Source organism: Rutilus rutilus, assembly GCF_951802725.1.
Source record: "Rutilus rutilus genome assembly, chromosome: 18".
Lineage (NCBI taxonomy): Eukaryota > Metazoa > Chordata > Actinopteri > Cypriniformes > Leuciscidae > Rutilus > Rutilus rutilus.
Genome location: NC_140231.1, coordinates 9,961,857 through 10,106,035, shown reverse-complemented (window position 1 = coordinate 10,106,035; position 144,179 = coordinate 9,961,857). Strand labels below are relative to the sequence as shown.

The following is a 144,179-nucleotide window of genomic DNA, read 5'->3' as shown; positions in this document are numbered from 1 at the left end:
TTAGCACACATTTAATGTCACTAATATAAAAATGGCTGTTTGCCAAGTGCGTCTTTGACAAACAAGAAGCAACTTTCTGCTTTCAGTCCAGCCACTGAATTCTGGTCATCTACTGCCACCTGGAGACAATATTCTGGTAATGCAATAAAAGGCGTTTGAATCTACACTACCTTGAAGGTTTGGGGTCAGTAAGATTGACCAATCAATTGCTTCATTGATTGATTGATTGATTGATTGATTGATTGATTGATTGATTGATTGATTGATTGATTGATTGATTGATTGATTGATTGATTTGGAAATTAATACTTTTATTCAGCAAGGATGCATTAAGAAATTATTTTTAAAAAATGACAGGAAAGACATTTTAATGTTACAAAATATTTATATTTCAAATAAATGCTGTTCTTTTGAACTTGAAAAAAAGTTTCATGGTTTCCCTCCCAAAAATTAAACAGCACAACTGTTTTCAACGTTGCTAATAATAGGAAATGTACCAACTCAGCATTATAGAATGATCACGTGACACTATAAAATAATTAAATGTATATGAAAAAGATAAATAATTAAAACCTCAAAGCTGTCTAATAAATCTGTCAGATCTGTGCTTGTTTGTGAAAAACTTAGACCACGTAGACCTTTTTCACAAGTTCAGGTTAACTACTACACTGCAATTTTTGCAATTTTAAGTTATTACAACTTATGTTTTTATAATTGCTTTAACTCATCAAAATAAGACACTTTCAACCTTTGAAAGTCAGTTTAATGTTTGATGACTTAAACATCCAAGTTGATTGTACTTACAAATTTAAGGCAGCAACTTTTTTTACAGTGTACAGTACAACATGGTGAAATTCTAGAGTCATTTACCAATTATGGAAAGTATATTTTTTGTATTCCTGTTTGCTCAAACTGCAAAAGAATAACACTATTGCATTCCAAAAAATTTCCAATAGAGGAAAGAACTGTACTAGAAACCCTTTTGCTGCAGCATTAACTAGCATTTGTCATTTTATCCCAGGGTAATATGGCGCAAAAGTATATATATATATATATATATATATATATATATATATATATATGCTATATAACTTTGCTAAATTTACATATAATTATTGTGGAAATACATCACCACAGTCTGTGAAAAGGATCCATTAAGTGTTGTGGCTAGTTGCCAGGGTGTTACTATTCTGGTTTCAACCTGTTTTTTCATCTTTTTTTCTTTTTCTTTTCTTTTCTTTTTCTTTTCTTTTCTTTTTTTTTTTTTTTTTTTTGCATGTGAAAATTGCATCTCTGATCGTCTGGAAAGCGATTGACACGTCAATCCTCAACAATCTGCACAATAGGTTTGTTTGTTCAAATGTATGACTAATAATAATGGTTTCCTTGACTTAGCAAGCACTAATAATACATTGTACAGTTGTTATTTTTCATCATTGTCATGCTCGATTGATGTTATAATTATTATGCCATTACTTTGTTTAATATTATTATATTATGATAAATCATTCTCATTTATTGGACCATCGTCATCTTGTATTTAATTCCTCAGTCTAAGCTGTAAACACAAAATCCAGACAGTGATATCAGATGACAGGCTTCCTCATCTGTCCAGACCCCCTGCTCTTTTTACCTGAACCCCATGGGGGTGAAGGGTGTCCAGAGAGGGAGGAGGCAGGTCACTGGATCTTTAGATAATCAGTGTGGGCTAATGACCCCTCCAGAGAGAATGTGTCTAATCCATTGAGCCTTGGGGAGCACTTCTCCCTACCCCCTCATTTCACAGACAAGCACTGAATACTGAATCCAAAGCATGTTTGTCCCAGAGTGTGTGTGTGTGTGTGTGTGTGTGTGTGTGTGTGTGTGGGGGGGGGGGGGGGGGGGGGGGGGGGGGGGGGTACACATTTAAAAACTATCCCCGAGTCTACACTGCAACAGAGCAACACGACAATGTTGAACCAATATCATTAAAACCATGTACAAACAATGAACTATGAATAGACTTTTTAAACAAAAATTTACTGACAGACTTACTGTACAGAACATTCTGGGTTACTGTAGTCATTATTTCTCTTTATAACAGACATACATTTTAAAATGGTTATTTAGAGTGTACCTTTAAGAATTATTACAAACTTCACTGTCACGGTCACTGTGATATTTAATCAGAACAGAACTTAAGACTTAAAATTGAAACTATTTAAATCGTCTAGTTCAAGTCAGATTTATTGAATAGAAAATGTTTGTCTATCTGTCACAGCGTGTGAAACTTACGTAAAGCTTCACAACAAGTCTAAGATTATATTCATAAGGTTTATAGTGCATTTTCATCACATTTTAGCACATTATTGGCCGGTTTCTCAGACAAGGCTTACGTCTATAGTCTTAGACAAGAATGCATGTTTGAGCTGTTTTAACTGATAGCAACATGCACTCACATATCTTAAAATATGTCATTGTCATTGTTTTGTCTCAAGATGCACACCAGTAATGTTTTTGTTTTGTTTTTTTCATCTAAGGTAATTTAATAAAAGCTATTTAAATGTCCTAATTTAACCTGGATTAATATGAGACCTGTCTGTGAAACCAGGCCTATATGTCTATTAAATAATCTGAACTTAATTACTTTTCGATAGACATAAGGTCTACAGACATTTTCCACACATTTTTATGTGTGTATTTTCATTTTATTAGATTTATCTACCTTAAATGTCACATAAAAAATAACAAACTGATGGAAGTTTCACAATCACACATTTGCATGTATAAGGAATATTTCTTGATGTTTGGTCTAACATACATTCAATACACACATCTTAGATAACAAAACACAATCACACATATACTGCACCTCTTTTTTATAACTCCCTTTTTTCTTAAAGGCCATCCTCCTTCACTTGCCCAAATGAATTCCTGAACTTTTCAGGCTTCTTTTTAATAGTGGCGTGCAGATTGGTCTGTTTTTTTTAATTTAATTTTTTTTATAATCATTTATCAAGAGAACACATTGATGGCCTTTATGTGGCCAAAATAACAGCTTAATGTAATTGTACAGGTGCAAGTTCATGGCAAGTTCAACTGAAGTGAGACATAAATCACAGGCCTGAAATCATGCTTTTATTCATTGTGCAGGCAATTCTACAATCATATCTTCATATCTATTATGCTATTTTAAAGTTTCCTAATGTTGTTGTGGAGTCACCTACAACATGTTTACATGCATCAAAGGTAAAAAAAAAAAAAAAGTTTAATTTCCTCATAATATACATTTGCACATCATCACATTTTCAATGATTCTCAAACGACTCGTGAGATGAATCAATCTCTCTAAATCCCTCCTTTCCGCGAGCTACTCTGCTCTGATTGGCCAAACAGCTCAGTCTGTTGTGATTGGCCTACCGTGTACAGCGCGATGAAAACAAAAACGCCCATTGCCATAACAACGTCAGCTGTCCTGAGGCTTCCTACACAGTAAACTAAACACAGTTTACTAAACACAGTTTGAGGGTTTTAGTGAGTGAACACAGTTTAGTAAACTAAACACAGTGCCTGCACAATGAGGTCGATTTGACTATATCAATGCGAGCGGGAGTCCGATGATGAAACATTGGAAGAACTAGTTATTCAACCCGAACCTCCATCGCAAGGACGACTCGAGCAGGACTCAGTGTTTCTCAGTGATACACTACTCAGTTTGAGGTACATTATGAGATGTTGCAACTGTAATTCCTCACCATCAGCATTAACAAGTACATGTCCAAAAACAAACCGATTATTTTACTTGTACTAATTTATTTACTGAGTATTTTTCTAATATATTGCGGTGAACACGTGGAATCAATAACAGTGCATGTATGCAATGTATACATTAGCCGAGCTCTAGAATGAATGATCTGATGTAACATAAACGTTGGTAAAACAAGTATTTCCTCAAAGTAGTGAATGACAGACAATCTGCATTAATAGACACAGTTATAGGTAATAGAGGTCCACAACTGATTAGCAGAAGTATTTCAGTAAGACAGTGATAATGTGAGTTAGCCAGTTAACAGGAGACCTACACAATATAAAACTCCAAAACTAAGTTTTTTGAACACCATCTTTCAAGAGTAAAAGCGAATCTTGCGAATCCTGCATTGAACTTTGAGATTTGAGAAGCAGCTGTCAGTGAAATAAAGGGAACACAGCAAAAGTTTAGGATTATACTGCTGTGATATCGTGGTAAAGATGAATTTTAACCATTAATTCTTCACATGCTCGCCCTTGGGCAGAAAAAAAAAAAAAGGCTTTACCTTCACATTGTAGAGCACAGCGTCTTCTCGACATGATGCTATCCAGGTTTGAGTTTCAAGTTTTCACTGGTGTCTGCGTGCAATAAGTGGGCGGGCAATATACTAATGTTTCGTCTTGACGTCACAACGAAGCGTTTGAAAAACGATTAATTTAATTGACTCAGAGTCGACTCTTACTTTTGAAAGACAATAACTTTATATACGGTACACTTTCAGATTTAAAACTTTGCAGGATGTTTTCATTCACTTAGAGCTATGTTACACACTACATAAAAATCCATAATAGGGGCCATTTAAATGCCTAATAAAATATATTATAATGTACAAGTATATCTTAAGAAACAAACAAACAAATATCCTGTATAAGTGGAAAGCTATTGGAAAGAATAAGCTGCAAAAGTGGTTGATGCCAATTGTCTAAAGTCTGGTAATGTGAGAGTAACCAAATCATGTAATAGATTACACACAGTAACTTGTTCCTCACTTCCGACTGAACGATGGCATAGCTTCCCACTAAAACAAATTGAAAGAGACAGCAGATTTTTCTAAATTAACTGATTAACACACTGAAACACTAGCTAATCAATACTCTCAAGTGTCCCATCAGCAGCACATTGTTTAGAAAATTCCACCCAGCATGGAATCCGAATTAGCACAGGCTTCTTAATGTTTTTGAGATTAGTTTATCTTATCAATCTTTCTGTCTGTCTTTCCATTCATCATTACACTTTGTCTGGAGATAGATTTAGCACCAGGTCAAAGTCCCTTCTTTAGACTTCCCTATTCTTACAGTACCTTCAGTAATTTACTACATTACAGGATATGATTCCTTCCTTATAAAGTAATAATTTATAACAGTTTTATTTAACTGTGAGTTATGTTTCTTTATTACTAAATCACTATCCTTTGCTATTTGAAATGTTCAAATTTTCATTTTTATTTATTTGTGAAATGAAAAGTTTTTTTGGACATCTCTCGCTTATGGACAGAGTGCAGAAACTGCTGAATACATTTTCTGTATAAATTAAAAAACAATATTGAGAAAGGATAGAGTTAAGTGCATTTTGCTTACTTGCTTTGTGGGTTTTAGAATAAAAAAAGAGTAATATAACAATGAAGTGTAAAACTTGCTGAGAGATGTATGCTCTGAGCCTTGGGCTGATATACAAACAAATAAACCAATTAAGCTTTTCAGATCACACAAAAAAATTGGCTGGAAAACCACTTTAGATATTTCAGCAATAAAGTGTTGGCAGAAAGCGAAGCGAGGATATTGAGGAAGTGAATGGTTTCCTGTGATGACTGTGAATGTCTGTCAACATTTTATAATGACATTGATTGAGTCATGCAGGACTTGTAGTTAGTGTTTAATGTGTGTATTCAGCATAGCTGAACAGAGTTGAACATGTCAAGTTAGCTTTTGGCACAGATCTTCATGTTGAGTGTCAGTTGATTTTGAAATTATGAAATATATGTTTTGTTTCAGCTTACAGTGTTTTGATGCAGCTTACAACAAGCCAACAAAAGGTCATGTGAAAATATGTACAGCAGAGGGTAGTATCAACCTTGAAGAACAACATCTTGGACACTGTTGAGTTTCTTTTGAGGTTTTCAATTAAATCTAATATTTATAATGAAACATAATTTGATATGAATAGAATGGCACAGTGCTATTGTAAGACATGATGTGCCAATAATGCCTGGAGCAAAATAGCTTTTTAGCACAATTTGTGTGTTTTTAACATTATTTCCCAGCTCACACTTTTCTTATCCTAATTTTCCAAGTTACAAAAAACACACAAGCAGTGCTGACTGACTCTAATCACGGCTGGGTGTTCTCCGAGTCCGATCGGCTCGGGTATTACACACAATGTTAAACGGACCCGAAGTAATAGATTGAGACCTGACCCTGACCCGGCTGACCATTTAAAATATAAAAAAAGAAATAAGAAATATAAGAAAAAGAAAATGAAAACTCTCCTCCCATCCCTCTATCGGGAGTAAGGCCCATTCCCAGTCCTGGGGCTGGCAAGCAGGTCAGCGGCCTGGGTCACCCATCTCAGGAGCACTTCGAAGGCCGCCTTGGGCGATGGAGGCGTCGAGAAAGCGCACTTTCTCTGCATCCCGCATCACCGCCAGGTTAAGCCACAGGTAACGCTCCTGGACCACAAGTGTGGACATAGCCCGACCAAGAGCCTGTGTCATGACCTACGTGACTTGTAGGGCGTAGTCAGTCACTCAGTGCAGTTCCTGCATAAACTCTGAATAGGAACTACCCTTGTACAGATGTTTCAATGCTTTGGCCTGGTGGTGGCGTTTTGACAAATGCACTGCAGTCGCACGTTCCACCTGTGGAACCACAGATTATCCCCGCCCCGCCATTGAGGATAGTGACGGTGGAGGAGCCAGCAAAGAGTGTTCTGGCAGGAAAACGTGCTTTCCATGACTTTGTGATCTTCCATGCATTTCCGGGAAGATATATTGCGCTCCAAACCAGGAACCAATCGTCCAACCACAAGCTTTCAGGGCAGGGCAGAGGAGTCTACTCAAGCCTGATGCTCTCGACCGCCTGGGCAAGCATGGCTGCCAAATTGGCGTCAGCTTCAGACTGGGCCATCACACCCGAGAGTGGAAGCCCAGGCAAGTATTCCACTTCAGAAGTCATAAGCCCGCACTCTGATGCTGTGATCGACAGCTCATCCACCTCCCAAGCCCTAAATGAGAAAGTAAGTTCACCCTTGGGTAAAGCGCCTAACTTATCCAGGGGACACGAGCATGCTGTGGAATGGTTACTCCCATTGTGACCCCCAGTTTGCCCTCAGTGCTCATCGACGAGGCCTCATACCTGAAGTTAGAAGGAACAGGAGGGGAAGCAGCTGAGGTGACTCTCTGGCTTTTGAAAAAGTACAAGAGTCAAGACCACAAGGCCATGCTCTCAAAGTAAGAGCATGAGCCATCCACAAATGCTATCTCAATGTGAGCACGGCCCATGCATTCAAGACAGCAATCATGGCTGTCAGAGAGAGAGAGAAATCGTCTGCACCCAGAAGGACACAGACGGAAAGACATCTAATGCGCCAAGGGGAACTCCATGCACTTATCTGTGCACGCAGAATGTGCTTGTGAATCCAGCAGCGTAGTTTCCTTTTAAGGTGAATGGAAAATCGCTTCTCATAAGATATGTGGTGCTTCGGCTCCGAAGAACAAAGCTGAATAAGTGATGCACGCCAGCCTCCTTTTTTACCAGTATGTCCGGGGGAGTGACTGGCATGTAAATTCCACTCGCCAATTCTCATTGGCCTTTTCTGAACACGTCAGAGGTGTTTGCGGCTCCTAAGAGCGACCCCTAGTGTCAGTCTTGACTGACAGATAGGGAACAAAGTTTACAACGGTAACAAGATGTTTTTTGAAACGTCACAAAATATTCATCCAAACATAGATGTCTATATACACTGAATTAATAATAAATTATAAATGTGTTCAGCATTCTGCAACAAATATTTTTTGGTTTTTCTACACTATTTTACGTCGTAAAGTGACAAGGATATGTTAAAATTAAGTGCATGGATTCGGCAGGCATGTATTTATGAAACTAAGCGGGGCAGCCAGTCTCTGAGCCCTCCCTGGCTCTACAGCGCCCCCACACATTTCCAGTCTAAATCTGTGGTAAAAAAATGCAACTGTAGCGCCTTTGGGGCAGATTTGCTATGTGTCTGCATCAGGTCAGAATCTAGTTGGCATGTCTGTTCTTCCAATGTGGAGTATAGCGTATCAAATTAATGAAAGTATAAATCCTTCAGTTTAAACATGCTCATGTGAATAGCTTGTATATACAGTAGTTCTGTTGTGTTTGTTTTACGTTTGTTCTTAGAATAGACATGAATTTGTTTTCTTCACTGGAATTCCTAACTTGCAACATTCTAAAACAACATTCGGACGCACTAAATAATACATTAAGGCAATTCTAGATGGCAGAAAGTCTGTCAATCATCATTAGAGCGCCACCCTCAGGCTGAAAAATGCAAGGACATTGGAATTCTGCCAAAAGTGTGTCTGATGTGTTCAACGATTAGAATATAAAGCTTACAAAATGTTTATCATAAACTAGCAGTTATAAGACCCAGAATCTGCCCTTACCTAAATTTATGGCCAACATAATTCAGTTTCACACAATTCTATAATATAAAAAATTAATTCGACAATGCACAGACATCGAATCTGGCCTTTCATGTCTGTACTTCTTCTACCAAAACATCCCATATCAAACAAACGAAAGACATCGTGTTTTAGTTCAGTGGTTTCACTAATGTTATTCACTCTGTTTTTCCACTACGCAAGAAGACGAGCAGTCCCAGTGCTCACGTGTCTAAACACAATGAAAGAATTCTCTCAGGACACTAAATAAACAGTTTAAGTCACAAACCAGCACCTTTAAGCTTCTCCGCCAGCCAGCCTGAAAACTGTTGCCTGTTTTGTAATGCTTTTACATATTTATATCCTCATGTTTACTTTGATTGACAGTGATGCTCATTATCTTCTTCAAGTGTTACATTATTGTCTTAACCTTGTTGACTTCTTGAGATTCTTGGGATTGAGGTTGTTATAAACTACATTATAATTGTACATTAAAACACAACTTTGATAAACAACATATTTAATACCAACTCTTGCCAGTTGCCAGATCAGATCAAATTAAATGCTGTGTAGAATTTTTACAGTCTCTTGACTTGGGAAGATTTATTATAGATCTTTGTATAGATCAATGTTCTTTGTCACTATGTCACTTTGTCAAATTCCGTGCTATTGGGCGTTATCAACTTTCTCTAATCTAAAGGCTGTGCAATTTTGCACAATGAAACTGTTTTTCAAAATGGTTGTTTTGAGAAGGTGTGGCTCTAATTTTTACTTGTTATTATACTTTACATTGTTCCTCTGAATGGAAGCAGCATTTTTGTAGATGCGTACAACCCAAGGGTGTAGCAATCATTTTCACGGGTCAACAACCCGTTTTTCATTTTCAACCAAAATACGTCTGTCCAACCATGGAGATTAATGTCAATCTGGCGTTGGATTCTGACATCAACCTGATTTTCATTTTCAACGTTGGGTTTGGTCTTCTAAATGCGAATTTTGTCATTGTTTTGGAGCACACTAGCTTATAGATAACAGTAAGGCTAACATATTCATACTAAAAGCCAAAAAACTTTAAATAGGGCACTATTTGAGGGAGCCATTTGAATGTCCATTGTGGACGTTATTGAGTGCACTCATTCAATCTCACATTCAATCCCACTACTGGAACTGTGTTCTAGAAATAAATTTGATATTGATATGAGGGTAACTAGGCAGGCATAGATTCAGAGGCATAAGGCAGGCTACTGTAAGTATTACATAAAACAATGTAACAATAATAAAACAATGCATTGACATTTTCTTTTCTTACTTTTGATACTTAAGTACTTTTAAAAACAAGTACTTCTGTACTTTTACTCCAGTAAAAATCAGTCTTTACAACATTTACTTGTAACGGAATAATATTTGACCAGTAGTATATGTACTTTCACTCAAGTAAGGAAGTTGTGTACTTTGTCCATCTCTGTGAATCTTAAATTATGATAAAATAACTAAATTAAATATACTAGTCAACTCTATAACCATAAAACAATAAAACTATATTAATAACAAATTATTATATTATATTATATTTTATTATATTATATTATATTAAAATTACAGTGTTTCCAAATACATCATCATTTCTGATTACTCAAGAGAATGTTCTGAGTATTCACAGTACCGGTTTTTCTTTCCTGTGTAATATTTGAAATAGTTTTAACAACACTTCACACAAACCACATAATTAATTTTTGCAAAAGCATATTCTTTATAATCACATAGTTGCCAGTGCTTTATAAACTATAGGAATGTTAACACATATTTTTCTTTTGTCTACAGCAATTGCTTGGAGGCTCTATTTGACTGATTTACAGCAAAGCTATTTCCGTTTGGTGTCATAGTTACAGTACTGTGAAACAAAGAGAAACTGCTGAAAATGCCAGCAATTATAGAATACAGAAAATTATTTAATGACAATTATGTTATAAAAGAATCATAATGGAATGATGTCAGACTAGTATTTTGTTACTTAAGTGTGTGTGTGAGAGAGAGAGAGAGAGAGAGAGAGAGAGAGAGAGAGAGAGAGAGAGAGAGAGAGAGAGAGAGAGAGAGAGAGAGAGAGAGAGAGAGAGAGGGAGAGAGAGAGAGAGAGAGTATTAGAAATTGATTGTATTTATAAGCTCCATCTTCACTGCGCATCCACCCCGGGGAGAGGCCGATGAAGGGCTATGCTGTGAAAATGGGCATTATCAGTGTTTTTTTTTTACATGTGTGTCTGTGTCTAGTTCATCTACATCTGTCACTGATGGAGCTTATGTCATAAAAGCTTCAGTATAAGTGTGCATGCCTGGACAGTCAGCACAGTGAGGAACTGAAAGTGTGTGTGGGTCAGGATTAGATGAAAACTGATTAATTAACAGAAAAAATTATGTTAATTCAAATGTAACAAATATTATGGAAAGGTTTAGATGTTTTAATTTTTTTTATAGCAATTGTTAAAATAAAATAATATTTTAAAAACATAATACAACAGTTTAAGTAATAGTTTTAGTTCTTTGTTGGCTATTCACATTGTTTACATAATCATTTTAGCTGCATACACACAGAACAATGTTTCCACAGAGTTTAGCACAGCTCATCTTTCTCTAAAGTTGGCTCTATGATTTCCATGTTTGCTCTGTGTCAACAGCATTGTGTTAATATTTGGCAAAAAAAAAAAAAAAAAAGATCCTCTTTACTGACAGCTACAGTCTTATGGTGACCCAACCAAAACCACACCCTGAAATATCCTGCTACGGATATTCTCATTACCTAAATATTCACCCTACATCTTTGTGGTCAAACCCAAGGTGGACACAAGCAGATGAGAACATATGCACTTTGTAAACATCAACAACATAATGCCTTCTACAAAGGCCTTTCCCAATTATTAATATAATTATGATCTTTTTTATAAACTCATTTGCAATGTTCTATGAATGTCCTAATAAGAACCACAAATGTTTTTTTTTTTTTTTTTTCAGGTTGTATTTTTCATAACCAGAAACTAAGTTCCCAGAAAGAAAGTTTAGCTGGGTGATTGTTATCTGGGTTTCACTTCATTATTGTCTTCAAGTGCTGATTCTGTTTTTCAGTCTTTTTCCATCATTTACAGAGATCTCTCAACCTACAAATGTAATGCTTTTATGATGTTTGGCTGATTATAGATTTTAGATCTTTGTAAACCTGTGTTTTTATTTACAAATTATAGGCTGAGTTAAGGTATGAAAAGGCACATAGAGGCTAATTATGTCATTCCGTTCAGTATGATTACAGCATTAGATGTAACCCAACATGTCAAAGCAAGACGGAAGATAATATTTAGAGTTCCCTATCAGTCAGTCACATTCAACATTACATCAGAACTGAACTGACAAATTGGGATCACGGCTGAAACTAAACTAAACGAGCCAATGCATATTGGCGTGCCAGATTTGCATTGCGAACTATGCCTCGCGAAGCGGGTATATAAGGAATTTCCACCCGTGTGTTTCTGGATGCAGTCGTTACCTGGCCCCGTCTGACAGTCACGATCACTGCCTCACGTGTCTGGGCTTAACGCACGCTGAGGTGGCATTTGTGGACGAGTCATATACCCACTGCAGGAAGATGACCATCATAGTGCTGTGGTCAAGACCTTAATTACCTCAAATGAGGTGGAGTCCCCTTTGCTATATCTCAATCTAGTTCGTATTCTGGCTATTGGAATATAAGGCTACTTCGCTGAAGAGCCAGGGTGACCTGAGGATCACAGTGGGGCATTACCCGCAGAGCCAATCCCCGTGGGCCCCCCATTCCTCTAGCGCACCCCAAGCTGTGGAGCTTCCGGGTGAGAATGCTGGTCCACAGCATGGAGCAAGCCGCAGGAAAGGAATGCAGCCCCTGCCAAACCCGTCAAGTGTAAGAGCAAGCGGCCCTGAGACGACCTACTGGCGAAGGACGCGATAGAGCTGGTCCCTCCAGCCGATATGCCCCTCCAGCCCCTACTTCATTGTGCCCAAGAAAGGCAGTGGGTTACGGGTTAGTAATCTTGGACCTGCACGTTTTGAATCGGGCCCTTCACAAGCTCCCGTTCAAAATGCTAATGCAGAAATGCATTTTCGAACGCATCCATCCTTGAGATTAGTTTGCAAAGATCGACCTGAAGTAACGTATACTTTCACGTCTTGATTCTCCCGAGCATATCAGTACAAAGTCCTCCCCTTCGGGCTGTCCCTGTTGTCTCACATCTTTACTAAGGTCGTGGAGGCGGCCCTCGTTCCGATGAGAAAAGGTGTTCGCGTTCCTCAATTATCTCAACTATCTCATACAGGCCCATTCGCGAGAGCAGTTGAGTGAACACAGGGACATGATGATTAGACACCTCAGCCATCTGGGACTTCAGGTCAAATGGGAAAATAACAAACTCTCCCCCGTGTAGAGGATCTCTTTTCTCGGTATGGAGTTGGACTCGGTCAACCTTATGGCATGCCTCATGCAGGAACGTGCTCAGTCTGTGCTGAACTGCCTGAACTCACTCAAGGGCAGGACAGCAGCCCCACTGAAAAAATTTCAGAGGCTCCTGGAGCATATGGCATCCGCAGCCGCAGAAACGCAGCTTGGATTGCTTTACATGAGGCCATTTCAACACTGGCTATACGACGGAGTCCCGAGATGAGTATGGCAACATGGCACACACCGTGTGACAGTCACCCCGGTCTGTCACCAAACCTTCAGCCTATGATCAGATCCTTTGTTTCTATGGGCAGGAGTTAGAACAATCCCCTAGAACAATTGTCAAGGCATGCTGTTGTCTCAACAGATCTCTCTCTCTCTCTCCACCACCGGCTGGGGTGCCACATACACCAGGCATGCAGCCTCAGGCGTTTGGATGGGACCCGACTGCATTGATACATCAACTGCCTCAAGTTGCCAGCAGTACAGCTTGTGCTGGCCCGCTTCAAATCACTGCTGCAAGGCAAGCACATACTGGGCCGTACGGACAGTAATGTGGCCGCTGCATACATCAATCACCAAGGAGGGCTACGCTCCCGTCGAACGTCACATCTCCTCCTCTGGACACAGAAGCATCTGAGGTCGCTTCGTGCCGTTCATATTCCGGGCGTGCTCAATCGTGCAGCCGACGAGCTCTCACGGCAGCTTAAGCTTGCAGGAGAATGGAGACTCCATCCCCAGGCGGTCCAGCTGATCTGGAGATGGTTCGGAGACGCACAGTAGACAAAAGTAGGCAAAAGACCGCAACTTCGTTTTTGGTCGAAAATTAGTTATTTATATTTTTGGCACATTCAAGACCTCCTTTATCATGTGGATAAGTATCTTGAATCAATTCCGTTGTTTTTTCGAGAAAATAATGAGTTGTCTTAACAGTAACTTCCAAAAGCCCATGAGAAACCAAGGCAGAACACCGTAACACCAGTTACCGCTCTTTGGCTTTGTTTTGGAATGCTCAAATTGAGTTACGGTACTCTGCCTTTGTTTAGCCGTGCGTCAATATGAAGTTACTGTGCCGGTGTTCTATCAAATAATGCTACCTACCAGACTGTACGGTTATCTGCCTTTGTTTTACTGTGTAGCCTGTGTACTTTGTACAGCTGCCATCAGTCCCTCTAACGTCTGATGTCCTCAGAGCTTTGTCCTGCACAAATGCGGTCAGAACATTTAGTATGGTCTGAAACCGCTCCATCGACAAACGTGCGATATCGATCTCGAAGGATTATGCAGAGTTGACAAAAAAGTGTTACACATGCCGTAGCAGATGAAGACAACAAAGAACTAAAGCCCCGCCTCACCCAGTTTGGGTACCGGACCTGGTTGAAACACTCATGCATCTAGCTGGCAGAGTGCCAAAACTTCGCCGGCACCTTCAGCACCGCCCTAAACACGGTCGAGCCAACGCTGGACTAATAAATCTATGGAGGTATTTTGTCATGTCAAATGTATTAATAATGCCATCAGAATGCAACCAAAGCACAGGACAGCAATATGTAGATGGCTATAAATAATTGTAAATCAAACAAAATAAATGCCATGATCACTAGATCAGCAACCAAATATGTGGAAGTTACTGCTTTTTGTCTTGGCATGACTTCTCACTTTTTGCTGACAATACAAAGGCAGAGTATACAGTAACTTTAAAATAGTGGTCAAAAGTCAAGTTTGAGCTCAAGATTTTTTTATGTATATAATTTTCATTACTAAAACATCCATTTGCCAGATTTCCAGTGTCCTACCTATAATTAATTTGGCGGGACAACTAAAAATCTTTAAAGTCACTTTTCTCAGTTCCACACTAGCGAGTTAAGGTCTTTTGCCTTTGTAGGGCAGACATGTCCCACTGCCAGTTGTTTAACTCCCTGACCAAGGGGACCCTCATCACGGTTACGTCATATTGTAACCGTTGTAGTATGCCTGTGTGGGTAGAAAGAATTTGTCCACTGTACTCTTGAGCGTCAAGTCCACCGTCAGAGTTGTGTAAGGTAGGCACAAGGCAGGTTTTTTGTGTTCATTTCTATTTCCTGTCGGTGTAAAGGCTCATTTATTGTATATGACAGTGTAAACAGCTCAATAACCCTTTTATTTTAAAGGCTTAGTTTATTTCCCGTAGACCGGCACGTGGCATTACGATTTAAAGCAGTATCAATAATGTCAAAAATGTGATGTGCAGGCAAATGTAATATCAAAGTCTACACAATGAAACAACGGAATCACAGATTGCTGTGGTTTCTTTGATCCAGAAAAGAAATATTTAACCTCATGTCCAAACTTGTAACATCTCCTTCCTTCAGGAAAGTGCATTTTCATACAGCAGGCCTGAATTGTCTTTAACTCTCTTGCCATGATCTATCAACACAGGATGATTTGTTTAAAAAGTCACTAACAAAATGAATGTGTTTCTGTGGTAAGATCATCATGTCCAGCAAGGCAGACAAGTTATATTTTAATCAAAACCTTCCCATATACCACATGATCAATGAGCATGAAAAAAAGTCAATAAGAAAGGAAAATCTACTCAGACATATGCTTAATAGATGTATATGACAATTTAAGGTCACACTTTAGATTAGGGTCCAATTTTCACTACTAACTATTAACTACAACTTTTTCCTCAATAAACTTCTAATTACTGCTTATTAATAGTTTGTACGGTAGTTGTTAAGTAGGATTAAGGGATGTAGAATATGATCATGCAGAATGAGGTATTAATATGTGCTTTATAAACAGCCAATATCCAAGTATCCCTCACAAGTATCCACTGAGTAAATGCTAGAAGTATTGTTCATTCTTAGTTCATATTAACTAAGGTAATTAACTAATTTTAGCAAAGAACCTTGTTGTAAAGTGTTACCGAAATTATGAACACATAAAAAACAAGAGTGAACCAATGAAATATTAATAACTGATTATATAACATAAAAAAATAAAAAATGTCAGAATAATTATGGTAAATTAAGGTAAATAATTGATTTACCTCAATCAAGTTTTTCTTCCCTCACAATCTTGTTCTTTTTGTACTCACATTATTTTAATATTTAAAAAATGTAAAATATTTTCCTCATATTTTCATGCTTTAATCAATATCGTAGGGTCAATAAAAACAAATAATCATGAGTTTGAAAAATAATGAGTTTTCTCCAAAATGTTTGTTAGCACGATAGATAGATAGACAGATAGACAGATAGATAGATAGATAGATAGATAGATAGATAGATAGATAGATAGATAGATAGATAGATAGATAGATAGATAGATAGATAGATAGATAGATACCGGTAGATAGATAGATAGATAGATAGATAGATAGATAGATAGATAGATAGATAGATAGATAGATAGATAGATAGATAGATAGATAATGATTGATTGATTCCAGAATCTTAGTATTAATCATAGCCAAGATTTGGTAGGATTAGCTGACATCTCGGTTCACCATGATCCATTCAGTTCATTCATCTCGAAATCCCACCAAATCCCAAAGGTGAAAATTGACACCCCAAATCAAATGCTAATTCAGACCCTTCTCATTTTCCGTTGTGTTGCTGTTGTGTCGCATTCTGCCGTTAGAACTTTTGTTTTGTGTGGCACCAATGAGAAAGCTGACCCCATGATGCAGGTGCCGAAATAATTTATCACTTCTGGCACCTTGTGGCAGAATCACAATGACCCGAGGCTCTAAGTGAGGAAACAGCATCTCGCCACTCGTGCTGCGAGACAAAAGCACGGGTGAAATTCCACACTAGTTACCGCTTAGTTGACTATGTTACCACGCATGCAGCTCCCAGAGGTCCTGCCGCTTGAGTAAACGCTGTTTGGCTGTCACACGTTGCCTGTCACCTCGGTTTACCTCGCGTTTTGTGCGTTTCGTGTTCATTCGGATGTTCTTTGGCACTGATGTTACCATATCAAGATGACGTAGGTGTAGCCATGTTCAAGCAGAAAAGATGATGACATCAGGTTTTAACATGTTTTAACATGTCTGTTGCAACCTTACAAATATTGTATAATTATAAAATTAGTTTGGGTGTGTTTTTAATAACTGTTCATTTATTTATTTATTATTATTTTATTTATTTTGGTTCATAGGCATTTCCAGCTGAATTTGACCAGAACAAACACCACAGCAGTCTTCTCACGTCAAATAATTTTTCCATTTGCTCAGCAAGTCGTCTGTTGACACTGTCATTGAGCCTGTGTTTCTCACGTTGCCGGGCAACCATGAAAAGGGACATCCTAACATTTAAATCACACGCAAAACTAAAACCGCAAGAATGTACTACTGCTCCCACCCACTGCTATTAGATCTGAATGTAGTCTCCTGACGTAAGTCTGTCCTGGAGAAGAAAACCAGTGGGCGGACCATCATACCTCCAGCTGTGAGAAACTTCTGTGAAAAAAATCAGTGATTGACACAAAGCTCCTTCACTGAGAATGAGTCATTGTATTGCACCACTGCTATGGCTACCCTGTAAAATTAAATTAAATTAAATTAAATAATGTGTTTATTAAATGGTTTGAAATAGAATTTATCTCACCTTTAAAATACAGTCATAACAGGTTTGGTTAATACTTAATACTGCAGTCTTACTAAGTGACAGTCAAAAAAATCTGTTGATTGCAAATCAGAGTAGAACCATAATCAATTTCCATACTCACACTAATGCACTGAAACTATTGGATGAGAACTGAACTGAGCTGGACAATGACATCACAGTTTTTTGTAGAAATGCTTTATAGAATAAATTAACTTATTTAAAGGCCCCCTGAAATCAAAATTAAGTTTTTTAGCTTTTAGTATGAAAATGCTAGCCGTAAAATAATGAATGAGCTGGTGTGTTCCACACTTACAGTGTCTCACTTCCGCTAAAATGGATCACGGATTTTTATGACATCACCGCGGACTTCAACTTCTCATCACATCTTCTGTCCAATCAAATGCTCTCTAGAATCTAAAGCTCCGCCCCCTATGCTATAAATATCACCTGGCCAAAGCAACAGTTGACACGTCACAGAGCAATATGAGTTGGAGATGTGTGTTCGGTTGCTCAAACGCTCGAGTTTTATTCCGTTTTCCAACTGTACGAATTTATTCACACCTCTACTATTGAATCCAATGTATCACCAGCGTTAGGATTCGCTTCCATGGTGCTGTCAAGTATGACTTGCAGGTAAACCAAATGCTATTGGCTATTTGAAAAGAGGGAGGGGCAATTTAAAATGTCCCGCCTTAGCTTCCTGTTTCAGTGGAAATTACGTCAACGCATCATGCAAAGCTGCGCATTCCAAGGCACTGCAGTGGGCCTTTAATAACTGATGATCAACTGATGAATCAACACTGAACTGACTTCAGTTTAACATTGACACTATTTTCTTTTAGAGCTGCTTTACAGCCGAAATGAACTCGGTTTCATCATTGATTAATTTCCTTGTTATCACTGTAAAGCTGCTTTGAAACAATCTGCATTGAATAAAGCATTGTATAAATAAAGGTGATGTGACTTGACTTGATTGTCTTTACAATAAACATTGCTTTCATTAAATTGTTATAAGGGACATTCTTTAAGTGCCATCACTCTACTTAAAGATATATAGTTTCTATACGTGAACTAAAGTCAATATTTGGCCTGTATGGTTGCTGTGTAGCGATATACACAGTAACGAGGAGAAAAGGAGTTTGCGTCATACCTGTTGCAATTATGTGTGTTTTAGCAAGACTAGAACACTACACCAACTGGCACCAGTATGGTTTACTGTTACGATATAATGCTTATCATTGTTCTCATACTGTAATATCATATCGCAAAAATTCTATCACCTGTTCTGATTTGTGGTACCATGAAAAAAAAAGAAGCTTGCTTGATTTCTCAGGTACTGGAGATCTGTCCGAATGATATACTCTTACTGTAATCGTTTACCTTCAGTCATGATTCATCCTTAAACAACAGACCGCTCTTTGTTCAGTGGAAAGTCCACATGTCCTGTCATTTTGCAAGCACTTTCTAGACACTTTAATTGCAAATCTCAACAGGAACCAAAAGTCTTACCATATGGTCATTTGCGTAACATCCGCCTGCACTGCAATTTTCTTAATCAGTATTTGTTTTATTATAAACTGCATGAGATTTAGAATAGTTCATATGTGAAAATAAGTTTCTTTTTTACGCCACTGTTTTTATTTATTTATTTATTTATTTTAAGCATAAACCTCACTAGATTTTGTGAAAAGACGATACTCTTAACAACCCTTGTGAAAAAAATACATTTATTTTATATACTATAAATCCATTAACATATTTACTGACATATTGCTTAAGACTTACTGATATAAATATCGTTAGCCTCACAGCATAATTGCCTATAAGTAATTTTTTTTAAATAGGACATAGGCAATTATGCCATGAGGCTAACGATATTATAATTAAACTTTATTTGGAGTCCTTCTTTATTGCACAATGCACATTTCTTAATATTAAGCCTAAAATGTATTTAATATCATTATTAGTAGGGATAGTATGATCTCTGTATAGTCTTTAGTGTCCCTAAAGTATACTTGCAATAGTTCCACTTTAGCACAATCAGATATACTTAAGTATACATTTAGTTAAACTTAAGCACTATTTCTGGATAAATAAAGTACATTAATTACACAATTAGTTGTTCCAGTTTAGACAGTATATCAGTTTAGTATACTAAATGTACAATTGCAGGGTATTTATATTAAGTACATAAATATGTAAATGTATTTGCATACTGAGCATAAAATAAATGCATTTCAAATACATTTTGCTCAATTTATTTTTCACTGGGGAATTGAGTAACTGTTTAAAACAAACTAAATAACTAATAAAATAACTTCTTAAGTAAATGTCTGTTGGTTTAAGGATGTTTAAAAAAAAAAAAAAAAAATGAACAAGACAAAATTACTGATTGAGAATTTTTTTCCCCATAGCGTTAAAGGGATACTCCACTTTTTTTGGAAATAGGCTAATTTTACAACTCCCCCAGAGTTAAACAGTTGAGTTTTACCGTTTTCGAATCCATTCAGCCGATCTCCGGGTCTGGGGGTCCCACTTTTAGCATAGCTTAGCATAATGAATTGAACCGGACAAGACCACTAGCATCTCTCTCAAAAAAATGAATAAAGAGTTTAGATATTTTTCCTATTTAAAACTTGACTCTTCTGTAGTTACATCGTGTACTAAGACCGACGGAAAATGAAAAGTTGCGATTTTCTAGGCTGATATGACTAGGAACTATACTCTCATTCCTGCGTAATAATCAAGAAACTTTGCTGCAGTACCATGGGTGAAGCAGGCGTAATGATATGACGCAGCGCATGCCGCCTGATAATATGGCTATTGAGCTGGGGACTATTATCAGGTGCTGCGTCATATCATTACGCCTGCTTCACCCATGGTACTGCAACAAAGTTTCTTGATTATTATGCAGGAATGAGAGTATAGTTCCTAGCCATATCAGCCTAGAAAATCGCAACTTTTCATTTTCCGTCGGTCTTAGTACACGATGTAACTACAGAAGAGTCAAGTTTTAAATAGGAAAAATATCGAAACTCTTTGTTCATTTTTTTGAGAGAGATGCTAATGGTCTTGTCCGGTTCAATTCATTATGCTAAGCTATGCTAAAAGTGGTACCCCCAGACCCGGAGATCGGCTGAATGGATTCGAAAACGGTAAAACTCAACTGTTTAACTCTGGGGGAGTTGTAAAATGAGCCTATTTCCAAAAAAAGTGGAGTATCCCTTTAAGTATTAAGTGATGGAAGATATGCTTATTTCAAATTTGCAATGAATAGATTCTCTTTTTTAATTCCGATTTTGATTAATTAATTTGGGTCAACACTCATTTTATTACTGTCATTTTGTCATTATTCTAGCTGGCACTTCCTTATAGGATTCTTAGAACAGATCTTCCATTGTGGATGTGTTGACGCAATTAATCTTTTGACTGACAAGTAAAAAAAATCATGCATTTTTACTGATCGGATATCTATCTGATTTGTTAAAACTGTTCCACTTGGTCACATACTGTAAATGTGTCTCCGCAAAACGAATAGCTATATAAATCCGATCTTCAATTCCTGTGCTATATGCAAATTTAACAGAGTTTACGAAAGCAACAGATGTGAGCTGCATTTTATTTATCATCAGCTAATTTCAAGATAAAAGACCACAATAGGAGAGAGAGCTGCTTCAGAAGATCATTTACGTTGTATTCACACTTGTAGTCCTGGTCTGTTTAACGTTCACACTGGCATTTAAACACCGAAACTAAAAATACCGAACCTAAAGGCATAGGGATATATTCACAACCTGATTGGTCTGCTTTCATTACATATATTTTGAGACGGAACATTCGAAACAATGCTGTGCTGTGCTGTGTGACCAGCTGAGAACTCGTGAAGTGCTTATAAAAAGAGCTTAAAATATAGTCAAAACAGTCACAGTCAACCGTCACACACACAAACAAAGATCTACAGTGAGAGAAGGGTATGCTTGGGCATTCTGTCCTTTTTAGGGTGGCATATCATCTTCTGACATCATGTCCCGTTTTTGGTTCGTTTACATGTCTTTGGTCAGAGACATCTGAAAAGATGGGCCTCGGCCTAAACGAGCTTTCGGTTCGAATGATATGAACGCGACACAGACCAAAGCATGTAAATGCACCAAAACCGGGACATGATGTCACAAGATGTGACCCTAAAAAGCAAAGAATGCTCAAGCATACCTGTTTTTTTCATAGTCGCGATGTTGCCCATCACAGTTTAGTACAGGCATCAGAACCGCATCTCCTCACAGCAGATCTCTGTGTGTGACGGAGGGATTCCTGCCGCTGTTTTGACTCCTTTACACATTTTATAAGCTCTTCACGAGTTCTCAGCTGGTCAAAATACCATCATATGTAGGCTACGAACATACAACAAGTGCATTTATCCCAGCACACAGCATTGTTTTGGATGTTCGGGAAGTTCTGTCTCAAAATAGGCATTATGTCATAAAAGCCAACCAATCAGGTTGTGAACGTATCCCTATGCCTTTAGGTTTGATGTCTTTACGTTCGGTGTTAAAAATGCCAATTTGAACGCTAAGTGGACCAGGACTAAAGTTTTTTTTTTTTTTTTTGCGGGGTCAGAACCAAATGAACCAAGCAAACCGAACTACAAGTGTGAACACACCCTCAGAGGTCTCGGTCCACTTGTTTGGTGTGCACCAGGGTTCGGATGGTAGCGTTCACACTTATTCAAATGAACAGCACTAACAGAGCAATCGCATTAGATTTCGCTTTAATCAGTCCAAACATGCCAAGTGTGAACAAACCCTTAGTCTCATTACTTTTAATGAAGACGATTGTGTGACACCAATCTTTTAGTTTCTTTTGCGGCAGTTTGCTGAAGAGATACCCAGCTACTCATCTGCATTGGGCCATATAGTATGATTTCAAGACTTCTTTGAAATCTTGACATGGAGTGTGCAATACAAAACCAACCAAGCATGAAGAAAATAAACCACACTCATTACAGTTAGAGATATTGTTCTTTTCTGTTGGTGCGATGCAGAACTGGTCTGGATCCAGAGAAATGGAATGTTGTCCAGTTGATGTGGGAGGAAAGACAATGCAGGTGAAAAGGGAAATAAACGAGCTCTGTAAGACACAGAGTGTGGGAATCTCCTGGTACAATTGTTATTAGTTTATGGAGTAACAATAGAGAGTTGATCCCAAAGCCTTCTCTCAGACTGGACTTAAGGTAACCTGACACTGTGGGACCAAAAAATACACACACACACACACACACAGGTAGGTTTTCATGTTTTATGGGGACTTTTCATAGACATCATGATTTTTATATTGTACAAACTGTATATTCTACCCCCTGACCCTAAACTGAAACCGTTATGCATTTTAATATTTTCAAAAAAACATAATTCTACATGATTTATAAGCTGTTTTCATCATGGGGACCTAAAAATGTTGTCCCCATATAACGTAGAGCCTTGTCTTTTCAAGAAAGTGAATAAGAATCATAAGATACCTACCACCATTTTGATGCACAAACAGACACTTGAGATGAGATTGTAACTGATTACTTTCTGATGAAAACATAGTTATCACATCAGTCAATCAATATGACAAACTTCCCTTTCCTGTTGTGCTCCATTTTCACTAACCAACTGTAAAATCTAAATATCTATATCTAATGTCTATGTTATTTATAGGTATTGCAGTAACGACATTGTAAAACATTTAACTGTTCTCCTTTGGTCCTTGCAAAGCAGGTTTTTAGTTTAAGTATCAGAATATTGATCAGTCATGCCATAAAACAGTACCATACGGCTACATACAACAGATGGTTACTAGCTGTGCAGGAACAGGACACTATTTTAAAAACCTCAGCAAACAAGGCAGTCGCTATAACAGGCAGTGGGCTGAGATCATGTTGAAAGCATGGGAAGTATTTTTTAGTATTAGTATTTCTATCTTCCAAAGTGAATTGGAAATATTGAAGATTACAGAACATTAACAATATTAATAATATAAATATAAGTTTATAAAGTAAAAAATATGTACCTCCTTTCAAAAGTTTTGTTGGTAACTTAAAATTTTTTGGGGAAAAAGTATCTTATGCTCCCCAAGAACAAATATTGTGATTTAAAACAACTGTTTTCTAGTTTAATAATACATTTAAAATGCAATTTATTCCTGTGAGTCAAATTTTCAGCATCATTACTCCAGTCTTCAGAGTCACGTGATCCTTCAGAAATCATTCTAATATTCTGATTTGCTGCTCATGAAACATTTATTATTTTCATCATTTTTGAAAACAGTTGTGCTGCCTAATATTTTTGTGGAAACCGTGAAACTTTTTCAGGTTTCTTTGATTAAAAGTTCTTGCTGAATAAAATTATTCATTTCTTTCAATCTTACTGACCCAAACGTGTTAGAGTACATATAATTTGTAATGAAAAATATTACATTTGAATAATGCAAAATTGAAGCATTAGTTTTCTCACACTTTTACACCCCATTTAAAATTAAGTTGCTTAGGCTTCAAAAATGGGTCCTTTGCAAACATAAAAGCACAAAACACACATTACATCATCCAATATCACAAGTCTACGTTGCTTAAGATATTCATTTTTGGAACATGTCGACGGTAACGTTTCCTTTTTCTCACGCAAGGTCATTCTTTGCGTACTGCAGATAAGCGTATCAACAGTGAACGACTTCAAATTGCATATTTTATTGATAGTACGCAGAAATTGTTTAACTCCATGTTCTCTGACCTCATTCCACTGAAACGTCATTCTCTATGTCACCTGAAGGAATCCAGCATTTCCTGAGCCCATATATAGTCACTTCCCACTGAATTCCGGTGCTCGGAATTGTGCAACTGCACTCTAAAAGTTACATGCAACATCCTGCTTGACTTTTTAATGGATACGCACATACGTAATTTAGTTATAAAGCAAACATTACATGTCACCTTTAACTCGTTGGTTTCCTTAGTGATTCAAATAACAGGTATTAATGTACAGTAAGGTCTGTGGGAAGTTGATAGATTTCTGTGCGTTGCTATTCTGTCTTTGTCTTTCAAACAATAGGATCTTTAAAAAAAAATTAACAATAGATCTTGGGTAAACAGTCTGTTTAAAAATCACAGTGGTATCTGAAAGTCTGACAGTAAAACTGTTTTCTAAAGATAATCAAAGTTCAAAAATTATATTAATATATTTCAATGCTTAAAACTAAATTTCTTGCCTTTTATGTCACAACAAATGCTTTCATTCCAAGCGTTACAACAGCTCACATTGTTGGCAGTGTATTTGTGAAGTTTCACAATGACTCGTGAAGTTTTGCCTTCTGCACTATTGTGATTTTGCCCATTTTGTTTATCCAGGTGTCTCTTTTCAGAACTGCAAATTATGTGAAAATTTGTTCTTAATGAAGACTTTTTGATGACATCTGAGAGATTTCTGTCCCTCTATTGACAGTCCAACTTTGACGTTTCAAAAAACTCATAAAGAGATCGTAAAATGTTTTGTCCAAAAATTTCTGGACACATGCTCACTTTATATGGAGAACAGATTAAATGTGGGCTTTTATTCACATATGAACATTCATCGGTGAACATATAGAAGACATATATCAACCGTATAAGAAAAAGTTGCCAGCCACTGCCAGCATTTTTGCATTCATTTTAACAGAATATTTTGTTGCATGAATATCTGAACATACACTGAAAAAAAAAAAAAGCTGAATCTTGTATAACTTGAAAAAAATAAAGTTTAAAATGGCTTAACTAATTTTGATGAGTTGACGTAATGTAAAAACATATGTTGTCATATGACTTATTAATCATGTATTTTTTTTTTTACAGTGTACAATAAATCTAAAGAAAGAACTGATCCTCTGCTTTTAAACAAAACAAAAAAAAAACAGCATTTTAATCTAACTTCGTGCATTCTTTTTTATCAACACTTGAATGTGGGTTATGAATTATATATCACTCTGTGTTGTGTTTGTTTCATTTTTCTGTTAAGACGATAACTGAGCCTTTAAATCTCATTTGTAAAAGCTTTACGAGAAATATAAATAGTCCTCACTTTAGATGAGCTCACAAAAATTGTTAACTGAGAACTACTAAACTACCTGAATGAATCATGAATTACAGTAGGAATACATATTAATAAAGTATTTATTAACACACTGAGTAACTATTAATATGTCTAAATAATAAGATGTATACATGTACTTTTAATAAATAGTTTATTAATCATTTACTTACACTTTCTAAATTATCTAAATTATCACTGACAACTCCTAAAATATTTGTTTGTAAATAATGTAATAATTTAGAAATGATAAATTGATCACTAATAAAGTATGAAAATACAATTATTAAACACATTATAGATATGCTTATAAATGTATAGCTGTATTCTTACTAATGTCTATTAATTTTGGCACAATACTTTATAAATGATGAATTAACTATTTACTTATGCTTAAACTAATGATTCATAGCATGCAGTTATTATAAATTGTTACCAACATTTTGAACAAAAAGCTGAGAAAATTGTGTTTTTTTTTCTTTCTTTCAAAGACTTCAATGTGCATTAGCAAATCTCCTATCGCTTGTTTCTGCTTCTTCTTCACCTGTGTTTTGATCCGTACCCTTTCAGAAGATGCGTAATAGCACCCCCCACCGTACAACAGTGAAAACATGGATTGCCGGAAAATTCGGTCAATGAAAGAGTTAATAATGTTCTCAAAACGTCAGCACAAAAACATAATTTTTGTGAAACATTTTTCCTGATCCGTTTTAATCGGATGTTCGTCTAATGTTTTTAAATGTTGCTACTTGTTTCAGAACATTTAGAGAACATTCAAAAGTAATGTTCCCATTATGTTTGAAGGATGATAAAAAAATAAAGTTCCCATAACGTTAAAAAAAAAATATTCAGAAATAATGTTTTCAAAACTGGGAATGGTTCCAAGAACATATTGTTCACAGATGTGTGGTTAGCTTTCATTTGAGCTGTTTTGGTCAATCCGGTCACTCAGGACCTTTAAAGCCAGAAGCAATAGGAAGTCATATTTTAAATTTGTATTTGTATATGAAGAGTTCAGATGCAAAAGCCTCTAAGTGCCATCTGAAATTTTCTTCTAGAATGATCATTTTTTATCAAGCTTGTATATTTAAGTTCAGTAATTTCACTTAAATGACAATAAATAGGTCATTTTCATTGCCATTTAAGTGAAATTACTTAATTTAAATATACGAGCTTGATAAAAATGATCATTCTAGAAGAAAATTTCAGATGGCACTTAGAGGCTTTTGCATCTGAACTCTTGAGACAGCATGAAAGAGAGAGAGAGAGAGCCATACAGCTTATGTGCTGATAATTTCTCTAAATGCTCTTAGCAGACAGCATAATAACCCAACAGTGAGTTATAGAGTACTGTGATGTTTTTTTTTTGTTTTTTGTTTTTTTTTACATATGAGCATTGTGTTTTAGAAAGTGGCCATAGTTTGTATTCACTGGAAGAACAAAAAAAATCTATTTTTCACCTTTTGTCACACTACTCATTCTGTCATTTCACAATGAGAGTCTAGGCGTGTACACGGTTGGTTGGCGCTGCACGGTTTGCTTAGATCAATGCTGATTCTTACCGTATTGAAAAGTACACATTTTAGCTGCAGTGCTGTAATAGCGGAGAACAATCAGGGCCTATTCAGGGCTGAAGGACACCCTCCCTCAGTCAACATTTGGCTCTCAAATCCATAGCCGGCACTGGCTCTCTGGCCCCCGGAATGCATCAGTTACTTTCAATGCTCAGATATTCATTTACAGAGTTGTTGTGTGGCCACTTTAAGCTGTTCACTGTGAAAGTGTACTGAGAAAAGGTTTCCAGCAGTGAAAAACAAGATGCTAAATGTTAGCATATCTGTCATACTGTCTGACACGGCGATTAAACAATGAAGCGAAATGGCATCGAAACACAGCGTGAGTGGATACGTGTGTATTGCCCCATAGCACACGTGTTCAGGAGTGTGTGCGAGAGCTGCTGCTGTAATTTGACCTCAGGAAGGTGAGCAATTGCAGGCAGAGCGCTAGTAACCACACACTGAAACTCACCGCAATCCATCAACCAATTGCCCATGCAAATCTGATACGAACCAGGCAAAGACAGGTCTGTTGATTACACAAGCGCACATGCCGCCCTCAAGGTGCTCAGGTGAGATTCTTTAATAGTTAGTGTACTTAATTCTGCATAAGTACACATTTAGTCTCCCAGTGATTCTTTCTCCAAATGTTGTCCCGGCACTGGCACTCTTAGAAGAAAAAGGTAGTATGTAAAACTGTAAAGGATTTGTAAGATGCAGGAATGAATGAATGAATATCTATCTATATATTACAATCGTTTTTGAAGTTACATGAATATCTTTTCATTTTGATTCATTTCAATTCTACTTTTATCAAATTTAAAGGGGACCTATTACGCCCCTTTTTACAAGATGTAATATAAGTCTCAGGTCTCCCCAGAATGTGTCTGTGAAGTTTCAGTTCAAAATGAATTTTTGAGTGGAAGGAAAAACATGCTGTTTTCATGCATGTATCTTTAAATGCAAATGAGCTGCTGCTCCCCACCCTGCTTTCCAGAAGAGGGCGGAGCCTTTACATCTGGTGCATCAGATACTCTGCCAAAAACTAAAACATCTGTTTTGGTTTTGATTATCATCGCAGTTACGCTCACGTGACATTGCAGTTCTTCATCATCATGAAAGTTTATTATCTGCATGTGTTTTAAAGCCATATCTGGGGTAGGTCATTCGTACGAATTCATACGAATTAGCCACCTTGTAAAATTTTCTGAGCGCACACATCCGAATCTCGTGCACAGAAAGCTGGATGTCAGATGGCGAGTCCCGTGAGAATTAAACTAAGTTCTCTTTCACGTCTTAATGCGCTTAACTGTCAAATACACACAAGGTTATGTCAAAAATACACAAAGTGCACATAAACACAGTCGGTTATGTCTGTGAACATAAACAGAAAGTTAAGAAATCGCTTGTGTATATTAGATCTGTGTATTAAAGTGAAAACAGCGTAATATACAGTACCTACTGCTATATATGCTGTTTATATGAATCAAACAACAAAAGAAAAACAGAAATAACTCACTGCTCTTGATTAAATAACTATAGCTTTACATTTATTACTCGAATGCTGCTGTTAAATGCTCTGTCATGGCAGACTGTGTACAGTTCACTGAGGGCGGGGTCTATGCCAATAGGGCAGAGTCTTTAGCAGTCGTGGGCGGGGCCTAAGCATTTGTGATGTCACTCTGCCAGAATCTGCAAACTGTTTGTTCTGAGACACTGCTTATGATTTATTGGGATTAAAGAAAGAGGTATGGGTGAATTTTTACCATTATAGGGTGGTTGTTTACACGAACTGCCGACACACATTTATGTTCAAACACCATGTAAAAGTGAATTTTGCATTATAGGTCCCCTTTAAATTAGAACTGCATCCTTTGCACTGCATTTTACCGCAATTCAATTTCCATTCAAATTCAGGAACCAGAGAAATACAAATCACTCACATTAAGTAGCCTACTTCTCCAAATATACACTGTAAAAAATTTGCTGTAGTTATGCAGCTGTTTGCCAGTAACTTACTGTAGATTTAAATTTATGTTATTTACTGGCAACAGTTTGTTCAAAGTTAAATGAACATTAAACATTAACAAGTCTTTGTCTTTACAGAATAAAACTATAAAATAACAATCTAATGCAAAGCATTCTGGGAACCAGAAATCTTCATCAACCTTTTTCTGTTTTTTTCCTTCAGATTTTGGTTCCCAGAATGCTTTGCATGAGGCTGTTATTTTAGTTTTATTCTGTAAAGATAAAGACTTGTTAATGTTTAATGTTCATTTAATTTTGAACAAATTGTTGCCAGTAAATAACATCAATTTAAATCTACAGTAAGTTACTGGCAAGTAGCTGCCAGTAATACTGTAATTTCTACAGATTTTTCTTACAGTGTAAGTTCACATCGTGCAAAGATCTCCAGAATGCTCTGGAATGTTTGAAGTGATGTAAGATTGATGAATGCCGAATACTTATCGTTCTGAACTGGGAGGTATTGACTCCGAACAACCATCATTTTGCTGCAAATGATTATAATTAAAGTCTATCACAGCCTGTACTGTCACCAAGGTCGTTCCTTCCCTCACTTTGTATGCCCATAACATCCATGAACAAAGAACATTCAAATAAAACAAAGAGTCTTTCATTTTTAAGAAGCAGAGGTTTGTTGTAGCACTCGTGTGTTCTCTTAACAAGATTTTAAATCAAATTAAGCATTATTTGCCTTTTGCATTATAAAATGTACATAATGTGCACATTACACAAAGCATTTTTGGCATTCAGTAATCTTTCAATGATATAGCATTTGTAAGGTAGCAACCCCATTTCAACCCATGAACAGGTGTTTTCACCTTGTCTGACCTTTCTCACAGCGGCAGTTCACTCTGAATTGGCCCTAAACAGTAACACCTGCAGTGGCCACATCTGTTTTTGACTGACCCTGTCTGTCCTCAGGCTCTTTGATAAAACAGGAGGAATGCAGATGATCCAGTTTCCGCCCCATCACTTTTTCTTATCCTTCGTCCACGTTGCTGTGTTAAGTCTAAGAAAATTCATGGAGCAATAGAATGGCTGCTCTAAATCTTTACATCAAGATAAATAATTAAAACTGGTTGGTTTGGTGCTTCCTGTGAGGTATCTGGTGGAAACAGATTCATGTTCAGATGTGTTTGAGTCCGAGATATGCTTCAGACAAAACAATAACAGCTTGACAAGTGAAGTGGGATTTACTGAGTTTCACTTGTAATAAATGGGCATGTTACAATATGCACTAAGGCCTTATGTAATGTCTGTGTGGGTTCCACACAACACAAGAGCTATGGAATTATGTTGTTATAATTATTGAGAGAGCCAGACATTGTAGACTGAGACTGTGGCATATAAAAGCACAATAGTTTGGTTCATAAACTAAACAGGGTTCCACCTCAAATATCGTTTATATAGATAGATGTAATGAGGGGAAAAAACTGTTTACAATACGATAGCATTGGTGTCATTTTCTTGATGGTAAAACCTCCATGTTATACACCTCTCAGGTGAGCCACGCCCTCCTGCACTGTGATTGGAGAAGGCGCTATTTCCTTCGCTCTGAATGGCTGAGGCAGCTGTCACTCATGTACTACGTGTCCACAGTGTGATACTTTACAACAGGTAAGGCTACCTGAGGGACACAGGGAGGGTTTTTGGATACACCGCGCGTCTGGATGTACCGACAAGGACGTTTACAATAACCCCGTATATGTGTATTCGTAATTAAGAATAAGTTTTTAATATAATATTCGTCATTTGCATATAGAAATGGCAAGTGTAGGACTGGCCGTAAGCGCCCCGAATACAGAAGAGAGAGCCGTTTTCACGCAGCTTAAACCCGTGCGGATGTGTGGCGCGGATGGCCCGGAGGACTCGTCCGTGTTTGAGGACGTCAAACCCGCGGTTAGAATCCCAACAAACGCTGTTGAAATGGCTCAGGTATGACAGGCGCCCTGTGGTGTCAATACTTTTAATATTTCAATATCTAAACATCCCAATAAAGATAGAGCAGATGCAGTGTAAGAGAAAGCACCTGATCAGTAATAGAAAATAATCTTTATGAAAGGCTTCCTGCAATGCAAGTATTTGTCTATTAAAAAAAAAAAGAAAAAAAAGAAAGAAAACGAAACATTGTTGATAAAATATTGAATGTAGCTATTACAGGCATATTTTTTAGGCTGTGTAACCTATGTTCTCGTTGCAGTGTGCATGTTACATCCTCACATAAGAGGCCACTAAATTACTGTTTATTTGTCTTGCATTGCTTTTACATTTATTCATTTAGCAGGATTTGAATGAAAAGTTGCTTACAAACAATACAAATATTATTATTATTATTAACATAGATGACAATTAATCTCATATTTTTAATCTTATGATATATATATATATATATATATATATATATATATATATATATATATATAAAACAAGAGTATAGCCTATATATATACTACAGATGCACTTTAAATAGTTTATTTTACATAAAAACACATTTCTCTTTAATTTTGCATCTAGGTTTTGCAATAAACATTGACGTCATATTATTATCATAAATGGTGTAGCTTATACTTGACTGTGACTTGGCTTGAATATAATATACTTGGTCATGAATATATTCTTCCAGATAAATGGGAGCTCAACCTGCTTTACAAGGGCACTATGACATTAATACTTAACTTGCAAGTAAATGCACAAGTTTGGCCCTTAACATAACCTTCTTTATAAGAGTGAAATCTAAGTATTGGAAAGTGTATTGAAAAGCAAAATAAATAATACAAATAGAAACATGTACCTTGATGTTTATTGGGGTACAAGAATACACAAATGCTCAGCAACTTATTTGAAGTTGTGTATAAAATCATGGTGACAATTTAACACTGGGACAGTGATAGTGAGAAGTTTAATGTATTAGTTTCCCCACAGAGAAAATTCAGATTAATCCACAAGGTCATAGTTCATTTCAGATTTCTGTTTCTCTATAGTTTGCTCTATAGTTCGCTCTTTGGCTTTGGCCATGGCCATCCGTATCTACTACACATTTCTGTAATGTTGTATTTTCTGTTTTGTTGATCGTATTCGGAGTCCACAATGGATGGGTCTGAATGGCATACCGGATGTGCTCTGTTGGATCGTATGGGATCCTAACTAGAACACCAGTGTTTATGACTGGTTTAGCCAATGGTTGATGACTTTGTTGCACTCCTTCAAAAGCTGAAACGACCACAGGGCTCATGTAGGTTGTCAGCTTCACTGAAGGAAACCGCCTGGGCCTTCGCTTTGGCCTTGTTAGCTTGTTGACGCCTGTATTGTGTTGGTGATGAGAAGCACATGCTGACCTCGTGCGCTTTCAAGAATTCAAGTAATTGTTGGAAAAAAGTACCTGCTATTAAAGGAGTCATAATTACCCATAATCATAGTCTAATTGAAATAAAATTGCTTAAATAATCCTAAAAATAATCCTTTTAAATTAAGATTATCTTAATTACTGACTGATTTTTCACATCTAACCAAAAGATCAATCCATCTCTGAGTGATACGTCCATCTGCAGCTCTCTTGCTGTAATTTACTTTAATTTTCGGTATGGTTTCTTCACAGCATTTAACAAATCCAGAAGACACTAGTCATATCCACTGCTGTGACGAGCAGTCAAGATGGTTCCTTCACTATTCATTGGCCTGAAAAGCCAAAACAACTGTTATCTATTTCCCCCCAAAGCCATAAAACATCATTTTCGTCTCAAAGGTTTTGTTTTCTCTTGCTTCTGCCCTCGAATGATTTGTGCTGTTATGGCTCTAGTAAACAGACAAGAAGCCTATCAGTTCTGGTTTATTGGGATCTGTGGAAATATCCATCTTTTTGAATTCCTTTTGGGCCATAAAAGGCAATTATTTCAAAGGGAAAGACCTTTTGTGTTGTAATTCGGAAAAAGGTCTTTGGGTTAACTGGCTACTTGGACCCTGAAATAGGCTGGGAAACTTTGAGAAGGACACACACCGGGGTGCGTTTCCCAAAAGCAATCTTTGGCCAACTATGATCGCAATTTCCATTGAACTCTATTGGTAATGACGGAACTTGCGACCATAGTTGGCTTTGGGCAACGCACCCCTGTCCGGGTTTCTGAGGCCTCTGAGCCTTTTGTGTGTGTGCGTGTGTGTTTTTGATCTACGCAGTAAAATGTTGTTTTGTACCCCACTGACTTTCATTGTATAGACAAAGCTTTCTTCACAGTGTCTTTGTGTGTGTGTGTGTGTGTGTGTGCGTGTCATAAGTCATACAACTTTGAAACAGCATGTGGGCGAGAGACCTGATAACACAATTTTTCTTCTTGCGTGAATCCCTTTAAGAGCGAATGAGATTTTTCAAGAAAGTGAGCCGTATTTTTAAAGAACATTGATACTGAGCTGCACGAAAACCTCCATCTTATTTATCTCAAAGATTATTTTTATGCCTAACTTGGCTCCCAGTCGTTATCGGTCCCTAAAATACATAACTGAGCAGTTGTAAATGTTCTCCAATCATTAACTCAGTTCTTGGGCCAGGGTTCAGCTGCTGTTCCTTCTCCTCACACATACCCAGTGAACAGAACCGGGTCTCCAAGGCCAATGGAGGCCATGGCCAAGTGCACTTGCCTCTCTGCCAGTGCCACCACAACACAAGGCCCGTTTGTGCCCTGGACTAAGAGCAGGGGCAGTACGCTTGCCAGGTCTGGAGATAAAGCGAAAACTATTTTCCATTAATTACCTGGGTTTTAACTTTCCAAAGCTGTCCTGATGGGGATGAAGGTGGAATTGTTGCGGTTAACACTGAGAGTAGTACAATCGTCTGCAGTAAATGGCTCATCCGCAGATACTTGAAAAGCTGCAGAAGCGTCAGCATTCATTGTACATTCCCAGAGAGTACATGACCTCACACGTTAGGGTATGAGTTACCTGAAAGGATGAAGATATTTGTACATGAAACCACATCAGTGGGTTGCCAAGGAAATGCGTTTTGACTATACATGCCTTATTGTTGACATAGCTGCCACTTCAGACAGCTGGACATTGCAGTGCTTTTGAAATGTTTATTGTCTAATATAATAACTGCAGTGAGGACAACAATAAAGGCAGTTGTGTATTAAATGTGGGGTCCAAATGTCTGTGATCACATTAATAGAATTAAAAAGAAAACTTTAAGTAGTTTAGCATAATCTTGTATTGTTAACAAAACTACTTTTTAAATATATATATATAAATTATTCAGACGCCAGATATAATTTTTAATATCTTTTTTTTACTAGTGGGTGCAGGACACTAAAGTTCATTTCATACAGTGGATTACCAAAAAAATGTATACAAATTTGGGACCAGACACTTTGACCTGACCATGTTTTGCTTAAGTGTTTTTTCTTTAATTGCTAATGTGACCTTTTGACATCACAGACTGATTAAAATTAAGCATTTCTTGGTAATTGGTTGACCTAAATTGGTTATCTAATAGTGTACTTAAATTTAACAGATGACAGCTATTCAACCTAATTCATTTTTGAGACAGTCTAACAGAAGGATGGCCAAAACCAGTGAAATATCAACTGATTTGATAACTCTGTGTTCTTGTCATAATTAATTACCATTTTCTAAATTATAGAGAATAAACTGTGATAATGTGAGAAATGTTGAAGGTGTCTAAATATATATATATATATATATATATATATATGATGTACTCGTTTTTGAAAACCACATGAAACCAACATGACTACAAAGAGTAGTAACGTTTCAAAGAACTTGAAGCTTGAGTGCTGCTGTCCTTAAAAGCAAAAATATGACATAAATAATCATTCTGAAATGTATTCATTTTTTCGTATATAAAATAATATAAATTGTTATGAAGTATGAAAAATAGAAGCATTCCTCACTAGTGGTCTTTATTTTGGTTACACGCTGCAGACACTATGGACTGTATAAACCTGGAACGTTTTGTTCAAGACAGGTATTTACGTTGTTCAGGTTTTTGCATGTGCTAACCATTTCATCATCGCTCATTTGACTTGTCAGTTGACTGGTTTGGTAAATCTGGTTCTTTATAATCGCAAGAATGCCCTCATTTATCAGTCTCGGGGGTTTACAGCAACGTTGCACCTGAATGGCTCTCCAGGGTGCACTCGTTTTTTAGAGTTCTATTTTTGTACATTGTTTGTGCCCATATCTCCTCTTGCTATCACATGTCACTGTTTTGGTTTTGCTTTGTGTTCTATAGTCCTTCATGGCCGCCACACCTATGAGGTTTCTGTTTACTCTGTGCTGCATTAGAGCACTATGCAGAGCTCTTGGCTTTGTGCGCGCGGTTAAAGCAGGGAATGATCTCCCACTGCTTGTGCCAGGCACTGTGATCACAAATCAACTTCATCTAGTGTGAAAGACAATACATAGTATATTCTTGCCAAATCTCTTCACTCAAAACAATCTTTTTGAACAGCTGTGGTGAAGTGAAATGAGTAAAATGGCAGAACAGGTATCTCAGTTTGATGCCAGCTAATCCAATTACCAAGACACACACAAAATATATCTACCTGGACTGCATGCAAACAAACAAATAAAAGTTACATTCAATAAACTTAATTAAATTAAGTAAAATATTTCCAATTAAATTTATCCTTTTCATAAATCTGTTTCAATTTCAGTTCTGGTCTTGTTATACAACTTAAAATAATTCAGTTATACCTACTATATACCATGAAAATGAAGTAAATTTGATTGTCTTTGGTGTTTTTGTTTTGTTTTTTTTAATAGAGAAAGTCATTGGCTATTTTCTGGCATTGAACAATTCATAAATAAATGACTGTATTTTAATTTAAGTGCTAAATTAAATAAACTACATTTAAAAAAAAAAAAAAGAAGAAGAAGAAGATACATTTCCTGTCATTTGTCAGTCTGGATTTCTGTATATCTGGTTATGCCAATGATTTATATTCAAACAGACTTCCATTTTACAAATTGTATTTGATTGCACTCAACAAAATAAAATATTTTGATGTAACAGAGTTTTATTGGCATACTCTTAAAAATAAAGGTTCCAAAAGGGGGTTTTCGGGTTCCCCAAAGAACCTTTCAGTTAGCAGTTCTCAAAATAACCCTTTTTTTTTCTTAGTGTGAAGAACATTTTAATAATCTAAAGAACCTTTTTTCCACTATAAAGAACCTTTTGTGCAATGGAAAGATTCCATGAATGTTAAAAGTTCTTCATGGAACCACCGATGCCAATAAAGTAGCCTAGCTTTATTTATGATAGTGTACTGTATCATAATCATCTTCTGTTCATTTCAGACACGGATGGAGATGGATAAATATTTGCCCCAGAGCGGCCCGGTGCTTACCCAAAACATGATGGATAAGAAGTACCGTCGGGAAAGTGCCTCAGTGGTGGATGAGTATTTTGCAGATGAGAAGCCTGCCCCTTACAGTCTCAACATTAACGTTATCCTGCCCAATACCACACATCTTCGCACTGGCCTTTACCGCCCAAATAAACCTCCGGTGCATCAGATCAAAACCGAGCCTGGCGTGGACGAACCTTGCGGCATTCAGGCGCTCCCCGAATTCACCTCCGTCTTCAGTGTGCCCCAGACGGTCAACAGCCTCTTCATCAAACCCGACATGTCTGTTGCAGACGAGCTCCACATCGGCCCTCAGCAGCCGTCAGTCTACCAGATGCCTGTCAGCAGCAGCGACCTCACCACAATGACTTTCTCCCAGAGTCAATCCATGAACGGGATCGGCTCGTCCGGCAGGACCATGCTCAACCTGAACACTGTGGCCTTGACAGCGCAATCTGGTGAATTTGTAATGCCCGAGCCGTTCTTCACTTCACCCCAGCCACACAGTTTGCCTCCATCGCCTCCCAACTCCCAGCCCGGCAGTCCGGAGAACCAGGCAGATCTCATTACCTCCCCTCCCCCACCGTACCAGGGTAGAATGGGAATGAAGGTTGGACAGATGACCCCTCACTCCATGCTAATGGCCCACGGTCAGGGCATCCTCACGGGGCCCAGATACAACCGACGGAACAACCCTGAGCTGGAGAAGAGAAGAATTCACCATTGTGACTTCCCAGGTTAGTGTGCCTTTCCAGTAAATAGTTTGGATTACATGATGTGCCATGCCTTCCTGAAGATGAGCAGAGATTATCAGGGACTTTTGTGAACTAACATTTGGGCAATTTTCTCTGTACCAGGATGCACTAAAGTTTACACAAAGAGCTCTCACTTGAAAGCACACCAAAGGACTCATACAGGTAAGAAACCAAACACAGACACCCAAAAATGAAAATGATGCAATTATTTATTCACCCACATGTCGTTTCAATGGCATATGATTTTCTTTTAACTCCGTGGAACACAGAGAAAGGAGATGTTGAAGAACGTTTCCATCCAATTACAGTTTATGGAGACTGAGGATTTTCAAGCTTCATAAACGGTGCAAAAGCAATTTAAAAGTATCCCACAAGTCTTCTGAAGTCATACAATTGCTTTGTGTGAGGAACAAACAAAATGTAAGTCGTAATCTTGACATCCGCCCTTGTCAATTTTCCTCAATCGGAGTGAATCCAATCTAAGATTCCAAAAGTTTTGTTTATGAACCTTAAGCATTTCAATCCCATTCACATTAAATGTGCATTACTTTTTGTCAGTCAAAAAGTGTCCAGTCAGTGCGCTCAGAACCTGAGCTACTGCAAGCATAATTGTCATTTTTGCCTTGATGACAAATGTAAAAAGAAAGCTGACATATGTCAGAAGAACAAGCTAATATTTAGTAAATATATTCAGTCTCCTCCGCTGACAAGTTCATGAACATACAGACATAAACATGCAAGCATACGCATCACGGCAATGATGTTTTTGAATCTAATTGAGAAAAAAGTTGGATTTGAAGGTGCAGTAAGCGATTTCTAAGACATGCTGTTGAAAGTGGATCAGCCTGAGTACCACAACAAACTTGTAGCCAGTCAGCAGAAGGGGGCGTGTCCACTCATGATGGGGGAGGAGAGAGAGTGAGCCAATCAGCAGGAGGCGGCTTGTCCACTCATGAGAGAGATTGAGCAAAAGGGAAATTTGAAGAAAGGCGGTTGAAAGAGAGATGGCTGAGACATTACAAAAGAGAAAAGCAGAGGAATATCACTGGAAAAAGAAGAGTTCTGATCAGGCAAGAGCTTTATTTAGGACCCGTGTTAATAATAGAAAAGCTTCCCAGCGCTGGAGAGACCTCAGTGGGAAGGCCTGAAAACGGACGCCGAGGATGTGTTGTTTCTGCTCCATATGTGAGTAGCAGTGGTTTTGAGTGTTTGCGACTTGTGTACTCTGTTAATTTTTTGTTATTTCTTGTCGTTCGTTCATCATCTTCGCTTCATTTTTCGCAAAGCTTTATTTGCTTTGCTTTTGCTATGATAAAGAGACATAAACTCTTGCATTGTGAGTTTTATGCATTTTTGGGGAGGAGCAATGAAGGGAGGGGGAGTGTTTGTTTGGATTGATTTCATATATCAACAGTGTTCAACAATGCTTCTTAGAAATTGCTTACTGCACCTTTAAGCATTTAAATGCTTATATTTTCCCTATTGATCAGATTTTTTCAGGTCTACACCATCTCTTTCAATCGAACCAAGGATCAAGCTCACTCGGATCAATTGAGGTGCTTACATGAAGGCTTTTCAGTCCAGTTGATCCATCAATCTGATAATAAACAGATTATTTGGATCCATGTAAACTTAGCTGGTGATGCAGTTGCATCAGTTAAAAGCTTGCTGGAAGGGAAGATTACCAGTGAATAGTGCCTTACATTTGGTCTGTTTCTCACACAAAGCAGTCATATTGCCTTCAGAAGACTTGGAATATTACTATCACTAGTGATTCATAGTTCTTTTGAATCACCTTTTTGATACTTTTATTAATTGTAACTGCATGTTAAAGAACGGCAGATCCATTATTCAAAACTTCTTATTCTTGTGTTCCACAGAAGAAAGAAAGTCATACAGGTTTGGGATAACATGAGGGCGGTTAACTATTCCTCTAAAGTTAGAAGCAGTTGTTACTACTTGACCAGATGCAATGTACCATCAACACAAAAGCTTCAAATACAGCAACAGCTTGCAGAGAAGATGACAGCCTAAGGACAAGCAATGTAGAAAGACAGAGAACAGGGTGGAGGGAGAGATTAATCGACTCTCTTTTCATGCTTTTATACACATTGTGTCTGCATGCCTGTACAAGCCCTGCATGCTTTCCCGAGGGGGGAATCGGCAAGTGGCGGAGGAAAAACCTGTTCCTCCTGCTTTTTCTGTCTGTGTTCGGGGGGGAAGGAGTGAGTCGCCAGGAGAAAAGAACTTGGCAGTTTCAGTGTGTTCAACTCTGTAAGATGAAACCCACTGCAATCCCAGCACACTTTAGAATTAAACAGAAATCTTCCCTCCCAACACCAATGGGTGCAATTTTTTTAACACGATGTTAAGCTGATAAAAGCACCTTTTCCACCTAGTTACCTCTTTTTTTTCTTTTTTTTTTTCTTTTTTTCGGGGTGGTCACCGTGAGGGATTCCCTGTAGCCTGAGGTATCATTATTGTTGTACTCTGTACTCTGACTCACTGGTGCCCTAGAGGTTTCTTCGTAACTCTGTTTAAGCTTATATGAATGTTCCCATGTGGTACGTTAGCAAATCGAATAGGTGTTGGCGCAGTGCAACAAGTATTAGCATGGATGAAACTAAAGCACTTAGCCATTGTGCTAAGATTGTGCCTTACTACGTATTTTAGTACAGTTAAGGGTCAATCCTTGGCATGATTCAAATGAGTGCCTAAAACTACCTTAATTGTGGTAAAAACATGGCCTTGTGTGGTTTATTGCATTATTTTGGCGAACAAAATCATTGAATATGTCGCATCTCACTGCTTTTCTTCTCAGACCATGAACAACAATTCAGTATTTAAAAGTGTGTTTTGAGATTTTTAATTTCTACATTTTTTTATAGTTTTATTTTTTTTCAATAGGCCTAATTAATTCGAAATGAATAGCCTACACAAAATTGTAAAACAGCCTTGAGTGGCTTTTTGCATTATAATAAAAGACACCAGTGTTTAATATATAGCTAAATGTATTCTAATAATTTGGCCTGTAAAAAAAAAATAAAAAATTAAATGTAAAAATGTAAAATATATACAATAATTACATGATTAATAATCACAATAAATATATATAAAAAAATATTCGTACATGTAAACATTTGCTTAGAAAAGCCCCTAAATGAAGGTAATTTAATAGAAAATGTATAGGGTTCTTTTCTAAATAATTAATTCCACTAAACCAACACATTAATTTCACAGCCCACATAATAAAAATATAAATAAATGATCTGGCAGAAGAAAAGTTTAATTCAAATAGCCTGTAGTCTGTAAACGATTGCCCAGCAGCACATGAGTTGGAGTTTTATAGAATGTAAAGCAATACAGAACAGCTTTTGGAGTCATAACTATGTATCTATTCAATCGAATTTTCACATTTATTTTTAAATGGAGTATTGCATTAACCTTTTATGAACCTTTTAAAAGCACCGGTCACCGGACATTTCATTTTCGAACTACCGTGATACAACAACCAACATAATAAAATATTGCTAGATTCACTTTCATCTGTTGTGGATAAAACCGAACGTTATGCAAGAAGCGACATAATATAATTTTGAAGAAATGTCGTCTGGGTTATTTAACCCTCTGTCCATCAGCATGGTATGTTTCTGTTGTTCACGTCAGGTCATCATTCCTCAGGTGGACATGGTTTGGAGTTGTATTTCAAAAGATGTCGGGGGTTGGGAAAGATCCCGCCGCACTGAAAGCTGTCAAACAACAGTTAAGAGCTCTAGAACATTCTGTGCTGACAGATGAAAGTGAAAACAGGTCTATAACACGGGTAATTTTAATGTCCTCAGGAATGATGTGTTCTTTTCACAAGATCAAATAAACTATGTCAGGATGTTCTAGATGTGCTCTGACTAAGCAATTAAATACAAGCCTGCAAAACTTGTTGTTAGCTTTGTTACCTAAGTAGTAATTTAAGCAGTTAGCTTGGGTTATGCTAAAAAAAAAAAAAAAAAAAAACTTTGCCAGTATGGTGGAGCATATCTAAACATGCTTCAAAGGAATTGTACAGCATATATTCTTGCGGCCTTATCCTGTTTATAATGTGCTAGCCTAACAGCTTTCACAATGCAAAACTTTCACAGGGGCACCGCAGTTTACACGAAACCGGTTTTAACTAAAAACCTTGTGTTTTGGCCATTCATTTACACGACAACAGCGTTTTGGGGCCTGAAAACGCGACTTTTGAAAACGTGTTTCGAAGTACATGGTTTTGGAAATGATACAGTGTAAACAAAAGCACAGATCTGTGAAACCGGGGATTGTTTTAGCGACGTTGTATGCGAAAAGCACAAAGGGAAAACTTTTCTGCTTTCAGTACATAATTCTGAAGTAAATGTACCCTAATTACTTTGAGGGTAATTGGTGCGTTTGTGAAAGCCTGTATTATCTTAGTAATGGAACTTGTTGCCCACCTTCCTCAAACAGAAGCCACTGATAAACACCTTACAATGGTGATTTTATGGCTATCCCTGTGAGTTGTGGAGGTTATAAGTGATAATGGTAGTGTCGTAATACTGTTCTCTTTAAGTGAATCCGAATTAATGCTAAAATTAGCTTTTTTTATGTCGATTTACGTGGTTAACCATATTCAACCTCCACATTTTTATGTCTTTATAACGGCTGTGTGTGCGCAGTAAAATGCTTTAGCGATAACAAATTAGCCGTTGCACAACCTCCAGCTAACCAAATAATATCTCTGTTGTTTGAGCTTGTTGGCCCTTAAACACAGATTCCACAAGCTGAAGTGTTTGATGGGGGCATTACCTTGTTCAAGACCCTGAGCTATTGGAGTCTTTTGTCAGAAGGGCATTTGTTCATCTCCTTTTGAATTCTGGTTTCATGTTTAGAAAAAGAGGAGGGATGAGCGCTAAGCTTAAAGAGCTTTCAGCACCATTCAAACAGCCAGTCAAAGAGATGAATTTGTGCTCTCTTCAGTTATTTCCCATATCTGAGAGCTGTGTAGTTTCACTGTGGTAAAGTTAGTAGCTGAACTGAAACATGATATTTCAGAAAACTTATTGTTTGATGTTATGTGGTTAAACAACTCTTATAGAAAGCTAGTGTTTATTGGACTATAATAAGGTTCCAAAGAGACAAAGAAAGGTCATTTTTTTGAAAATGAATACTTTTATTCAGCAAGGATGCTTTAAAATGATCAAAAGTGACAGTAAAGGCATTTATAATGTTACTAAAGATTTCAATTCAAAGTAAAGTCCTTGAGAACCTTGAAAGGAGGTTTTTATGTTTCCACAAAAATATTAAGCAAAAAATATTGTTAAATAATAAATTCTAATAAAGCATATTAGAATGATTTCTGAAGGATCATGTGAGACTGAAGAAGACTGGAGTAATGATGCAGATTTTTTTCTTTGCCATCATATGAATAAATTACATTTTTAAATATATTCAAATATATATATATATTAAATTGTAATAATATTTCACAATATTAATGTTTTACTGTATTTTTGATCAAATAAATACAGCCGTGGTGAGCATAAGAAACTTTCAAAAACATTTTTTAATAATCTTGCCAACCCCAAATGTTTTTTTTTTTTTATTAAAACCATGGCCAGTTGGATAACAATACAAAAATACACATTTTTGTAAGGTGTGGTTAAAAAAAAGTTTTGGACCTTGCTCACAGTAATTCAGGTAATGCACAACAACATACCTGTGCTAAAAAAAGATTTGTATTTTTTTCTATAATGAAACAATAACCTATTATACATGAAAAGCGACCAGAACCTGCTTACATCTGTCAGTCAAACTCCAGTTGTCATGAAATAGCAGTTAACCAAAAGAAAGTTTTATAACAGCTGCTAATGGAACGCATAGAGGATTTGAATTATAACATAAAAATACATACAGTAATAAACAAACTCTTTCTTTCACTTCCCCCTTTTTCTCTCCATCATGCACAAACATACAGACACACGTTATTAGTCTATTCATAACATAAAGTGATTTAGTGTGATTTTTGTGGTGGTAGTATCAAAAATGTGTCGAATGAGCATTATCTTTTCACACTGAACGTGGCTTTTCAGGATTTAGTGCTGTGGCAAACCTCACAATGTCAGATGTTATCAGTGTGTGTTAAGCGTCATGGAAATGACTTCCGTGTTTACACATGGGAGTTCTATTACTCTCCAAACCTCAAGCACATGCATGTCTAATTCCTCTATAACTGCCATTTAAAAATGTCACAGCACACATTGTAACATGTTCAAGCTGGACTTTGTATGAGCCTTGAAATAACATAAATGATGGTCATTTGTCTTAAGTTTTCTGTTTGCTAATTTTGAAGCAAAATATATATAATATATAATATATACACTCACCTAAAGGATTATTAGGAACACCTGTTCAATTTCTCATTAATGCAATTATCTAATCAACCAATCACATGGCAGTTGCTTCAATGCATTTAGGGGTGTGGTCCTGGTCAAGACAATCTCCTGAACTCCAAACTGAATGTCAGAATGGGAAAGAAAGGTGATTTAAGCAATTTTGAGCGTCGCATGGTTGTTGGTGCCAGACGGGCCGGTCTGAGTATTTCACAATCTGCTCAGTTACTGGGATTTTCACGCACAACCATTTCTAGGGTTTACAAAGAATGGTGTGAAAAGGGAAAAACATCCAGTATGCGGCAGTCCTGTGGGCGAAAATGCCTTGTTGATGCTAGAGGTCAGAGGAGAATGGGCCGACTGATTCAAGCTGATAGAAGAGCAACTTTGACTGAAATAACCACTCGTTACAACCGAGGTATGCAGCAAAGCATTTGTGAAGCCACAACACGCACAACCTTGAGGCGGATGGGCTACAACAGCAGAAGACCCTACCGGGTACCACTCATCTCCACTACAAATAGGAAAAAGAGGCTACAATTTGCACGAGCTCACCAAAATTGGACAGTTGAAGACTGGAAAAATGTTGCCGGGTCTGATGAGTCTCGATTTCTGTTGAGACATTCAGATGGTAGAGTCAGAATTTGGCGTAAACAGAATGAGAACATGGATCCATCATGCCTTGTTACCACTGTGCAGGCTGGTGGTGGTGGTGTAATGGTGTGGGGGATGTTTTCTTGGCACACTTTAGGCCCCTTAGTGCCAATTGGGCATCGTTTAAATGCCACGGCCTACCTGAGCATTGTTTCTGACCATGTCCATCCCTTTATGACCACCATGTACCCATCCTGTGATGGCTACTTCCAGCAGGATAATGCAACATGTCACAAAGCTCGAATCATTTCAAATTGGTTTCTTGAACATGACAATGAGTTCACTGTACTAAAATGGCCCCCACAGTCACCAGATCTCAACCCAATAGAACATCTTTGGGATGTGGTGGAACGGGAGCTTCGTGCCCTGGATGTGCATCCCACAAATCTCCATCAACTGCAAGATGCTATCCTATCAATATGGGCCAACATTTCTAAAGAATGCTTTCAGCACCTTGTTGAATCAATGCCACGTAGAATTAAGGCAGTTCTGAAGGCGAAAGTGGGTCAAACACAGTATTAGTATGGTGTTCCTAATAATCCTTTAGGTGAGTGTATAAAAAGTTTAGTCGTTTTGGTAACATTTTGTATGGTCTTTTAAAGCTAAATCAACAATGATTAAAATGATTCTGTGGTAAAGTAAATACTACAGGAAAAAACTATTGTAATTTCTACATGAAAAAATAAATCCTGTATTAGTACTAAATTCAAGCTTGTAGAAATTAAAGCATATATATCAACGACATAAAATTAAGTTAAAACTACTTAAAGCTGTAGTCAAAATGTATATAAGCAGCGAGTACATCATGAATCCAAACCGTGTTTTTGTCTTATCCTGAATCACTACACCAATAATAAGTGTTTATATTCTGACTATTTTAGACGCCAACCGCCGCGGATTAACCGAGTACCTGCATGACTCGTCATAGACATAAACAAAGAGAAGTAGCTCCGGCTACAATGTTCTTCTGCAAGACGCATGCAGTTCTGCTTATTAACCGCTAGAGCGCCAAAAGTTACAGACTGCAGCTTTAACTTCTTCTGATACTGGTGTTCCCATTTTGCACTGGGGCATAATTAGTAAGGTTGATTTTTCGCTGTTTTCCAGCTGTATTTACACTTTTTTACCAATGCTTTTGTTGTTAGGTTTAGTAACTTGCCATTTTGTGACATATGAAGTTAATTTTCTACTCAAAAAGACATTGAATTATACCGTCATTGTGTACCATGTATTGAGGTCTCTGTGTTCAGGTGCCATGTTACTTCTATTATGTAGATATGGTATCTATACAATATCTTTTGTATTATTTACATAGATGTTTCTAAGCATCCACTTCAAAGTGTGGTTTAATTCAGTGTTAATTTTTACTTAACATAGAAACAACAAAGTAAGCTTCAACTTAGTAGAAATTACTCAACAAACTTTTTCTGGCCAAGTAAAATTTTCTTTGTTAATTTTACTTAACTTAGTTAAGTAGAGTTTACTTAATTCCATATGTGAAATTCCATATGTGAAATTGACTTAAATCTGTGTGCAAAAACTTCAAATTGTACTTTTTTTTTTTTTAGTGAATGTGATTTAACTCTGTTTTCTTTTCTTTCTTTTTTTGTGTAGGTGAGAAGCCATACCGATGCAGTTGGGAAGGATGTGACTGGCGTTTCGCCCGCTCGGATGAACTGACGCGGCATTACCGCAAACACACCGGCGCGAAACCCTTCAAATGCATCGCCTGCAGTCGCTGCTTCTCTCGTTCAGACCACCTGGCACTGCACATGAAGCGCCACCAAAACTAACGGATTTCACATCAACTTTCATAACAGTTTTATTGTTCTAAATATTTCACAGTCATTCACGTCTACGAAGATCAAACTAATGAAAGCTCTCCACACATTTTGTCATGAAGAGGACTGGACATCACAGCAAAGAGCTCCAACAGGATGTATACTAATGTACATATGTTTTGTATGTGTTTATGTCTGTAGATTAATGTGAAAAGATGTTATGAATTTTATACTTGACCTCCATCCACTTTGTCTGATTAAATTTGGAAATGTTCCTTCGGGACCGTATAGTGTCTTCCTAATAACTTGAAATGTAAAGTTTGATCTATTAATTCCAAGGTGATAGTTAATTGTTCATTTAGACAACGCTAGTCTATACTATTTATATGGAATTTCCCACTCACAAAAAGTTGTTTGCTTTTGGGTAAGATGCAGCGATAAAAAAGAAATGTTTGCTGTTCTCACAGTTGTGTATCCATGGATACAAATCTTTATGAGATTGTAAAAAAGTAGCGCTCAGATCAGTCAACTGTTTGACATTTCGGCTCTTTGTATGACTGTGATGAATGTGAAAAATGAGCTCACAAGAGCCCCGTTTGACCATGTGTGCCAAATTTCTATTTCACACATCAGTTGATTGTTTTATAAAGGTAAGAAACTTTAAAGAAAATAAGTGAAGAGAGTGCGATATGTGGAAAGTTTTGAAACTTCACAACAATCCCTTTCTTTTCCCAAGAACAAATTTGTATTTGTTGTGGACATCGTAGCATTTGCTTTTGTAATGGGCTCCAAGACGGGTCTTAAAAGTTCTCCAGTTCTCTTTGTACATGTTATACTCTTATGAAGGGAACTCTGATGGATCAAAAGGTACTGTACATATACTGTTGTTAAAGTTTAACTACATGTAAATACTTTTCTCTTTGAAGCTGATTGTTTTTATTATGAACAAATGGGATTTTGCTACGTTTGTCTTGAATGTGGGTTAAATGAGTGTGTAGGTCTTGCATTCTAAGTGATCAGTTTAACATTTTGTATGTAGTAGTTTGAATACAGAATTTTGAAAATAAAAGAATAATAATAAATAATTTCATAACTAGTGTCTTTTCAAAGTGTTCTGTATGTTAACATGCTTCCTTGACTCTTGATGAGTGGAATGACATTTGAATAGTACTTAGTTAATACTTAGCTATGGAGACAGACATTTCCATGTTATATTTATGAGGGGCAATAATTCTTGGAACTATAAGAAGGTGGACTTTTACTTAGTCTAAGAAATGCTGGGTTAAAAATAATCATTGCTAGGTAATTCTTACCCAGCTTGTTGGGTTTTATACATTTAACTCATAGTGCTGGGTCAAACAACCGGATTTTGCATCTATGCATATCATATTGTGGAAATCTACTTTTAAATCTACAATTATAATTTTTTAAAACTGATTGCAAAATTGGTGTGATGTTCAATTCAGCTCCCGAGATTGAACAACATTCAATTGAACATAAATTCCGCTTGTATTTAGAAACTAGAATGCAGTGTTAGAACGTGACCACAGGACTTACATAATACACATATGACCCGGAAGGGGGCTGCAGATGGAAAAACACTGGGGTGTCCAGCCCGCAGGGTGGAATGTTTCAACCCCAGGGGTGGCAAGGTGGCTTGCTAAGGGAAAGACACATGCTCAGAGAGGCTTACAGTGGAAATACACATGTGGGGGTCGCCCAGAGGGGGAACCATGCACATGGAGGCACCTAGCCAACGCGAAAGCTGCCGTTGGCATAACTCTGGCGTTGATGTCAACAGCGCTGGAGGAAACTCAGGGCTTCTCAGGGAGGCTCACCTGAGGAGAATATCGCACGTATCCAGTCCGCGGAGTGGAATGGCGAGCAAGCGAAGACACCTGAGCAGATCCTAGTACCGGCTGGTTGAAGCGAGTACATGAGAGGACACTGGCTCCACTTGGAGAATGTAAAATCTTGCAAACGTGTTGGGTGTCGCCCAGCCTGCAGCTCTGCAGATGTCTGTTAGCGAGGCGCCATGCGCTAGAGCCCAAGAGGAAGCCACACTCCGAGTGGAGTGAGCCTTCACACCAAGGGGGCACGGTCAACCTTGCTGCTGGTAAGCCAAAGCAATGGCGTCCACTATCCAGTGAGACAACCTTTGCTTGGAGAGAGCCTTTCCCTTCAGCGTCCCACCATAACAGACAAAGAGCTGGTCTGAGGTCCTGAAACACTGCGTTCTGTCTACGTAAGCATGGAGGGCGCGTACTGGACAGAGCGGTACCAAGGCTGGGTCTGCCTCCTCCAAGGGCAGCGCTTGCAGGTTCACCACCTGGTCTCGAAAGGGAGTGTTGGGAACCTTGGACACGTATCCAGGCCGGGGTCTCAGGATCACATGAGAGTAGGCCGGCCCGAATTCCAGGCACGCTTCGTCAACCGAAACTGCCTGCAGGTCCCCTACCCTCTTGATGGAGGCCAATGCAACCAGGAGCACTGTCTTCATTGACAGGAACTTAAGCTCTACTGATTGCAGAGGCTCGAAGGGAGCACTCTGCAGGGCAGTTAAAACCACTGAGAGGTCCCAAAAGGGTACGAGAGGAGGAACCTGATGATCTCAGGAACCTGATGACCAGGTTGTGCTTTCCCACGGACTTACCTTTGACTGCGTTGTGATGTGCGGCGATAGCGGCAACATACATTTTCAGGGTGGAGGGAGACAGCCATCGCTCCAACCCTTCTTGCAGGAAGGAAAACACGACACTGATCGGGCATTTTCTGGGGTCTTCTCGGCGAGAAGAGCACCAGGTGACGAAGAGGTTCCACTTCAACGTGTAGGCATGTCTCATGGACAATGCTCTAGCGGAAGTGATGGTAGCCACCACCACGGGTGGTAGGGTACTCAAACCTGCCTCGTCCTGTCCAGGAGCCACACGTGGAGGTTCCAAAGATCAGGAAGAGGGTGCCATAGGGTGCCCCGTCTCTGAGAAAGGAGGTCCTTCCTCAGAGGAATTGGCCAGGGAGGTGCTGTCATGAGGAGTACTAGTTCGGAGAACCAGGTCCTCCCTGATCTTGCACAGGGTCTGTGCAAGAAGGCTCACTGGGGGAAACACATACTTGCGGAGGCCCCGCGGCCAGCTGTGCGCCAGTGTGTCCGTGCCGAGCGTGCCCTCGGTAAGGGAGTAAAAAGGGCTGCAATGGGAAGAGTCGTGGGAGGCAAAGTCGTGGGAGCCTCTGAAATAACTTCAGTGGAACCGCACTCTTGCCTTCAAACTGTCTCAGGCAAGTCAGTAGTGACTGCACGTGCTCACTCGTAAGCTGCGTGCACATAGTGACTGAGTCGATTTCCATACCGAGAAAAGAGATCTTCTGCACGGGGCAAAGTTTGCTCTTCTCCCAGTTGACCCGAAGGCCCAGACGGGCTAGGTGCTGGAGCACAAGGTCCATGTGTCCGCAAACCTGGTCTCGAGAGTAAGCTAGGATCAGCCAGTCATCGAGATAGTTCAGGATGCGAACCCCGTGTTGCCATAGTTGCCTCGACGAGTTTCGTGAAGACGCGAGGAGACAGGGCTAGCCCGAATGGGAGAATCACGTACTGATATGCCCGCCCCTCGAAAGCAAACTGTAGGAACGGTCTGTGTCGAGGAAGAATGGAGACATGAAGTAGGCGTCCTCTTGGGGCTCGGAGGAAGGGGCGTCAGTTCTTAGAAAAAAGATTCTCCCCTGGCCCTCCACCGGGGGAAGGAGTGGTCCTGCTACCAGCTCCTGAGAAGAACTGAGCCCTAACTCCAAGCTGGCCATCTCAGGAGTGCTGCTTAGCCTGGTGTTTGGCCGGCTAAGGGGCGGAGACGGGCGGTGGCGCTCTCCTGTGACCTCCTCCTGCTCGGGACCGGTGAAGGGCCTCAGTCTGCTTCTGGGGGGTCGAAGACTGTTGGGCACAGTCCTCAACCACACCACCAAAGACCCCAGCCTGGGACATGGGGGAGCTGAGAAAACGAGTTATCAGACCTCCTCACATCAACCTGGTTGAGCCCATTCCTGGACCACACTTGTGGACATCACCTGGCCCAGGGATCACGCAGGTACCGATGTCGTCCGTAGAGCGAGGTCAGTACAGTGCGCGGCGGATCGACCAGCCCGGACATGTGAGGACAGACCATGACCGCCGCGACAACGAGTGCAGTGAAAAGTCAGGGGAACTCTTGCAACCCGGAGGCGGCCTGATGCACATCCGGGAAGAAAGGCACTGGGGGCGAGTGCTGGTAACCAATCGTCCAGCCTACAGCATTCGGGGGAGGGTGGCACCAAAAGTATCCCCTCTCGAGGAAGAGATAGATTGGGGTGTGGCAGAGGAGACTCTACCCATACGGAGATCACTGAGTCTCGATCTAAACATCGCGAAGAAAACATGACTCATCCACGAGGGCTGCTGAGCACCCACATCCAGAAAACACACGGGCGAGCCCTCGTGAAAAAGACATGCCACGTGCAGCTCTTTTAGAGAGAGGAAAAAGCTTAGCAGAGTGCTGAAGCACCCAGGGAGAAGCACACCCACTGTCGGAAGATCACTGCACAGACCACCAGCAGCAGGCAATGTGATCTCGCTGGAACACGCCGTTGCACCAACACACTGGAGAGCCGCTCGTCTCGTAGAGTGAAGATAATTCAAAATGGCTTGTGGGAGTGAAGAAAACTCTTGGCTCCGAAGCGAAAAACTCAAGTTATCTTGAGTTTGAGAAAAGTTTTATCGCGCTTTAATGGACGAATACACTGAAAATTACGTTAAAATGCCAGTTTTGGCAAGTATCCTCGTAACAACAGTCTTAAATAAGTTCAAATAAAAAGTCTTAAAGGTGAACTAAGTAACTTTTTTTACCTTAACTGAACAGCTTCGGAGTCATTGGAATGGTTATATTACTTATTTCGGGTTGAATGGTGGTTGTTTCGCACCCCCCTGGTGCCCGTGAGCGGAAAATACGCACTTGCAACTTTGAGGCGGCGGGCCGCCGGCCGCCGCGTCAGGAAGTCTCGCGTGATATCAGGTCTCGCGATGTAAACAATTGCTTTACGGCCAAAAGAAATCTGCTAAAATACTGTCATTATTGCGCTCCCTCACGCTGTCCGAACCCGAATGAAGAAGACGTTTTAAAGAATGTCCCATCTGCTTTGATGTCGTTGATCTATAGCCTCTGGTGTCTGAGAATCACCAACGAGTTTTTACAACAGTGTTGTCAAATATCTATTCCGAAGCTGTGGGGGGAGCTCTAGAGAGAAACCTGCGAGCAAAAAGCGAGAATACAGCGAAGAAATCCCAAGGCTACTGAGTGCTGCTTTAATGAACGTAAACGGTTGGGAAAAAATCTGATGTGTATTTCCATGCATTTGTTCTTAAAGTGACAGTAGCTTAAAACTTTAGTAGTTGCTCTTTTAGTAGCTCTAAAACTATAATAAGGATTAATATTTATACATTATAGTGTTTTGTTTTAATACTGTTAGACCTACCTGAAATCTGTTTGTTTCTAATTTGTTGCATTGTATTTGTGCTTATTGCTAGTAATTTGTTCATAAGTGACTTTCTTTAACATTATTTAATACATTACTATTTGTTTATTTATTTATTTTTGTGGTGGGGCCAGTGAAAATTTTGGCAGGGCAAGTAACCAGTAAACTCCTAATCATTGAGCCCAGTGTGTTTATACAGTGCAATGCATAAGTTAATACACCCATGCTAAAGTTAACTAAAAAGAGGAATAAAAAATCATATTTTGGAAATTGAACTTAATGCCTTAATTTAAAAAATTAGGAAAAATCCAACCTTTAAGGACACCAATTTTCTTTGTGAATGAATAATGTATCGTAAATAAATAAATGTTCTTCCTTAAAATACATGGAGCATAAGTTAGTACACCCCTATGGAATTAAAATAGCCCCACATCATCACATAGCATTCACCATACCTAGAGATTGGCATGGTTTTATTTCAGTTAGCCTAAAAGCTAGTTTGATTTGCATTGATGCTAATCAAACTAGCTTTTAGGCTAACTGAAATAAAACCATGCCAATCTCTAGGTATGGTGAATGCTATGTGATGATGTGGGGCTATTTTAATTCCAAAGGCCAAGGGAACTTTATCAGGATGCATAGTATCCTGGATCCATGAAGTAACTGGCCTTTAAAAATAAAAATCTGCCTGCCTCTATGGGAATTTAACATAGGGGTGTACTAACTTATGCACCATGTATTTTAAGGAAGAACATTTATTTATTTACGATACATTATTCATTCACAAAGAAAATTGGTGTCCTTAAAGGTTGGATTTTTCCACATTTTTTAAATTAAGGCATTAAGTTCAATTTCCAAAATATGATTTTTTATTCCTCTTTTTAGTCAACTTTAGCATGGGTGTATTAACTTATGCATTGCACTGTATATAGAGTACCTTTTAAGAGTCATGTCAAGTCAAGTCATCTTCATTTATATAGCGCTTTTAACAATGTAGATTGTTCCAAAGCAGCTTTACATTGATAATAGGAAATTAAAGTAAAGTGTTTTGGCTTTATAGCAGCTCTAGAATAAAGTTATTGTCCAGCTAAAGTTAGTTTGATTGATTCACTTCCGTCGCAACGAGGCTAGTTATTAACTTAGGGGCCGCTAACACAACACTGTTTTAACAGAAAACTCTTAAGACCTGTTCCTTTTGTTATAAAATAAAGTTACAAAATCTTTTACGGGGAAAAAAGTGAAATAATTAATGTTATAGGAGTCACTTGGCCCACCTTACATCTCAAAGCTGGAGCCAGGCCTTCCACTAGGTATTAACTTGTATATTGTTAAACGCTGTATTGTTAAAACAATGAGTCAGCTTGTAAAAAATAAAATGCACCAACAGTTGTAGTTAACGAAGGACTAAAATTGGGTGGGGAACAGATCTGAGCTGAAACAGAAAACTAATAATTACAGTCTGACAAGATAATTTACAGAATGAAACCCAGCCTACAACAAAAGAGGATGACTGATGAGGGGAACACCCATTACAGCGCGTTCTGTGGAGATGAAAAGATGAAAATATGTAAACCATTTCAAAACAGTGAGCGCTACTTCCCGGAGTAAAAGTAAAACTGTCTTTATTGTTGAGAATACCTATAGGTATTCTTAAACATAGGCCTATTTAAGCCTCGCTCATTCCTGAGGTGTTAACTGTGCTTATCGCGGCAGCGCGAATCCAGTTAAAACTTGCCCCACTTCTTATACCGCTCGATAGAAATGAAGAGACCAGAGATAGACTTTAACATGTCATGAAAAAAAAAAAAAAAAAAAAAGGATATTTCAGATTATTTAAATGTCATCTGCTTTACTTTTGTTTGCTAAACTTGCTGAAGGATCAATTAATGCGCATCGCTCAAAAACCAAGACCTTTATAGGCTACTAACCCTTTTTAGTTAACTTTACTTAAACCTTTTTTATTATTATTATTATTGTAACAATTTAGTAATATAGCCTAGCCTACTATTCACATGCTATGCCTTTGTAACTCAGAAAATCCAGGTTGAGATTAGGCTACTTGACTAGTTTGTGTAGGACTTCTATTTTGTCAAGCAAAATAGTTGAAGTGGGGCAATTCTTAATAGAATATTCCTCCACTTCTGCACTAATCTTTCTCCCTAGTTGCCTTTGCTCATTTTCCAGTCATCTTGAATGTTGAATTGTCAATACAACCGAAAATTTTGTGAGAACAGCACTTCATAAATTGATGTAGATTTCCTAAAATAGTTTTGTCACCAACGCTTATGGGGATTTGTGTGTGTAACTTCATTTATGAGACTAATTATTTTTTAATTTATGCAAAAACAAGGTTTGTGCCAGTTTCTTACAACCAATCTTGCTTGAGTCATTCTACGTGCAAATAACAACCAATAAATGAATGTGTAAATCAATAAGACAATTTTATTTCCTGTCTTTATTGTGCTATAATATACTGACACAATACAGCACATACATTTATTACACTGTTACTATTACTGACTTAATTCAGTAAGTTATAAAATCTTGAAAATATTGATAAACTTTACTATATTTTTCTGAGGCAATACATTTTCAAGATTTTTTCCAAGTAAAGTTAACAAATTGAAATTTACTATTGTGTAGCCTATCTCAGGGTATGTGTTAATCATTATTGCACCAGTTGAGAAGTGAGTGTCATAAAGATTGTGTTTTGACCATAATTTATCCTCCCAGACTCTAGGGTAATATAGCCTAATCTTAGGAACAAACAAAGGAAGAGCACCACTTCTTATGAACTAAAGTCCTGACCAAGTTAGTGTTGGACTTTGACTTTAATAGTTAGACAATGCCAGGCAATTTTATTGACAAAATTATAAAATATTTCTTCATAATACATGTTTACCTATTTAATACTAGTGGAACGACAAGACTTTAAAAGAGGCCACCGCACAATGCTTTGACATGAGCTGTTACTCATCTGCACCACTAGAGGACGCTAAACCGCTGCAGTCGCTGAACCCGAAACAACAGCAGAACATCTCAGCACCGTCTCATGGTTACACAGCAAATTTCTTGAAGATATTGACAGCTGGATTGTTTTATTAAGGCCATGCTCATATTAGAACAAACTAAATTAGTATATAAACCCTCAGGTATAGTATTTTGAGTGAGATTGATACCAAAAGTGAGGGACTTGATTTTGCCAAACAGTCATTATCCTAAATCAAGGATGTTGATCCAGGAACACGTCATACTTTCGTCTTAATAAATTAGTCACCTTTAAAGGGGCAGTTCACCCCAAAATGAATATTCTGTCATCATTTACTCACCCTCATGTTGTTCCAAATCTGTATGAGTTTCTTTGTTCTGCTAAACACAAAAGAAGATATTTAAAAAATGTTTGGGAACCAGACAGTTGACATTAGCCATAGAGTGCATGGCACAGGCATGACATCACTTTGTAGGCCAAAACGCGGACTTTTTAGCACTTCCGGTTCCATTCAGAAGTCAATATTTTTTTTTAATGGGGTTTTGGTTAAATGGCTGAAATAAGGTCTGTGGTGTCCACAAACTCAAGACACTTTCACGTTTTATTCTACGACATAAAATACATCAATATTACCAACTCGTGATTTTTTTGAAGCTGTTACGTGTCATCATGCCGAAAAGGCCTCATCCTCTTTTACAGCATCGTTAAACTTATAATTGTGCTCTTACAAACTATTCTTACTCAAACGTTCTGGGAAAATGTTTGTAGATAAAAACTGAAAGATCTGTGGGAAGCTTAGTGGTGGCGACGTTGAATTCGTCGGACCGTGGTCGTGGTGTAGTTCGTTTATACACTACCTTTAGCTTTTTGCTTCTGGCGACCACATTTAGGCTTCAGTACTCATAAAAGTTGTGTTTATCTGTGATAATAAGTTAATCTGTGATAATATGGACAAAACGTGCAAATATCATAAACTTTTGTTGACCACAGAGCTTGTTTTTAGGGATAATCCAAACGCCTATGGGAAAATCCTATTGGGTTTTTGTCGAGGGAACCAGTGTGATGCTAACTGCCAGTTGGCCTATAAAGTGACGTCATACCTGAACCACTCTATAGGCTCTATAGTAAAAAAAAAAAAAAAAAACCTATGAGTACCGTCACCTGTCTGATTACCAACATTCTTCAAAATAACTAATGTGTTTAACAGAAGAAAGAAACTCAGGTTTGGAACAACTTGAGGATAAGTAAAGGATGACAGAATTTTCATTATAGGGTGATTTTTAAGAGACATATCATAATGAAATGGGCATGGGGTCCATTTTTGTTGGAAATACTGTAATAAAACAGTAAAAAATATAAATAAATACACAACGTACCGTGTTGCACCAAAACATTTTATTCTATAAAAGGAGTGGGTAATCACAACTGTACAAGGGAAACTGACTTTTAACACCATTTCTCACAGTATCAAAAAGCTTGTGTTTTCCTCGCTGATCTTTACAGACTTGTTCTGTACAAATACAAAAGAAATAACATTAATTACTTGTTTTGTTATAATGATAACTGCATTGCACTGAGTAATATAGTACTGGCCCATAAGTTACTGCATTCAATATAAAATACCTATGATTCTGAAAGTTTAAAAGAGAATTTAATGATAACCACACTTGCACACATACACATACACTCACACGAAACCCAAACTCTTTCATGATTTGAGCACAAGGTCGCACACTATTTTAAACAAATCATATGCAAGTAATGAAAGCAAACATACTTTTAGATAGACAAGCATGTCACAAAATTCAGTCGTGGGCACTTCAACATTGATAAGAGGCTGACTCCTAACATTACGCCATCTTGGAATACAATTATTTCAATTTAGGATGGTATGAAGGTACATGTTTTACCAGCATGTCTTGTAGTAGTTATAAATAGGCCATGCATATGCTACGAATGGCCATGGTTGCACACATTTCATGTGGATTATCAGTGCTTATAGGCCACATCTGTCAGGGCACCAACGCTTTGACATGCTCACCGACTTCACAAAGAAAACTCTACTCTCCATGCAACACTTTAGGGGTGTACAACACATTAGGGACTCATTTCAAGGGATAAAAAAAAAAAAAAAAAAAGAAGATGCAAAGAAACAACAAAAAAGAGAAAGAAAACGAGTATTTCACATTATCTAGTCAGTGTTAAAAATAGAAATCCACCCGTTACATTTATTCAAGAACTTTGTAGATTATATACAGTATGTACATTAACTCTTTAATTATTCATTGTCTGTAAGTCTATGAACAGTTTTTTAAAAAAAGAAAGGGATCGCAATCAAATGCATATACTCTTCTAGAAAGATGTGCTTAGTAACTTTGAGTTGAAGCAAGAGAACAATACAAAATCTTACGACTACATTGCTCTCTGAACCAAATATCGTGCAGCTGCTGCAGACATGCACTTAACTCTCAAAGGCTGGAATCGAACAAGCGTTTCTTCTGAAAAAAGGCATAATGCGCACTTAATCAGCTGCTAGCGATTGAAATTATGACCATGGCAATGAGTGCTAGTTAGAGGGAAGAAGTGTCCAGGATACCCTCCCCTCGCAGATTTACATGGACTCAGCCCAACATTTTCATAATATCTCTGTCCAATAACTTCAACATATTTTGTGGAGTTGAGGGGGTATTTTTGCATATCATGCATATCAGGGCAGGAGCTGTTAAGACATGTTTGTCACTGTGAACTAGGTGCAAATAGGGATTTTCAGGGTGCCTCACAAAAATAGGGGTCCCAGTATCGAACCCTGAGGAACTCCGAAACCCTGTTGCGCAAATCAGATTTGCACGTTTACTTCAATTAAGGCTCTGATGGGCTAGAAGTAACAATGCATCTAGACATCTGTACTATTATATCTCTGATTATGTCTTTTTTGTTTCTTTTTTTTTTTACAAATATGCAAACAAGTGTGCTTATACACAGACATACACACATACATACCAATTTTAGTAAGCCCCCCCCCCCCCCCCCCCCCTTCCCTGCCAGCTATGTTGCTTTTTTTTTAAACATTTTTTTTTCACAGCCTTATGAAATAATATCTGAAGGTTAGATTAACACCCATCAAAAGGTGTTCTTTATGTTAGATGCCATTACTGGCGATAATAATGTCTTTTAAAAAACAAAAAGAAATACTGTTTTTTTTTTTTGCGCCAAACTATTTTTGGGAAGATGCTTAGACAACATACACTAATCAAGAAAAATATTTTACAAAAATTCACAGTCTTGTCAGCCCCCTGCCTCTACTTCTCATTTGGGTTAGGGTAGATATAAAAACTGATTTGTTAAATAAAATAAAAAAAAAACCTGTAAAACAGGGTACATCTTCAGCTGTCTTTACAATGCGCTCAACGTTAACTTCCTTCCACACAGAAACGTACAGGCCCTAAGATGCATGTAGAGCTTGTGTATACAAATTTAGGACAAGAAAGAGTTTGGATAAAACGTAAGAATTCAACAAGGCAGCTGTAGATGTATCTCCAACCCTCCTATCTCATTAAAATGATTACATTTATTACATAACTTTACTTTTTCCAAACCATCTTGCATAAAATCCTTTACTTTCATCTTTTTCTAACTTACAACAACTCTCAATAAGGGGTACCTTCCCCAGTCTTCACTCTCTGCTTATAGCAGTGCTGCGTGCGGTTTGCCTTTCTTGTAGTCCCTTCAAGTATTGGCTAATGATCAGGCATGCATCTAGACATCTGTACTAGATGAAGGTGGAGGTCACCAGTGGACGGGTGGTTTGTGGCTTTTAGAAGCTTAGCTGAAAACTGCAGTCATGTTCTGACCAAGAGGGGTAACCTATATGATTGCGCCACCCTTTCTCCATATCCAACTCATGTTCTTATCCGGAGACTGGGGAGGTGACGTCAACAGCGTTTGGACTCCCCGGATGGGTGCGCATGTCTCCTGAGGAGCAGGCAGGGAGGTGAGGGCTGGGGAGGGTGGCGGGAAAAGAGTATCACATCATGACGTGGCGCCGTCGATGAAGTGCCAGGTGGTCAGAGCGGGAAAAGCTGCGGTCGCAGTCGGTGCAGCGAAAGGGTTTGATGCCGGTGTGCTTGCGAAAGTGTCGCGTCAGCTCGTCCGATCGGGCAAAGCGCCAGGTACAGCCCTCCCATGTGCACTGGTACGGCTTTTCACCTGTAAAGGCATCACCACATCAATTAATATGCCTGATATATATATATATACATAATACAAACTTAAAAATAAACACTTATGTATATATATTATGTAGGAATATATACACACTTCTGTTTAAAAGTTTGGGTCCATGTGTAATGCTTACCAACGCTGCTTTTATTTACTCAAAAAGACAGTAAAAACAGTAATATTGTGAAATATTACATTTTAAATTCTATTTTAATATAATTTATAATGTATTTTTGTGATGGCAAAGCCATCTTCAGTGTCATATGATCCTTCAGAAATTATTCTAATATGCTGATTTGGTAATCAGGAAACATTTCTTAAAGTCCTCCTGTGGTGAAAATCAAGCTTTTAATGTTGTTTATGTCTATGTGGTGTTTATAATATGCTTTAAGACAAACCGTGTGCAAAATCATAAGTCAACACCACTGAGTATGTTCTGCTTAAAACTGCAGTGAACCAAAGACAGTCTCAAAAACTCGGTTTGAAATCGCTGGTGTTTCTGACATCATAAAACTACCTTGTAACCAATCAGGTCAACGTGTGATCATCAACGAGTGGATCTCTGAGCTGCTGTGAGTGAGTGGAGGCGGGGCTAATTTGCATATTCATAGAATCACGTATACTAAATGAGGCAAGGGTGTAGAGTTACATTCAAGTAATTTTAAGGCATGAATAACTTTTGTTTTTCAAGGAAAAAGTTTAAATATGTAATTTTGGAGCTCAGAGATGAGTTTTAAGAGGTACACTTATTGACTACAGGGGGACTTTAATATTATCAATGCTGAAAACATTGTAATAGCTGTTTAATATTTTTGTGGAAACTGATAAAAAAAATGTATTTGAGTTTAAAAAGAACAGCATTTATGTGAAATAGATTTTTTTTTCTTTTTCATAAATGTCTTTACTGTCACTTTTGATCAATTTAATGCATCATTGCTGAATAAAAGCATTAATTAATTTCAAACTTACATATCTTACAGACCCCAAATTACAACCATAACATACATATACATATATATATAGGTAGATAGATAGATAATATATAAATAATTTCTATCATTTTTATAAATAAATTACAATTGTGCCAAAACTAACAGCAGAAAAAAGGCATACCTGTGTGTATTCTCCGGTGGGCTTTCAGATGCGAGCTCTTGGTGTAGACTTTGTTGCAGCCGTCATAATCGCACATGTGCACACGTCTTCTCTTCATGTCCGGCGAGTCGGGGTCAACTTGGATGTCCACATCTGTATTCATACTAGGAACAAAAAATGAAACGTTTTCGCTATTAGGGTGTGGCGATCAATTCAAGTCATACCAAACCTATCCCTGGATTATCTAAAGATTAAGAGCGCATTTGAGCATGTGAAGGCAGGTACAAACATTCAGCATGATCTTCATGAATAAAACAGATTAATCCATCACTTGGATTACAGTGATCAAATTTGATCAGTGATGCAATGAAAACTTTTATTGCAACACACTTAGCCCTACAAAGCCAATAGTATGATATTCGATACTCAAATTTTTAAGGCCTCTAAATTATCAACATGATCAAAAACCTGTTGTTCACAATCTACAACATGCCTTGTCGAATTGTATACTTTTTAAACAAGTTAAAAGGCCTTTTAGTATATTTCTAAATACATCCTCCTTCGGGTTGGGGTACACGTGTTCCTTTTTTTTTGCTGTAAAATCTTTACTAATTTTATAAAGTAAATGTAAGTATAACTTTGATATTGTTAGTAATATTCCAAGATGAACATTTTCTGGACAGATGCCTCAGGTTTACTTGATGCCTTAGATTATAAATACATAATTTATGTTAAAATGTGAGTCGAATCAAGGGAATGGTCAACTGTGTTATTATAGCTGTAATTACAGAAATTAATTACATATTGGTCACAAGAAACTGGAGGGTGAGTGTCACAGAAAGGTAATACCAAGTCTCCAGATGAATCACCCCTTCTTGAGGGAATTTGACATCTCACTAGTTTTAAGTAACATTTCAAGGTGCAGTGTTTTAGACCTGTGGCGCTTTCCCCTTCTACTACTTCTATATAGACTCAGCTCTAATAGAAAACAAAAGCACAAAGCCCCATAAAAAAAATGCTAATAATAAGGAAGTGCACTGTGTATTTTATTTGCCATTACATAGTTTCATGTTTGGCTTGAGAGTTCACATTTATCTGACAACTTGAGAAGGGGTTTGATAAAACCAATAGTGATGTAATCAAATATGTGCCTCTAATTTATATGCATGCATAAAATAAACCTAGCTGTATAAAACACTACCTAAAATGATTCTTGCATCACAGAATTATATATGTAAATAGCACCATTACGACCCCTAGTGCAACAATCCTAACTGGCCAGCAGGGAGAGCTAAAGAGCATGCGTGTGTGTGTGTGTGTGTATCTAAATTCCATACAGCTGGAGAGCTTCCAGTTCAATGCCGATCTCTCTCCCTTTCCCTTCCTGCTCCAATCCCCCTCCCCCTGCCATGTTTTTTTTTTTCAGCCCATGTCTTTCTCCCCTCCTTTCCTTCCTCTCTCTTTCTCAGCCTCTTCCTTTCCCCTCCCTGGCTGCAAACCAGTTCACCCCCCCCCCCCCCAACTCATTTCCATCGGATTTCTCTCTCCCAGCAATCACCTGACCGCATGTCCGAACAATTATACACACACTGGCAAAAGACCCTCTTGTTCTCCATCCTGCCCTGTCCACCCTGCCACTTCTGTTTGTCCTTCTTTGCATTTTACTCCCTCTTTCAAAGGTGTGACGACATTGCAAGTTATGTAACATTGTTTACACCCAGTTTGAAGAGAACCCTGCCCAGCAACACACACACACACACACACACACACACACACACACACACACACACACACACACACACACACCAACAGAAGAGGATGCATCCAGCTTAAAATCAACGCAAAGAAGAGCCATGGGCCTCCAGTGTGTTGAAGGTTACATAATCATCCAGAGGAGTGGTGCAGTGATGCCATTAGACCAGGATGTCAGATACTCTAGCACACACTGTACATATCCCGGGATTGAGATATTCAGATGTATATAGGATATGGGATATCTCTCTCACCTGGGATCCATCCCTTGCGTGCTGAAAGAGGCCGATCCAGACTCTGTTCCGCTTTCAGCATCACTGTCAGACTGAAACTCCACTGGAGAGGTTGAGCCTGGCTTTATACGCACTGAAATGACATGATAAAAAAGAAAACAAAAGAAATTTGAGTGAAATGCTGAATTGGAAAATCAACATGAATTTTGACATTTTTTAAGTATTTAACCTTTTAATGACAATAATTGTATATTATTAAAATACCATTTTAAAGGTTCCTAATTTTGTTTTCTCCTACAATACGTTTACATGCATCCAGGGTCAAAAAACAGTTTAATTTTCTCATAATATACATTGCAGCATCACCACTTTTCTGAAACGTTCGATAAATGATTCAGTCTCTCTAAACCCCTCCTTTCCGAGAGACTCTGCTCTTACTGGTCAGATGGCCCGTCTGCTGTGATTGGTCGACACAGTCTTACAGCACGTGTCTGAAACAAAACGCATCTCTATCCATATCTGAATTTCAGCTCTTCCTCAACACTTGTTTACGCAGTGACACAAACAGTAACAATGGTGTCAAAATCTTTCAGGCTTCAGCTACAACAGCAGTGTTTGAGGACGGGTCAAAGTAGATGTGTTTCACGGGCAGCCAATGAAGAGGTACCTCTTTTCTTAGAGGTAGCATAAACTGGCCTTACTTAACCAGTTAGTTTCATTGAAATTATAGTTATTAATATATTGAATTTAAATATAATAACCTTGGCCTTCACATATTAACTTATGTTTATTTTTGTAAAATCCAAATAATTTTTGTAAAATACAACGATGAGTATTTTTACTGTATCCATACATCCATCAGTCCGTCCATCCATCTATCTATCAACAATATAATTAATTCTATTTATTAAAACCAAGTATAAATCTCATCAAGTTAATGTTTTTAAGCATTTTTACATTTATTCCAAAACAACTAAAGGCTGTTAACAATTTAAACAATATTTGTGAACTGATGTTCAATAGTCAACTTTCGAATCATCAGTCATCAAGCTCTGTATACACTTCTCACAGACATCATGAAGATGTACCTTCAATTTCACCAAGCTAATTGCTCTCTAAAAAGCCGATCGTTTCTCTAGATAAGACCCTTATTCCTCGCCTGGGATCGTATATAGCTCTTTGAAGCTGCATTGAAACTGCAATTTGGACCTTCAACCCATTGGTTGCCATTGAAGTCCACTATATGGAGAAAAATCCTGGAATGTTTTCCTCAAAAACCTTCATTTCTTTTCGACTAAAGAAAGAAAGACATAACATCTTGGAAGACATGGGACCAAGTAAATTATCAGGAAATTTTAATTCTGAAGTGAACTAATCGCTTTAACATCAACATTTTGTTCTTCAGACTGATTCACGAATGCGAACGAAGAGGCGGGATTTATTACATGAACCAATCATATCCAATCACATCCAATTATAGTGCGATGGAGGCTCTTCTCACGTGACTTTCCCTTATTCATTCCCAATTGCCCCCCGTCACACGCTTTAGGGTGTCTGTTAAAACTCAATGGGCTTGGCGCGGGCTCCTGCTGTAACTTTAACTTTATCTATCGGTTCTGTTCACATGTTCGGGTCGTTTAAAAAACCTCCCACTAAAATGAGGTGTGAGTCAAGCACTGGGACAAGCAATTCAATCAAATACAAAAAAGCTTTCCTGCCGAAAATTTCATTCAAACAACATCACTTCCAGAACCTAACATCTTCTTTGTGTTTTTTGGCAACCAGATAGTTCTTGAGTCCACAGGATGAAGAAATAGAGAAAAAAAAAATTATACAAGTTAAATTCTTGTTCAATGTTGACACAGGGTGTGGCTAGTTGAGTACTGGGTTGATATCTCTTGACGTGACCTTTAACCACAGACAGAGGAGATGATTTGGAGATGCCCAGGAGTTTGCAAAGATTATCTTCTAAATGAAAGGGGGAAGGGTGCTGCCCATTCATTAATTGTCTACTCTCCCTAAACCCAATTGTCCCAAGTTACTCAAAAGAAAGAAAGAAAAAAACATCTACAGAGATACTTAATCTACAGCCTCTCACTACATGGGGTGCTATGGGCCTGTTCAATAACGCATGCTGAGTCCTCCACCTCGGTAGTTTTCCCATAAATTGAATCCAAAAGAAACTGATCTACATTATGGTTTCTTTGAAGATGATCCCCACCCAAATAACACAATTTACTGACCTTCATAATCTCTCCATTACATTACTTGGTTTCAAAGAGCTACATACAAAGTTAATAACCGAAAACAAAATGAGCCAAACACAACTCCTCCCTGAGTTTAAACTTTGGGGTTGAATCAGTGTGTTAAACAAGCATTAGCATATTTTTCCATAGTGTTATTTGGGTGGGGTTCATCCATTAAAAAACATTCAGCACATTTTATTCATTTTGGGTGTTTTAATGTTCTTATTATGGTCCAAGACCTGCATGGTGTCTTTCAGGGGAGACTGAAAGCCCTGAAATTAAAAGGGCAATGGGAAGGAAAAGACCCAGGCGGAACAAACCATTTCACTCTTAAGAAAATGGGGCAGTCGTGGCCCAATGGATAAAGAGTCAGACTGGTAATCCGAAGGTTGCGGGCTCGATTCTCAAGGCACCTAAACCCCAATCCCTCCCCGGGTGCCGCAGCAAAATGGCTGCCCACTGCTCAGTGTGTGTGTGTGTATGTGTGTGTGTGTGTGTGTGTGTGTGTGTGTGTGTGTTCCCTACTCACTGCTTCTAATGTGAGTACTATTCACTTACTTGAATGGGTTCAATTCAGAGGACAAATTCAGAGTATGGGTTACCATTCTTGGCCTTTGGTTACATCACCTCAAAAAGAGGGGTGAAGCATAGGTTCAATACGGTTTAATACTTAGTCTAAGGGATTTGTTTGAAATCCCCAAAGACTTTACTGATACAAAGACAGTGCACTCATATCACTATGAATGGAGAACTTGGAGAATGGAGAACACCTTCTAAATAAAAGAACCAGTCGGCATTTGGTAAAGTTATTGCTTTTGGTTCTATACAAACAGTCAGTGTTCTGAGACGCTCATGTGCATTGACTGGACCATTCTAAAAAAATCCAGTTTTTGGTCATGATTTGAGCATTTTGAAACTAAATGTATGAGATCGTCAGATTTCATTGGTGATTTCAAAAATGAAATTTAATTTTGTACCATTGTAACTATGGCATTTGAGGGGAAACTGTGGTAAAGTTTTATAATGTGTCCTACTTAAAAGTTAAATGCTATGTCAAAAGATGATGAAACAAGTCCATGTTCAAATGTTTCTTTTAAACAAAAAAAAAAAAAATTAAATCAGAAACCTAAAAAAAAAAAAAAATTGTGAGTGAAACTGTAGTACTTGTTACTTAGCAACCTGTATTCCTTTTAAATAAAGGCCAATTTTTTTTTTCTTTATCTCCTTTAATTAAAAGTTTAAGCTTGTTTCTGCCTCACCCTGAAATCCTCTTTTGTGTCTTTTATACGCACATCCATATGTGTGGGAAGAAGCTGCGCCTGAATACAGATAACTAAATGGCAATGGCACGAAACTGTAAGAGGGCGACACCAAGGGTGTGACCACCTAAAGGAAACGGGTAGAGCTAAAGGAGAGAAGATCAGCAGTAACTGATCTTCAAATAGAGGAGACAAGATTCGTCCCAGGCTCATATTTGCATTCTTACTTTTGACCAACTTCAAAATGCGACTTAACGCATGACAACAAAAAAACATTTGTACTTGCGAGAACATGTCACTCTACTGAATAGGAATGAATGTGATTTGGATTCCTTAACTGGTCCTTAAGTAGTTTTGATGATTAAAAAAAAAATTATAATGATTGGAAAATTAGACTTATAGGAGCCTGTCAAATGACAAATGATTTGATTTTTTATTTAAGATGTCAACAAAACAGCAAGAACGAGAGCTGTTAAAGTTAATGATGCAGTTAAAAAGGTAATTAAAGGGATAGTTCACCCAAAAATGAAAATCTTTCCTGCAGGTTTGGAACAACATGAGGGTGAGTAAATGATGACAGATTTTTTTGGGGGGGTGAACTATTACTCCTTTAACACTATTTTTACCAGCATTAACAGATTCATTAAATTTGACGTTATAACTTCTGGATTCTGTTCTCTGTAGTTTCTAAAAAACTGATCTGAACCTTCGGAGATGATTGGAACTGATGTAAGATTACATCTATAAAGTGTAGGGAAAGTTTTATCATTGAATTAATGCAGATTTAATTACAGTATACACAGCTGTTAAAAAGTTTGGGGTCCTTTTATGTTTTTTTTTGTGTTTTGTTTTTTACAGTAATATTGTGAAATATTATTACAATTAATACTTGTATTTTAATATGGTAGAGTGCATATTGTTTTTCCTTAAAAAATAAACTGAAATGTTTAAACTATGAAAATATTATGATAAATAAAATGTAATTATTTAATAATATTATACTTTGTATATTATTAATTCATATTTTATATTTCAAATTAATTAAATATTTGATCGATTCACAGTTCTGGTAACAAACAAATAAAATAAGAAGAATATTACTAACTCAAAAATATTATTAAACTGCTCGGATTTCAAGGCATGTCATCATCAAAGCAGCTAGGGCTGTGCAATAATTAATCATGATTAATCGCATTCAAAATAAATGTTTGTGTTTACATAATACAAATGTATTTGTGTACTGTATATAATTATTTTGTATATATAAATACACATGCATTTTTGAGAAATATTTGCATTTATGTACTATATTTATAGCGCACGCCCATCTCACCTGATCCCTCCGACCGGCCGTCGCTCCCGATGAGAGGTACAGTGATGGCGGCGGTGGCCACTCCATCCGTGGGTACGGTTGTATAGACCACCGGTAAGGATTGCACCACCACAGGGATGGTCTGCAGCTGCCCCATCTTACTGGGCATGCTCACAGAGGGTATGGTGTGGATGACATGGAGGATCTGCTGACCTCCGACCCCTTGCGTGGACGCCAATATGGAGCCCGCCGACAGCACCGCCGGGATGGTGGCGCTTATGTTCTGGAGAGTCGGGTTTGCAGGGGTGGAGGTTGTCGTGGCTACCGGGAGGGAGGGGCGGGGCTTGTTGAGAGACAGGTCCACGGGTTCCGTCTGGTCGTCATCGTTGTGTCGGGCGCTGATGTCACAGAGCGGAGGGGGGGAGGATTTGATTTTTAGGTCTGTGGGCTCAGGACAATCGTCTAATGGCTCTTCTTTCTGTAGAGGCAGAAAAATAGAAGAAGATTTAAAGAAAATGAGGGTATAAGGGAGATATGGAAGGAATATGGAAGAGCAAACGAGGTGAGGAAGGAGATTAGGAGGGACGGAAAGGAAAGGGAGGGTACAGAGCAGAAGCTCCACAAAACACAGGGACAATGGCTGGCCACATTGGGCAGAGGAGAAGGCCTGAAACTGGCATGAGTCCAGCTCAACACAGCCAAACGTCGACACTCCCATTTATACACACATAGTCAAAGCAAAGATCTGTGTGTGTATGTGCACAAGCTCCACCCACTAAACTCCCTCAGCAGTAAGACTCATAACAAACCTCTTTTGGTAAAGGCAATAAAACAAACGTTTGAAAGCAATTCTTGAATGATGCCTCATGCAAACAGAGATGTTAGTGTGTTTTTAGCGCCAGCAAGGGAACAGTCAATGCTAAACGCTAAACTTGTGGTGCTTATTTGTGCAAAACTTGCTGCCATGATGCTAGGAATTCATAAGTGGTTGTCAGGGTATTGCTATGTGGTTGCTAAGGTGTTCTGGGTGGCTTTTAGCACATTGTTTTGCAGTTTCTGGGTCTATATGATATTCTGGTCTCTATATGATATTCTGGTCTCTAGACATGGCTCAGTTCCCTTCTTCAAATGTTTGTCTATGGCAATTCTAGGGATGTAAATAGGCAAAAACACTATTCAGACTATTCAAGAATAGTTTTTATTTTCATAGGCATTAATTAAACATTTCTCAGCCAAATATTTTCCCTAATGGCAGCAGTCTACTTTTTAACCCTTAAATGCACAAATGTTTCGCCAATCATTATTAATATTTGGGTCTTTAGCGACCTGGATCTATATCTAACATGGATGGATCTCTATCTGATGCGATAATATAAAACTCTCCTGATATTAGAGTAATAATTAAAGAAGAATACAATAAAGCATATTTTGCTACATTTTGGAGCTTGGAAGGGTTCAGTTTGAGCAGATGTTTTATACTATCATCACTGTCCTCGTCAGAGCTCATTCCCGTATTCAGCATCTGGCTCATATTCACGATCTCAAACATATTCTCAAAACCACCATTTTCAACATCTTCAAAATCAAAATTTTGATCGCTGACAGCTTCTTCACCAGATCCACCATCTAGTGACAGTGACACTAATATTTGATTGTTTCAGTACTTCTCTGCAGTAAATCACTGAGCCATTTAAAGTTTTGCTGATGATACTTTCTATTCTTTTGTTTTCTGCCTGTGGTAACTATGAGTGAAATGTCACTTCATCATTGTGTATCAGACAAATCTAAATACAAATTTTTATATAATCATTGAGAGCCTGATTACAAAAACAAAAGTCTCACCATTAAAACCCATGTCCAAAGCACACAATTATAATATTATAATTTTTAATTGTATATAGCCTATATGATAGACTTGCACTGCACATGCTGGATCTTATATTCAAGTGATTCCAAATCCATCATGACAAACCGAAGGAAATAATCCATTATTTCTTTCTTTTTTTTCTCCAAATTTTCTTATCGGGCAGTTAACAATAACATCAAAAATGAACATATATCGGCCGATACAGATGGCCAATATATCGTGCATCCCTACTTAAAAATAACGTTTTTGTCAATTTGTTGTAATTTAAAGGTGACGCATGTAAGATTGTATGAAACGTAAGTTTTATGTTAAAATACATTCTCTTAACCCAGTTTATTGTTCATTGACTACTTTTAGATGTGCTTATCTCCCCCAAAAGTGTAAACATTGAGCCTCCCAAACACAATGAGAGCGGTCTGCTCATATCTGCCAATCTCTTTCCAGCTCAACCAATAGAGTTTGAGGCTTGGCTACTGTAGCAGGAAGAGCCAGAGGGTGTTTAGCTGGTGTGGGACCAAAGTGGACGCATTACATGGGAAAGACATTCAACTTTGGTTACAGAAGTGCAAGCTAAAATTAAACAGATCTTGAATATGTCAAATCAAATGGGGCATTGCAATCCAACGCACTTCAATGGACGCTTCAGTACCATACAGTATCATCATGTACTCATTCAGAAAGACCAATGTACCAGTTTATAGTGTTAGCCTTAGCCTTCTCAATTGTTTACTTATGACATATAGCAATACAGCTAAAAGTATTCAGAATATGTTGGACCTTTATTGAAAGTAGCCTACTTTTTTACCTGTGTGAAAGGAGCGCTTGTAAGGTTGTTTGAAAATATGCCATTTGTGTAATTCTGCAAGGTTCCACTTGTGTCACTGAAACTACATTAGTCGCCTTTAATAAGGTCTTTCGACCTGTGGCATCCACACAAAGTGATAAAGATGCCTGGCTTTTCAAATAAGCTGCATGGCAAATTGTCAATGACGTCCAACAATAAAAAGCAATAAAAAAGACAGGTGGGTGGTTGAAAAAAAAAAAAAAAAACATATAGTTTTTTTTTTTATTCAAATATTAGGCATAAAAAAATATTGAGTTGTGTTGTACTGACTCTTGAATTTCCAAAAATATATGTGGTCTTTTAGATTTTGTATTGCAAATTGGATTTATTCACCAATTTGTTGCATTCGTACCTAAAATTGTCATATGGTGTGACATAAAAGTAATTCTATATAAAATGAAAATGGGATATACTCTCCCTAAGTAACTAACTTCACCATACATCTTTATCATTGCTATCTAAAGATTTAACTTTTTTTTTTTTGCAGATTCGTAAGATTTTTTATTCTTTTTCAAAATCATCAAAGTAATACATGTCTCCTCAGCCTTTCCAGATATTTTAGATTAATTATGTTAACCCTGTTATAAATCTGTCAAAATGCTTGTGACTCTTGCTGATACTGTTTCTCTTGTGTTCCATTTACTTTTTTTATGATTTCAAACAAAAAAAGTGTTTTTATTGTGACAATTCTGAATGTCACACCAAATGATTTAGTGTCACACTATATGATGATCCGCAGCATATCACATTTGTCAATTCAAAAAAGTGTATTTTATATGCATTCAACATTCAATAACTTCCATCCAGTTAACATTAATAAGAATAAAAATCATCAAACATACTAACATCGTTTTAAAACTTTTAAAATGTTATTTAAGAAACTCAGAAATATGAGTAAATCAATCATCTCAAGTCAAGAACCTTTAACATGAACATTTTAAAATTAAATTTGATTGTGTTGTAACAACAATTATATTTGTAAAACAGTACAAATATTATCAATCTACAATTAGTCAAATGTTGGTCTACAATTAGTTGTATAATGTTGTATGATAATTGTTCACATTAAACCATATAGATTTTTGGGTGAATTTCAGTTTGTTTCAACATGTAATGTAATGTCTCTTTATTTGACATGGACATACAATTACATTGGACGAACCATATGCATTGGTTTTAGTGTTATAGCATGAATGCTAATTTTCAACACCTGTCCATGGGAGGCTTTTAGAAAGAAAATACAATAACAAGACTAATAACAAAAGTGATAACAACAATACCAAAAAAAAAAAAAAATGAATAACTAAAATATACCTATATGTATATACCACATACACATGTGGAGAGAAGAGATCGGGGAAGAGGGGTGAAGAGAATGAGATGTATATTAAGACAATACCGAGGTGATCGGATTTGGACTGACAGTGTGAACAAGTGTTTTTTACCGTATGAAATTTATGAGGCTATGAATATACTTATTTTTTGCAAAATGTTTTGTTTTTGGAATATACCCATAGAAACCAATGCAGATATTACAGAAGACGACACGGGTCACACATTCTATTGTATTTATTTATTTATAGAGCACTTTACAAGTAACACAGTAACTCCAAAGTGCTGTACATCACAAGTACATAAAGCAATAATAAAAAATAAAAACAAACAAAATCAACCTATGAAAAAACAGAAACCTGCAGAGTGTTGCACAAGAAACATTACAATTAGGTCTTAAAGGCAAATTTTATTATTTTAAAAAATATCATTCCCAAGATAACAATAATGAAAACAAGATAGGGCCCACAATGGACCCTTGTTGAACCCCACTGGTGATAGGTGCTGGATAAGAAAAACAATTATCAATCTTCACTGTAAAAGATCTTTGCTCCAATCGGATATCAAATCTGACACAAATCTGGATATGAACAGTTGCAATACTCAGTATGGACAGTTAATAATTTAGATCAGATTCCAAACCCTATAGAAGGTGTCTGTTCTGTGTGAACTGGCATGATCTCTTTACTTTTTCCTTCTTTCCCTCAGGACCTCCTCTCTCCTTGTATGGTCAGCAGAGTCTTTCCCTGTATTTTTGTGTCCTCTCTTTACTTGACATTTCTGCCTGACAAAAAAAACAAACTTTTAATATGCAAAGCATGGCAAACATGATGAAACATGGTTAAATTAAGTATAAAATTGAAAAGGGAATACATTAATTGTATGGGTAATTTAATGTTCACCATTGAATTAATTCAATATGTTTTGAATTTATTTATTTATCATTAAAAAAAGGTGTATGTAATATTGTGTGACAAATATATCATATGGTGTTAAAACCGGTCAGACCATATGATACAGTGTCACAACACATGATGTTTTGTTCAGTTAAGCTAATCTCTTGGTTAACTAAAAACATCTAGCTTACACTTAGCATGTAAATTGCCACATGGCAGCAATGATTTTTAAGAATTAATAAGTAAAAAATTTAAAAAAGTGTTTCATTGTTTATGTAAATAATGTCACACCATGAGACACAACACATTGACCACTAGTGAAGTGATCATATCAGATACAGAGCTTTTTAATAAAAAATGTAAAAGTCAGAACTCACCTCTTGACCTTCCAAACCACTCCAAAGATGACACTGCAACTTTCTGGTTGAGTGTGGACCTCTTCATCATAATGATGTCCAAATTATTGCCCGTTCAAAATATAGATTGCAGTGTCACACCATATGATGCCCATTTTACGGACAAAATGTATTTGGCCAGAACTTGCTTTAAAATCATGCACAGACATCAACACTTTCTGTGTCCATTAAAAATGCCTAATTCTGTTACTTAAACTGTAAATCTACCAATTATTTATACTTTGCTGAGATATGGTGTGACTGACCTTACTAATATGACAATATATGACAATTTTGATGTTTGGATAAAAATTTGAAGTAGAGGTCTTTATACACCAACTACAGCTATGTATGTATGCTATAATATCTTGTCAGAGGAACAACATAAAGGTATATTTTTATTAGTATATGACATCATGGACAGGTAGAATTGCATGTCATGTCATCCACCCAGGTACAGACAGAGGTTGTACAGCTGAGTTGTGTAACTGGAGGTGTTAGGAGGAAACGAGTGAGAGAAAACGAGAGCGAGTGGGCCGGGGTGGGAGCGAAACAGAGAATAAGGGGAGAGTGGGTGGGAAAGGCCTCCGGTTGTCATGGAAACTGGGAGGTATATCAGCTGACTCATTTTCCCTCTCCCAATCCCGCCCACCTTTCTCTCAGTCTCTCTATGGTTCTCCACCCTGCTACCTCGCTGCATCCCCACCCTTCATCCACTCCACCTTTCTTGTTGTTGTTTTCCATTGCTCAAACCTCAAGAAATCCCATAAAGATGTGTCGATGGAGTCAGGTGAACGACATCCATAAGTGACCCAATTATCACTAGCGCTGTGTGGGATGATAATTGAGTGTGTTCAATATCTATTAGCAGTTGTAGGAAACGGTCTCGGCCTGAGGCGGCGAGTGAGTGTTGTGATAAAGACGAGCCTTGTGGCTGTCATTATCAAAACCAATTGTGTTTGATCTGTGTGATGTTTTTACTATTTCATATTAGTTATACGCCTGGATTGCGTTAACCGGAAGCAGACAAAAACGCAAACTAATTGTGAGAAACAGACAACACATCATACGGGTTCTTCACAAATCAACATTGTTAACAAACTGCTTACAAAACATTTGAGATATGTATATATATAGATAGACAACTCTGTGAAGACAACTTCACAGAGACATTAGGTTAAGGTCCCAAGTGTAATAATAATTATGGTATGTATATGACCAAAATCTAAAATGATTTATACCAGGATTTTTTGGTATCATGTTAACTGTACACAAACCATTATTTTTGCTGGAAATTTTTCATATATAACAAACATAACCACAGTCATTTTTTTTTTATTTAGCGACTTAAAAACAGCAACATATTCTGAATATCAGACAGAGTAGATACGCCATGTTTGAGGCCATTATAAAACACCTGATACAAGCATAGTTAGTCACACACTCCATATTAACGTGCCAAGTCGCAACATAACTGGCAACAGTAAACAACTGGTTACACAGGTTACACTATGGCGCAGTATGGCATGACGTGTCAAAACAAAATTGTTACCATTATAATCAACAAAGCTGACTACAATGGAAGTGTCCATAAGTTACACACTTTCAAGTGTATGCTATAATTTCTGCTGGGTGTCAGATTTTTTAAATCTCGCCGTGGTGGATATACTGCAGTAAACAAATCAAAAAACAATAATCAAGGACACACAAAGATCCAAAGTGAACCAAGTAGTCCAGTGAGAAAGTATTGAAAGCATATGAACGAGGACAGAAGAGGAACTGCTTATGGTAAAGGTTGGCAGCGCAGAGAACATTGATCCATGTTTCTCACAGTGTCGAAAAGCAGAACAAACTGGTAGAGCAAAAGTGAGGCTGAAACTGTAAACATGAGTTTCTGGTGAAAAATGCTTCCGTTTAATATAGGAATGATGTACTGATGGCAGTATGACCCTTTGCTGACCTTACTGATGACCATTAATGGGGAAATTGGCCATTAATGATATATTCCCAAGGCAGTGCACCAAATTTACATTCCACCGCAGAAATTAGAGTAAAAAGCTGTTTCGGTTACTAATCAATTATCAGTTATCTAGCATGTTAAAGCAACTATTTGCATTCCTGCCTCGGAAAATAAAGATGTATGTAGGGCTGGAACGACGCGTCAGCGTAATTAATTATGTCGATTAAGTAAATTTGTCGGTTTGCATGGAATGCGTTGATTCGTTGAGATAATTATGTTCCCCAATGATGGCGGCTACAGGGCATGCTGAAAATCAGCCGTTATTATAAAAATATCGAGCCCCATCTAAAGTGTGATTTTTTTTTTTACATACAGCACTGTTTGTTTGTTTTTTACGAGCTGCAGTGGCTGCGAGGCGTGCGGCTCAAACGTACTCTCTGCAACTGGATACAAAGCATTAAACGCTGTTGCTGGTTATTGAAAATATCTAAAGAACGCGCATGCATCGATTGGACTCATTTATTTAATTGCGCACTGTCGATCATGGCAAAACTTCGCGGTTTTATGGACACCGCCGCCATGTTCGACGCTATGGTAAGTTAGAATGTGGTTGTGACTTCAGCTGTTGGATCATACAGCTGAATAAATATATATTAAAGCAGCTATTTTAATCTCCTGAATGAGCAAAACATTTCAGGATTTACACTTGTAAACCCTGAAAATTTACTGAGAACGCATCCATTGTAAACACCTTTCCTAATTAGGCCTGCAATAAACCTTGTCTTTTGTGATTAATAATAAAAGACAGGATGATGGTGTCAAAATTAGGTCCACAAAGGATGACGAAAAGAAAGGTATCCATTCAAATAGTAGAGTAGCTTTAATACAGCAACACAAAAGAGAGAATCAAAGTAACAGTGTGTACTGAAACCAACCAACCAACATCAGATAATGGAGGAACTGAAATATATATATACTGTATACACAAGATAAACTCAATATCAAACAGGTGTGAGAACTTAATCAAAAACCATAGTAACTAATGATGAGCGAGAACATGGGAACAAAGACAAGCAAACTAAAAGTCCAATATGAAACGAAACCAAAACAAAGGCAAACATGACAGTTGGTGCTGCACTATGCTAAGTTTTTTAGGCATAAAAACAAAGCTGCATCACCAAATAGAGTCATTAATCTCAGTAGTCTAAATGAAACAAATATGCCATTCTATATTCTGCTAGTTGAGACCTTTTCAACAATATGACAAGTCTATCTGTTATGTACTATGATTTTACATATCAAATTTTCATGTAAAGCAGTTATTTTTAGAGCACTTCTAAAATACAGCAAATGTGCAGTGTTGATCATATTCCCTATTATCACTATAAAGCCAAGTTTCTAAGCTTTGAAACAACACATTATGTGTTGGTTAAGCAAGTAGTTGTTAAGTAACATGATAACTTAGAAGCGCCTCCTGCTTCGAATTTAAGAGGTTATGGTTAACGTTTAATCATTAAATGGTTAGTTCACCCAAAAATGAAAATTCTGTCATTAATTACTCACCCTCATGTCATTCCAAACCTGTAAGACCTTTGTTCATCTTCAGAACACAAATTAAGATTTTTTTGATGAAATCTGTTGACCCCCTCGATAAGCAGCAACATTATTGCAACTTTCAAGACCCAGAAAGGTAGTAAAGACATCATTAAAATAGTCTATGTGACTACAGTGGTTCAAATGTAATGTTATGAAGTGACAAGAATACTTTTTGTGCGCAAAAAAAACCAAAATACAACTTTATTTAACAATCTCTTCTCTTTCACGTCATTTTCCTACTGTGTTGACGTAGTGTAAACAGAGCAGCGCTTTCGAGTTCTACGTCAGAAAGCCGGCTCGTTATTGGCTAGCTCCCGTTTCAGCATCACACGCATGTTCCGTGGTGCTCACGTGACCAGCTTCGGCCAAAAGTGAGGCGGCGTTCTTGCGTAGAACCCGGAAGCGCTGCACTTTGTTTACTATGCAAATAGCGTAGGAGATCTGGCACAGAAAAGAAGAAATCGTTGAATAAAGTCGTTATTTTTGTTTGTTTGTTTCGCACAAAAAGTATTCTCGTTGCTTCATTACATTTGAACCACTGTAGTCACATGGATTATTTTAACAATGTATTTACTACCTTTCTGGGCCTTGAAAGTTGCAGTGCTGTTGCTGTCTATGGAGGGATCAGAAAGCAAAAATATCTTAATTTGTGTTCCGAAGATGAACAAAGGTCTTCCGGGTTTGGAACGACATTTTTGGGTGAACTAACCCTTTAATTTAAACAACAATCGATTTCTAACTCCCACAAACAATACTACCCACCCTGGGCCTCACCAGCCTACCGGTTTACAATATAATGCTGTTTACGGAGATTTATTTGATAAACGGTTATGTGTTTGAGCACAAGACTACCTGAAATACCTGGCAACCGACTGCAAGCCCCTAACTTCCCTTTCACAACCGCATGGCGTATCAGATAGCGCATGTGAAATGGACAACAGATCTTAACGGAAGCTACAAGGTACTTTTTGCCCAGACTTTTCCCCGTTGGATTTTTTTCACAGATTTTTCACCAGTGGCAAAGCTGTTCTATAATAAACACTAGTAGTGAGTCGAGTCTTTATGAAGTGCTGGCTGGGTAAAAGCGCATTAGACACAGAGAAGGCTGTGTGTGTATATGTGTGTGTAAAGAGGATGAGGATAAAAGGGTGTGGAGCACATCTTTTTGCATGAGTGCTCCCGTTAGTTCCAGAGTGAGCGTGTGCATGACGGGCATGTATGGCGTATGTGGATGTGAGCATGTCTGTACCCCTGCAGGTATGTGGTGTTCCATGTGTGTCTTACGGCTTAAGGAGTGGGAGTGTTGTGAGGGGGTGGGGTAGTGTGTCAGTGTGTGTGTTCAGGCGAAGGGGTATTGGGGAGGCTACATCACAGTCGTTCCAACTCCCGCCAGAGCCTCGTTGCCATGACTACAGTAGAACGGAAGCCTCCCTCGATATATCCTATTAGGGCTTTGGCGAGACTTGGAAGAAAAGATAGAAGGACAGAAATGGAAAGGTACAGAAAGAAACCACCAAAAAGTGGAGGGTAAGAGAACTGGCATGCAAAAATATTAGGTAATGCTTCCTTATGTGGAACTTTGGTCTATAAGATACCACTCAGCAGAGGGAATGCCAGTTAATGATCACTCTTTCATTTCCTCATGCTCTCTCATATATTTATTAATGGAAGACTTTCCAAGTTCCCAAACATTGTTCTAAGGAATACTGATAGGTGGAGCTGTATTTATGTCTTTCCTACTCTCTTGCTAGTCTATGGTATGCATTTCTGCTGCATTTTCAACACAAAACAGGAAGTGCTTTACAAAAACACAAATTCAATTTGATTCGCTGACTTCGCACAATTTCCGGGAGTCAGGGTGCACGGGTCTGTATTGGTCTACAGGGAAAACAAAGTTGTGTTATGTTGCAAGGCAGCTAGTATGAGCTTTTCCGAGAAAGTCAAGAGTTAAAGATTGCAAGGTTCATGGTAGAAAGTAAACATCACACAAAAATCTATGGCTGGTCATCTTGCATCTCACTCAGACATCACCTTCCTGTCCAATGTAGTGGTTCTTCACCAGGAGCATTGTGCGATTTCTTTTATTTTTTGATTGGACAAAACATTTTTGGTCTGTTTTCCCAGAAGAGAAAATGCTATTTTTTCAAAGCATATATGCAAAAGATGCCTAAAAGCTATATATATATTAGGGCTGTAGTCAACCAAAGAAATGCTTAGTCGACCAAAGTCCTGTCCTGCACAACGATTAGTCGACTAAAAAAAAAAAAAAAAAAGAAACGATGTTTTGCATTTTGATTGAACATTTATTAAACAATTGTCATAGAGCATTTATAAAACAACAACGAAAAAATGTTTATTAAAAAAATAATAATAATATTTATTGACACCTGGGATCCCCCGCGAAACGGTTCTCATTCGCGCTTGAATAAGGCCGGCGACACACTGGCTGCTGGCGTGAGAGTCTCAGCTGCGTTGGGTGTCTGTTTTTATTTCGGCTCCCATGTTAACAGGTTGGAGTTTGCATACTGCCTGTGAGACACGCGTCTCAGGCGCGGCTCGAGCCACGCGGAAAACGCGTGCATGCTAGAACCAACGCCTGAGTGTTCCAGCAACGGGAGTGTTCTCTGGCTAGAGCGCAGAACAGCGGAGTTTGTATGGACCGAAGTGCATGCCTGAGCTTGTATTGCTGCTGTTGCTTTGACATTGTGGAAAATAGAATAATAGAAACAAAATGTATTAGACTTTTTACCCGTTATTATCAATCTAAATTAATCTCGTTTTTAATTTAGGCTAACTTAATTTCGTTTTTCTTTATTTAAATTTCGTTTTTTCTTTATTTAAATTTAGTTTTTCTTTAGGCCTATTTAAATTTCGTTTTTCTTTATTTAAATTTCGTTGTTCTTTATTTAAATTTCATTTTTTCCGTATTTAAATTTAGTATTTTTTTCTTTATTTAAATTTCGGTTTTCTTTATTTAAATTTTCATTTTTCTTTATTTAAATCTACCCTTTACTGTGTCAGTAATTTGTTAGTCAGAAAAATATTAGACTACCTTAAAAGTATTGCTTAAGTTAACAGACTGTGTGCGTTTTATATCACTAGTGCAGTGTCCGTTCTCGGAGAATATAGCCGCCCTGCTCGCGTGAGGTGCGCCGCTTCCCGCTCGCGCTGTTCTGTAGTTTACTATTAATTCTGAACGTGTCGCGTCTCGCGTGTCTATCTATATTGCACCAAATGCGACACTGCACTCCCTTGTGAAGTCGATTGGATGAACGGTTCTCGAAATAATCAAAATGCAAACGGACAGACAGACACATAGAGATTACTACCTATATTCCTTACTGAGCGTGAAGCAGCAGTGCAGCCAGCCACAGGTGCGGTTCCCGAGTGTTCTACGTGGTGCGCTATAAACTGTGGCGCTGTTACAAAATAGCCTAAATTAAAGCATTTAAAGTTGGGGATAAAACATAGGCTAATTATATTTAGAATACAGTAGGCTAATATATAACTGCTTATAAAGGAATAAATATCAAGGAGTAAATCAATGAAAATGTCTTTATTGGTAAAAAAAAAAAAAAAAATTATGCGACTGGTCGACCAATGAGAATGTCAGTCGACCAAGACGGCATCGACCGATTAGTCGACTAAACGACTAAAGTTGACAGCCCTAATATATATATATATATATATAAAAAAATGTATTGCCCTATATATATTGTCTAGACGCATATCATTGATTTTATTGTGAATGATTAATTTATGCATGTTTAATGTTTTATCTTTTTATTTTACCACATCATTTTTAATTTTAAAAATATGGTGAAACAACTTCCCTCTAGTGACGTATAGCGGACTTCTCCAATCATTTAGACTGCATAAACCTTTTATCCTCTGTACCTCCTTTCCTACAATCGATTCCATGCTTGCATTCAGATCAGTCTCAAAAGGGATGTTTATTTAGTTGTTTATACCAATGCTCCTTCACCAATCATTAACCGACAAGATTTTGTTAAATTAGAATTAAATGAAATAAGTATGGATAAGAGTCTGTGACCCATTAAAAATACCAAAATTTGTTTTTCAGAGCATGAGGATTTAAACATTGTCACATCATGCACCTGGAGCACTTCTGTGAATTCATATTTATATAAAAGGAATAAATACGTGATAATATATATAAAAAAAAAATATATATATATATATATATAATTATGTAAAACTAATATTAAATGCATTTGTAGTATAAAGTAAACATTGGCCTAACATTTAGATTATGCCCTGGCCTTATCTTGAGAGAGGAGATCCAAGTTCTCCCAGTCTAGAGGAACCCTGAGGACCACTGACTTCATTCTCACGACACTGCAACCACACCCCTTTCCAATAACTCTAGGCTTCATACTCTCCCAGGACTCTCCCACTATGAAGTTCAAACCCTGCACACATACATACACCAAATTACAAAAGCTCACTCACCACCATACACTCCACCTCCTCTGGCTCAGACTTGATTTGTATGGATGGCATCTCCTCAACAGGCTCAGAAGTGGCTGCAGTGGATTTCTTCGGACTCGTCTGACACTGCAAAGGAAAAACAGAGAACACTTAAGGGCTAATCAGAGCATTGAGATGTAGTTTTACCAACAGTTCTGAGAAGTTAGCAGAATGCTAACCTCTGAACAGATTTGTAAAAACCTACAATTTGCTTGAACAAAATGACCTGAGTTATCCAAAAAGAAAGAAAAGTTAACAGGAGGTCACAGAGGCTATAGAGAGAGAGAATCCATTCGCCTCAATAGACTGATGTGAGAAGAGTTAGAAGATAGTTACTCTCTCTTAAGCTAAAGTTAGTTGGGGGAGGAGGACACAGAGACATCAAGGAACAAAAGAGATGATTGGAAATCAAGTACAGGTCAATCAGATGTGGGGGGATGTCTGAAAATGGAGTGAGAATCACAGAAAAGGGAAGACCTCAAGGAAGAGAAAGGCAAAAAAAAAAAAAAAATAGTTCTAATGGTTCAAGAGATGGTTCTAAAGACTGACCAGCTGGAGAAAGACAAGATGAGAGAAAGAACAACTGAACAAGCAGGGAGGAGTAGTCAGCAATCCTGTGTCGCCTCCCTCTTCAAGCAGAGCAGTCACACCCAGTTCTTTAAGACCGAATAGCAAGGGAAAGAGGCCTGTCTCACAGAGTAGAGCAGCAGTATTAGTGGAGAGAGGGAGAAATGTGGTAATGCTTAGGCATGGGGGTGGGAGTGGGGGTCATGTGACCCAGCTGCAGTGGATTCCACAAAGAGGTGTGGCCCCCCATAAGCTGGGGTGTGGCCGTCCTCAATGTGCCCCCCCTCTCAACCTGGCACTGACACACAGCAAACCCGTGCACGGTGAACAAAATGTCTTCTGATGGCTAATATTTTCTGAGATAGCTGGAAAACAAATGCTTCATTCAAACTGAATGAGAGTAGAATGTCTGTAAACAGGGTCCAAAAAGTACTCACTAAGTGGCTATGGTGAGTAAATAAAATTGTGGTACTCGCACATGGCCAGTGACTTTAATTGCCACATTTAAGACAAATGTTATGAATGATAGGCTGTCATTTGCCGAAGTAAACTAGAACCACAACGAAAGGGGAAATTGTTTTTAAGATTAAACCTAAATACACAGTAAATGTTCTATTATTTCTAATTAGGCACCCATAAAAAGTTGTCTTAGCCAATGAAATCGGTTTGGTGTCCAAGGGGAATGGGTCTCTGCAGGGGATAGGATCTTGCACAACACATCTTTCCATCCATCAAGGAGTGTTTGGTCTGAAGAAAGTTAAAGACCCTTGTCTTAGAGATTTTATCATCAATTTATTTGTCAATTTATCAAGGTTTTCTTTTTTCAAACTCCTTTTGAACACAAGAAATATTCCTCACATTGTGATGAAAAGATGAAAATATGATATGTCTTTATGTATTTGTTTTAGTTGCAGCTAGACTAGATGACGGAGAATGGCTCATCTCAAGAGTCACAATGAGCTGCACTGTCACAAATATGCAAGGAAGAACACAGCTAAATAATTCCAATGTCAACAATCCCAAAGGATAAAAATATTTGTAAAAAAATATTCATAAAAAATAATGTAAAATCAATTTCATTGCCAGTAAGTTTTTTTTTTCTTCTCAATGCTATTCTATTGGCAAAAAGTAGCTTTTGGACACTGTCTGCAAGTTATACACACAAGACTGGCTCCGGCAATATAAAAGTATGTGAGCACTTCAATGATTGAGAGTAGTACTCGTCCACTGGCAAACCCTTTGGAGAGATGATGATGTATATCGGTGAGGAAGCATTACCAGAGTATGTGTGCGTATACATGTGTGTAAATCCTCCCCAGGGAGCTTGTGCTGAGGGTAGTTCCAGGAATAAAAGAGGGTGGGGTGGGTGTGACCCCAGTCTCTCTATACCCCAGCAGGAAGTTATGGAGAGAGGAGGGGGCTCTCATTACCGAGAGAGGGAACATCAAGGATTAGAGAGAGGAAAGCACAAAGTAGAGAGGATAGCAGAGGCAGAGAATCAAGTTAAAAAAATGAAAGAACAAAAAAGATGTGAAGATGCGAGAGAATGAATGGGGGTGGAGGGGGAGAGGAAGAGAGAACCATCACAATCTGGGTCATGGCGTTCTCTCTCACTCAGTTGCTCCCAAGCCCCCGTGGCAAACCAGTCCCCGCCTCAGTGCAGCGTGGGTAGAGTGGCCGTCTGGGACTGCATTGCTCACCACACACACCCTTTTGTCCACCCCTCCTTCTCCAAAGAAAGTCATTCTTTAGTACTCATATTTAGGATTTATTGGCTTTCTTGAACAACTTTAGAAATTCTAACTTAAAGAATTTTAAAAACACAACATGGACATATAAACAACAGTAAAAGCTTGATTTCTTTACCACAGGGGGACTTTAAGATGATGAGGATTGTTTAAGACAAACCATGTGCAAATTCATAAGTCAACACCATTGCTGATGCTGAGCATTTTCTCCTTAATACTGCAGTGAACCAAAGAGTCTCAAAATTGCGGTTTGAAATAGCTGGTGTTTCTGACGTCACAAACTACCTTGTAACCAATCAGGTCAACGTGTGATAGTCAACAAGTGGATCTCTGATCTGGTGTGAGTGAGTGGATGTGGGGCTAATTTGCATATTCATATACTAAATGAGGCAAGGGTGCAGAGTAACATTCAAGCTAATTTAAGGCATGAAAAAAACAAAAAACGCTTAAGTATGTAATTTTGGTGATCAAAACCGAGTTTTAAGGGATAAAATTATTGACTCAGGGGGACTTTAAGCATTTTGAAAGGAAACGCTGAAACTTGGTTGGGTGAAGAGGTAATCTATAATCTACATGGTATAAACCAGTTGTTGTTGAAGAAACAGTTAGCAGCACATCCCCAGCCTGAGTGCCATGGAACATTATATCTCTTGGGCACTTCCAGAAAAATATCAGGAGCTTCCAAATCTTGAATCCCAGTTCTCCAAACTTGACCATCAACTGAGGCATGTCAGAGGATCTAAGGTCAGCAGAACCTTATTTATAAACCCTATTTCTTGTTGAGAATGAAGAATCTGATAACAGAAAACCATGAGACTTACTAGGACCAAAAGGGGCTGGTCCTAGCATGAGGCCCTGAGAAGGAAGTTAAAGGACTTCAGCTCTGAAGGGCCGAAATGGTGTTCAAAGCCGCATGTTGCACAATCATGTAACCAGAGATTGGACGCTGACTCATGCTCCATACCACGACTAGGCCCGACTGGACCCCCCTGTGAGGAGTGGTTGAGAGGGTGCAGAAGAAGTACATGCAGAGGGGGTAGGGAGGTGTGTGTTGTTCTCTGAGTGGTGCTGGACAGTTTTCCTAACAGCGGGGGAGGGAAGGCAGGGCCTCTCCATCCACCCTGCTGTTGTGTTACAAGTTCCTCTGACCACTGTACACAAGCAAAACCTTTGCCCAAATTCCAAAGTGCAAGAGCTGCCCCACTCTTTCTCTGGATAATGGAGGCAAGTGGAGGTGGAGTTTAAGAGTGAACCCATTCCGAGTTTAAGAGGAGATTTGTTAAGTCCATGTCCAAAATTTAATTCAATCCAAGACTCCTTTTCAGTTTTGATAAATGGGTATTTATCCATAAATAAAACAGGATATGGCATAACCACCATCTCCCAATATTGTACCAGGACATATCACTGCTCTAACTAGTGTTATTGTTGATATTCACCCAACTATGCACATTGCACATTGAGAATTCAAGAAACTAAACTTAAATTCCCAATTTATACTTTACACAACTACAGTTAATTAAGGTACTTGTTAATGTAACTATTGTTACATTAAGCAACATATGTAAGCTCACAGAATAAATCAAATGAGGTGGTGGGGGTGTGTGTGTGTGTGTGGGGGGGGGGGGGGGGGGGTGTTTTGGGGTGTTAGTCTAGAGAGCATTCAGCGCATAAACATTGACATTCACACACATTGGTCTACAATCTAGCACAATGGCCCATAAGCCCAGAAAGGGGAAAAAAGACCAGCTTTCTTCTACAGAGTGAACACAGAAAATACGGCAGAGGTAACTGATTTGAGATCAGATTTTGACATGGTGCATAGCAAAGCTTGAGGATAGGTAGTGAGGTGAGATTCTGTCTCCAATTATCCTGCTCATGGATTGTTATACACCAATTACCTTATTGTGAAGAAAGTTTCCCTAACCTTTTACCTAATCAGAATAAGTAGGACAAAAGAAATCTCGTTTGCTTGTTAAAGCTCTTGTTTTTGAATATTACACATTTTGGTATACATTTGCACTAGTTTGCATGTTTCTTTCCAATTATTAGTTTGCACAGTTCCACTGACAGTGCTTTTTTTTTATCTTAGCTCTTCTAAAAGAAGTCAGGTAAAATGCTTGGTTGATTGATGTGACACACTTTAGTGTTTAGGGAGCAAGCTGGTGGTGTATGAATCTGGTTTGAACAAAGAATGCTCTCACATATTCATATTTGAAAAATATGAAAATCAAGATAAATTCTAAATCTAGCCTACTTCATTTCCATTCAGCAAGATCTTTCCCTACAGACTGTTACTTACACCATACAACAGGACAAGATTGTTTGTCCGATGTGTAAATTTACCAACAGGTTATGTTAAATCTGCCAAAGAATGTTGCAATGCAAAAACATCAGACTTTCTTTCTTTTTTTTTTTTTTTTGCTTTGATGCAAATATAAGCTCATGTAAATTAACATTTAACAGATATATATATTTTAAATATATCTTGATTTTTTAAAAACTTTTATCAGATATTATTACATTTAAAATGCATGTCTTTCTCTTCTAGACCAAAAATAATGATGACTCATCTTGCACTCAGTGGAGTATACAAATTTCTGTCAAGTAAAATTAGCAATAGCAAGTGGCAAACCGTGGTTCACAGCTGTTACATAGACTAAAGGCTATTTTCTTATATAAAAACTCACCCTCCAATGTTCCACCCTGATTATTTGTTTCAATTGGAAATATGTCAGCATAGTAAACTTTGCTTATAAGCAATTTCATCAGGTGTAAATTTCTCTCGTTTCTATAAAAAGCTTCTTTGAACTGTTTTATGTGCTCACTCTCGGTCTTGCACCGTTATACCTTTCCCCACTGTCATCTTCATGTAAAGTAACGGTATCTAAGTCTCCATACTTGCTTTATTTGCTAGGATGCAAGCTCTTCTTACATGTAAGAACTTTGAGCAGTTGTCATTTTTGACATTTGATGTAAAGCAAAATTTGAAATTGCCCTTCCTATATGCTGTAATTCTTGAATGCTGTAAAATAAGTTGTGGCGTGAGTGTGAAGTGAACCAACCTCTAAGAGAGTAACTGACTGACAAGTAAACTTACTTTGTCATTGCTTTTCTCAGAGTCGCTCCACTAACTCCATGCACTGCCAAATAAGGTGCTCGGAGATCAACTACGAAAACAAATGAGATGTTCCTTTAGTGTTCATTGGAGAAGATAGCCTGTACATCACTGGGGGGGGGGGGACTACTCTTTTTGTCAAGAAAACAAGATCTATGGTTGTATATGCATGTGCAGATCTGTGTGTACGTGTACATGTTTTCCGCTGCTGTTTAAATATGTCAGAACAGTGTAATTTTAATGCAGTCTGTTGGGGCCTGGGGCACATCTTGTTCTGTGTACCAGCCAGTGCTGTCACTGCGTCCCTCTATGTAATCAACTCATCGGTCCAAGAGCGAAAGAAGAGAAAGAAAAAGAGTGAGAGAGACAGGGAAAGAGAAAAGAGGCAGAAAGGGAGGATACACATGTAAGGTCACAGCTGCATATAGGGTATGTAAGGGGGATAGTCAGGCAGAGGGTTCTGTGACACACACTGTGCTGCAAGGATTCTGTCCTACCCTCTGGTTCTTTCCTTCACCCTCTTAAAGGTACATCGCCTCCCTTTGGCCAAAGACCACCCTGTGTGTCGGGCTTCTCTCCTTTACAGCACTATGCCCTTACAAAATACAGTTGTGGTACCAGTGATGGTTTCAGACAGTACTTTGAAATTAGTCTCACAAAGCCAGACTTTTGAAAATTGTCACAAAGTCTGGTCCACTTTGCAGCTTATTTTAGACAACACTTCCCACTAAAGGCGCTGTTATATTTTGGCAAAATATGCGTGGGGAAATGTTTTGCCCTGACACAATCAGAACTCTTTATTGTGTGGATTCTTATTGAAATTACTGGATTTTGTAAGCAGAAATACTGCAAGATGTGTGAGACAGAGTCATGTCACCCTCACGCACAGAAGTCGTGCTGGAACAAAAGGGCTGTGTGCAACTGAGGCCCTGCCTCAGAGGAGTTTATTGAGGGATGAAATGAGAGGAAGTGAGCACTGAAAAGAGAAACTAAGGAGTTTTTGAGGTGAGAGTTGAGACCAATAAATAATCACCTGATTAAGTCAAGGCCAACTGGATGACTGAAGTAGGAACTTCTGGGCTACAAAAGGTCTAAGAGGGGCAACCAACTCCATTTCAACACATATCACCCTAAAACAATGCATTTCAGAAAATGCTAATTGAAAACAGAATTTCAAGAATTGTTTTTAATTCTGTCATTATTTACTATTTTGAAAGCTCACATGACTTGTACACTAATGTGTTTTGAAGCCATATGATAGATATTTGTAATGGACAGACCAAAATTTAAAAGCCATTATTTACTGAGCATCTCCACAGTGGTTCTCAAATCAAACACGGCGTCATTGATGTTAATGAGGTTTGGCCACAAAACATGTTAAGAATAATTCCAAAGGGCGTTAAATAGCATTAGCACTCCATTTTGCAATCTAAAAGACTTTTGCAGTTAATTTGGTGGAAGGGAAAGATAAGTGAATTTCAGTGCGTTTATCATACAAAACTATTATATGGCTTCAGAAGACTTGGAAGACAGTGCTACTTTTAGGCCTGGTTTACACCTGGTAAACCAGGTGTGTTTTGGTCTACAGTATACATTCCCGTTTACACCTGGTCACTTTTGTCCACTTTCAACCACTTCTGTCCTGATTTCTTCAAGGGGAGTGTCTTTGGGCGGGTAAATGTATGGGCGAAGGAAAAGCATTCGGAGCTTTTCTTTTCTGCTCTGATATGGGTTAAGTATCATGTGAATTTTAGCAATTTCGATTCCAATTCCGATTATGCTTATCGATTCACAGTTGAATCCAATATGGTAAATAAATAAAAAAGTAAATAAAAACATAGATATCAAACTGTGTCTTTTTGCAAACCGTTCTGTTGCAGCTGAATAGGCCTACTAAAAAGCTAAAAATCAGCAGCCTAAAGAACAACTAACTAATAAACTAGACTAACTAATATAAATTTAAAACATTATTAAAGACAAGTGTACAAGTGTACAAGTTGCTAGTACAATAACAAATAAACAAATGATCAATATAGCACAAATAAATACAACTGAACAAAGTTCAGAAATTGAAATCAAATGTAAAATAACACTGCATAGTTTTTTATATATAAAATTAAATATAGATTAATACTTAGTTACAAAAGTTATTCAGTCAAGATCAGTGAGCGATTTTCTTTTGTTCTTTGATTATCTGTAATGACACAGATGGCAGCGGGAATATTTGGTTGATGTCACTTTACGACATAATTTTGTGTGTATTTGTCCATTCAAGTGCAAGGAGACGCAAAAGAGGAATCAATTTAGTATTTGTGCACTATACAAGAGGCGGATTTCTGTGCGCTTGCTCAGGATGTTCCCAGCACAGCAAACTGTGTCTTTTGCTTGAATGGTTTAAAACCACATTAAAATGCGCACACAGGAATCGACAAACAGAATCGAAATTAAAATTTTATAACAAGTATCCGATTCCTGACCTTAAGTATACGATTCCAGAATTGGAATCAATTTTCGATTCCCAAACCTGCAAATGGTTTAACATAAGCCCCTTTCACACAGCACTTTGAATCCGGGAAATTGCCGGCAAATTGCCAGAGTGCCTTCTGTGTGAACGCAAACACGACCCGGGATTGATGCCGGGATCGATGCCGGGTTGGGGACCTAGTAACATTGCCGTGTTCAGTCCCGGATCGCCGCTCTGTGTGAACAAAAGCCGTAATAATGCCGTGTCGTAGTGATGACGCTGAAGCGCGGGATCGTTCGCCAGCTGTGAAACGGTACGTAATGCGCAAGTTTATGATCGAATCAGAGTAAAAAATGCACAAACGTGGTTTCCAGAAATCGCAGCTCATCAGCAAACTTAAGACGCTGCTGAGACATTACAAGTCACATCGATGTCACGTGTCTTTACGGGATTTTTACGGGTTGTGTGTGAACGCACTCTCTGATTCCGGCAAATCACTGGCAGTGTGAATGAACCAAAATCGAACGAACCCGGGTCAAATCCCGGGTCACTTTATCCGTGTATTTTCCGGAATCTCTGTGTGAAAGGGGCTATACTGTCAAATGTATGGTTTTTGCAAGTAAACACTATGAATTACCATATCATTTACAGTAAAAGGACATTCCCAGAAGTCCCTGCATTACATCACATATGATTGCATTTTATAACCATTTTGTTTCTTATTTTTGTTGTCAGTAATGTACATTAGAGTCTTTTGTGTTACATTTTATGTTATTTAGTTAGTTTATAGCAATATTTTAGCGTTATGCATGTTACCTTGATGGTGTTTAATCTTTGTATGTGTGACCCTGTGCAGCACCTATATACAAGTATTGACCATGTTTTATGAACAGCTATATTTAAAGGTAAAAAGGCAGATTTTGGTAATAACAAATAATTATAAGCATTTTTACCGTAAATTAAACAGGATATTTTTTAACAGTGCTTTAGCGTTTACACTGCGAAAGCAATCCAATCTAATGCGTTTTTGAATACCCCTGAAAGTGGACAAATATTACACCCCATTTACACCTGTATTTAGCATCATCCACTTGGGATCCGATCAGCCAAAACGCATCTTAATACCAGGTGTAAACAGGGCCATAAGATCTTTTTGGTCCTATTTGGAGTGGTTAAACTGGAGTGGTTAAACTGAACGTTTTTCAGAATTCTTCTTTGTGTTCTTCTGAAAAACTAACATCATAAGGATTTGGATTCGGAACAACATGATGAAGAGTAAATAATGACATAATTGTCATTTTGGGGTCTACTGTTTCTTTAAGAATACCAGTGATGGCTGGGTGTATATATTAGCTGCAAGTAAATTCAAACAAGCGCACAAGTAGGACTTTCTCTTCATGGTTGGCAGAGTCACCATAGCAGTGAACTTGCCCTTATCTCACCACACCCTTCTGACGCAAACTCTGCTGCTACTTCTCATAGCCCTCCCCACCCTAAAACACACACACGCACAATAGTCCAAACCTGCTCATTCCTCTACCTCCAGTTCATTTCCTCAAAAAAGAAAGGTCTGTCCTGCATACCAGCAGAAATAAAGTTTCTTCACATGACGAGCCAATGTGTATACCTCAATGTTTCACCTCGTCTCAAGCCATTAAATGTCTGTGAAGCAGACGAGCACCGAAGACAGGAAGGAAGAAGTTTCTATCTTTCTGTAAGGCAGCTCATCTCTGCTGCAGAGCTGCACCGAGATAGAAAAACAAAGCAAGAAAGAGCTGGTGATGTCAACTTTAAAGGTATAGGGGCAAGCTGCAATTCCCAAAGCACATACCTGAGCGGATAGCCTTCACTTCCCTGGAAGAACGTGGTCGGGAAAGACACATTTTCACCTCGCTCCTTATAATTACGCTACAGTAAAAGGCTAATGCAAATGTCCAGCATTTGCATTTGTTTAGAGGGGGTTACACAAACAAAGGTTCGCAGCTAGTTTTCCAAATCACCTAATTTTCACATTCTGAGCAATGGCTTGCATCAATAGTCACACACACACACACACACACATATATTTTGAGACACACCCTCCCCACCCTGAGCACCCCACCCCCGCTCCCTCTTTTTCACTGCAGACAGTTTGGCAGAACTGCAGGGGTTGCTATGGGGACGGGATTCTTTCCCTGGTTAATGATTGTGCTGCAATGGTAGGGGGTCATTCTGTCACATCGGCTCTAATCTGGGGAGACATGGACAATATCCTTACATTCCCGTACCATACACACAAACACACCCCAGAGCCCCCACTCATCCAAAACCTCACCTCGAACTTGGTTTACTTCTTTTAGGTCTGGGAGCTAAACTACATAAGGCTGCAAGTTCCCTTTAACCTCTTTCTTACAAGTCTTATTTTTCCTTCCAGTCAGTATGCTGGTGTCTCACTTCCTCTGCTCTCTCGGACAACCGAATCCTCAACCGAAAAACGTTTGTTTCTTCCGCCACCAGCAATATAGCCTACACAACCTCTAAAAAAGAAGTCCAGCACAATCTCAAGGCTTTAGCTGAACTTGATCTTGTTTTTATTTAAAAAAGAAATTAAATTAAAATGTATCTTATTTACTTTTAGGGATTACTTTTTCCAGAACAAGAACTAGTACTTTGCAATACAGAAACTTGTATTTTCATTGCATTTGTAATTTTTACAAATATTGGGTTGAGAGACCAAAAGAATAAGAATTATATTAGAGGACTTAATTTGTTTAGTTAACAGATGTACTAATACAACTATCTGTGTAATACTAGTATCTGTACCAGTTCATCCTTATATAGGCCTAATTTATTAATTCATGGTTCTGGTCATATTTTGTTATTTGAAAAAAGTCATACATTTCTGAACTCTGAAAGGACTTTACTCTTCGGCTGACGTCAAACAAATTTAATTTTCACATACATATACAGAATTTTTCATCACTTGAAAATGTCACACTATAGATGTAAAATGGGTTGTGAACTCTGCTTCATTACAATGTTAAAAGTGGAGGACCAAAAACACAAGCTCAAATATGTCCACTTTGTTCATTACCTCAATGAGGCCTTTCAGTAGAATAATGTGCCGTGTGCACAGCGGGCTGAAAACGGTGGATATTAGTGTAAAATATAGATTATTAGAAACCAAGATGCTGAGAAACCAAACCAAATAAAGGGGCAGATGGTAATATTGAAGTCAATGGTCCTAAAATAAATTTTTGGAGCTCAAGCTAGGACTGGATTATTGCATTTAATTGAACTTTCATTTCTACAGATGACAAAGAGAGCTGATTCATTTGTGATTTCCTTGAGAATATAAGGTTTCCTTTTCTTTAAAAAAATAAAAAACATAAAATTAAATTAAATTAAAGGCAAAACCCTCATAAAACCTGTCAGCAGGCTAAATAATTTTGTGATTCGATAACTAGGTTGGACTGCACTGGCCGATAACCAATTAATCAACCGATAATTTTTTATTTGGATACTAAATTAAAATAAACATAACACTCAAATTAAAATACTGCTGAACTTTATTACAAAAAATAAATAGTACTGAACATTTAATGTACTTTTAAAATGAAGAATTTTTTTTAATAAATATATGCCTATATATATATATATATATATATATATATATATATATATATATATATATATATATGTCTATACTCTATATAAATTTATTAAAGCCACAAAGACAAACGTTTAGCTTAATGCACAATATTCCAGTCATTATGCACACATTAACAACAATTTAGGACAAATATTATGTAATTTAAATGGAAAACTATGAGTGGCGCGGCAGGATTTTGAACCACCTACTGAGTCATAGCTGGCCGCCGTTGGTGTGTGTACAATGCTACAATTTTAAAGAACTGAAATCGTACATATTTCTGATTTGTTTATGTTTCTGTCAATTTGCTTTCTCTAACTAGCTTTGAATATACAACTTCGCTGGCTAACAAATGCGTAACATTCACCAGCTGGACATAAACTAATGCAAATAGATGGTAACAATCGTGACATTAAACATTTGGGTTAGACTCCCATGTGTTTTTGTCACACCGCTTGAAGTAACTACTAATGTTAGTGTCCTCTTTATCTCGATGGCAAACATACTGCTGTTCTTTCTCTACTAATGCTACATCTAGTCAACAAATGAATTGCTTCATAATGGTATGACTACATATACTGTAGTGTACTGTATATGCCGTTTCATTGACTGTTTTAAATCTACATCTGAGTGTACCACTCTGTGCAGCGAAGTCTCACGTGTCAAAACAAACTCCATAAGGCATCAGTGATTTGCCTTTAGAGGTCGCTCTCGTACTGTATATGACGATAGCGGACACTTCTCAGCCGCTCCAGTAACGGACGCAACATGGAAAAACTATCGCTATAGATTTTTGCCAAAAACAGATTTATCGTGACAATTAATCGGCAAAACCGCTCAATCGGTCGACCTCTACAAAAATGTGAATGTATCTGTTCGAAGCTTATTAATTAAAGCCCAAAGCATACTTTGGTTTTTACACGCACGCTACGGTATACGTACAGTGTGCGAGAAACACATTTAGTCATCAGCACATGAACCTTGAATTTTTTATGCACTAATTAGGTGGCAAAACTGGCCCAGACCACTGTTACACAGTCGGAAAAGAAACAGAGAATACGGATTACTGGAGACGGCAACCGGCAGAAGTTGAAGAGCACTTGTGTTGTGTGAGAGGGTTAAAAGACACTGGCAGCTCTAGTTTAAACGAGTACAAAGACATTTTTTATCACTCAGAACTTTTGGAGAAAAAGACACTGGACAAGGATGAAACTTTCTAGTGTGCATGTGTTGACCTCCAATCAAATAGCATACAAAAAAGTATACTTTGAAAGGCTGTGCATTCAACTGTGCGTACTTTGGGCTTAAATGGTACTACATTCATTCAACTTAAAGACCCCCTGTGGTGAAAATCAAAGTTTTTATTGTTGTTTATATGTCTGTTGTATTAAATATGCTTTCAGACAAACCATGTGCAAATTAATAAGTCAACACCATTGCTGAGTATTTTATCCTTAAAACAAAGACAGTCTCAAAAACACGGTTTGAAATCGCTGGTGTTTCTTACGTCTCAAACTACCTTGTAACCAATCATGTCAATGTGCCGGCGGGTTTTGCATATCATCATTACTTTTCTGTGAAGCACGGGAATCTCAAAAGAATATCTTTCTGTTGATATGAAAAATCATGTACATTTAACAATATAACGGGTGAATTATGTATATGATGTATATTATGATGAACTATATGCTTTTCTCCACTGACATTCTCAAAGTGTTTCTAAGGATGCTGATTTTTAGAAGGCAGACTGAGACGGCGAACGGGAACATGGTTTGTGTAACATTAGCAACACATTATTAGCCATTTGATAACGTAGTCAAGCAAAAGGCTAGGACTAATTATATTAGTTTACTAAGTAAGAGTTTACTACAGTAACTTGAGTAAAAGTTGAGCGAGTGGATCTCTGAGTTGGGTGAGTAAGTGGAGGCAGGGCTAATTTGCATATTTGTGGATCCATGCATAATAAATGAAACAAGGGTGTAGAGTTACATTCAAGCTATTTTAAGGCATGAAGAATTTTTGAATTCTTGAAATGTCATTTTGGTGATCAAATATGAGTTTTAAGGGATAGAATTAATGACTAGGGGGACTTTAATGTTTATGTTCAACCTTTCTTGAAATGTTGAATATTTACTGAAATACAAGCTTTACAATAAAAAGTTTTTCACTTATGACTAATTAAAACTGCAAAAAGTCTATTTATAGTATACCAATGATTAACAACTCGTCCATGTATCCACAACAGCAAACCAGTGAACAACAGGAAGAACTTCAGATCTGCAGGTGTAATGTTGACCCTAGTCTGCAGGGTGTAAGAATATAAAGGGATTTTACACCTGACTGAGTGTGAGAGTCTTTTATGACCTTGTATTAGTGGATCATAAAAGACATGCTGGACTTATCCCACCTGTATCTGTATTCACACACTGTACTGTATTCAGAATAAGGCCTAAACTGAAGGTGTCAGAAGCTCCAACTTGGTTAGCATTCTTGACAATAGAGCAGACAATGGACTTTTTAAGAGCAATGATCAACAAAGCATGTGATGTTGAGGCACTACACCATATTGTTGACTTACCGGAAATATCTAAGGGAGTGATACCGAATCAAGTTTATACAAAACTGAACACTGACTAATTTGGTGTTGCACTTTTAGAGCTAAGCTTTAGGACAGGTTAAGGGTGTGACTGAATTGCAGTCAAAAACACGAGAGGCGATTTAAGACAGGGAGTGAGAGGAACTGCTAGGCGTGCACCATGGCCGCCCTGCAAAAATACAACCTCAGTCACACCCAGGGCCGACTGCACCCTTCTCCTAAAAATAACTGTGCTCTTGGACCGAGACAGTCCCTAACTGTCTCAACTCCTAAAAACAGATACACTTTACATCACCCCCTGGCTAGCTGGCTTGATTAGGCTGCCAATGGATGCCTCAACCTAGAACACCCTCCTGAAACGATGTCACCCAAACAAAACCCAAAGGCTGAGACCTACAGAGGGTTAGATGAGTGTTAAACCACTTTGACCAAAGTTTGTCCACAGATGTTAATGATTACCAGCTGTCTGGCACGCCCAGAGCACTCTCTGTTCCTCCAATGATAACGCCTCAGTCCACTCACCTCCCTGACTCCTTCAGTAACTGCTCCTGCAGGAGACGCTGCTCCAAAGAAATGAGCTCAAGTGCAGAACACATCAACAGAAGATATTAAAGGCAAAAAGTGGTGTACAATTACATTAAATGTATTTTACACTTTCGGGTTGCTCTACAGAGTAGATTCAAATGTGCGATACCTTAACAATGTGTCTTTGTAGAGATGGATCAATGATGACGGCAAGACATTTAGGCACACTGAGATGATCACATCCAATAAGCTAGATGGTTTTTGTTTTTTGTTAATAAATAAGACTCTCTACTAGATTCTGATTGGTCAATCACTGCATTTTGCAGTCAAATCATTTGGAATAATGACTGATGTCCAAGGCATTGCTATATAACTGACCATTAATTTGGGAAACCACTATTACCATTAATTATCTTAACAATGCATCTTTGTGATGGATGAATATATTGGCCAGGCTAATTATTGCAAGATATTCAGACACTTTTAGATGCAATATATATATATATATATATCATCTAAAAGTGTCCAAATATCTTGCAATAATAAGTCTAATTTAAATAATTGCACAGCTCTATAAAATACTTGATTGTGTTTGACCAATCACTGCATTCTGATGTGAAATAGTTCATATATCTGAATAATGACCGTTGTCCGGGCCATCACATATAAATGTTTATTTGGTAAACCATTTTCCAAAATAACCTCTTTGCTGTGTGCTGGGGTGCTAAACATCCTGTTAGGCTGTTATTTTGTGATAGTGACAGGCATTATAGCAGCTCTAGATATCAATATTACCCTTTAAAAGTTCCAGAACATACTTTCATGCAACAATAACAAAAAAACATACAGTTACAAATGCACACAACAAATGTGACCCCTTCCTTGTCATGGGATGTTCATGACAGTTTTCAGTAGCCTACAGACAGTCCTTAGTTGAGTACAAGCTGCAGTCTCTTATTAGGCAATGCATTGCCGGCAACACATTCATATTTTGCCCTTTAATAACTAAGAGCGGATGACAAAAGACGATAAAACATAGAATTAGCCAGCAGCAACAACAATTTCTTCATCTCATGCAAATTCAAGGCTGCTGTCCCTTTAAGAAATCAGCTAAGATGGTGTCTCTCCAGCAAGCGGCACTCGGCGCGCTTCCTTCCTGCGTTCACAGCTTTAAAACAGCACTGCAGATAAGACGACCCTGACGGATGTGACACACTGACTTTCTCACAAGTTGCACAAGTATTTCAAATGCACCAGCATTATCGTTAGGAGGCTTTCGGATAACGGGCTGGCTCAGAGGCGCATGCACAGGAGTGAAGTAATCACCCAGCAGCTCAGCTATTAAAGGCTCGTTACGGTTAACGGCGAGCAAACCGAAACCGGGTAACTGCTCATAGATGAGGAACTCCCGCAGAATGGAAATAGGACAGCGACTGCCGTCTAAAGCTACCGGCTACGTTGCAAATGAGTCTATAGCGAACGATAAACGGACTTACTTTTTTGTTCCGAGTCTCCGTGTGCATCTCGGTATCTAAGCGGCGGCGGAGGGGTGGAGTGGAGGGGGGGTCGATCGGATCGGGCGGGGTGATATTTGAATTACAGTCGATGTCAGTTTTTCCACCTCAGTATTAGAGGAGAAGGGTGCTCTCTTTGCCTCGGCGGATCACATAAATCATATCCCCGGCGTCGAGAAATAAACCCTCTTTCCGTCGCCCCGGTCGTCTTTCAGTGTGTGTTTGTTGCCGTGTTTCAGGGTTGGGCTCGAGCTGTGAGTCTCTCCTCCGCCTCTCCCTGCTGCTGACCCCACCCTGCGTCCCCACCCCTTCGCTGTGTCAATCACAGCCGCTGTGTGTGTGTGTGTGTGTGTGTGTGTGTGTGTGTGTAGCCAGAACCAGCAGCGGCGCTCAACGCGACACTGCGATAATAGGACTTCAGAATCATCATCATCACACAACCCGTGTCACCTCACCTATTGACGTCAAGTTACACCGGATGTTCGGGGGTACTTGTGGTCTTTTTGCTAAAGATGATGCCTCGTGCATTCATTGCTGTGTGGAGGTTTGGAGACAAAATTGCCCCTAAAGTAAGAAAAATCAGACATTTAGGGCCCCAGAATGAATTTTAATTTGAATTGTATCTGATTTTGCTTACGTTAGGGACAATTTTGTCCTCAATTAAAATGATTCAGTGGTTTTTTTCTTTCTTTTTTTTCTAAAATGCAGAATAGTGGTAGGATTAGGATTTTAAATATAACTAGTAGGCTATATAAAATAATCAAAGTCTATAGAGCGGTACAGGTATGACATCACTTTGTAGGCCAATTGGCAGTTAGCATCACACTGGTTTCCTCAACAAAATCCCAATAGTATTTTTCCATAGGCTTTTCAATTATCGCCAAAAAAAAAAAAAGCTTTGTGACCATCAAAAGTTTATGATATCATACTTGCACGTTTTGTCCATCAAGATAATTTTCACAGATGAACATAACTTGTGAATTTTGAGGCCTATAGATGCGGTCACCTGAAGTAAAAAGCTAGGCTATAAACGAACTACACCACGGTCCCACTGTTTCAACCTCACCACCACTAAGCTTCTAACAACTCTTTCAGTTTTTACCTAAAAAACATTTGTCTAAAACGTTGAAGTAAGAATAGTTTGTAAGAGCACAATTATAAGCATAAGAGGCTGTAAAAGCTGACTGAGTTTACCTTTTCTGGTAGCCTCTATAGTCACATTTAGCCACTTGTTAGCAACCACCATTTTCAAGTCAAGTCACCTTCATTTATATAGCGCTTTTAACAATATTGTTTCAAAGCAGCTTTACTTACAAATTAAAGTATCAGAGATTGTTTTTGCTTTACAGCAGCTCTAGAATAAAGTTATTGTCCAGCTAATGCTAGTTTTGATTGATTCACTTCCATTGCAAAGATCATTAACCTAATAATGTCGCTCACACTACACCATTTCAAGACACAAAACAGCTTAAAAAAAATCACAAGTGGGGTGATACTGATGTATTTTATGTCTTAGAATAAAACATGGAAGTATCTTGAGCTTGTGTTCTCCACAGACCATATTTCAGCCATTTAACCAAAAATCATTATGTCATATACCACTCTGTATCAAGATTTTTCAAACTGGTGTGCAGAGGCCCACTAGGGGTCTTTAAAAAATATATTACCACTCACCGAACTTGGCACAGTTACCATTTCATTCTGCATCTGCTTAATTTAAAACCAAACTATTTTTCAGATAAGATCTCTTTCTTTTGGCTTTAAATGAAAATATTGTTTATTTACTATTTATTAAATAGTATTTATTTTTAGGAAATGTCTTTTTTTATTTTATATTTTATTCTCACAGAATTTCTTTGCAGAGGATTAAGGAGTCTAGTTTATGGGTTATCAACTACGTTTCCCATAATCCTTTCAACCTACACTTCCTGTGATAACCGGAAGTCTCCTTACAACAGGAAACATGAAGCGGTAGGGGACAAATCTGAAAGTGACAGTTCAAAGAGTTTTTAAATAAATTACTCGCAAGTTGCAGGGTTGGTGTAGGGTCAGATATTGTCGGCACTGCCCCATCCTTTAATATCAGCTTCTTTGCGAAGCCTGTATCGAATTGTGAGCGGTTCACAAATCACGTTATTTTAATGACAGGTCCATGTAATGCGCGAGCGCGAATCTCTCCGTGCTTTTGCACAGTAGAAAGCTCCTGCACCAATCCGAATAGACTTCCACGACTGGCCGATGAAAATGCTAAATGAAATCTTGTTGGCTTAGAGTAAACTGCACCTGGAATTCTTTCGACAATTAAAGACGGATATTTATTTATTTACAATTTAAAATTAATATGAATATAAATAAGTAAGTCTGTCTAAATGCATAATGCAGTTCAAACCCATCTGAACGATGTATCTAAAAACAACACATTAGTATACATGGCTCTGACTGCAGTGCATAAAAGTTAAATGTTAATATGTCAAATACTTAAGCTGCATTTAAAAACATTTCAAATGGAACAATGGCAATAATGCAATTATGTTTCCTATCAAATCAACATGAAATGCAATAGAAGATAATGCAAGTGATGTACAATAGGCTTATACCATAACATAACTAATGCTCTGCTAGAATCACTGTACATTTATTGGTAGTGTTTTTTTGTTTTTGTTGTTTTTTGTCATCCAGTGTTTGTTTGCAGGTCTGATTTTATTTAGTTTTTTTTCTTCTTCATGAAAATCCACTTCATAGAGATGCTTGGATTAGCTCTAACATCATCTGACTGTGGTTAAAAATAAATCATCTGCACCCAACCGTCACATTACAATTATTTTAATTCTCAGTGTTAAAGGCAGGGTATGTGATTTGCTGTAGAAACTTTTTTTTGTTATCCTGGTTGAAAGTTTCTTCACAAGTTAAGTGGTCTAAATGTATTTACCCATGTATATATATATATATATATATATATATATATATATATATATATATATATCGTCTGTGGAAGGCGTAGGACCATAAAATGTTTGTCCAATCATTCCATTCGGTCCGAATGCAACGATACAATGTCCTACCTGCTTGTCAACGTATGTATTTTTTCATACCTCCCAACACCCTGCTGGCACAGACATCACACCTTGAAGCTAAACGGTTATAAAGAAAAACATGTCAAAATCTCCAGCTTGGTGATATTCGCTTAAACACCGATGGTTATGTCTTAAATGAACATAAACATTTAAGACATAAGTCGCATATGTATTAGTATTGGATCCGTGCAACCGGCCTTAAAGTGACAGCATCCTAATATTCCTGCCGTCATCTGTTAGTTAATGTTAGCCAAACAACAAAAGTTTGTTTTCTCATGTCATGACCCCTTTAAATTGTAAAATCAAACACACTTTCGGATTTATCCAATGTCTTACTGAAATACAGTGAATTATCATCATTTGTGTAAAATCCTGAGTTTGTGTTCATCCACCGATCCTAAAGGAAAAATGAAGAACCCTAAATGAATGATGTGAAATTACGGAGCCCTGCATGACATGTGGAAAATATTGTCTACTATCAGCCAATAGAAAATATCTCTCCTTTGCAATGCCAGTAATTTCATGCAGTCATTCTCATTGCTCACTAAAAGTGGCACTAAATAATAAATACAATACAGCTAAATCTCAAACAGTGTATCATTTAGCCTATATCAGCAACATATTTTGTGATATCGCTCAGCCCTAAAACTGCTAAATATTAAATCTTATGCAATATTACTTTTTGTGAAGCTGCTTTGAAACGATGTGAATTGAGCGCTATAAGAATTCATTTGACTTGACTTCACTTGATATAGACCTAGGTCTATATAGGCTAGCCTATCGTGGCCACAAATTAAGAATTTGTTCCGCAGATTTAGCAGCACGTATATCACACGGTGTTCTGCCTGAAACAATTGTTTGTACAGTAACTTAATCTAACTTGATTTGTATTAAGTTCATCAAAATATTATCCAATAGGCTCTATGCACGATCACTTCCGCATTTTGTCTTAGCCTGCTCAATTACATCCGGTCCTGCGTCGGAAGCCGTTTTTGCATTTGGTGGAGATAATGGTAAATTACACTCGCTGTTTACAAGAACTTCCAGCGGTTAACGTGAATGATGTTATTGTGAGGCAATTAGGTGTCAAACCTAAGAGTAAGAAAGAGAAGGGCTTTAAATGATATATTTCAAGCTACATCGACAACTTTGAGGGTGAGTATTCTCTCATATCATGCGAAATTCGACAAGGGAATAGGTTTCTAAAATCGTTGTCTCCGTTTCTGAGAAAATTAATTTTATGAAAGTTTTGCCGCCAGTACACTTCACTATAGAACACGCTATGCGGAAGTAAAGACGCTGGCTGAGATTCTACCGGAAATACGTCAGCAGCGTTCGTGCAAAGAGCGTATTGATCGTTACTGAAATCACTATGGATTACTTAAAGGGGTCATCGGATGCCCATTTTCCACAAGTTGGTATGATTCTTTAGGGTCTTCATGTAAAGTTTGTAACATACTTTGGTTAAACTTCCTCAATGGTTGTGTAAAACAACACCCTTTTTACCTCCTCAAAAACAGCTCTGTTCACAGCGACCCGTTTCGGTGCATGTCTCTTTAAATGATAATGAGCAACTGCTCAACCCACCCCTCTCTTCCGTGGGGTGTGTGTCACACAAAACAAGAAAAGTATACAAATGGCTGAGGGAGGAAATATGCTAATACGGGAAATATGCTAATACAGGACAGTCCGTCAGCGGTCGTGGGCGGAGCATGAGCAATATGACATCATATTGCTCAGAAAATCCAAACGGCTTGATTATTGAGAGTGTTTAGGCTTTTTGAGGACAAAAAATAAAGGAGTGAATGGATTTTTTTCAGTATATGGTGGTTATGGCCACACACTGCAAAGACACATTTATATGCAAACACCATACAAAAGTGAATTTTGCATCCGATGACTCCTTTAATATTTCTGTAGTACGGCCAAAAACCCTAGTAGATCATTCATAAACTCGTACATTAAGGAAGCATGCTCATGCCTCAAGCGTCTACGGCTACGCCAATAAGATTGCTGTATTATAAACTAATGAAATTGGTTGTGGGCGGGGCGACACTGGGGTTTACGCAGAAGCTGTGATGTACTATGAAATACAAACGTGCAAAATAATCATACTTCAGTTCTTAAACAAAAAATTATTTTGACAAATTGACTAGATGCACTGTCAAATGACAATCGTTTCAATTTAAGTGGTGAAGAAGGTCACGTTAGATAGAAGGAGCAACTAACCTAGTTATGCGTTGTTGATGAAAGATAGGCTAAATTATAATACTACCCGACAAAAGGGATTGACATAGATGTATCTAGAGTTGTATTTTGTTGATTTATATGACAACACAGGCCGGAAATAATATTAACCTCCGTGTAAATAGGTCATCATACTATTTAGTTATCTATGCTCGTTACTTGGAGCTTGCTAGTTAGCTAAGGTTAACGTTACTAGCATCTTACGTTCGATCTCAACAACAATGGGAAAATTATCGTTAATGTTGTTAGCTCACCAAGAAACTTTCGATTTTAACAGAAATGGTTTAAACAGTCAAGAAGTGGATAAAATCACTAACGTTACTTACTGCTTACGGTAGGGGTTGTAATGGCGATATAGTTGGAATTGCCCCCTTCTTCAGTATCAAACGTTGAGCAAAGCCTGCTTGATATTGTCCCAGGTTAGAAAAATTGTCAGTGGTGAAACGGGCAGAGCAAACTAACAACTTTGAATTTAAATGTTGCGGTATCCTGCTGTAGATAAACATCAGCCATGCCTGTTGACAGCTCTGTTCTGTGGGAAGGGTGTGAAAAGTGCTCACATCCCCTGCACAGCCTGGAACATAACATTTATATCCATGATCTGCTATTTTCCCTATTGTCCTTGCTTGCTTCTTCACAATACCTGCACAACTTCTGATGATTCGGCTGTGCAGGTCCACGTTAACACTGCCTGGCCAAGAACATGGGCTGGTATATGCAAATTCTGGGGGCGTAAATATTAATGATCCTGATTGCAACGTCACAGTTGCTGTTATGTTGGGATTCCCCCTGTTATTCAGTGGTCTTTTGCAAACAGGAGATTTACATATGAAGGAGGAAACAATGGTGTTTGAGGCTCACGGTATGTCAGTTCCATGTACAGAACTCTTATTATTTAACTATGCCAAGGTAAATACAGTTTTCCATTCTATGGCACCAATATTTAATTTATATATAAAGGCCAAAATTAATGGAATGCATAGCTGATATAAAAAACTGGATGACTAGTAATTTCCTACTACTTAACTCTGAAAGAACAGAGATTCTAATTATTGGACAAAAAACGTCCTCACGTAATAATCTAGAATACTGTCTAACACTTGATGGCTGCTCTGTCAAGTCTTCGTCATCGTTTAGGAACCTGGGTGTGCTCTTTGATACCAATCTTTAATTTGAAAGTCACTAGTATTTTCTAGTATCTGTAAAACTGCATTTTTCCATCTTAAAATATATATCTAAATTACACCATATGCTCTCAATGACATATGCGGAACAATTAGTTAATGCGTTAATGACATCAAGGCTAGATTATTGTAATGCTCTACTGGGTGGTTGCCCTGCACGCTTAATAAACAAACTGCAGCTGGTCCAAAATGCAGCAGCTAGAGTTCTTACCAGAACCAGGAAGTATGACCATATTAGCCCAGTTCTGTCAACACTGCATTGGCTCCCTATTAAACATCGTATACATCATTTTTAAATATTGCTGATTACTTACAAAGCACTAAATGGTTTAGCTCCCCAGCACTTGAGCGAGCTCTGAACACATTATAGTCCTTCACGTCTACTGCGATCTCAAAATTCCGACCAGTTGATAATAACTAGAATATCAAAATCGACTGCTGGCGGTAGATCCTTTTCCTATTTAGCATCAAAACTCTGGAACATTCTTCCTAACATTGCCCGGGCAGCAGACACACTCTGTCAGTTTAAATCTAGACTAAAAACACATCTTTTTGGCCTAGCATACACATAACACATTATAAACTTCTATAATTCAATGTTAGGCTGCATAGATCAGGTCAGCCGGAACCGGGAACACTTCCCATAAATCCTGATGTACTCGTTACATCATAAGAAGAATGGCGTCTACGCTAATATTAGTCTCTCTGTTTATCCCGAGGTTTACCGCAGTCTGCCGGATCGAGTCTGTATCCAGATCTGATGAAGGACCTGCGCCCGGATATGATGACAACGCAGTCCTGAAGTGTCAACTAGTCTCTTCCCTGTGAAGGCCCCCTTCTCCTTCCCTTTACCTCTGTACAGATAAAACGTTGTTAAAATAGTTCCGGTTCATGTGGCTACGCGGAAGCGATAAATAATTCTGTATTATACATTTTTAAGGCCAGACAAGTAATTTGTTGAGGTCAATTTGGAAAGAAAGACTACACGCCTGCGCACATATATTCAAACGCGCATACCTATAGACTAAACTCGTAATACGCATGTGCACGCCATCAGCGTTTTCACAGGTTTGTGTTTTTAAAGCTTTTTAATTTAAGGCTTGCACCTTGGAACCTATTTCAAGGTTTATGTTCTCGAGCCACCACCAGGCACTGCTGTTGTGCGAATGAGAGGGCCAGAGCACGTTAGGGGTTTTCTGTTAGCGGCCCCTAAGTTAATAACTAATGATCTTTGCAATGGAAGTGAATCAATCAAAAGTGAATCAATCTGGACAATAACTTTATTCTAGAGCTGCTGTAAAGCCAAAACAATCTATGTAACTTTAATTTCCTGTTATCACTGTAAAGCTGCTTTGAAACAATCTATATTGTTAAAAGCGCTATATAAATGAAGGTGACTTGACTTGACAGTGTTTTTTACTATTGTTATTTATTTCACAGGAATGGTATATTTGTTAAGCTCTAAGCTGTTCCTAATCACCTCTAAGAGAGGGAATGTAATATGTTGCACGTGTTGTTTGATGACTTTCCGCCACAAATACATCCTGGCTAATTTATTTGTTGAATACTGTTTCACACAGAATACTTTAGTGATTGAATATACTTTAAATATATCAAAACGTTTTTTTTTTTTTTTTTTTTTCATAACGGGAAGTCATGCATTGTCATGAATTGCTTTTTGACAGTAGGGGATTCTGATTAAATTTAGATCATGCATAATGCTTTTTACAATGTATGTTTTTTTTTTTTTTTTTTACAATTCCTATTTGCTTTCTTTTGATATAAAATACAAACTCATTCTGCCCCAATTTATGAAATCTAAGCTACAAAAGCTAGTTTGCATAAACTTTTTAGTTATTATTCAATGTTTTAATGTTCAATTTAATTTAATGTTACCAAAAAGAGTAACATTAAAATTATAAATGCTATCATACTCTATTATAGCCTATATGGGCATGCATTTAAAAGTAATGTTCAACAGGGTACTTAGTAGGTCTACTCTGTTTTTAAAGCAGCATCAAATATTTTAAATAAAGAATAAAATATTGCAACAAATGTGATACAGAAAAGAACAAGGCCAAAAAAAACGTAAGGGTAATCACTAAAACATTCCTTATAGTGTCTCAAAAACCTGTCAGTTGTGTTTCTTTTTTTTTTTTTTTTTCGTTTGAATACCATTATGATGTTTGATTTTTTATGTGGTTTATAATTGATTAAGGGCTTCTATATAACCGTCATGTAAGTTAGGCTATCACTCAAACTTTTACCTTTTCCGTAGGTTTTAACTACATTCCCCATAATCCTCTTCACGTACACTCACTTCCTATTGAAACAGGAAGTTCTTGTACAATGGGAAACATGAAGCGATAAGGAGCAAAGCACTTTACAAGGTGTTTTTTCGGGTTCTGTATGCTGAACACCTGTTATCACTTGCCAACTTCTTCACATGTAAAAAAAGAGTAAGAAATCTTACTTACGGGTTGCGGGTTTGGTGCCGGGTCAAATATAGTAGGCACTCTCCCTTCCTTCAATAAGAGTTTACTGGCGTAGCCTGCATTAAACTGTGACAGGTTCACAAAAGAGTCCGGACTGAAATGCGCTGAACAGATCGTTAATGTCGGACTGTAACGATCGGGAATGTCGGTAAAGAGAAACTTCAGCCATTCGTTTCTGATGTTGGGATCTTTTGGGAGGCTGTGCAGAGACGCGGGCTCGATCCTACAGCCGGGAATGGCACAACGTTTGATGGATTTACCCCACATATAGAATCTAGATACACACAAATAACACCGGATTCTTCCTCCTTTTTTTTTTTTTTTTTTTAGAAACAATATAAATCTCCTTGTGGTTTCTCCATGGGCGGCCCATTAGTGTGGGCGATCATATGTTAATGTGCTCATGGCTGTGACGTCAGTACCACGACGGGTTCTTAGTGAGTGAGGGGTCAGTTGCATAAACATAAAACATAATAAAAAGTTGCATAAACAGCCATTATGTGAGGCCAGTGTCTTAAGATCTAGTATGATCAACTTGCAGTTAGGTATTGGACAGACAGTCTTACTTTTTGTTATCAAATTAGACCAATCTATGTTTTTATGTTACCGACACAAAACAAGTTATGAACAGCCTTAAAAAAAAAAAAAAAAGATAACATACTTGTTCATGCAAGCAGTGAGCAGACCCTGTTTTTGCAGCTAAAGCAATATGTTATCTTCAAAGGGATGTTAAGCAAACTATGTGTCATTTCCTATTGGTCTAGGTTTATTATAAGTATTAATGTTTGGCTGTTACCTAATAAATATATCATTACAAATAAGATGGAATTTTTTTCTTTTAATTTTTAAAATATTGCACAAGTTTTTTCCATGCTAAGCACTTTCTATCCAGGTTTAACCAAGACAAAGATGTCTGTTAGCCTAATTTAGTTTATTGCAACCAGAAACTCTACCTCATATTTTTTTATATTAAATTGGTTTATGAATGTTGGTTTTGATATGATCAATATACGGTCAAATGTAATTGAAGTTGATACCACATCACTGTTCTGCATTCCGTTAGGTCTTGACACAGATGTGCGTATTTGGTATTATTTGCAGAACAAGAATGAGACTTGCCCGACTGGTCCTTTGATTTAAACTACATTTCCCATGATCCGTTCAACCGACGTTTCCTTTCTGTTGAAACAGGAAGTGTGGTTCTGGTGTAAACATGAAGCGGTGAGCGAAAGGCTTTTTTTATGTTTTCAAGTTAATTAGGTCTGAAACTACGTGAACGTTGACCGCATTATAATAAATATTCCCACGGAGCCATATTAAATATGAGCAGAGATCTCTTGTATTGATAAAGCATGCCACATTGCTAGCTGATTGCTACATTTGTTAAGGGTTAATGATGAGAAAACACGCGTATATCTGTTGGATGGTGGTTAGTGTACCTGGTGTTTTCTGAGACAGGAAATATCACTAAAACTATATATATATATATATATATATATATGTGTGTGTGTGTGTGTGTGTGTGTGTGTGTGTGTGTGTGTGTGTCAAGCATATTAAATCTTTAATATTTAAAAATGAATAAAAAAAAGTGATTGGACATTTTCAGCTTTCTTCCTCATGAACGCAGGATTAAATAAAAGAAAAACGAATACAAAAATGGATATTGTAATAAAAATATTATACTTGCACATCATGATAGTCTTATCATGCACTGTCTTTATTTTATGCTGGTTAAAAAAAAACAAGAATAATTAGATTTGCAAAAAATTAATAAAAAAAAATCAGGATGCATTCGAGGAGGGGAGAGTTTAAAGTAATTGTATTTGTGGTGAAAAACAGTTGACAGAAATGTGTTTTGTGATTTTCAGGGTTACACGTCATGCCTGTGATGATGTGCCCATCCCTGAAGAACAGGAGACAGAGGGCCAGAGACAACTACACAATCTGCTGCTACAGCAACTGGATACAGATGTAAACATTGAGCGGTCAGTTCCTCATAACTAAGAATGGCTTTATAATTTTCATTTAGTACACACATATATAGCAGTAACTGACTTGATTGTTGGTGTTTGGTTATTTTATTGAAACAACAGAGCACTGCAGGGATGACGTATTTTTGTAGGCCAACATGCAAATAAGCATCACTCTGGTTCCCTCTAAAAAAAATATATATATATATATATATATATATATATATATATATATATAAAAAAACACACACGCAATAAATATTTTCCATTGGCTTTTGGATTATCATAGAAAATAAGCTCTGTGACCAACAAAAGTTAATGATTTTTACATATTTTGTTCATCGTGATAATCTTCACAAATTGTATGAATTGTATGAACCCAAAAACCCATTGACATCAGGATGTTGGAACTGGAAGTGCAAAAATGCGAACTCGTTTCTGGGTTTTGACCTAAAAAAAGGCTTCTTCTCTTCAGCCCTCTATTGTTTATTTTATGTTTTTATTTATAAATAAACTTGTAAATATGTATTTAAAAAATAAAAAAAAATCATGTATTTTATATTAAATTAATCTAATTGTATTATATTGTTTTTATTTCAATGATTATTAAATAAATATATTTATAATATATTTCATATTATTTGTTTAAAGTGTATGAAATATTTCCTCATTCACATCATTGTTGTAGGTGTGTCGCTAAGAAGAAATGCTTTGCTCCAGCAGCAGTATACAAGCCTTTTGGGGAACAGGCAGCCGGTGTGAGGAGTCTGTCCCAGTTCCAGGCTTTGCAGGACGGGGATCAGGAACTGGCCGCTCTTAGAGAGTTGGGCCTTACAGAAGCTGAAATAGAGCTGTGGAGATGCAGGGACCAGCCGGAGAGCGCTTGGAAGGTCGTTTTTCAGTTTTAACATTACGTGGATTCTAAACTGAATGATTTTGAACTGTAAGGAAAGTGAGAAATGTAAAGGCTGTAGGTCACTCAATAAAATGTCACTCAATTCACTATTTTACAGGACAGAGGGGTTTGTGTGGCACCAGAGGCAAGGAATATGCGCCTACAGGCCATCCGGGATAAAATGGTGGCACATGCGGAGCTGCTGTCCCGACCTCAGCGTTTCTCGAGCAGTCGGCCGCTTTCCCGTAGGGAGATGGAGATCGAAAAGGCTCTTTTCCACGGCAGTGACCGCTGCAGCTTCCTCACTGCCCTTTACCATCGAGGTTAGAGAATAAAGTAATACTAAGTAGCACCTGTAGGAGCTTTTTTTTGTTTTAAAGGGTAACTAAACCCCTGGTCAGAGCCTGACTCCACCCACTGGCAATATTTGAAAAATGCTAGAAAAGTGGGCAGACCCCAGCGGAGATAGAGGGGATGAACCGTGAGCGGAAGGGCGTGCACCTGAGACCTGCTGTCAGACTCTCTAAAATGGAGAGTGACTCACAGGGTCGCAAGACGATGTAAAGTACATGCATCTGATGAGTTTTATCGAGTTGATGTCAATAGCGCGCGCTCTCTATAGGCATATTCATATTTTGCAGTTATGTGAAAAAATCCAGCAAAATGCGCCGACGCGTTTGTCGACCCCAGAGGATTAACTTTAGCCTAACCATAAATTGTGATTAAAATATATATATAATCACTCACATCAAGACGCCGCTGCGGTGGTGGAGTCCATGCAGGAGGAGCAGCGTTTGGCACTGCGTCGCTGTTCAGCGCGAGCTGTGTGGAGAAGCCAATTTCCACCTCTATTGCGTTGGAAAAGCAATTCCGCGTAAAATGCAGGTTTTACACTCACGGTCTTCCAGGCCAAGTGCATGCAAACACTGGCGCCTAATTTCCAAGTCTGCTGGAAAGCTATGCAGTCCAGCAGTGCAGTTGCACCCAGCAACAGTACACCTACCACTGTACTAAATACAGATAAATCTACGCTAGCTCATCCAAGGGCGTGGTGAGCTCGTACCAAGGGAGGGCGTGGTGAGCTGGAACCTGCCTACGTCACGCAGTACCACTTACGTCACGCAGTACCGCAACATCCAATAGGAAAATTCAACTGCAGTAGCCACCGTTCAACCTGAAGAGGGCAGCACTCAGACGTTTTTACACCATATATTGTAGAATTAAAACACTTTATACCCAAATGTCAAAAAAGTTACTCGAATCAATGAACAGCACTAATAAAGCCCCATTCTTACAGATCACTAACTAAAAAAAGTTGGTTTAGGGTTTAGTTACCCTTTAATCTTTGCTGTCTTTTCTATTCACAGAAGAGGAGTCACTTGTCAGCCAGCAGGGGGCGACATCTGCCATCACAATGGACCATTTCTATAAAGACTTTCTTGAAGGCCAGAACAAACATGTTGCTAGTACTTCAGAGTGTTTTCCTCAACCAAAAATTGTCACTAATATCCCATGTAAATCATCAAGCTCTAAAACTGACCAATCAACTCGCGCGGTCTGTGATTCCAGCCCATCCAAAGAACAACACGTATCCCAGGTTTCAAGCCCTGTAACGGACACTGTCCTCCAACCACGGTCTCATGAAAAAAGAGTTAAAACTATGAAAATGACAGTTAGTCAGTCCATTGGCTCACTGAGTGCAGCTTTTGTCCAAGGGCATGATGGGCCCCTTACAGTAAGTGGAAGGATAGAGGAAATTTCAGATGAAGAGATCAAGAACAATCGTGAGACAGAAGAGGATATACGAAATATTCCCCGATTTAAGAACTACCAGAGAGGAAATCCATCCAACGTAAGTGAGGATAATAGCAACATACCTGCTTTAGAAATGTTACAAAATGTTTACGAAAGAAATAATGCATTAGTAAGAAATCTTTATAATATATTATAATATCATTTAAAAGTTGGGCTGTATTATATTATATTCAAATGTTTGGGGTTGGTAAGATTTTTGTAATGGTTTTTGGACAAAATCTCTTATACTCGCCAAGGATGCATTTATTTGATCAAAAATACAGTAAAACAGTAATATTGTGAAATGTTATTACAATTTAAAATAACCGTTTTCTATTTTAATATTAATTCAAATGTAAATTATTCCTGTAAATTATGAAAACAGTTGTACTGCTTAATTTTTTATGGAAACCGTGATAAAAAAAAAAAAACCCTCAGGATTATTTGATGAATTGAAAGTTCAAGAACAGCATTTATTTGAAATAGAAATCTTAGTAACAATGTAAAAAGTCTCCACTGCCACAATTGATCAATTTAACACATCCTTGCTGATTAAAAGTATTCATTTCTTAAAAAAAAAAAAAAAAAAAAAACCTTACTGACCCCAGACTTTTGAATGGTAGTGCATGCAAAGATGTTTCTTTACATCCGAGTACATTTGTGTGTCTCTTGTGTGTGTAGGTCCTGTGTGTGAAGAACATGAGTCCACGGGCAACAGTGGCTCAGCTGGTTTCTCTTTTTTCAAGGTTTCAGAAGGACGACAAACAGCCCATTCTGTACCGCCTGCTGACTGGCCGACTCAAGGGCCAGGCTTTCATTACGTTCTCTGGTACGAGAAAGACTCCATTGTGCTATATTATTTCCCATAACAAACAACCATACAGGCTTAAAGGTGCAGTATGTAATATAGACTAGAAGTCGACCGATTGATCAGTTTTGCCGATTAATAGACACTGATATCTGAATGCTGGAACCAATGGTTATCTGCAAAAATCCATAGCGATGGTTTTTCCAGGTTGCGTCCGTTACTAGAGCGACTGAGAAGGGTCTGCCGTCATTATACAGAACGAGAGCGACCTCTAGAGGCGAAATAAAATATCACTGGCGCCTCATGGAGTTTGTTTTGACACGTGAGGCTGAGGGAGGGACATTTCCAATGCGGATTTTAAACAGTCAATGAAACGGTATATACAGTACACTTCAGTACGTGTTTTCATATCATTATAAAATAATTCATTTGTTTACTAGATGCAGCATTAGTAGGGAAAGAACAGCAGTATATTTGCCTTTGAGGCTGAGAGGACACTAACATTAGCAGTACCTTGAGCGTCTGACCCAAATGTTTAATGTCACGATTGTTACCATCTGTTTGCATTAGTTTATGGCTGATCGCTTCTATGCATTTGTAATAATGCATTGAAGTTATTTAAAGAGTAACTAAACCCCTGGTCAGAGCCTGACTCCACCCACTGGCAATATTTGAAAAATGCTGGAAAAGTGGGCAGACCCCAGCGGAGATAGAGGGGACGAACCGAGGGCGGGGCTGAGCGGGGGGACGTGCACCTGAGACCCGCAGTGACGTCAGACTCTAAAATGGAGAGTGACTCACAGGGTCGCAAGACAACGTAAAGTACATGCATCTGATGAGTTTTATCGAGTTGATGTCTGTAGGCATATTCATATTTTGCTGCTATGTGAAAAAATCCAGCAAAATGCGCCGGCGCGTTTGTCGACCCCAGAGGATTAACTTTAGCCTAACCATAAATTGTGATTCAAATATATATGATCACTCACATCAAGACGCCGCTGCGGTGGTGGAGTCCATGCAGGAGGAGCAGCGTTTTGCACTGCGTCGCTTTTCAGCGAGAGCTGTGTGAAGAAGCCCATTTCCACCTCTACTGCGTTGGAGAAGCAATCCCAGCACACTTGAGCTCTAGGCGGGAACTCACGGTCTTCCAGGCCAAGTGCATGCAACCACTGGCGCCTAATTTCCAAGTCTGCTGGAAAGCTATGCAGTCCAGCAGTGCTGTTGCAACCAGCAACCAGTCCCTCCAGAAAAACGTGATTATGCGATCGCATAATTCAATGCATAATCAGCCAAAGTCCACATATTTTTGCGGGGGCCGCATTTTTTCACGCAAAATATGCGGGGCTTGCATGATTTCATAATACCTGCATTTTCGTTGCAAAAAAGTCACATATATCTTAGCAGAAAGTTGAAAAATGTTGCGTTTACTTCACACAAGAGCAGCTATTTTCTCCTGTTGCCATGAGAACATTATGAAGTGACGTTATTACAGTTGTAAGTATATTAGTAGTATGTAAATTTACGTTACAGTAAGAGATTGCACTTTGTGCATTGGAAACACTTATTTTAACAGATGTCTGTTTTGTATAGCTACCTCTGTAAAACAGGAAGCACACATTTTTTTTTTTTTTTTTTTTTTTTCATTTTTACAGAAGTTGTAGCATATTACTTTTGTAAAGCTACAGAACTTGTTTGACTCATCAATGTTTTGTCATTTTGAGCCATGTGTTTATAAGGTCTGAAATAAAACAAGATGAGAACTTAAAGGAGCCGTATGTAAAATTGTGGCCAGAACTGGTACTGCAATCACTTTTAAATTACTGTAGAGCGGTGTATCCCCTCCCCCTCCCCCCTGACTCGAGGTTGCCAGATAAGCTGCAGGATCCAGCACGAACGTTTGTAGCTGCAGCTGTGGTAACTAGAGCTGAGCTGGCAACCCGGATGCCGAAGCACTACTGACTTCGTGATTGGTAGATAGGTGGAGGGTGGAGCATCAGGCCAAAACACAAGATGACAACATCAACATCAGTTGAGGGCTGCAACTTCACTTTTTTAATGACAATATCCTGGCCGTACTACTGTTGTCAGTGATATAAGTATTTGAAATGAACATGATTTCTTAATGTCTAGTGACATATCAGGGCCATTTTATGATTAATTGAAATACATTTCTTACATACAGCTCCTTTAAATATTTCCAGCACTTTATGTGATGTAGTATGCTTGCTTATCATAGGAAGTAATAAGAAATGACTCTTTACATTAAGGTAGTAGCCTAGTGAGAACAGGGTTTTGGGGGAATCACTTTTTTTTCTCTTTTTCATCAAACCGCAGTTTTTGCAAGTTCCCGCAATTTTTGCAAGTTCCCGCAATTTTTGCAAGTTCCCGCAATTTCATCGCATAAAATTGCATAAATATCCCGCATATTCCATCGCATTTTTTAAGAAAACGTGCCGCATGATCAAGGATTTTTGCCCGCAGCAATCACAAAAAAACTCTGGAAGGACTGAGCAACACTACACCTATGTACCATCCTGACCACTGTACTAAATACAGAAAAATCTATGCTAACTGAAGCTATCCTAACTGATGCAATACTATGCATGGTAGCTTGTACCAAGGGCGTGGTGAGCTGGAACCTGCTTACGTCACGCAGTACCGCAAACATCCAATAGGAATATTCAACTGCAGTAGCCACCGTTCAACCTGAAGAGGGCAGCACTCAGACGTTTTTACACCATTTATTGTAGAATTAAAACACTTTATACCCAAATGTCAAAAAAGTTACTCGAATCAATGAACAGCACTATTAAAGCCCCATTCTTACAGATCATTAACTAAAAAAAGTTGGTTTAGGGTTTAGTTACCCTTTAAAGCTTGTCATGAGAAAGCAAACTGTATCGTCATGCAGCCGACAGACACATATAAACAAATCAGAAACACATTAAATTTCAGTTCTTTTTTTAATCGTCACTGTAATACATATTTTGTTAATTTGATTAGATAACAAGTGTTCTAAAATAGAGGCAAATAAAGTATGAAAGTATACATATAATATACATATGTGTCTAATTTCAATGCTATGGTCTTTGTGTAGATAAAGATGGCCATCTGTAAGCGTGACTTTTTGGATTTATATGAAATGGTAACACTTTACAATAAGAGTCCATTTGTAACATTGATAAAAGTATTGTTCATTGTTAATTTCAACATTTACTAATATATTTTTACATTTTATTGTTGTATCTCTTAACATTAGTTAATGCACCATGAACTAACATGAATGATCAAGGTATAATTAATATATTAATATTTTTTTATATTTAAAAAGTTCAGTACATTTTCATGGTTCAGTACTGTTTTCAATTTTTGTAATAAAATTCAGCACTATTTTATGTGTAATGTTTGTTTTCATTCAGAATCCATTTAAAAAACTATCGGTTGATTAATCGGTTATCGGCTAGTGCGGTCCAACCTAGTTATCGGTATCAGTAAAATCCACTATCGGTAGACCTCTAATATTGACAGCTAGTGGTTGAAATGAGAAGAAATTCATACAGGTTTGGTTTGAAACAACTTAAGGGTGAGTAAATGATGGCAGAATTTTCATTTTTGGGTGAATATTAGTTAATGCAGAACTTCATATAACGCATCTGGGCACATAAGTACACAGTTGCTGGTACAGTATGCAATGTAACATCTGGATTAACTGCCTTCTGTGTTTCACAGATGTCAAAAGCGCCCAAGCTGCTCTAGACTTGTTAAATGGCTACAAGCTGCTTGAAAAGCCTCTGATCATTGAGTTTGGCAGAGAGAGAAATAAAGAGACTGATGCACAGACTGATGGATCCTCTGTAGATCCCAACACCCCTTCTTCAATACAAAAAGATGAACAGTCCTGCAACGAGAAACCCTCCTAAATGTATTTAAGTGGCTTTTTCATTCCGTTTTTGTAAATAATAAATTGTATATGCTGTTTATTTGGAAATAATGTCACATTGTGAATCTCTCAAATAAATATCCCAAAACAAACGTCTCAAAATATATTTGTAATTCTTTTGTTGACCAGCAGATCCCACTCTTTCTCCATTACTAAAGTCACCATAAACACAAAATGAATAGTTCTTTAACAGTCACCAGCAGAAACAGAGTGACACTATCTAGATACTACTATCTGTTGTTGCTATGTGTAGATGTTTTACTTTTGCTTCTCTAAAATAAATGCAAGGTTATGCTCGCAGTCAATGAACCCTGCAAGTACAGGACTCCGCAAAAGAACCAATTACATTTCAGTGCCATGTTTGCTATGCTATCTTTCCCACAGTTACACATTAAAATGGGGTTAAAATCAATGCACTCGAGTTTCAGTTGGAGTGCTTTTACTGTAAATCACTTGTTTATATGATAACATCACCTTAGCATAAACGTGTAACACACAGGCTTCAGTATATTGTTTTTGTCTGTAAGGACATATTTGGGTAGTTAATGAAACAAAAATAACCCCTTCTTTCATTTGAAGAACAACAAATAGTTCAGTAGGATAATCCACCCAATCACGAGCTGCGCCCACCCCAGGAATATGCTAATTTACATGAACTTTACAAAGATTAAATCATTTTTTAAAAAGGCATATTCTTTTCTTCTTTATTCTTAGTAAAATAGGATGATGATCCAATTACTCCCAGCAATTTATGTAAAACATTAACAAAAATCATATATACATTTTTAAGACATATTATTAGCCACTACAATGGACATTTTTATTTTTAAAAATGAATCAATCACAATGCAAGACCCTTTAAATTGAACAACTAAAGGGAAAATGATGACCACTTACAAGATCCAAGATATATATTTCTTTAACACAAATATGTAATTTTAACCTGAGTCTTGGTGCTGAATTTAAAATGATTTTGCATTATTTTGTATCAAGAATTTCTATTATTCTACCCTGAGAAAATCATAGCCTAGGGTTTTCACTCTTTTAAATGCCAAATTTGATCATCCTTGTGTGAGGGACCTATGTCCCAAACGTAAAAGAAAACTATTTTCACCTATTAAAAAGTCAAAAATATAAATGTGTAAAATATTATTTGAAAATAATTTGTGAACTATTGTTACATTATTACATTACATTTCTACTCCCTATAGTACTGTACTGTAAATATTAATTTCTGAATGATTTGTTTATTATTTTAATATTTTTAACTTTTTTTTTTTTTTTTTTTTTTTTACAAAAGTTTTTCTCTAAAGTCTTGCACAGACTTGCGCCCCCTGGAGATCCTCGACCCCAGTTTGAAAACTCCTCCCACTTTTATTTGACTTAAAACTCAGACTACAAAGTATACCAGTCTTCCTTTAACATTTTTACTCTAAAATTCTCTCTGGCCTAGAGTCTGGAGCCAATGACTAATAAACAACCCAAAACTTTATTAAAAAAAGTTAATATGATCATTTAGAGCTCAAAGTGAGTGCATATAGATTTGTTCATTTTGAAAAAGTGAACATTACTGTCATATTAAAATATTCAAACAAACTGTGTAAAACAGTCAATGTTGCAAAAAACATGTGACTACAAAAACATTTTGTATGTTTAAGTGCAGTTATGATCCAGTGCTTCATAAAAGAGGGCAGCTGAAAAGTCATTGTCAAATATTAGCTCTGCATGTTAGCATATGATCCTGTCGATTCATATTGAAAATCATCTTGCTGTTTATTTTGTATTTTTGAACCTCCAAACAAAGAACAGAAATGTCCAATGTGAGACCTCATATTGTGTTCAATCAAATTCTCTGGGAATGTGTCCGCTCTGCTTGCGCCTTAATCCAACAATCCAACCCATTATAAGAGTCTTTTGACGGTTCAAGTATTAATCACTTAAGTGCTTTTAGGAGAAACGGTACAAAACGACTGCACAGATTAGTGCAAATCCTCAAACGTAGCCGGTGACGTCATACCCGGCTGCTGTGTTGTGCCGAGCCGATTTCCTGGGATCCTGGGCGGGCGTATTGGAGTGGGTACTAGTGCTTGTATGGCTGTTAAGAGTCTGGTTCTTGTTGATTAAGTTGGTAGTTGGTTGGTAAGGCATGGAAAGGGGCTGTCCGCGCGGGACGGTGCGGTCAGGGTAGGGGTAATGGCGTCTGGTTCCCCTGCTACCATCTAAATCATCACAACAGGATGCACTCAACAGCCCTCCACCAAGCATGGACAAGAGCGAAGAAGCCAAACCCACATACAGGCAGTCACCAATCTCAAACTTGAGCCCGGCTGGCATGTTCTGCATGTAGAAGGTCTGCACCACCTCATGGGTCTTCCAAGATACGGGGATCAACGCCAAAAGCCCTGCCAGGAGAAACAGGGAACCACCTGCCCCAGCCACCTTGGTCTTGATCGAAGAGCCGTCCATGCAGACGGTGCACTGCATGCCGACGGTGGACACGGCACAGGCCATGACTGAGAAGATGGACGAGATAACCATCATGGCTCTGGCTGTTTGTAGATCAGTGGAGAGTCCCAGAAGGGTGTTGTAGGTCTCACACTGGAAGGCTCCAGTGCTCTGGTACACACACTCCATCCACAGACCTTTCATGCTGACCACCGCCGTCACGATGTTGGGGCCAACGTGTGCGGACGTCGCCCAATATGGCAGAAGAGTGGCTACCAGGGTCCCAAGCATGCCAAAAAGGCCAAAAAAGAAACCCATCAACTCCAGCGCTGCTATCGCCATGTCTCCCACTGGATGAACGTGTTCTCCAAAAGTCAGACTCACTTCTGCTTGATCACTGTAAAGGAAAACAGCTCACTTTAGCGTTTTTAATCATTTTTAATTATTCAAACCTATTGTGTTATTCAAAATTACATTTAAAATTAACTTAACATTTAAGGCAAGGCAAGTTTATTTATATAGCACATTTCATACACTATGGCAATTCAAAGTGCTTTACATTGAAAGGAATACAAATAATCACAAAATAAAAGCAAGGAAAATTAAAACAGTTATTCAAAATGCTTTACATAGAAAGGAATTAAAATGTCACACTATGGCAATTCAAAGTGCTTTGCATAGGAAATAAGCACAAAATAAAAGCAAGGGAAATTAAACAGTTATAAAAGGAATTAAAAGAGATAAATGATACAGTTATAAAATGAATTAGAGTAAAATGAATTAAAGTAGTAAAAAGATGATACTTAGAATAAACTTCTCATCTGGCAAAACACATCTTTCAATTTCCCCAATAAAGTGGTTTATGTTTCTCTCTTACCCAATTCTCAGTGCCATTTGAGTTCAGTTTAGAATCAAAAGTAAGAATACAGTACAGTCAGTCGGACGTACAGTGGATACTCTGAGATTTTCCCATAATGGTCAGTCTTTTCTGTGTTTTTTCCCTCGGCACACCTATATAACTCTAGACGTCTCTAGAGAGATCAATTTTCACCTCAATTGAAAAAGGTGAGCACTCACAACTTGCTCACAAATTTGATCATCCAGACCCTCAGGGTTTCCCCCACTACAATACCGTGGATTAACTAAACCCACCAGACTAGTATCCCCGTACTAGTCACCACAGTGTTCCTTTGACCATCATGAGTAAATCCCCCTTATGTACCTTTTAACAATTTAGACAGTTATAAAAAGAATTAAAAGATAAACTGGCAAAACACTGGTGTATCATATTTTGTACAGCTGCTTGTTATATTGTGAGATTATCCCATGTGAAATGTACTGTGTCTGTGGTGATCTTTCGACGCGCCTAAAAAAAATAATAAAAATAATAATTGACGTCTCCAACAAACCCGATTTTTCCCTAAAATCGGACTGGAGGAGCTCTAGGACTGACTCCTCGGGTACACTGCCCCATCAGTGCGCACCCCACAGAACCTCGAGTTTAATTGACACATCAAATTCAATACTCCACCACAGACCCAGGTCATCAGCATGGTTTCATCTCTCAATTTCTCCAATTAAGAAATTTATGTTTGTCTCTTATCCAATTTTCAGTGCCATTTGAGTTTAGAATCAAAAGGAGGATGTGGAAATAAAATACAGTGTAATCAGTCAGACACACAGTGGCACAGTGCTCATTCAGTAAATGCACAGCTAAACAGATGTGTGTTGAGTCTGGATTTGAATGTAACTACTGTAGGAGCACATCTGATCTCTGGATAGTGGTTCGGAAGAAGAAGTTTAAGAAACTTCTTTTTATGTCTGACCCTTCTCATATTTTGTATGAGGAATATCAACTTTTGCCGTCAAACAGCTTATGCTTATGCAGAGTAGCATATGCTAGAATGAGCAGATTTCGGAAATCTTTTGTTCAACGGACTGAAAAATTAATAAATCAGATTTGGTAGTCTAAGTAAGTCTAGGGTTCTGAAAAATAGAAAGGACTAAATCAATGCACTGCAGCCGGTTATGTATTTACAAACTTGTATTTGTTTTAAGTGGCGTTTATTGTTTTGCGTTTTGTTACTTGATGTGGATGTGTACGGATGTGAGACAGTAAACGCTGTGGGATGGGAGAACATTTTTGGAAGACAATTCCATTAATAAAGTGAAATCGACTTGAATTTAATTACAAATGTGTAATTTCAAGTATATTTCTACATGACATACAAGTGTCAATGCTTGTCAGAACATTCAGCAGTACACTTTTCAATTTCAAAGACAACAGAAGTAATTAAGAAATCACATATAAAGTTGTACATAAGCCCTACTTTAAAAAGCACTCTTAAATTGCAAAAACATTACATTCAATACACACTTAAGTATATTCTTTTATTATTTCCATATCAAGTACTCTTTTTAAAAGTATGCTAAAGTGTAATGCGAGTGTACTTACACTACATATGTTAACGGGTGAGATGTTTCCAGTGGTTCTTAATTCACTCATGTGTGGATGTGTGTTCCCACAGTCCTTCTATTTGTGATCCTACCATCTCTGTTGTGCTGTAGATATTAGAAGCTGCCCCTGGTCATGTACACACAGGCACCTCTGGAAAAGATAAGTTAAATATTTACTCGTTACTCACCCCAAAACTGACCTTTTCTGCTTTCATCCCAAAAACAAGGCCACTATGGAAAAGGACAATGTCAATCCTAGCATGTTAGTGTTATTTTTTTCCAGCAGTGTGGAATTCACTCAAATGTTATCAGATGTTTTGCATTTTATAATATATATATATATATATATATATATATATATATTAGGGATGCACCGATATTTATCGGCCGGTTTTTGATTCATTTAAAACCATCGGCATATCGGCAAAAGCATGTGTAAAATGAAAAAGGCCGATCCCGATGGTTTAATTAACTGCTTGAAGGCAATGAGTTGCATTTCTGTTGCATATTCAACATGAAATAATTAAATACTTACCAAAACAAAATTAAATCTGTACAAAATAAAATATAGTTTGTCAGATGTGGATCGGGGGTGGGGAATTTGTAAATCACGTGAGTGATTACTCAACATTCACGTGAGAAATGCGCGCTGAATAGGAGTCTCGGAAAAATGTCTGCGGTCTGGGCCTTTTTCAAAATCTCAGTTAAAGACCAAAAAATCACCATTTGCAACGAGTGTTCAGCAGAAATATCGAGATGGGGTAGCACGGCTAAGAATTTCAACACATCCAATTTAATCTGCCACCTGAAAAAGCATCCTGGGGTGCATTTCCTGAACAACGACGTAACTCGCTGCTTAACAACTGTAGTACGATGCATCGTTGAAGAAATCAACTAGCTAGTCACGACTGTTTCCCCGAAACCATACTACTGTCGCAAATTGGCCATTCAACCACGTTGGTTAATGATGTCACGCACGTAGTGGAGTAATATCTTCTTTTAATGAAACTGTTCGAGTTCGAATTAATGCTAGTTTTGATAGATGTTTTGATATAAATTACAGACTTGGCATTTGAGGACTATTTCTCATTTTTCTCAGTTATTTTGCTTTATTTCCAGATTCAATCATAGGCTCATTCTTACAAAGTCGAGCACGTTCACACATGCGGAGTCTTCAAAAACAGTGCTTTAAATCTCTTGACAAACTAAAAGATGTAAATGAAATTAAAGACACAGTTTGTACTGAATGTCAGCTTGCTTATTTGGCTCAAGATAAGGATTTATTCAGTCTACATGTCATGCAAACTATGCTTCTAACTACAGGTCGAGAGCTGTTCCAATCACACAATTTTGCAATGCTGTTTGCGAATGTTCGTTGGAACGATGGTTTCGGGAAACACGGACTTACTGAACTATGCTGATAACGACGGAACTTGCGAACATAGTTGGCCAACGATGCTTTTGGGAAACGCACCCCTGAACAGCATGCTGCGTTCCTCAGTGCTGCCAAGGAAAAACTGCCGTCTCCCAGTGTTCCAACACCCTCTGTGGCTCAGGTATTTGAAAAAGTAAAAAAGTTTACTCAAGACAGCATCAAAGCAAAGGGAATTACCCAAAAAATTATTGAACTTATCGCACTGGACGATCTGCCGTTTTCCGTCACGGTAGACGTGGAGTTTCAGAGGCTTGTTGAACACCTTGAGCCACGTTACTCCCTACCTAGTCGGCGATATTTTTCAGACGTGTGCCTGCCAGACATGTAAAATGTTGTAGCCGCACATATACACGAGCTCTTGGCCACTGATATTTCAGCCATCAGTTTTACAACCGACATTTGGAGCTCTGATGTAAGCCCTACCTGAATGCTCAGTCTCACTGGCCAAAATGGATTGATAAAGAATTGAAATTGCTATTCACTAGTTCACACTTACAAATAAGTCAGATAGAATAAATGCGTATTTGGCGTGCTGTCCGAGGAGAGGGCTCCGGGCTCGGTATTCGGCCCAAACCCAGAGTACTCCCCCCGTATTCCTGGCTGTAAAAGATTGAGCCAAGAGTGAGGAGTCGGGGTGGTGAAGGGATGCTGGAAAACTGTCAAGGAATGTTAGGTGAGTTGACAGAGTGGATACAGTATATATATACTTCTTGTCATGTTGATTAGGGTAGACATAATTGTTTGATGACGAGTAGATTGGATTGATTATTTGAACGTGCTCCTCCCGAACTTTGTTTATAAAACATCATAAAATATTGCTGCAAGCACAAGAATTTACGGGTTCACACACCGCAGAGGCGATCTCTTCAACATTCAAAACAATGCTTGAAACATGGAAAATCGACAAATTCAAGGTCCATGCAGTTGTCAGAGACAATGCAAGAAACATTACAAAGGCAATGGATGTCAGTGATGTCGCGGGTTTACCCTGCGTAGCACACACTTTACAATTAGCTGTCAACGAGGGCTTGACTTGTTTTGGTAAATGGCATGCAATTAATTTAAAAATAAATTGTATAGTGGAGAAAATGCAGTATTACTGTTACTACAAAGACATATTTTTCTGATTAAGCTATGTTAGCTACTAGCATCGTCTTAAACGTTACTCTTGGTAAATCAATAAAACAAGAAATTCACAGACGAATGTTGTTGAGCTATACAACAATAGCTGTGTTTCCATTACCCTTCAAATTGTGCAAACTGAAATTGCGAATTGAAAATACTCCCAGTGGAAACACGTCCATTTTACAAATTCTCCCATATAGCCTATCGCATAAAAGTTTTACACTTGCATGAGGTGGTTTTTCAGGCAATTTGAAAAAATTATATTTCGCAAACCTGCAATGAAAAAAGTTTTTTCCGCATTTACAGGTCACCTGATGTCATTCTTCACATGATCATGTTTTAAAGATGGTATGTTTGGACAGAAGACGAGACAGAGTTCTTTATTAAACTATTCATTAACTATTCTTTATTAAAGGGGTCATATAATGGTACATGCACTTTTACAAGTTGATTGCACAACCATCATATAATGATAAAAATCCATCCAGTGGTCTTTTTTTAATCTCCTTATATGTTTTCCCCCGTCTCAAATCAAGCCGTCTGACAGTGTGACGTCACACGGTTGGACGCCCCTCCCACGATTGTTAATTGACAGCAGCGTTTCAACACAGACCCGCCCTGAGCGAGCTGTCATCATAGTCTGCGCGGACATTGTTGATACGCTGGAGCAGAATGGCGTCTAACGGTACTGATCCACTTGTCCGTGCGACACTTCTGTCGCGCCGCACTCCACTATATTCCTATGGGTGACGTCAAGCGACTTTGACTGGCCGATGCCCATCTTTATGCAAATGAATTCCGTTGAACGCGACGCGACTATCCAATAGAAGTAGAGCATATGGAGACGGGGGGAAGTCTCTCGCAGGTCCTCTGTTCTAATACGCAACATTTCCCGCTCGGTCAAAACCATGGCCATAGCGGTGAACGCCCATCAATGTACAAATGTGGGGAGGCGTCGCGACACCACGCGACAGTCGTGTCGCAAAAGTGGATCAGTACCGTAAGCGATTGTGGTGTTCTGTTCTTGTGTGCAATAAGGAACACAGCAGTCATTTTGATGTTCCTAAATCCGAACCGCTGAAGACGCAGTGGCTGAGTTTTGTTTTCTAAGGGAATATTCCCCACGATCAACGTCAATGCTTTCATGTTTGCGCGAATCATTTCACACACCAGACTGCTTTACAAACGAGGGTCAGTATAAAGCTGGTTTTGCTAAGAAGCTGCTCCTGAAAAAAGGATCGGTACCAACTATTCGTGTTCCTGCTGCACCTCCAGAAGAAGTGAGTGTTATGTTTTATTAACCTTTATATTAATCTTTGCAAATCGCTTGCACGCTTCACGATGAATGCGGCTAAGGTTTACACTCAGGGTACATGACGGCATGTTTTCTATGTACAACGTTCTCAATATAATTCATAATCCCAAGTTTATAATGAACAACGCGTTATGGTTATTGTGTTATTACAAATTGTGTAAGCACAGAACAGAGGGGCGGGGTGAGCAAAGCTCATTATCATTTAAAGACACATGCACTTAAATGGCGTGCTGAAAACAGAGCTGTCTTTGACCAGGTAAAATGAGTGTTTTCTTACAATACTAATGAGAATTTTTAATTAAAGTGTATTACAAACTTTTCATTTAGACCCTAAAGAATCATAATAACCCTTTAACTATTCATCCGGAAATTCTGAATCCACAGTTCCTCTGTGAAATCGCGTACTATAACCTCCCACAAACACCTCATATGCTGCTGCTCCCAAGTATAAGTGGCTTTCCTTGCCATTTGCCTAATGCCTGGATATCACGCCTACGTCTCCTTCGATTAAAAATAATAGCTAGTGCGGTCACTGTGGTGGTTGCGATATATGTAACATACCAACATCCGTCGCCATGATTTTTGGAATGACTTATCGCAAGAGGGAAAAATGTAGTTTTAGTCGCATAACATCTGTTAATGGAAACGCCGTCATTTCGCAATAGTTTTTTATCGACATTTAGAAAATATCGCAAAAGTTTTGCGCAAATCTGTAATGAGAACGCAGCTAATGATTCGTTTTCTGTCGTTAAAGGTATCCAAACAGTTGCTCACCTGTCTAATAAAATGCATTATATATTAAAGCGTCTTTGGTGTTTCCATGGTTACTAAGGAAGTCAAGAAAATCAAGGGTAGCGCGGGTATGATGTTAATGATAGATGACACAATGACACGGGCCGTTACACTGATAAAAATAGCTGATTTCTCTGGATTTAAACATTGCTGTTATACAAAATATATAACATTATTTTAGTGGTTTTGGGATATTTTTATCCAAATATCTTACGTATTAGGTGCGTCCCAATTTGCGTTCTTATGCACTATTCTATGCCGTTTTGTAGTATAAAGTGTGAGCAGTGTGTTCACAGTTCACACTACAAATTTCAAAAAGAAAAAGTGTACTGTAAATACTCAGATGATGCACTTATTTAACCTGAAGAAGGAAAATAAACGAAAGCATGCCTCCCAACTTGCATACTATCTGTCCTATTCAAAATAAGAATTAGTGTGTCCCAAATTATGGTATGTTGAAAAGAGTATTCCGGTTGGTTTACTTTTTCCGGTTAGAATCTGAAGCGCAGATCTATGCACACTCTAACTGTGTAACATCGATGGCTGCGTTCTCCAGAGGTCACTTTTGTTGGCCGCATAAGTCAGGCTGCTTCATTTTAGTAACCTGACCACTCAAAGTATACTTCTAGGTAAACTTTTTCCGTATGGATTTTTTTCGCGTGAACAAAGATTCAATAAGAACACCAAACATGAGTAAAACGTGTAAAAAAAAATAAAAAATACAAACATGACGGATGTGCGAGACCGACGGTTAGAGACTGAGGTTTAGATAAAGGGGTTTGAATGATTAATAATCAGCATATAAGACGACGAAAATATATTCAATATTATCTCCACATTATATTTAATCTGCAACAGCATTGTGAACTTTTGTAAAGATATACACTTGGTCATTAACTTTTAAATGCACAAATTACAGACAGAGTCAGCAGAGGGTCACCATGATTTTGCCAAGACAGACATGTTCCTGGATCAACATATTTTGTTGATCCTGGAATAACATTCCTGTCCCAAAATTTAGTCCTTACCCTATCCCTACCCCTAAACCTAACCCTACCCATAACTTTTCCCTAAAATCAGAGGGAATGCTAGGTGAATAACACAGATGTTGAAGCACCTCACCCTGGTTCTAAGCCCTAAACTTGACATAAACTGTAAACTTGTCCCTCAAATCTGATTGGTTGATTTGAAAGTTGTTCCAGGATCAACAAAGATGCAGTAGCTGGGACATGTGGTACTTGTTGAAATCACATTCACCGTCAGCAGAGACAGCAGAGTCTCCGCATGAAAAACCCACGACTGGCAAATAAACTTGCTACTACATTTCTCTCCGAAACGGTAGGAAATTAAATTAAATTGAATGTGGAGGATTTAAACTGTGCCAGGTTGACTGACAGGGCAGTTTAAACTGTGACAGGAGTCACGGACCTAGAGCAGTCCGTTGAAGACACACTTATGACGAAGTAGTAGCCTATATCCCAAAGCAAGCCTCTTCTGCTACACACTCAAAAGTATGTACTTTTTCTTCACAAAAACAGTACATACTTTTAGTACATTGTATAATTAGGCGAATTGGGACGTTATGCACTCGACAACAGTCACAGCTTTAACTACGAATAACCCTATAAAGTTCATACACTATTCGGCTAATTATTAAAAATAGAATGGACCCCCATATTTTTTGTACACCCCATCTCAACCATCACTTATTTGCCACATGGCAAACACAAAGTGAAAAACAAGTTTGATCCATTATGCTGTTGTTGTTGTTGTTGTTGTTTTTTAAAACAACAAAAAACAACAACATTTGAATTAAATAAACAACAAACAATTGCACATTATTTTATATAACAAAATATATTTAAGCGTAGCCTACCTGTGTAATTATGTTGTCAATACAACAAATAGTCTGTACCACTGCAGAAATATAGGCCAATATCACAGAGCAACATGCATGTGTGTGTGTGTGTGTGTGTGTGTGTGCATACTGTACACAGTTTGAACCGGTTTCAACTGACCCCTTGACTCAATCTCAGTTAAATCACCTCACTGTAATGAGATTATACCAATAATCCAGCCTCTTACTGGAGGGTCAACCACAAACCAGAAAAAAACAATAGAAGCTCGTGACAGGGCATTTTTGCCCATTTATGCCACGAAATTATTGTCTTCACATTATACCTTTGTGGTACTGCACTGAATAATAAGATAAAATATACAATAAAATACTATAGGGTCACATAATTCGGTGGGTAACAGAATTCGGCATAACACCTCAAATCTTCACTGGTTCACAATGAGGTCTCTCAGGAGTGAGATGTGTACGGTGTCCAAAGTCCGGCCCGGCTAAGACCATTTTTTTTAAACATTCACCCATTTTCTTACAACATTAAACACAAAGCCAAATCTTCAAACTACATTCACAAAACCCCTTTCTTCTCAGGCAAAATCAAACAATCGTCTCAAAATCATTTCACCTAAGTGTGCTCCGGTCAGGATTTTTGGGGGCTGATCACCGATTACCAATCACTGGAAGCAGTATTTGCCAATACAGTCACCGATACGATCACAGAGATAAATAATAGCCTACTATTCTTAACAACAATGTATTTTAAGCAGGCCCTTACCTATTTAAAAAATTAAGAGATGAGGAAGTGTCATGAATTGACAACTCTTTATTTATTGGCAAGCAACATGTGCAACATTTTCCATTCCCTCTCTTAGAGGTGATTAGGAACAGCTTAGAGCTTAACAAATATAGCATTCCTGTGAAATAAAAAAATGATTTAAAAACAAAACAAAAAAAAACAGAACAGTTTATAATCAATAGAAAGTATTATATGTTAAACAACACTGCATAGTCTTCACTGTATAAATTAAATATAGATTAATCCTAGTAAATCTACTAAAGAGCAGTGAGTGATTTTCTCTTTGTCTTTTCATGTTTGATTAACATTAATGACACAGACGACAGCAGGAATATTAGGCTGCTGTCACTTTAAGACCGGTTGCACGGATCTAATATACTGATACATATGTTTAATATACTATTTCAAAAAATGTTTTTATGTTCACTTAACCCCTTAAGCTCTTAACCTTATTTTGCTTAATTTCAGCCTGAAATTGACATAAAATTTGAAGCCTCCCCTTACCCACGTTTAAGCTAAACAATAAATGTTAAACAATTAAGCTAATAAATAAAATTGGTGTCATTTTAAATGAAACACCTTAAAATAACATAAACAAATGTAAAAAAAAAAATATATATATATATATACAGTATATAGGTATGTATATTGTATGTGTCCAAAATATAATAAACCCAGACACTTTTGGAGTTTTTGTTTTTAAATCTTGTCTTTTAAAGCAGTATTTCCCAACCTTTTTTCAGTCACAGCACCCTTTGACCTACATTAGTGTAGAGAATTTTTTTAAAAGATAAGAAAACAGTCAGTAATAGAATAAGAACAAATGAAAAATGTACTAAAGATAGCACAAATAAATAAAATGGAATAAAAATACAGGTAGGTCTAACAGTAGACGGGCTGTTTAGGTAAGAAATACTATAGAAACTGAATAAATTAATTAAATGTAAAATTATCTTGGATTGTTTTCATTGTAAAAATTAAATACAGATTAATCAAATAAAGTTACAAAAGTTGATTAGTCAAAAGCAGCGAGTGATTTTCTCAATATTTTTTTTATGTATTTGACTGTTTAATTGCAAAAAGCAATTTGACACTCACACGACCACACCGAAAATCAGAGCAACATATTTTATGATTTGCATTTTTATTATGAATGTGTGAGTGTTATTTGAGACATCAGAGATTGATGGTATATAATAAAAATCCACCAGATGGCAGCAAAGACTGCACAAAAAAAATATATATATATATATATATATATTGTTTCTACCATATCGGTTTCAAGGGAGCCAAAAGGCTTATCCAAAACCAACCTCAGCACTGACAAAAACTCACATTTGGTGCCATTTTCGCTGTTTCAGAGCTCAGTACTCACTGTGAGGGTCTGAACGAGCTTCCACTCTCCATGTGTGTGTGTGTGTGTGTGTGTGTGTGTGTGTGTGTGTGTGCGCTCGGCTCTCCATGGCTCTCTCTTAGGCAGCTAAGTTGTTTCCTCGCTCCCTCTGATTGGAGCCATGCCTGCCAGTCGTCCTTGACTATGCTGGTCTCTTTCAGCTGTGTCAGGGATGTCTTCAGCACTGTGACCTTAGGTCAAACATGACAGCTAGGAACACCATTCAATTAACAGGAAAACCATTAAAAGACTGGTATTGATTGCATACCTCCTCCTCCACCTAGGAGGAAAAAAACTGCCGGTGGATCCTCTCATGGACAAGTTGCATTAGGAGGGCAAGGTGAAAGAACTCATCCTTTACAAGGGATACAGTCCTTGAGCTGTTGGCTCATTTCGGGCTTGGAGCGAGAGGTTCCCATTCCCAGCAGGCACTTCCACCAAATGCAGAACTTTGGTTTTTACTACAGTGTCCGGTGTCCGACTATGTCCGGTCCCAACAAACTATATGAAAAAAAAAATCTATTTTCAGTCTTAAGTCATTTTAATTCGAATTTACACACACCGGGGAACACCACCAGCTGGTCATCAAAAAATCTGATTTCCACCATTTCGTCAATGATATGGTTGCTTGTATATTTGGTGTTGGCACTGACCTAAGGACAGAAAAGTAATAAAGCTGCCCTACTTGACAGTGTGATTAAGTGGAAATGTTACATTTACAATCATATTTAAATGGCTGCAGTATTTACATTCAAACCATCAAAATAAGCACAGACCAATCACTTGCATAAGGAAATAATGGGCTCATAGCTGGTGTGGTTCAAATCAGTTAAATGATTATTAGGCTGCATAGATTAGGTCAGCCGGAACTGTGGACACTTCCTATAACACCTGATGTACTCGTAACATCATAAGAAGAATGGCATTTACGCTAATGTTAGTCTATCTGCTTATTCCGAGGTTTACTGTAATCAGCTGGATCCAGGCCGTATCCAGATCAGATGGTGGACCTGCGCCTGGACCCATCCACAACGCATCCGTGAAGTGCCAGCCTCATCAGCCCTGTGAAGGCCTCATCGACACGACAGCCATCGACACTGATCCTCAATAAACTTGTCTCCATACCGGTGTGATGACTCCGATCTTCAACCAGATGAAACTGGATAAATATTCGAAATGTTCTGATCCATTCTGACTTCTGACCTGTAATGCTGCCTGGATCATAATCATACACTGTTCGGCGAACTGGCCCCCGACTGAGCCTGGGTTCTGGTATTATTTTCATGTTATCACTGTGAAGCTGCTTTGATACAATCTGTATTGTAAAAAGCACTATATAAATAAATGTGACTTGACTTGACATGGAGTTTTTTTGCTAAAAATGGCCACTGCTCCTCATGTGGTGTAGAAGAGTGAACCACATGGCAGAAATGAAATAAGTATATTTTATATTTTTGTGGATTAAAATAAAATGTTAAGTGATCATTTATAGTGGAGAAACCTGATGGAGATCTAAGATTGTGTATAGATCCAAAGGACTTAAACAAAGCAATCCAGTGAGAGCACTATAGTCTTCCAACAAAATCAGATATAACTAGTTCAATGAGTGGAGCATGTTCCTTTTCTAAATTGGATGCCTCATCCAGGTTTTATTAGATAGTGCTAGACGAGGAAAGCGCAAAGCTATGCACCTTTAACAGTACTTGACAGCCCTGACTATAATACACCTCAAAAATATGAATAAAAAATATGATATGACTTACCTTGTTTTACACCATGCTGTTGAAGAGAGCTGAATGATGTCACATATGGGTGGAATCTAAATTATTATGGGCGGAGAATGGTTGGCGTGACAGGGTTGAGTTCAGATTGAGGGACAAAAAGCAAAGAATCCAAATAAATACTTGCATTATTGCCCAAAATTATAGACACTGTGCACATTTTATTAATTATTTTCCAAGTACAAATTCACTGAAGTGCCTCAGGGACATGCTTGGTGTGAGAGAGAAATTTGAATTTTCTTAATGATAAAAATTATTTAAATGGAACAATTATTTGTATTCATTATAATGGACATACCAAAGTATTGTGAAAAGCTTTTAACATTTCATTTTGGTGAACCACCTCTTTAAAAAGTCCAGGGGGACTGAAATATTACAGAATCTGTGTTTAACATCAGTTTCGACCAGTTTTTGAATCGTTTTGCTCACCTGTAGAATTATAAAAGATATGCTGTGAGACAGGAGTAGGCCTACTGGCTGCAAGCTCCAGCAAAGCCCGGTAGCCAGTAGGCTACCTTAGAGATCAACAGCGCTAAACGCCCTCTACATGAGACAATAATAACAGCAACACATTTTACTCACAAGAAGAAATGAATGTTGAAGGCATTTAATGTAGTTTAATACATTTTAAAGGGGTGTCCTTTTTTCACTCTTTTATTTTAACATATACATTTTCCAACCTACTACACTTGCGTGACTCGTCATAGACATAAACAGAGAGAAGTAGCTTCGGCTACAATGTTCTTTGGCAAGACGCATTAAGTTTTGTTTATTAAGCACCAAAAGTCATTGTCCCTTTAACTGATTTAATTCACTGTGTTTATCAGTCTGTGATTTTATTTTTATTGGGAGAAATCTAAATCAGACAACTTCTGATCGGACAGAACTGGATCTTTAAGGTAAATGTTCATATCTCTTAATAACTCTCATGTTTTTTTATTAATAATACTTGTGTACAATCTTACTTTAAAATGTAGTCAAAATTTATATTAAAATCAACAACATCAGAAACGAAACAGTTGAAGGAGTCCAGAAGGTATACAATTACAAACTCCTTAGCAGATATTTGAAGTTTGAATCTCTATCCCAAATCGAACATATTTGGGGAGATCAATAGTGACGTGTTGTATAATCTCAAACTAGATTACATGATCTTATCTTGGTTGTTTTGTAACTAATATGAATGTTAGATCGTTTAATGGGGATTGGTTTCCGCCAGTAGAGGGCGCTCGTGCAACCGAAGCAATAGCACACATCCGAGTCTAGGAGAAGAAGAGACTAGAGAAGTGAGCGAGGGAAGGGAACATAAACATGTGAAGTGGAACACAGCCGTTCATTTTGCTCTAGATCTGCTGTTTTTTTTTTTTTTTTTGACAGTGAAAATGAAGTTCATTTTACCATTTAATAGGAGAAATCTATGTCAAAACTACGAAACGAGTCCGTTCATTTATTGAATCACGAAATGAACTGACTGAAGTTGTTCATTAAGTTCGTGAAACGTAAACTCGTTACTGACTGGTTTTTGGCTTTACAAATTGTGAAGATCAATTGTGAGTTGAATTGTGAGAAGATTATGTGAGTTGTGTTTTCAATTTAATGTGATGAAACCTGGTAAACAGTTTTTAATGCATGTAAATCACATCAAATTTAAAAGCAACATGATAATCAGTTAGAGGAGTTGAATTGATTCTAAAAAGTTGTTTGATCATAACACTTAAATTGGATAATTGAGATCGATTGTAATTATGAGGATCATCTGCTAAATGAGCAACAGCGACCACAATTCACACCTTCAGTCAGTGAGGCGCTCCCACAGACGTTCTTGAGAGTTTAAATGCTGGGGGAATACTCCCATCTTCCCACAGAAGAAAAAGAAAAAGCAAGCTGGAGGAATTACTCCAGGAGAAACAACTGACATATTGTAACGATGGAGTTTGAGGAAGAACCCTGCAGAATAAAAGATGAAGATACAGAGGAACAAATAGGTTGGTGTTTTCCTTCATTCTTTTTAATGACTGATATGGAACATTATAAAAAATATAACAATACTTCTAAACCTAGATACTAGTAGACTCAATAGTAAACTAGAATTGTGCTAAATTTAGAATGAACTTTATTTCTTTATGTTTCTCCTTTGTTCTTCTTTAATTGCATTTGTTGAATTTAATGTCGATTTAAGACCCAATGGAAGTGAATGAAGACAAACCTCATCATTTCAAAAATGAAGATGGAAATGCAGTCGTTTTAAAGACTGAAGAGTTTTTCACACACAAACAAGCTGGGAAATCTGGAGTCAAAGGATCTTTCACCTGCTCGGAATGTGGAATGTTTTACGTGCATAAAGCAGACCTTAAGAGACACATGAGATTTCACACTGGAGAAAATCTGTTCAAATGCACTCAGTGTGGAAAGACTTACATTCATAAAGGACACCTAAATGTGCACATGAGAATTCACACTGGAGAAAAACCGTTCACATGCACTCAGTGTGGAAAGAGTTTCACATCCAAAAGCTCTCTCACCACTCATCTGCGCCGTCACTCTGGAGTGAGATCATTCAGCTGTGATCAGTGTGATAAAACATTTGTTTTGGCATCAGACTTAAAAACACACCTTAAAATTCATACTGGTGTGAAGCCTCACTTTTGTTCTTTTTGTGGAAAGTGTTTTACACACATGCACCATTTAAAAGAGCATGAGCGTATTCATACTGGTATGAGACCTTATATATGCTTTGACTGTGGGAAGGGCTACAATTCATCAAGTGCCTTAAAATCACACCAGAGAATTCATACTGGAGAGAAACCGTACGAGTGCTCACACTGTGGAAAGAGTTTCGCTCAGTCAGGAAACTTGAGAATTCATGAGAGACTTCACACTGGAGAGAAACCTTACAAGTGCATTTCATGTGAGAAGAGTTTCAATCAATTATCTAGTCTACAGACTCATAAGAAAAAATGTTGCCGAAGGTCTCTAATGAGCAAATGTTCATGTTCAGATCCATCACTTACAAATAATACACTTACAAGTAAATAATTTTCTTTTCAAGTTAATCAAAAGCTGGATAATTTGCTCAAATTAGTAGTAAATTTTGATTGTTTGATAAGGGGAACCTTTTAGGAAGGTCAACATAATAGTGTAGAAAATTGTGGGTTGCCATAAAACAATTTGTAAAGGGATATAATTTAGGAAGGGATGTGTTTTGTTTCTTTGTGGAGTTCAGTTATTTTCATTAGGCTATTGTGCATATGAGGCATTTGTGTAAAAGTGTCAACAATAGTCTATTAAAGGTTTAGTTTAGCCAAACATGACCTTCATTCATCTTCGGTACAGAAATTAAGATATTTTATGAAATCCTGTTTAATGAAATTTCGGGCCTCTCGATAGGCAGCAACGTCATTACAACTTGCAAGGTCCAGAAAGGTAGTAAAGACAGGTAAGTATGGCAAGCCCTTTTAACATTTAAATGCTAAGTTTGACTATCCGGAATTAACATTATATCAACAATGTCTTTCTGACTAGTCGTAATTACATTTTGGATAGTTGGAATTGTCATTCAAGATATCTGTAACGTAATTGTGACTAGTCGAAACGACAAATAGAGATATCTGTAATTCAGTTTTGACTAGGCAAAACTGAATTACAGATATCTGCAATGACGTCATTGAAAACGACATTCAACTCGTCACACATCTTAAACGACAATTGCAGATATCTGTAATTCAGTTTTGACTAGGCAGAATGAAAGTTAAAGATATCTCAAACGTCATTATGACAAGTGCAAATTATTGTGCATGACGTTGCTCTATTTTAGATATCCATAAATGGGTAATTTCCCCTCCCTGCCAGAAGAAGTGGGTTCATTTCCTTATTTCTATGAATGGAAGAAGAAAGAAGCAGTCTGGCTGTAATCGAAAAAAACACCAGAAAAAGTTTTTTTTTTTTTTTTTTTTTTAAATATATATACAATGTTTTATATACAAAAAAATATATAAAATGTTGCAATGCTATGTTTATGATTATGCTTAAAATTACGTCCTAGGTTATTGTTGACGTAAGATTTATGCGTGAAAGAGATTCACACTAATTCACTTCAATAAAGATGCTGACATGCATGCTATTCTTGCCATGGAAGTACAATAACATTAACTTCCTTAGATGAGAAAAAAGTTCTTAGTTCAGATTAGTTCTTATTTAAAAAAATATATATATATATATATTTTGAAACAGTATCTAACATTATTAACATCACATTAAAGCAATACCCCTGATTGGCTGACTACACGTGTGGATCGTAGTCACACACTCTGCGGAAAGATAGTGCCAAAAAGATCTGTAGACGTGTGCAGAGGGATCTGTAAATGCCCTGTGATCTGCAAACACAGATTCAACACTTGCATGATGAGCTTTGCACAGTATGTGTAAGAATGTCTTTTTACAGTGGTTTGAAAATACAAGTTAGACTGTGTTTGTTTGCAAATTGTGAGGAGGGCATTTGTAGATTTTTTTTTTTAATGGGAAAAAACTGCGAAACAGTTGTGCCAAAATTCTGAAAACAAATGCAACACAATCTACAAACAAATAATGACCCTCATGCGCAGACAAATCACTTTGCATTCATTCAAATTCTGGTTGTCAAGTACAAGTCACTGATTTCTATGTGTGAATCATGAAGAGTCTGTTTGTGGATTTTATCTATTTGTAGATCTTGTTTTACATTTGCGGATCATGAGGAGTCTGTTTGCAGATTTGGAATCTATTTACAGATTGTGTTTTACATTTGCAGATTATGAGGAGTTTGTTTGCAGATAGATCTTGTTTTGTGTTTACAAATTGTAATATGCATTTTTGACTCATAGTCTCTTCATTTTCAACGATTATGGCATTATTTTGTCATTAACAGCAAAACAATAGTGTCAGAATTCTGAAAACAAATGTGACACAATCTACAAACAGAACATGATCTTCACCTGCAAACAAGTCACTTTACATTCATTCAAATTTTGGTTTTCAAGTACAAGTCACTGATTTCTATTTGTGAATCAGGATGTGTTTATTTGTGGATTTTTAATCTTTTTGCAGATCATGCTTTATATTTGTGGATCACAAAGAGTTTGTTTGAGGACTTTGTATCTATTTGTAGATCTTGTTTTACATTTGCGGATCATGAGGACTTTGTTTGCAGATTTTTTTTATCTATTTGTAGATTGTGTTTTGTGTTTACAAGTTGTAATATCTATTTGTGACTTTTAGTCTGTCCATTTTCAATGGTTTTGGCGTCAATTTACCCCCATAGTTCTCCTACCCCCCAAAAATTGGAGTGGTGTAGTCAAGAGCAGTTTAAAAAGCACCCCTTTGTCCCATTACACAGTCCACAATGAGCAGTTGAATTGGTAATTGGTAAGGGTTTGGGTATAATATATTGGGTATTTGGGTCATGATTGAGTATATAAAGCATCTCAGTCTTTGCAAGCAAAGATGGGTCATGGCTCACCACTTTGTCATATCATGTAACTTATTAAATAACTTTGCCTGCTTTAAAAGCCTTGAATCTCTTTTTTCACCACTGATGTTGAAACTTACATTATCTACACGTTCAGGTTGAAACCTACCTTTACCTATCAGTTCCAAGAAAGGCTTTTACATTTAAAGAAGGTTAAAAAGAACAACTTTTATGGAGTTAGATTAATTATATTGGAGTGAGATAAATAACTGAATTATGCAGCAGAGCTATGCATGCTATCCTTCAACTGCTTTTTGGTTTGAAATTGTTTCTAAATGACTATTTGAGCAAAACTATTTGCACCTGAATGATTGAGGGCGATTGTAAGTGTGGTGAGCATCTGCTAAATGAGCAACAGCGATCACAATTCACACCTTCAGTCAGTGAAGCCGCTCCCACAGCCGTTCATGAAAGTTTAAATGCTATTGAATATTCCCATCTTCCCACAGGAGAAGAAGCAGCAAGCAGGAGGAATTACTCCAGGAGAAACTACTGACATACTATTGTAAAGATGGAGTCTGAGGAAGAACCCTGCAGAATAAAAGATGAAGATACAGAGGAACAAATAGGTTGGTGTTTTCCTTCATTCTCTTCAATGACTGATGAGGAACATAAGATGAAAAGTGACATAAAAATAAAACTATACATTAAACTAGATTTGTGTGAGATTGAGATTTTTAACAATATTTATTTTTGTTTCTTTTGTTTGAACTCATCTGTTCTTTTATTATATTATGAGATTTTAATATATTGATTTTAGATCTGATGGACGTGAAAGAAGACAAACAGCTTCAGTTTCAAAAACCTCATCATTTCACAAATGAAGATGGAAATGAAAATGTTTTACAGACTGAAAAGAGTTTCACACAAAAACAATCTGGAAAAACTGGAGTCAAAGGATCTTTCACCTGCTCTGACTGTGGAAAGAGTTTCAGACATAAAGGACACTTTAATGAGCACATGAAATATCACACTGGAGAAAAACTGTTTACATGCACTCTGTGTGGAAAGAGTTACGGACACAAATCAAACCTTAATAGACACATGAGAATTCACACTGGAGAGAGGCCTTTTACATGCATGCAATGTGGAAAGAGTTACATTTACAAAGGACACCTAACTCAGCATATGAGAATTCACACAGGAGAAAAACCATTCACATGCACTCAATCTGAAAAGTGTTTCAGGTACAAAAATGTACTCAAAGATCATCTGCGCTCTCACACTGGAGTGAGATCGTTCAGCTGTGATCAGTGTGATAAAACATTTGTTTTTTCATCAATCTTAAGAACACACCTTAAAACCCATGCTGCTGTGAAGTCTCACGTTTGTTCTTTATGTGGAAAGAGTTTTTCACAACTGAGCTATTTAAAAGAGCATGAGCGTATTCATACCGGTGTGAGACCTTATATGTGCTCTGACTGTGGGAAGACCTTTATTAAATCGGACAAATTAAAAACACACCAGAGAATTCATACTGGAGAGAAACCGTACAAGTGCTCACACTGTAGAAAGAGTTTCTCTCAGTTAGGACACCTGAAAGGTCATGAGAGAACTCATACTGGAGAGAAGCCGCACCAGTGCTCTTCATGTGGGAAGAATTTCACCCGATTATCTAATCTACGGACTCACAACAAAAAGGATTGCCCGAAGTTGTCTAAATGAGCAAAGTTAAGATCCATAACATAAATAATTTGATATTCAGATTAAGCAAAAGCTTGAATTACCTTTAATAAAGTAATTTAAAATTAGTAGTGAAGTTTGATTTTTTTGGAAAGTCAAAATTGTTGTGTATTACATTCTAAGTGTTGCATGTTCTGTCCTTACAACACCCTGTTTTGGTCCTCTGTTGTATTACACATGCGCAGTAAACAAACATTTTGGGTTATTTTTTTTCTACCCAAATCCTGGGTTGAGGTTTTTAGGTCATTTCCTTGGGTTATTTTTTCAGTGTTTGGGTATTTTTTGTGTTACCCAGCTCCTGGGTCAGACGTAACAACCCAGGGATTTACTTATTTATCGCTGGCTTTTTGCGACCTCTTCAGGAGAGAGCGATTCTCAGCTCCGTCAAATTGGTGCATGTCTTTGGTAAAATACAGGGTTGTGTATATTTTATTGTATCTATAAATTTGTTATTGTTCTGTATGTGTATATACAGATGGTCCCATCTTATTTTAAGCATGCCTTGGTGCAGCCTCTCCCAGAGGAACATTTTATTGCTAAGTGGTTGCTTTCCTTAAGCTCAGGAGACTTCATGTGATTCTCATATATCTCTCATTTTAGTATCAACAGCATTTCAGATGTTTCTCCTAAAATTCCTTATAGGAGAAATAAAAATAGACACAAATGAGACATGAGAAATATTTGAGAGAAAAAGAGTCAAAACTGAGACTCTGGTGGAAGAAACATAGAGCATCTCTTTATTGTCTTGCTGCAATCTCTTTCAATACTCCATTATAGGAGTATTTTATTGCTCAGAGGTTGCTCTTTTAAAGCTTAGGAGACTTAGTTGTGATTCTCAAATATCTCTTATTTTAGTATTGTAGTATCAACAGTTTCTAAGTTATTTCTCATAAAATTCCTTTGGAGAATTAAAAGTAGGCAAAAATGAGACATGAGAAAGAAGTCCAACATGAGAAGGGGCTGTGAGAAACATGGGAGATCTCTTCATTGCTCTTTTTTTTATTATTATTGTTATTTTTTATGACATTAAGGTTTTTCACCTTTAACGGACAAGACAGGAGGAGAGACAGGAAACAGTGGTTAAGGTGAGAAGGGAACAGGAGCAGGAAAGTACCTTTAGCTGGGACTCAAACTTGTGCTGTCTTAGGTGCAGTTGTGTCTTGATGTCGATGTGCTGCCCACAAGGGTATGGATCTGACAGAGGTTTTTCTAAACTCAGGATACTAAGTGGTGATTCTATTATATGTCTCATATAGGTATCAGCTTTGTCTTAAGATGTCTTAAATTTAAATTTTAGGAGAAACATATTAAATTAAATTATATATATATATATATATATATATATATATATATGTGTGTGTGGCGAGGGGGGCGTGGTTTTGCAAAGTCTGTAGTGGGAGAGAGAGGAGGGGGCCGAGCGGTGAGTAAGTAGGTCAAGTGCAGATGATGAACACCTGTGTCTGATTGCAGTAATTGCAATTAGCAATTGACATTTACTCTTTTGTGTCGCTCTATAACATGGACCAAGAATGAAATTCTGAATGGAGAAATTGTCACCAAAATTAAAAAACATTAACTTCAGTATACTAAACAAATTCGTTAATCTTAAACATTCTAAAAAGCAGTGAAAAATCGTTTCCCTTATTTTACAGAAAGGACATTCATCAGACACATTAGAATTGATAACACTCACAAATGCATTAACAGCAACTGTGCCGTGCAATATTTTCCATTGAAGATCACCAGTGTGCTTTTCTAATGGTGGTTTATAAAGAATTCTCCATACAGGTTTAACATCATCTTCCAACCCCAGTTTTTCTCTCCACACTGTATTTTTTCGTTTTTTAAGAATTGTTTTGTTTAAGATCTTTACACAGCATTTATATAACACTTTACTTTGAACATCTTGAAAATTCAAATTCTCCAGACCCTCCAAATCCAAAAAAACCCCGCTTAAACCCTTTAAATCAGGAGTAATTAAAATTGTTGGAAAAGGATCTGAAGTAGTATAAACCACTTTTCCATCATAATATTCTTTCAACACCCTTTTTTCTTCTACTGTCAACCTTTGCAATAATAACTCTAACACTTTACCAACTTGTCGTACAGAATGAATTCCCAAATGAGAAACCACAGCTTGAGAATTACATAGCTCAGGACCACCAATGTCCATTAAATGATGTAACTTTAATGTTTTGGATGAACACAGTATTTGAGATAGTCCTGGTGTGGCTTCACAAGCCACATCCAACCTCGCTCCATGAACAAGAGGTTCCTCAAGCAGCCAGTACAGAGATGTTGTGTTTTGCCTCTGTTTTTTAAAAAAGTGCCAGACATTAAAAAGTCCTTTGTAGAATTGAATCGACGTATTAATCTGTAGTTTGCCAAAGTCTGTTAAAAAGAGTCCTGAGTTCAAATTCAATCCACTCACTTGATTAAGGATTATATCAGCTAGTTTCCTCCAGACCACATTCTCTGGTCCCGTCAAATATCTCTGTAGAAACAACAATCGAAACGTCGCTCTTCTGCTGGCCAGATGTATGAGTCCTTGTCCGCCCTTCTCCGTGGGGAGAAACAGTACGCTCTGGGCAATCCAGTGGAATCCACTCCAGAAAAAGTCTACTATGATGGCTTGTAGTTTTGCCAAAAGCCCAATAGGAGGATCAATACAAGTCAATCGATGCCATAACATTGATGCAACCAAATTGTTAATGACTATAACTCTCCCTCTAAAAGACATCTTCGGCAAAAGCCACTTCCATTTTTCTAACTTCCCTTTTACTTTTTCTAAAATACCTTCCCAATTTTTCTGTAACATAGCATCATTCCCAAGATAAACTCCCAGATACTTAATTCCATCATTTCTCCAGGACAGGCCTCCTGGTAAACTAGGAGGATCACCATCCCATTCACCACACACCAATGCCTCACTTTTAGACCAGTTTACTTTGGCTGAAGAAATAATGCCAAAATCATCAATAATTTTCTTTAACATCAGTATATCCTTTTGATCTTTAACCATAACAATAATATCATCAGCATAAGCTGATAATTTAACTTTTTCACCTGATTGTGGTATCAACCAGCCTTCAATATTATTTCTAATTTTTACCAACAAAGGTTCAATCGCCAATGCATACAGCATTCCTGACAATGCACATCCCTGTCTGATCCCTCTTTTGACTTTAAAAGGTGCACACAAACCTCCATTTATCTTCAGCACACTCTCAATGTCCTGATACAAGACCCTGATCATAGCAATAAAACCTGAGCTGAACCCAAACTCCTCCAGTGTACGCCAGAGATAGCCGTGCTCAACCCGATCAAACGCCTTTTCCTGATATGGAAATAAGACCAGTATTTAAACCCAATAACCTGGAGACTTCCAAACTATCTCGAATCAAAAATATATTGTCAAAGATAGACCTCTTAGGCACACAGTACGTCTGATCGTGATGAATGACCCGACCAACCACCTCCCTCAGTCTTATTGCCAAAACCTTAGATAAAATTTTCAAATCAGTGCACAAAAGTGAAACGGGTCGCCAATTCTTCATATCTTTCAGATCTCCCTTCTTTGGCAGCAGGGTTATGACTGCCCTTCTGCAGCTCAGTGGTAGCAAGCCATCAGCCAGACTCTCACTCAGTACTGCAAGGAAATCATCCCCTTTAACTGCCCAAAAAGCTTTATAAAAGTCGATAGGGAGGCCATCCATTCCAGGTGCCCTGCCACATTCCATGCTCTGCAGTGCAATCTGCAATTCTCCTATGGAAATGGGCTTCTGAAGTTCAACATTCACTTCATTCGGCACTTTTGGCAACCCTGTATGAAACCCATTGACTGACTCATCCACTTCTGTACTCTCACTCCTATACAATTCTGAATAAAAAGACACCGCCCTTTTTCTAATCTCATTGGGCTCTGTTATGTCTGTTCCAGTTGTTGAGTATAGTGAGTGAATGAAACGACTTTGACCATTCTTTTTTTCTAGACCAAAGAAGAACTTAGTCGGGCCATCCATCTGTTCAATGCTCTGAAATCGAGAACGGACCAGTGCGCCCTGTGCTTTAACACCTAACAGTTCATCTAACTTGCTCTTTTTGAATTTGAGGAGTTCACTCTGCCCTTGGTTTCCTGTGGATGCTGTTGAATTCTGCAGTTCCACAATTTCGATCTCCAGGTTTTTCATTGACCGGGAAATGTCCCTGGAAACATTGAGTGTGTACTGCCGGCACAGTTGCTGTATTTCCACTTTACCACAATCCCACCACTGTCGTAAAGATCTATATTCATTCTTTTTCAACCCAAACTGTTTCCAAAAATATGTAAATGTCTCAATAAAAGACTTATCTTGCAACAATAAGACATTAAAGTGCCAATAAGCACTTTTGGGTTTTATATTTGCTATGTAAATATTACATTCAACTAAACAGTGATCAGAAAAACTTACAGGTAAAATCACACATTTCTTTACAACATTAAAATGATGCTTACAACAATAAAATCTGTCAAGTCTAGCCAAAGTAATTAAATTCTCTCTTGCCTGTGCCCATGTATATTGTCTTTCATTCGTATGCAATATTCTCCAGATATCATAGAGATCGTGTTCGGAAATGAGTTTCAACATTTCATGCTGGGATGCAATATGGGGCTCTTTATGGTTCCTATCTACTTTAGCATCTTCTGTGCAGTTAAAGTCTCCTCCCATAAACATATACTCTTCTTGTTCCAAACTAGAAAGAGCATCATTCAATTTTTTCAAAAAGTAAACCCTCTCAGGACCACAAACAGGAGCATAAACATTTACAAAAACTAAAACAAATTTTTCAAATTTTGCCCTAACTTTCAATAGTTGCCCTTCAACAATGTGTTCAACCTCATATGATAAAGGTTTCATATGTCTTTGAAAAAGAACAGCTACACCACCACTAGTTGAACTTTTATGACTTAAAATAACTTCTCCATCCCATCCCATTTTCCAATCAGTCTCATTTTTTGCATCACTATGGGTTTCTTGAACCAACATCACATCATATTTCTTTTGCTTTATTAATTCAAAAAGCTTTGTTCTCTTCCCACTTTCTCGTACTCCATTTACATTGAGTGTGCCCAATCTTAGCGTGCTCATATATGTATAAATAGAGACCAAAACTGGGCAAAGCAACCAAAAAAACAACACAAGAAAAATAAAGAACTCATTCTGTTTCAAATTCATCGTTAAGTATATTCATTTTAGTCTTTTGCACAAATTTTTTCAATCTGTAAATCTCTTGATCAGTCAAACTATTTGCACCCTTCTCTTTCATTGACATTTTAGCTGAATTAACAAACAATTCTCGGTCCGGGAAATAATCTTCCACTCTCACTCCTTTCATTCCCTTAGTTGTTTGTAAGAATTTTCTTATTTTCTCAATCGTATAATCACTTCTAACGGATCTTTTTTGTGAGGCTGAATTCACAGATCCTGAAGAATCACTCCCACTTTCTGGGGCGGATTGAGACTCATCAACATTGCTCATCTCTGATTCCATCTGAATCTCAGACTCTCCAACATCTTTTCCAGATATTTCATCTCCAGTTTCTTTCCTAATTCTCTTCCCACAGCCTTTTTTCTTCAATTTCCGTTTAATTGCAGGTGTTTTAAACACACTTTCATCTTCTACCATTTCCATATCTTCCTCACCTCCTATTTCAACCACTTTAGGATCAGTTGCCTCAAACTCTTTCCTATTTGCTTTATCATCCTCATTCACAACCTCTTCCAAGTTTTCCTTTTCCTTTTCCTTTTCAACTTCATTAATATTTCTATCTCCCTTTTCTGTGTCAGCACTCGTTCCTTCACCAGTTTCTGACTGTCCCTGTTCTTCATTTCTACCCACATCTGTCTGCTCCTCACTCTCATTCTCATTTAGAGGCACTACTGATTCAACCTTCTCAGGACAAGCACGAATTATATGTCCCTCCTGCCCACAGCCAAAGCACTTCATACTTTCTGACGTTGCATAGATCAAATAATCATAATTGTCCACCTTAAATTTCATGACTAAGCTTAGCTCCTCATTTTCATTTTTTAGAATCATATATGTCTGTCTTCTAAATGAAACCACATGTTTCAGCTGAGGTAACTTACACCCTAAGGCAACCTTCCTAATTTTAGACACAACTTTACCATGTCTCATCAATTCTCTTTCAATCATCTCATCTCTGATGAATGGCGGTACATTTGAAAGTGTAATCCTTTTAGCCGGCTGGACTAAAGGCATTACCGGGGTAAACGCACTGTTGACGACAATCCCTCTCACTACAACATCATTAACTTTCTCTACGCTATTCAAAAAAATTACTACAGCACTATTCATTCTAGCTGCAGACAAAATACTAGAGTATCCAACAACTTCAGCGACTGCAATTGTGCAATCTTCAACCGAGCAACGCTCTGCAGTGATGACTTTAATGCCATGCTTCCGCGTTAAGTTATCTAAACTTTGAGACGCCGCCATATCGGCCAGCGTCTCTACTCAATATTGTACTATCCAAACAAACGATTTACACAACCACAGCCGTAATAAAAGAGAAAATTAGAAAAACTCACTCATTCAACGCCACACACTCCTCCGCTCACACGCTCCCCACAGACACTCCGCACATGCGCACGAGAGAGAGAGAGAGAGAGAGAGAGAGAGACTTTTTTGACTTTTAAAACACCTTTTTATTTGACATTATAACATTAAAACAAAAAAGGTGTTTAATATACCTTTACACCTTTCCCATTACTACCACGGGAAAAGTAACTCTCCATCCTCCAAAGAAAACAAATTTGTGCTTAAGCACCACTTCATTCCAAAACTTAACATATCATCATTCATTTTATAATATTCATATTCTAATTTAATTCTAGATTTAACCAAAGCTTTAAACAAGGCTAATATATTAATAGTTTTTCCTTCATTTTCAATT

General features: G+C 37.8%; 4 protein-coding genes across 13 annotated transcripts; 2 read left to right on the top strand and 2 right to left on the bottom strand.

Annotated features, from left to right (window-relative positions):
- Positions 1-30,755: 30,755 nt before the first annotated feature.
- Positions 30,756-47,156, top strand: klf5l (Kruppel like factor 5 like). 2 transcript variants are annotated; one of them, XM_084386633.1, is made up of 4 exons: positions 30,756-31,085; positions 36,456-37,242; positions 37,363-37,422; positions 37,530-37,820. In XM_084386633.1, the coding sequence occupies exons 1-4, from the start codon at positions 30,915-30,917 to the stop codon at positions 37,580-37,582; spliced, it is 1,071 nt and encodes a 356-aa protein (XP_084242759.1). In that variant the 5' UTR covers positions 30,756-30,914; the 3' UTR covers positions 37,583-37,820. The 2 variants fall into 2 exon arrangements, with proteins under 2 accessions (XP_084242759.1, XP_084242758.1); XM_084386632.1 differs by lacking the exon at positions 37,530-37,820 and adding an exon at positions 45,930-47,156 and having other exon boundaries at positions 30,761-31,085.
- Positions 47,157-55,958: 8,802 nt separating this feature from the next.
- klf8 (Kruppel like factor 8) lies at positions 55,959-105,504 on the bottom strand (the record flags this gene model as incomplete). 6 transcript variants are annotated; one of them, XM_084387868.1, is made up of 7 exons in its annotated part: positions 55,962-58,787; positions 59,913-60,055; positions 61,898-62,009; positions 66,715-67,171; positions 80,057-80,161; positions 89,599-89,712; positions 89,803-90,061. In XM_084387868.1, 5 exons carry the CDS (start codon positions 80,105-80,107, stop codon positions 58,606-58,608), a joined length of 945 nt encoding a protein of 314 aa, XP_084243994.1. In that variant the 3' UTR covers positions 55,962-58,605. The 6 variants fall into 6 exon arrangements, with proteins under 6 accessions (XP_084243998.1, XP_084243994.1, XP_084243993.1 ...); XM_084387872.1 differs by lacking the exons at positions 89,599-89,712; positions 89,803-90,061 and adding an exon at positions 105,220-105,504 and having other exon boundaries at positions 55,959-58,787; XM_084387867.1 differs by lacking the exons at positions 89,599-89,712; positions 89,803-90,061 and adding an exon at positions 96,220-96,668.
- Positions 105,055-114,751, top strand: rbm41 (RNA binding motif protein 41). Of its 4 annotated transcripts, none has more exons than XM_084387865.1 (8): positions 105,071-105,132; positions 106,339-106,458; positions 107,106-107,222; positions 107,896-108,097; positions 108,221-108,425; positions 109,470-109,954; positions 110,578-110,725; positions 114,434-114,751. In XM_084387865.1, the coding sequence occupies exons 2-8, from the start codon at positions 106,451-106,453 to the stop codon at positions 114,622-114,624; spliced, it is 1,356 nt and encodes a 451-aa protein (XP_084243991.1). In that variant the 5' UTR covers positions 105,071-105,132; positions 106,339-106,450; the 3' UTR covers positions 114,625-114,751. The 4 variants fall into 4 exon arrangements, with proteins under 4 accessions (XP_084243989.1, XP_084243991.1, XP_084243990.1 ...); XM_084387864.1 differs by having other exon boundaries at positions 105,071-105,201; XM_084387866.1 differs by lacking the exon at positions 105,071-105,132 and adding an exon at positions 105,469-105,685.
- Positions 114,752-115,325: 574 nt separating this feature from the next.
- cldn2 (claudin 2) lies at positions 115,326-126,208 on the bottom strand. Its single transcript, XM_084387873.1, has 3 exons — positions 126,090-126,208; positions 119,545-119,697; positions 115,326-117,486 (listed from the first exon to the last, which is right to left on the bottom strand). Exon 3 carries the CDS (start codon positions 117,429-117,431, stop codon positions 116,637-116,639), a length of 795 nt encoding a protein of 264 aa, XP_084243999.1. The 5' UTR covers positions 117,432-117,486; positions 119,545-119,697; positions 126,090-126,208; the 3' UTR covers positions 115,326-116,636.
- Between the last annotated feature and the right edge of the window lie 17,971 nt (positions 126,209-144,179).

Excerpts from the sequence above, each read along its gene's own strand:
- rbm41 (XM_084387863.1), top strand. The coding sequence starts at position 105,152 with ATGCTGAACACCTGTTATCACTTGCCAACTTCTTCACATGTAAAAAAA. Across the intron at positions 108,426-109,469 it reads CACTGCCCTTTACCATCGAG|AAGAGGAGTCACTTGTCAGC; the intron begins GTTAGAGAATAA and ends TTCTATTCACAG. Across the intron at positions 110,726-114,433 it reads GGCTTTCATTACGTTCTCTG|ATGTCAAAAGCGCCCAAGCT; the intron begins GTACGAGAAAGA and ends TGTGTTTCACAG.
- klf5l (XM_084386632.1), top strand. The coding sequence starts at position 30,915 with ATGGCAAGTGTAGGACTGGCCGTAAGCGCCCCGAATACAGAAGAGAGA. Across the intron at positions 31,086-36,455 it reads ACGCTGTTGAAATGGCTCAG|ACACGGATGGAGATGGATAA; the intron begins GTATGACAGGCG and ends TGTTCATTTCAG. Across the intron at positions 37,423-45,929 it reads ACACCAAAGGACTCATACAG|GTGAGAAGCCATACCGATGC; the intron begins GTAAGAAACCAA and ends TTTTTTGTGTAG.
- cldn2 (XM_084387873.1), bottom strand. The coding sequence starts at position 117,431 with ATGGCGATAGCAGCGCTGGAGTTGATGGGTTTCTTTTTTGGCCTTTTT.